Raw genomic sequence first — 117,670 nt, forward strand, 5'->3', positions numbered from 1 at the left:
TCACATGATTAGTAACTAGCGAAGTCGAGACTTAGACTAACAATCCAAGGATTCCAAAGACCCAACTCTTTTTTTTTTTTTTTAAGTTTACTTTTTACTTAGAGCGTGAGCAGAGGAGGGGTAGAGAGGGAGGGAGAGAGAGAATCCCTAGCAGGCTCCGTGCTGCCAATACAGAGCCCAACATGGGACTTGATCTCACAAACCATGAGATCATCACCTGAGCGGAAATCAAGGCTAACCAACTGACCCACTCGGGCACCCCCAAGACCCAACTCTTAACTTCTGTTTCATTCCTCTGAGCTGTCAGAATTAAAAACCGCCCTTAAACTTACCGTAACAGCAATGGATGAGGACAGATGGTAGGTACACTTGTAATGAACATAGCATTGTTCATTACAGTGGATCAATGGATAAACTTGTCCAATCACTGTGTTGTACACCTGAAACTAATGTTAACATTGTGTGTCAACTACACTCAAATAAAACAGAAAATAGTGGCATTTCCTCTGTGTAAATAGAAAGCAGAAAGGTTGGGATTCCTTTCTGCATATATTTGTGTGTGTGTGTGTGTGTGTGTATTTTTCACCAAATGCATATATTTTACAAAGAAAAAAAATCCTTAAACTTAAAGGAAGTGGAGTCCAGTCGAGCCTTTTCTTTCTCCCCACCCTTCCACTCTCCAGATTTAAAGCCGTATTTTCCCCCTCTTTGAAACATTAACTCATTCTCCCGCACACAGATAATTTGGCACCAAATGCTTCTTGCTATGTTTTGGATGTTTTGTTATGTTTTATTGATCAACCATTTCTATGTATTCTACAACATTTTCTATGTATGTGGAATTTGGGGGGCAGGGGTAGAAAGGTAGAAGTGCTAAAAAATGGGAAAGCCAGGGAAGGATTAGACTCTTTTCCTGGAAATTTAGAAAAAAGTTCAAGAAATTATGTGATATATACAAGATATTTGCTGCAGCATTATTTGCAATGGTAGAAAATGAGAAAATTTGCTTAAATAACCATAATAGGGTAACTGTTAAATAAATAATGGTGCATCTGTATAATAGAATACTATTTACCTTTTAAAAGAGTAATTGCGTTTAACTCTGGAAGGCAGGATTAGTGAGGAGTTGATTTTCTTTTTATATCTTCTTTACCATTTAGATATTTTGCAATAGTCATGTATTATTTTAAAGAACCAATTTTTTTTAACGTTTATTTATTTTTGGGACAGAGAGGGACAGAGCATGAACGGGGGAGGGGCAGAGAGAGAGGGAGCCACAGAATCGGAAGCAGGCTCCAGGCTCTGAGCCATCAACCCAGAGCCCGCCGCGGGGCTCGAACTCACGGACCGCGAGATCGTGACCTGAGCTGAAGTCGAACGCTTAACCGACTGAGCCACCCAGGCGCCCCTAAAGAACCAACTTTTTTCATAGATCTGAATATAATCCAGTGAGAAAATCATGTTTAGAAAGTTTGTATAATGCAGTTATATAATTGCTCTTTAAAATATATACTTATGTGTATGCGTATATTTGAGTATGCACACGCCCATGTGCACACTCAGGTGGATATACACCAAAGATGTGAGCTTGAAGATTATTTCGTTTACATCATTTTCTACTATATCTATAATTAGCGTTTGTATGGTTTTTGCTTATGTAATTTTTAAATTAAAAGAAAAAAAAAGCTGATAAATAACCTTGTGTTTGTTTTGGTTTTACCCTAAGACAGAGGAAGCACTTGCATTCATTCTTTGTATACTTTGCATTAAGGAGGGTGATATGGAGCAAATAAAAATATAGTCACCGAGGGGCACTTGGCCGGCTCAGGCAGTAGAGCATGTGACTCTTGATCTTGAGGTGGTGGGTTTGAGCCCCACATTGGGTATAGAGCTCACTAAAAAATAAAAATTCCATATATATATATATATATATATATATATAGCCACTAAAACATGCAAGAAACCAAAATATAAGGATCCACCCTTTTCTAAAATAGCACATACTACATAATGCATGAATGTTAGTCTACCTTGAGCAAAACAGTTCATCATATTGGTGACTAATATGTCACAATACTGTTTTGGAAGCATTTATTAAATATCTAGGTATTATATGAAACACAGTGGATAATAAGATTTGTGTATCCGAATCCCAGCTTTGGTGCTCAATAACTGTGAGAACTTAAATCACTTACCTGTTCGGTTTCCTCATCAGTAAAATGGGGATAATATTCATACCTATTTCACAGTATTGTGGAAAAACTATGACTCAGTTAAGTGCATGAGGGAAGAAGAACCTGAAGATTGAAAGAGACTTAAAAGTCATGACAACTAAATGCAATGTATACGGATAAAGAGACATATCCACCAAATACAATATATGGGCATTTGGGGGGATCTTGATTTGAACAAAGCAACTGGAAAAAATATTATGAAGTCACTGGTAAAATTTCAATCTTGACTCTGATGATATCAAAGAGTTATTGTTGTATTAGATGTGTTAATGATACTGTGTTTTTATTTAAGGATTTTTATCTTTTCAGGTTTTTTTTTAATGTTTTATTTATTTTTGAGACAGAGAGAGACGGAGCATGAATGGGGGAGGGTCAGAGAGAGAGGGAGACACAGAATATGAAGCAGGCTCCAGGCTCTGAGCTGTCAGCACAGAGCCCGATGCGGGGCTCGAACTCCTGGACCGTGAGATCATGACCTGAGCCAAAGTCGGAAGCTTAACCGACTGAGCCACCCAGGCGCCCCAAGGATTTTTATCTTTTAAAAATGCATACTGCAGTATTTAATCATGAGATGCCTGAAATTTCCTTCAAAATAATCAGGTGAGAGAGGTACAGATGATAAAAGATTGACCAAGCGTTGCTTATTACAACAGGTTTTTAAAATGATTTATTTTTTTTTAATTGTATTGTAAATAATTTCCACACCAAACATAGGGCTCAAGCCCACAACCCTAGATCAAGAGTCACATGCTCCACCAACTCAGCCAGCTAGACCACTCCAATATGGTTTAAAAAAAATAAAATACTATTCTCAAGGCACCTGGCTGGGGGAATCTTGAAATCAGAGTTGTGACTTCCAAATCCATGTTGGGTCTAGAGATACTTAAAAATAAAATCTTAAATAAATAATAAGCAAATAAATACTATCCTTTGTACATTTGTATGTGTTTGAAATTTTCCAAAAGATTAAGTTTATTTATTTTGAGAGAGACACAAACAGTGCCAGTGGGGGAGGGGCAGAGAAAGAGGGAGAGAGAGAATCCCAAGCAGTCTCCACCCTGTCAGAGCAGAGCTGGATGCAGGACTCCAACTCAAGAAACCAGGAGATCATGACCTGAGCAGAAAACAAGAGTCTGATGCTAAATGCTTAAGGGATTGAGCCACCCAAGTGCCACTTCCCAAAAAAATTTTTAAGAGGAGCCTGGCTGGCTCCTCTTGATCTTGGGGTACTGAGTTCCAGCCCCATATTGGGGGGAGAGTTTACTTAAAAAAATTTTTTTTTAAATACTGCTTAAAAAATGCAAGATAGCAAGGATTATGTAAATATGTCCTATAATTATATGCTTTGTATTTATAATACTGTATTATCTAATGTTTGCTTACACTTTTCAGATTACGACGTTTTCATTTACACTATGTCTTTTATTATTATCCCAATTTTACAACCGAGAAGAGTGAACCAGAGCCAGACTGCAAGGCTGTGTCATACACCGCCTACACTCTTCCAGTTTTCCAGGGGACCTGCTGGTAAAAGGTGTAGGAAGTAACCCACAAGCCACTAAGCACAGGATTCTTGCTTCCTTTCATGGCTGAAGTCAGATCTAGTGGGTAGGGAATACAGGAACATACAAACGATTAATTTAGAAATATTTACAGGCGAAATTTGCGCTCACGTTTGCACATCAGAAAAATTCTAGCTGCTACTTTAAAGGGTAATGTCGGGAGCACAGAATAGAACACAGCAGAGGGGATTAAATTCTCTCCATGTTAGGTTTCCTTCCCATACATAACTGTTTATTACCTTAAGTTTCCTATGCTAACTTTATGTCCTCTATTAACCTGTTTATTCTCCCTAAAACCAAGGGTAGAAACTACGGTTACGGGATGAAAAACTGTAGGAAGCGAGGTTGGAAGGCAGGAGGACGTCACATCCCAGTGGTGTTGAGGCCCAGCCTCCCAACAGCTCTGTTCCACCTTAAGAAGCTTTGGCCTCTCCCCCAGCCAAGCGGGCACTCGGCTCCTCCCACTCCCGTGTCAGCTCCGACCCGGGAACGTGGGGAAGGGAGGAAAGACGCACTGAATGGAAAGATTGGCGCCCGAGGCCGCAGGGTCTCTCCTTCCCCTACTCTAGGCGCACGGGAGGAACGTGTAAAGCACCGGCCATTGGGTTTGGTTCTTTTCCGGAGGCTTCAGGATGGGGGCGTGTCCGGCTGAAATTGTGGGGGGTGGGGGAGGAATATGTGAGGGGTGGGGCTCATCTTGGGGTGGGGTCGAAGACAACAGAACTGAGGCATGTGAGGTATACAGTATGCGGTGACTGTTAGTCGAAAATTGTAAATTCACGAAATCCGGACGCGCCCCTCCAAGCCGTTTCCAAAAGAGGGGGCAAGTTTTCCATTCTCCGCCCCAATTCCCCGTCTTCGTTTTAATTGATTGAGTTTAAGGTAGGCTGGGCCCAAGCTTGCTTGTTGATTGGCTACAGAAGTAATCCATCAGGATGACGCAAGCGAGGGGGTGGCTATTGGGGGAGGAAGTGAAGATTATTTTGGTACAGCCTACCGCAACTACTGATTGGTGGAGATTTGCAGTGAGGTAAAAACAAGGCATACAAATGTCCACTACAGTGCAGGGCTTATTGGCCATCCTCTCAGGGACGATGTCTGGGGTGGGACTGAGAAGAGCGAGCTGGACTCTGTTATGGTACTGAAGGACCAAATTGATTGAAACCCGGAAATGAGTTTAGAAGGGAACTGAAGGAAAGAGGGAAATCCGCGGCACCTTCGTTGCCCTCAAACAAGGTCATTTCCTGCATAGGATCGATAATTTCCTGTTTACTCGAAGAAGTCAGCGCGTACCCTGGCTTTCTGGAATACACATGATAATTACATTCTTAGGAGCCTTTGGTCCCAGGCTTCCCATTTACTTACATTACCTACAAGAATGAGTCAGAGGAAAGGAAAAGCATGGGGTTTAACCTTGCCTGAAGGGAAGGCTAGGGAAACTGAGGCTTTAATAGAGAAAGCTAAGGACGGACCCTGGACCACAGTATCCAAGCAGGCGGGTTCCTAAAGAAAGCATTCATAAAATAATTGAAGAGAGTGGGCGGAGGTGAAGAGAACGGAAACGATTTGTCTGAAGGAAAAGCATTAATCAAAAAAGAAAGCTTGGGTATTCATCATTCTGTCTCTGATGCCTAGTGGCGTCAGGTAGTGGCAGGTGATCTAAACCAAACAAGAATAAGACTTTTTAAAGTATTTATGTCAATTTTATGATCCTGAAGAAATGTTTCACACCTACCACCCTGGTTAATCCAGCCATAAAATGAAAGCTAGATCTGCTTCCTAGACCTACCTGGGATGCTACCTACCTGTGAAAACACTACCATTTTCTCCTTAATACCCTGAGGACTTTAAATTTTGCAAGCAGATTTCCCCTTAACCTGCATTTCTAGAAAAATTGAAAAGATAGATGGAATTAGTAAAAAGATGTCTTCTACATCCAATGAATGGAAAAATCTGAGATTCGAGGGTAGGAAGAACTTAACTCTGAGAGTGTTGACAGATAAACATCATACTAGAGATTATGGAATTGCTTGCTTTCCAGCAAGTTAATAGCAAGATTTCATCAATGCTTTAACATGATCTAAAAACTGTGCTCTGGGGCGCCTGGGTGGCTCAGTCGGTTGAGCATCCGACTTCCGCTCAGGTCATGATCTCTCAGTCTGTGAGTTCGGGCCCTGCGTGGGGCTCTGTGCTGACAGCTCAGAGCCTGGAGCCTGCTTCGGATTCTGTGTCTCCCTCTCTCTCTGCCCCTCCCCCGCTTATGCTCTGTCTCTCTCTGTCAAAATAAATAAACGTTAAAAAAAAATTTTTTAAGAATTATATTTATGAGATAAAAGTGCATTTTTTCCCTAGTAATGTTATATGAATTATGTGGAAACATACAAAATTACTTTGGGGTTAATAATTCATACAGTTAAGCACTGTCTGTCACTTTCCTTTTGATGATGTGCAATAAATCAAAGCAGAAATGGTCTCTGAGGGAAAATAGAGCCTAGCATCAAGTCTAAGGAAAGATTAAGAAAGAAAGAAAGAAAGAAAGAAAGAAAGAAAGAAACTTGCATTGTTCCTGATCAAAGATCCAAGCCCTCTAGCACGTAAAGATAAACCAGTGACATCTTGATTGGTGAGAATGTAAGACACTGAGTCAGAATCTTAGGCCCTAGGAAAATCTTTAACCTTCTGGAGCCTAACTGCACCCACCTCTCCAACCACCTGCCTTGAGAAACACAGTAATCTTGTTTCTTTCCATGGAGGTCCAAGGAATGGCTACAAAGCTCCAAAAGACCAAGAAAGCAAGCACCAGGTTATGCTGCACTTGGAATTTATGGAAAGAAGAGGAAAAGGGAAGGCAGAGGTGTAGGTGGGACAAAGTACTTACTATTGCTTAGATGTTCTGTCTGTCAGGGTTGGCTACAATAAACAAACCACTTTATTTTAGGCAGAAAAGGTCTTAATACAGGAACGTGGGTACTTACAAAATTGTTGGAAGGACCTAAAAGGAGCAGGGCCTCTGCCGCATCCCAGAAATGGCTTCAAAAACAAGACTACTGGGGCGCCTGGGTGGCTCAGTGGGTTAAGTGTCTGACTCTTGATTTCGCCTCAGGATGTGATCTCGCGGTTAGTGGGTTGGAGCCCCACACCAGGATTCTCTCTCTCTCTGCTCCTCCCACCCCCTCCCCTCAAAGTAAATAAACTTAAAAGCCAAAACAAAAACAAGACTACTAAATTCACTCAGCAGGGAACCTTCACAAAGGGGAGGAATCAAGACCATTGCTGAAACTATTGAGTTCAAGAACATAGTGCCTTGGTTATGACCCAGCAGTCAGGAAACTACTGTTGCTCACACTGCCTCAGCAGCCTTTAGGGACCATGAAGCTTGTAAGTGGATACTGGAACACTGCTGCAGAAAAACCCTACATCCCATGACCATGCTGGCCAGTAGCAACAACCAAAGCAGCCAGAAGATGGCCCCTGCCTCACTTCCACTTTTCAAATCTCTTGGATGTGCCAATTATTGATAGATCAAAACTTAACAACTAGAACCCTAGCTGCAAGGAAATCTAGGAAATTGAGTTTTTGGTTTTCCAGCCTCTGTAGGTACAGGGAAAGATATAAAGAGAGAGAATGGGTGTCAGCCATACCTATCACAAGTATATATGTACCTGCATTAAAAAAAATTTTTTTTTTTTAAATTTTAGAGCACAAGGGGCGCCTGGGTGGCTCAGTCAGCGGAGCGCCTGACTCCGGTTCAGGTCACGAACTCACAATTCCATGGGTTCGAGCCCCACATTGGGCTTGGGGAGCCTGCTTCAGACTCTCTGTCTCCCTCTTTCTCTGCCCCTCCCCCATTCTCTCCCTCTCTCTCTTTCTCAAGAATAAACTTAACAATAAAAAAAGAGAGAGAGCATGAGATAGGGAGGGGGCAGAGGGAGAAAGAGACTCTTAAGCAGGCTCCAGGAGGGGCTCCTCCCTGGTCGGGCTCCATGCAGGGCTCCACTCCGCTTCATCCTCGGACCCTGGGATCATTAGCCTGAGCCAATCTCAAGAGTCGGACACTCAAACAAATGAGCTACCCAGGCACCCCTTTACATTTTAAAAATGTTCTTGGTAATGAGCACCTAGATGGCTCAGTCAGGGGAGCATGCCATTCTTGGTCTCGGTGTCGTGAGTTTGAGCCTTACATTGGGTGTAGAGATTACTCAAATAAAAAACTCTGAAGGAAAAAAAAAAAAAAGAACATGCTTGGTAATAAGTGAGTAGAATGAAAGGACTCTGAGCCAGAACCAGCAAAAGAAGGAAGCAAAGTCTGTTTCACACTTTTTAATTTTATAAACCAATCGGGATATAATGGGGAACAGAGAACTTTTGATATAGTGACATAAAGACATTACCAGGGTGCCTGGGTGGCTCAGTCCGTTGAGCGTCCGACTTTGGCTCAGGTCATGATCTCACGGTTCGTGGGTTCGAGACCCACGTCGGGCTCTGTGCTGGCAGCTTAGAGCCTGGAGGCTGCTTTGGATTCTGTGTCTCCCTCTCTCTCTGCTCCTCCCTTGCTTTCTCTCTCTCTCTGTCTCTCTGTCTCTCCCAAAAATAATAAAAAAAAAAAAATTAAAAAAAACATTACCAACTATCTTCTACCATAACCACCATTTCACAAGAGAATTAACATCTTTAATTTTTTTTTCTTTTTTTTTTTATGAAATGAAAGAGAGACAGAGTGTGAGTGGGGGAGGGTCAGAAACAGAGGGAGACACAGAGTCCTAAGTAGGCTCCCGGCTCTGAGCTGTCAGCACAGAGCCTGATGCAGGGCTCGAACTCGTGAACCTCGAAGATCATGCCCTGAGCTGAAATCAGTCACCTAACCAACTGAGCCAGCCAGGCCCCTGAGAATTTACATTTTTAATACAAAAAAGACGGGAAGGCTATACTCTCAGAATTTAAGAACTGGATAAATTTCACTTCCCCCAAAAAAGAAATACTACCTCGTTCCTTCCTTTCCCAAGAAACATCTTGTTTCAGTGTGACAGAGCTGCGAAGCCACTGAAGTAGTATAAGGTCACTGCCAGTGCAGAGAAGAAACTTAGCTTCTCGTCCAGTCTGTTCAAGACTTACCGAACAACCTTAGGGCATCTGGGTGGCTCAGATAGTTAAGCCTCCAACTCTTGATTTTGGCTCAGGTCATGATCTCACATTTCATGAGGAGTCTGGAGCTGGGCTCTGTGCTGTCTGTACAGAGCCTGCTTGGGATTCTCTCTCTCTCCCTCGCTCTGCCCCTTCCCCCTCAAAATAAATAAACCTTTTTTTTTTTAAGTTAAAAAAAAGAAAGACTTAGAAAAGATGTGGAAGGAGCAGTTTCTAAAAGGAACATATTCTAGGAAAAAATTGTTAATTAAAAAATTAAAAAGGCATTAGGCTAATGGAACCCTTAGTTCCCTTAGAGTTCTAAAAGTCCATTATTCAACTTTTTTCTGGACTCCTAATTACCCTCTCCCTGGACTTCAGCTTGTAGACTCTACTAAGGCCAACTCATCCCCTTCAGTGACCTAGATTTAATAAAGAAAAGCACAGATTTTTTTTTTCCATGTCATTCTTTTTGTTCAAAAGCTACCAACTGTCAATAAAACATAATCCACACTATTCAGCTTGGCATTCAAGGCCTTCCTCAACCTGATCCTAATCCCTACCTGATCCATAATTCCCTAACCTTCAGAGAAGAGCTGGTATCGCCTGACTAGGTGCTTTTGCTACTATTTTCCCTCAGTTTATTTCAACTAATACTCACTGAGCTTACTGCGCATCTTCCATGCACCAGACTGTGTTAGAAGCTTCAAGTTTAACAATGAATCAGGCCTAGCCCCTGTTGGGGTGACCACCCATCCCAGGTTGCCCAGGACTATCCTGGGAAACCCCTTAGTCCTGGGATAACTGGGACAGTTGATCACCCTAGCCCCAGTCCACAAGAAATTATAAGGCTCTTAAGGCCCCTTCCAACTCAGACACTCTGCCTAGTTGCATATTCTTTCCCCCAACTTTCTTCCAGAGTAATTATTTGGGATTTCCTTAACAATTAGCATAGTATCAAAGACTATTCCTAAGCAATGACTTTTATGTCTGTAGCACCGATTATGAACTCCTGGAAGGCACAGACATCCTTCCCAGACTCCACAGTGCCTACTAGTGCCTTTAGATAGTGACAATAAAAGGGATGCATGTTGAATTGAACAGAGAAGTTGGACAAAGTAATTTGTCAGGCTTTTTTGTTCTTTGTGTTTTAGCAGCAGCCATTTTTTTAAATGTTTTATTTTTTTGGGGGGGGGGGAGTGTGCATGCAAACGGGGGAGGGGCAGAGAGAAGGGGACAGAGGATCCAAAGGGAGCTCTGTGCTGACAGCAGCAAGCGCGATGTGGGTCTCGAATTCAGGAACCAAGAGATCATGACCTGAGCTAGAAGTCAGGATGCTCAACCCACTGAGCCACCCAAGCGCCCCAGGCTTTTTTGTTGTTGTTCTCGATTGAAAACTTTTACAAGTGAAGCAGGTAAGGAAACATTTTTCATTGGATGGTTGTTTTTATAAAGTTAACAGCACTTAGACCAAGTGACAGAACATACTCCAAAAGCCCTCCCAGTCCAAATTCCCCAAAGGGTAACCACAATCTAGATTTATGACACCATAGTTTTGCTGTTTTTGACCTTTATATACACACAATCATTGACTACATTCTTTGCACCCCGATTTCTTTTACTTAACTTTGCGAGACTCATCCATATGGCTGTGTGCCACTGTAGGACATTTGTTCTCAGGGCTCTATTACACTCTCATTGAGTGACTATACCATGTACTTATCCATTCTTCTTTCAATGACATTTGGATTATTCCCAGTTTTGAAGCTATTAGGAACACTGCTGAGATGAACACTTTGGTACCTGGGTTTTTTTTTTGGTGAACATGTATATGCATTTATGTCGAAATACCTTGCAATGAAACTGTTGGGTCATAGGCTAGGCCTAGGTTCTGTTTTAATAAATACTGCTAAATAGTTTCCCCAAGTGATTGCACCCAATTTATCAATGTATACTCCCCTGGACAGTGTATGAGTTCCTGATTCCTCACCCTCCCTCCCACTACTGACATTCCCTCTTTGTTCTCTTTTCCTCCACCTTCATTTTAACCCTTCTGGTGGGTGTGCAGTGGTCTCTCAAGCAGTTTTAATCTGGGGTCCCCTGAGGAGCAACTCAGCTGCACACTTTTTCACGCGTTTATTGTGCATTAGGACGGTCTATTTTGAGAAGGGCAGTGTAGATCTGTAAAAAAAACCCAAAAGCCAAAAAAACCACCTTGTCACTGTTGCCTCGCCTCTTTACTAAAGGCCAAACCACCATGAGGAGGCTCCAAATAATTCCAGGTTAGGTTAGGGGAAGAATAATCTCTCTAAAACTTTTGTGTATCTGTCTCTTGGCCCCTCCCCTCCCCTGGGGAGCACCCACAAAAAGGCAGCAGGGGACGACCTTTATTTATTACTCCTAACCCCCAAACTCTGAAGAGTCCTTTCTGGGAGGCGGCAAGGTAGACAGTTGGACTTCCCATCAGAAGACAGCTAATGGGGCCAAAAGAACTACCAGGAATTGCCGCCCCCCCCCCCACCCCGCCTTCTCGGCAAGCACTCAGGCCCGCCCCGCAGGGATATCTGGGGGCATCATCTCCGGGGCGAGGGGGCGGTGAGGGGGAACCGGTATCTCTTAAAGCAGAAATGTTAACACCCTGTTAACGGCGACATTGAGGATGGCGGGGCCCAGCGCCGTTTCCCCGTAAAGGGTCGCCCCTGCTGCCTCCGTCCGAAGACGCGGGATGGGGCTTGCGGCGGAGGCCCGGGCTGGTCAGTTTGATGCGGAGGTGAGAAGCAGGGCTGAGGCCGGCCAGGCTGGGGCTCGGGAGCGGGGCCCCTGCGCCGCCCGCGGGGGGAAGCATGCGTCTTCCTTCCGGAGGGATCCGGATAAACGAGTCACGTTTTACTACCACATCAACGGATCCGTCCAAAAAGAATCCTTAGCATTTGGTAGCAGCGCGGGCGTCCTAACGGCCGCTCAGCGAGCGCGGCGGAAGCGCGGTGGCGCCGTCGCCGTCGCTGCCACTCCCGGGCGCGGCGGCCTGGGACCAGCGGGAAAGCGTGGCGGGCCCTGAAGACGGGCGGTTGAGCCGAGCCGCAGGGCCCAACTGCAGTTGCCGGGTCCGGGTGGTGGGCGCGCTGCGCTGTCCCAGTGGCCCTGCCCCCGTGACCGGCAGGTGGGAGGACCGGCCCGCGAGCTGGGACCAGGTGAAGGTGGGTGGTGACCCAGAGTTGGGGTGGGCTGAGGGAGAAGGGGTCCTGCGGCTCTGCAGAAACTGGCAAGTCGTCTCAGAGCATTGGAAAGAATACTGATTATTTCCTGAGCGCCTATTATGTCCCAGTCCCTGCTCTAAGTGCTAGGAAGCCTACCGGGAACCAGGTAGGAACAATGGCCCTGGCCTCCTGGAGCTTATATTCTAATGAAGGGACAGACACGAAAACACAGAGAGACGATGATAAATCTTATGAAGAAAATGCACAGTGAGGAATGGGGAGGGGACTGGTGTATTAACCTGGGCGAGGGAGAAGGGGTCGCATGTCAAGTCAGAGGATGGTGATGGGGTGGGTCTGGGAATTCTTTTCCAAGGAAGTGTCTTGACCAGAGACCAGAAAGAAGTGAGGAAGCCTCCAAGAATGATTCACGCTGAGGGGACTGTGTTGACCTTGAACGGTGTCTACCAGGAGTTTAATTGCTACGCAGATTAGCTTTGTAGGTGAAATCTGGAATTTTCTTAGAAAATTATGGGTCATCCATTCATTTAGTGCTTTATTCCTTAAGTGTGAGAGAAGGAGAGTAAGGCCTGGTACCCTTGGCAATACACTCTTAATAATTTTGTTCCAGTGGAATGCATAGACTAAATTTAGAACTTCCATTTGTTTTCCGGAAGAGATCACCTGAATGAATTTTGTTTGCGTTCCTCTGTTTTGGTTTTGTTCCCACTTCCTCCCCTGCGCCCCATTCCCCAAAAGAGATAAGTAGCAAAGGGAAAGGAGAGAGAAGAGGCTGGGGTAAGAAGTCTGAAGAGCAAAATGGAAAGGAGAAGTCACAAGAAGGCTGTGGGAGAGTCAAGGGAATGATCTGTCCTAATTCTCTGCCTCCTAAGCTCAGGAAATACTGGTGCTCCAACATCCCAGCCAATCCCCACAACTATACACAGGAGAGGAGGGAACAGACTCAGACATGAGTCAACCGCAGCTCACTAGAGCAGTTTAGGCCAAAGGTGGCTCATTTCAAATATTTTACATTAAATGGCAAAATAAGCCACGTTAAATCAAGGAATTTTGTAACAGCAAGATTACCTAACCCCCGCTTATTTTGCTGATGGAGAAACTGCTGGTTGGTGACAGAGCAATGACTCAAAATGTAGAGGTTCCATTTTTACCACATCCACCTCTGTCCCTTTTCTCTCCCCTGGAACCCTTAACTTGATAAAATTCTTCCCACTGGCTGCCGAACGAGTGGCAAGAGCTTTGTGTGAAGACCCCAGAGTGGAGTTCATCTAACACATCGTTAGAATCACATGAGGTTTCACTTTCTTCCACAAATATTTATTGGTATGCCCGATGGCCAGCGGGCTAAGTCATACTTTTAGCTCTCAAGGAGTTTTAAGTCGATAGAGCGAATGAATAACTAGCCAATTGCAATTTACAGGAAGCAGTACCTTGAAGAGGAAGTGGAGGGAGAGTCAATTCTTAGTGTAGCAGAGAGATGGAGAGCAGCAAACAGGATGTGAGTATTGAGAATGTATTTCAGATTGGTGTCCAACTGTTTTGTCGTGGTTATGTTAATACCGATCATCTCCCTAAACTTTTGTTGTCTTGATCATGTATGACATACCCGAGTGGTGGTGGGAGAGTCGATTGCAGCCCATAGACTTGGTCCGTTCCCACATCCTCTCTACTCACAATGAGCATTTGCCACTTGGGGTGTTTTGTGCTTTGATGTCACCGAGAACAATTAGAAGGACAAAATATCCGTTTCAGCATTGTAATGGCAAATAGGCCTTGGTAAAATTATACGCAAGCGGTCTTAGAGGAATGTCCTTGCAAAGAGCTGTGGCTGTGTAGATGTGAAGACTGATACGATATATGAACGTACAATAATAAGAACTCTTCTTATAGAGCAGGCTCTAGAGTGTAACTGAAGCCTGTCAGTTACAAAGCATCGCGGTAAAATTCCCCAAAAAGGTACTAAGTCACGTTTGACCTTTTGGAATGAGATGGGGGTAGGGTAGACATCATTTGGTGGCTAAAATTACATACTGCCTGAAGTGAGTGGTTTACCGCGTGTGATCACGTCTAGAAAGACTTTAAATAAGGTCGCTTCTGGGAATTCTTTGGTACCTTGCATGGCTGGCGTTTCAACCTGCCAGATTTTCTCCTGAACTTTTTAATAGTCTCGCTAAGGGAAGAAAACCTGGGGAAGCAATTGCTCTTCCTTAGCATACTTTCCAAAAGATGGACATTTTGGAAAATTTTTAAAGTCAACCCATTTTATTTTTTTTTATTTTTTATTTTTTAATGTTGATTTATTTTTGACAGAGAGAGAGACAGAGCATGAGCGGGGGAGGAGCAGAGAGAGAGGGAGACACAGAATCCAAAGCAGGCTCCAGGCTCTGAGCTGTCAGCACAGAGCCCGACATGGGGCTCGAACCCACAGACCGCGAGATCATGACCTGAGCTGAAGTCGGACGCTCAACCGACTAAGCCACCCAGGCACCCCAGTCAACCCATTTTAAAAGATTATGCATTTATATGACAATTATTAAGACTATCTTTTTAAGTTTATTTTTATTTATTTTGAGAGAGAGAGAGAGAGCGAGCAAGTGGGAGAGGGGCAGAGAGAGAGGGAGACAGAATCCCAAACAGGCTCTGTGCTACCAGCACAGAGCCCAGTGGGGGGCTTGAACCCACGAACTGAGAGATCATGACCTGAGCCGAAGTCGAGCTGGACCCTTAACCGACTGAGCCACCCAGAGGTCCCTGTTAGGACTATTTTAGAAAGACATTAGAGGAAGCTCTGTAAGAGCAAGATATGAAACACAGAAATTAGAGTGATTATTTTTTTTAATTATTTTTAAAAACCTCTATACCTATCAAGAGCAAAGCCAGTGTGCCCCTGCCATCCCAGACCCCTACCCAGCTCCCCCTGCCACGTATTTATTTAATTTAATAATTAGATTTGACTCCTTACTTTGTTTTCGATTTCAAAAATCACAGGACTGTCTACCTCTGTTAATTGTGGGCTTCTACTTATGCTGACCTTGTCATTATTAACATACCATATATCATGGGGACGCCTGGGTGGCTCAGTTGGTTAAGCGTCCGACTTCGGCTCAGGTCCTGATCTCACGGTTCATGGGCTCAAGCCCCGTGTCGGGCTCTGTGCTGACAGTTCAGAGCCTGGAGCCTGCTTCCGATTCTGTGTCTCCCCCTCTCACTGCCCCTCACCTGCTTGTGCTCCGTCTCTCAATAATAAATAAACGTTAAAAAAAAATTTAAAAAGATACCATATATCATGGTTGTTGTTTTAATTTAAAAGAAGTACATGCCCACAGAACCTTGCAACAATACAGAAATCAAAGGACAAAGTCTCTTAAATTTTGGTGGTAAATAAGGATAAGCAAAGGTTTAGATGGTTGTTTGTGTTGTTACTGGCATTAAAAACAGTGACTTTTCTTTTGACGTGGTCATTTTGACATAGCCAGATATAAATGGCTCTGAAAGTTTGTCCTATTTCATATCTATTAGCTACACTACAGTTAGCTCTTTGCATGACATCTGTCTTTGCCAATTATTGTGACAATTAAATTAGATCATATGTTCTAAGCTCTCGGCAAGGCATTGGGCTATGGAGGGAAACATCCAGTTCTTCCCTACTATGATTGTCTCCTGTGGGTCTCATTACTACTCACATAAAACACTTCAGTTCTGGTCACATGTGTAGAGGTTTTTCCTCACACCCAGCAATTTTCTGTGACACCACTTGGTTGTCCTACAGTTTAATTCAGTGCGGACACTATACCTGGAGATAGTGTCAGATTCTACAGGTTAGGGACTCAGTCCCATTAGACCTCCCCATCACACACCACACACACACACACACACACACACACACACACACACACACACACACTTCAGAAACCAGTTGCAAGCCCTGGTTATACCTGTACTTTTTTTTTTTTAATGTTTATTTATTTTTGAGAGAGAGAGAGAGAGAGACAAGAGTGCGAGCAGGGGAGGAGCAGAGAGAGAGGGAGACACAAAATCCAAAGCAGGCTCCAGGCTGTCAGCACAGAGCTCGACGCGGCACTCGAACTCACGAACCATGAGATCATGACCTGAGCTGAAGTCCGACTCAACCAGCTGAGCCACCCAGGCGCCCCTATACCTGTACTTCTGGCCAGTTGACTGTAGATCAGAATTCTAATGTGCCCCTCTTTGGGTTTGACTAATTTTCTGGAGCAGCTCACAGAAGTCAGGGAAACACTTGTGTTTACCAGTTTATTAAAGAATATGATAAAGGATACAGATGAACAGTCAGATGAAAAGATACATAGGGCAGGTCTGGGGAGTTCCTGAGCGTAGGAGTTTCTATCCCCCTGGAATTGGGGTGAGTCACCCTCCCAGTGGACATGTATTCACCAGCCCGAAAGCTCTCTGAACCCCCTACTATGGGGATTGTGTGGAGCTTCCTCACGTAGGTGTGATCAATTATTAACTCCATTTCTAGCCCCTCTCCCTGCTCTGGAGGGTGAGGGGGTAGGGCTGAAAATTCCAAGCTTTTAACCATGGCTTGGTCTTTCTGGTGACCAGCCCCCATCCGGAATCCACTCATTAACCTGAAGAGTCACCTCTTTAGAACAAAGGATGTTCCGAGTGCTCTCATCACTTAGGAATTTATAAGGGTTTTAAGATCTCCGTGTCAGGGACAGGGTCAAAGACAAATATTAGAACAATAGATGCTCGCAATGTTCTTATCACCTGGGAAATCACAAAGGTTTTAGGAACTCTGTGCCAGGAACTGGGCGTGTAGGAAATATTAAATAATTGGGAACTTGCCGTTATTTAAATACATTGATTTGTGGGGCAGATGTTATTATCTAGAGATAAGTTTTCTAGGTCACACAACTAGACAACTAGAGCATGCTACAGCTGGCCTATGATCGGTGTCTTTATACCATAACTCTCTTTCTTTCCTTTTGTTTTACATTGTTCTAGTAGACAGATCAAGAGGTTCAGAATTCAAAAGCAATTAGGAGAAACCAATCACAGTGTTAAAAAGATAACCTACATTATTATTCACCCACTGGGTTTTAGTTTAGGCTCAAGAGGAGATCGAGAAGGAATATGGAGTTAGAAAACTAAACCTAGGGGCTCCTGGGTGGCTCAGGCGGTTGAGTAACCGACTCCTGATTTCAGCTCAGGTCATGATCTCATGGGTTTGTGAGTTCGAGCCCCACGTTGGGCTCCGCGCTGACAGCGAGGAGCCTGCTTGGGATTCTCTCTGGGTCCCTTTCTCTCTGTTCCTCCCCCGCTTGTGCTCGCTCGCGCTCTCTCTCTCCAAAATAAATAAATAAACTTAAAAAACAAAACAAAACCTAAATCTAAAGACTGTCAAACATCCTTGCCCTCTAGCCCTATGTAACTCTTCAGCTTATTATGTTAGGAAATACCGTGGAGGTATGGAGGTACATAAACATCACTTATACAAACTATGATGGGAATCAGATATATAGTTCTTTTTTTTTTTTCATGTTTATTTGTTTATTTTACGAGAGAGAGAATGCAAGCAGGGGAGGGGCAGAGAGAGAGGGAGAGGGAGAATCTAAGGCAGGCTCCACACTGTCAGCACAGAACCCGATGCAGGCTCAGTCGTCAGACACTTAACCGACTGAGCCACCCAGGCACCCGGGAAGTGATACATTCTGTAAGGGAAAATGAGCAAGGGCACCTGGGTGGTTCAGTCGGTTACGTGTTGGACTTGAGCTCAGCGGTTCGTGAGTTCGAGCCCCAAGTGGGGCTCTGTGCTGACAACTCAGAGCCTGGAGCTTGCTTCTGATTCTGTGTCTCCCTCTCTCTCTGCCCCTCCCCTGCTCATGCTCTCTCTCTCTCTCTCTCTCTCTCTCTCTCTCTCTCTCTTTCTCAAAAATAAATACACATTCAGAATTTTAAAACAAATTAAAAGAAAGCAAGGTAAAGACATAGATGTTGGAATAGGAGGGTAGGGTTGCATATTCTAAATACTGTGGTCAGGGAAGGGCTGTCCAGCATGAATTCGAGCAGAAACCAGAAGGACAATAAGGAGCGAACCATGAGAAGATCTGAAGAAAGCGTTTCAGATAGAGGGAAGACTAGATGTAAAGGTCCTGGAGTAAAAAGGCTTAGCAGATTAGAGTGGGGGGGTCCATAAAGTTTTTGTAAAGAGCCAGATAGCAAATATTTTAGGCTTCGTAGGCCCTTTGTCTCTGTTACAACTATTCAACTCTGCTGTCATATGTTAAAGCAGCCAGAGACATTATATAAACAAACACTGCAAGGTTGTGTTATAATGAAACTTTGTCCTTATAAATCTTTTTTTTTAAATTTTTTTCATGTTTATATATTTTTGAGAGAGAGAGACTGAGCGTGAGTGGGGGAGGGGCGGGGGGGCGGGGAGGACGCAGAATCCGAAGCGGGCTCCAGGCTCTGAGCTGTCAGCACAGAGCCCGATGCGGGGCTCGAACTTACGAACTGTGAAATCATGACCTGAGCCAAAGTTGGACACTTAGCTAACTGAGCCACCCAGGTGCCCCAGCAAGAATTTTTTTTTCAATGTTTATTTATTTATTTGGAGAGAGACAGCACGAGCAGAGAAGGGGCAGAGAGAAAATCCCAAGCAGGCTCCGGGCTGAGCGTGGAGCCCAATGCAGGGGTCAGTCTCACAACCTTGAGATCATGACATGAGCTGAAATCAAGAGCTGGATGCTTAACTGACTGAGCCACCCAGGTGCCCCCAAAAGGCAAGAATTTTTTAAAATGAACATCTTGAGAACCATCTCCCTGCTTGCGAAATAGAATCTTACAGGTAATGTAAGAGTCTCCTCTGGCTTCTTACCATGCTAGACGTCTCCATGTTTCTGAATTTTTGTCTGTCTAAGTGAAAGTCTTATTAAGAGATATGATGGTATGGATATAGTAGAAAGGGAAAATTTGATGATATAAGGGAAATAACTTTCAGGTCAGAATTCTTGAGTAAGGTAAGAGGGAAAAGGATCGAGGTCTCTAGCTGAGAGGCCGGCCTCACCAGATGGGAGCAGGAGACACAAGCATTTCAACGGGGGGGGGGGGTGGGGGGTGGGGGGGTGGTGCTGAGTGTTTGGATTCAGACACGGTCAAGTTAGTAGACTTCGTAGTGAAGTAGAAAGATGAGGAATTTCTCGTCTCCGGTTTTCAGTGAAATTAGAAAGGAGATCATCATTTGAAGAGTGAGGAAAAGGTGTGAACTTGTTTTCTTACAGAGTAGGGAGTGAACTGATTTCAGACAAGAAGGCTTTGTGGGGCGCCTGGGTGGCTCAGTTGGTTAAGTGTCCGGACTGGATTTTGGCTCAGGTCATGATCTCATGGTCTGTGAGTTTCAGGCCGGAGTCTGGCTCTGCTCTGGCAGCACGGAGCCTGCTGGGGATTCTCTCTGTCTCTCTGCCCCTCCGCTGCTCGTGTTCTCTCTCTCTCTCTCTCTCAAAATAAATAAGCTTAAAAAAAGAAAGCTTTGCAGAGCAGTGCTGAGAGCCCACTTAAGATCATCACCTAATCTAAATTAATCCCCTAAGCAGGGTTGTGGATTTTCCCCCAGCCATTTGTTCAGTTAGTGAGTGCAAGCAAGCAGAGTAAGTAGAGTAAGGGCTGGGATCTTACCAAGGAATACAACGGGAGGGGAAGGAGTGCCAGAGTCGCAGGTGGTGCAAAGGAGCCTGTGGAGGGACGAATGAAACGATTCAAGCTGGGTGATGTCAGAAATAAAAACAGAAAAGTGCTCATCAGTGAAGAGTTGATGGAGTCGATGGCTTAGAGATCCTACTTGTATTACGAATTGTTAGGGGCGCCTGGGTGGCTCAGTCGGTTAAGCATCCAACTTCAGCTCAGGTCATGATCTCACACTCTGTGAGTTCGAGCCCCGTGTCAGGCTCTTTGCTGACAGCTCAGACCCTGGAACCATCTTCAGATTCTGTGTCTCCCTCTCTCTCTGCCCCTCCCCTGCTCATACTCTGTCTCTCTCTGTCTGAAAAATAAATTAAAAAAAAAAAAATTAAAAAATTTTGGGGGCGCCTGGATGGCTCAGTTGGTTGAGCATCCGACTTCAGCTCAGGTCATGATCTCACGGTTTGTGGGTTCGAGCCCTGCGTCGGGCTCTGTGCGGACAGCGTGGAGCCTGGAGCCTGTTTTGGATTCTGTGTCTCTCTCTCTCTCTGTTCCTCCCCTGCTCTCACTGTCTCTCTCTGTCTCAAAAATAAATAAAATTAAAAAAAAAAAAAAAGAATGCAGAGGAGGTGATGGACAGTGTGAGATGCAAGAAAGAGGTTTTGGAAGGAATACGTCTATCATTAATGGCCAGGCCTGGGGTGTCACCATGGGATTAAGTGACTGAGGTGGGTTGGAAAATAAAATGACTGGAAATGAGTAGACAAGGAACTGAGAGCCCAGCACATTGTTTCCAGGGATGACAGAGTGCCTAGGAATGATGATGGTAGGAGGGGTGTAACCAAGAGAGTGAATCAGGTTTTAAAATGTCCAGGGAATGAGGGGAAGTAAGCCAGGAGATCAGCAGATGATTACAGTATCCTGATGGCATGTACCTCAAAGGATCCGAGTCTTGAGAAACTAGATGATGAGAAGTAGTTTGGAAGCGACACTGTGGAGCTTCGTTAAGAATTACAAATGAAATGCTAACCCGGGCCGTAGTACTTTGACGGGAGTGAGAAACTCTGACTCGAGAGTTCAGAAAGGGGCTCATGGAAAAATGGCATTTACGGGGGACTTTGAAAGGTGAAATGAATTTTGAGAGAAATCGTTTTGGAAAGATATCGCCAGCCAGAGAAAATATTATTACGAAAGAAGAGGGAGTGAACACCGACTGTTCCGCCCACGACTGGTGTTTCTGCCTTCGGGCCTGTTGCCGTGTTGTTAACTGCGGTAGGGTGTCAATAGGCCACTAGGTGGCAGTGCATATCCTTGAGGATGTACAGTCCTCCTTGGGACTGTGGGTTTTTGTGAAGGCTGGAAATGAAAAGCTAGCCCCAGCACTGCCGAGGGGAGGCAAGTGATGTGTGGATTGGTGTATTTAGTAAGGCTTCAAAGTGTTGTCACGGTCTTAGCATTAAAGGGGCAAAGCCGTCAAGAGAATAAACTTGAGAACATTTAGGCAAAAGATCAGGAAGAAGATGAAAGGAAGCGGTCTCCAGACAAAGGTATGATGTGTCAGAAGTAAAGGCCGCACTTTCTTATACCATATACACAAAAATAAACTCAGTGAATGAAAGACCTGAATGTGGAAACTGAAGCCATAAAAACTTCTAGAGAAGAGCATAAGCAGTCATGTCTTTGACATCAGTCAGCCTTAGCAACATTTTCCTAGATCCGTCTCCTCCGGCAAGGGGAACCAAAGCAAAAATAAACTCTCGGGACTACACCAAAACAAAAAGATTTTCACAGAGAAGAAAATCACCAACAAAACGAGAAGGCAACCTACTGACTGGGAGAGGATGTTTGCAAATGGAGATGTGGTGTCTATATACAATGAAATAGTACTCTGCCGTAAGAAAGATCTTGCCATTTGCGAAAACACGGTTGGACCTAGTGGGTATTATGCTAAGTGAAATAAGTCAGACAGAGACAAACAAATACCAAATGATTTCACTTCTACGTGGAACCTAAAACACAAATGAACACACAAACAAAGCGAAAGTGGACACACAGCGACAGAGAACACACTTCCGGTTGCCAGAAGGGAGGAGAGCACGAGGATGGGCAAAACGGGTGAGGGAGAGTGGGAGGGACAGGCTTCCAGTGATGGAATGAATCCATCATGGGGATGAAAGGCACAGCTTGGGGAATAGAGTCAACGGTATGATAACAGTGTCATATGGTGACAGATGAACTTCACTTCCTATGGTGAGTGTAGCTTGTCATTCAGACTTGTGGAATCACTTTGTTGTATACCTGAAACTAATGTAACACTATGTGTCAACTCTACTTAAAAAAGAAAAAAAAAAGAAGTAAAGTCCCAAAGAAGGAAGCACAGAGAAGGGAAGAGACTTGCGGACCTGTGGTAACAGGGCGGGAAGTGGGTACCAGAGCAATACTGAAAGACAGAAACAGTGGTCTCCTCCTCCTCCTAATTTTTTTTTTTTTTTTACTACTTACAATTTGGAGCAGTTTTGAAAAACTACATACCCTTCTTACACATTTTTAAGTTAATAGCTAAGAAAAATTTTCTATGTTTAAATAGCTTCCGGGGATTAATTTTTCTGCTGTCTAGTATATGAAATACGTGCTTTCAGGGCCAATGCTGGACTTTCCAGTGCCTTTGTGCAAATTTGGAAATGAATTCCCTGGGGAAAAAAAAAGAATGGGCAGATTTTCTAGGGATGGGGCCCTGTGCAAAGAAAAAAGGCGCATCCCCTGTTGGCCAAGGAGCAGGGCCTGGCCAGCGGGATGCAGACTATATTTCAGCCTCTACTTACCCCAGGAAACTGCACAACTAGGTTTCACCCTCCACCTGCCGCTCAGCCACACAGCTATCCACACGGCCTTGTAGATTTTTTTGGCGTATAAAAACCTTTGCAGAAATACAGACTAAATGGAAAAGCCAGGAAGCCCATTCACACTTATGTTCTGTCAGAAAAAGTCTTAAGTTGTTTCATTTCAAATAAAAATGCTAATTTATATCCCTGTGTCAACCATCATACTTAGTTCTAAGACAGACAGATGCTGTGGAACTTTGCTTCGGGTTTCTTTGCCAGTTGCTGCTTCTAAAACGTTAGCACGCTTAAGACTCACTTGGAAGAGTCACTTGTTAATACAAATTTCGTGGTCCCACCCTACTGGCATTCTGAGACCCGGCAGGTCTAGGGAGGAGCTGGACATTTGCTTGTCTACCAAGCTCCCAGGAGATGCCCATGCGGTCCCTCCATGGATGATCACACTTTGAATAACACTGGATGAAATAAGGCATTGGCTGCTTTAATATTTCCCGTCAATGCCATAATGACTGTCAAAGTGCTGTCCCTGAGGAGCGATGTGCTCTCAGATTTTGCCTGTTGCACCACTGTAAAAATTTAAGATAGGTTAGAGATTAGCTTTTCTCTTGCCGAGTAGGTGAAAGTAGTGACAAGTGGGAAAGAAAAAAGAGCAAACCTTTTTTTTTTTAAGTTTATGTATTTATTTTGAGAGAGAGAGACAGAGAGAGCCTGTGTGTGAGCAGGGGAGGGGCATAAAGAGAGGGAGAGACAGAATACAAAGCAGGCTCCATGCTGTCAGCATAGAGCCCAACTCGAGGCTCAAACCCATGAACCATGAGCTCATGACCCGAGCCGAAGTCAGATGCTTAACAGGCTGAGCCACCCAGGTGCACCAAACTAGGCACACATTCTTAAGAAAAGCAGTCTTATGAAAGAAAACACATGAAAGTTGGAGATCAGGAAAATTATTTCATTAAAAATGGGTTGGAAGGGCTAAGTGAAATAAGCCATACAGAGAAAGACACATACCATATGTTTTCACTCTCATGTGGATCCTGAGAAACTTAACAGAAACCCATGGGGGAGGGGAAGGGGAAAAAAGAGGTTAGAGTGGGAGAGAGCCAAAGCATAAGAGACTCTTAAAAACTGAGAACAAACTGATGGTTGATGGGAGGTGGGAGGGAGGGGAGGGTGGGTGTTGGGTATTGAAGAGGGCATCTTTTGGGATGAGCACTGGGTGTTGTATGGAAACCAATTTGACAATAAATTTCATATATTGGAAAAAAAATGGGTTGGAAGGGAAGGAAGGGGTGAGTAGGTCCTGCGTAGGGGATTTTTGAGGCAGTGAAACCATGCTGTATGATACAAAGGGGAGATACAAGTCATTATACATTTGTCCAAACACCAAGAGTAAACCCTAATGTAAACTGTGGACGTTGACTGATAATGATGTGCCACAACTGTAACAAATGTGACATTCTGGGGAGGGATGTTGGTAATGGATCTTGAAACAAACAAACCAAAAAACAATAGGGGCGCCTGGGTGGCTCAGTCGGTTAAGCGTCGGACTTCGGCTCAGGTCACGATCTCATGGTTCTTGGATTCAGCCCCTCATCAGGCTCTGTGCTAACAACTGAAACCTGCTTCCTGAAACCGGTTTCGTATCCTGTGTCTCCTTCGCGCTCTGCCCCTCCCCCACTCGCGCTCTGCCTCTCTCTCTCTCAAAAATAAATAAACATTAAAAAAGAAAATTAAAAAAAACAAACCAAAAGCCCTGTCATCAGAAAATAAATAAGCACTGCAATTGACATAACTATCTTAAAAGGGTGTAACCCATGTTGGGTTGCCTAATGTCCAGAGTGGGAGTTAAGGGGTTACCCAAGGAAGTGATGAAGTCATTTTACTGAGCAAATGACACTCTTTGATTTCCAACGCTACAAACAAAGAGAAAGGCCCCTGAGGAAAGTCCACCTGTGGGATGAACTGTCTACTGACCTCTGGCAAGGAACCTTCACTTCCGGGGCTTTGTGGCCCTCGGCACCAACAGCTCAGAACTTTACGATTTCCAAAGCACTTTAATATAGGTTATTTAATCCTCTCAATAACTCAGTGCCTAGCTCTGATGCTACAGAACTAATCCATAAAGCCCAAGTCAGCCAAGGTATACAGGTTTGTAATAGGCCCTTTCACTTTATACAATAAATTCTTTCAAACATCTGAAGCTCAAAGTATAAAACGAATTCTTTGTCATAATGGAAGCTATTGTATGCTTAAAACATAATGATTTGTGACTTTTTCGATATCCACTAGCAGATTTTCTTTTATAATTATGTTTCATTCACTTCCAAGTATTTTTTCCTATTTTTCATTGCTGTAGCTGAGAGAGATGGATGGGGGCGGGGAATGACCCAGAAGTATGGTGGGTGACTGGGACAATGTACACGTGTAATCGACACAGATAATTGAAAATTAATAGCATCATATTCCTCAGCCTAAGGAGAAGGCATGGAGAGCTTTTATTTCCTGATAATTGCATTAGGTACTTTGCCACTTTTTCCGATTTACTCCTCTTGACAATGTATGAGATGGAACAGAACTTCAGCTCCCTGGTTAGGCTTAGGGTTAGGGTTGTTGCCAGAGAAAATAGTTTTTCGGTGTAGGTATGTCTCAAACATTGCATGGGCATGTGAACACTATAAAAAATATTCATTATTCATTTGAAATTCAGAGGTAACAGCATTCTGTTTGTTTGTTTTTTGCTAAATCTGGCAACTCTTCCCTGTTTCTGTTATCCCTCATGCTTAGAATGAATTACTTTTCTCCAAAAAACTCATTGCAAAAAAAAACAAACAAACAAAAAACCACACATTGCAACACATTACGCTCCTTCAACGAATTGCCTCGCTAATAAAGGCCTATCTCCGAGATACTGCAGGTACAGTTCCAGCCAGCACAGTAAAGCGTATACCACAGTCCGCGAAGTCAGATGAATTTTATGGTTTCCTGGTGCATATAAAAGTTATACGTACACAATACTATAGTCTATTAAGTGTGCGCCAGCTTCATGGCTGAAAAACACAATGTACATTCCTTAACTAAAAAAACACTTCAGAGGGCACCTGGGAGGCTCAGTTGGTTAAGTGTCCGAATTGTGATATTGGCTCAGGTCATGATCCCGGGGTCATGGGATCGAGCCCTGCATTGGGCTCTTCCCTGAGTGTGGAGCCCGCTTGAGATTCTCTCTCTTCCTTCTGCTCCTCTCCACCCCACTAAAATAAATTTTAAGAAAAAAAGTTCTTTAGGGGTGCCTGGGTGGCTCAGTCGGTTGGGTGTCCGACTTCGGTTCAGGTCATGATCTCACGGTTTGTGAGTTCAAGCCCCGCGTCGGGCTCTGTGCTGACAGCTCGGAGCCTGGAGCCTGCTTCGGATTCTGTGTCTCCCCCTCTCTCTGCCCCTCCCCTGCTCATGCTCTGTCTCTCTCTATCTCTCAATAATGAATAAATGTTTAAAAAAATTATTTAAAAAAAAGTACTTTATGGCTTAGAAATGCTAACCATCCTCTGAGCTTTTTCCTGGTGGAGGGTGTTGCCTTGATGTTGATGACTGATCAGGGTGGTGGTTGCTAAAGAATGGGGTGGTTATGACAGTTTCTTTCTTTCTTTCTTTCTTTCTTTCTTTCTTTCTTTCTTTCTTTCTTCTTTCTTCTTTCTTTCTTTCTCTCTCTCTCTCTCTCTTTCTTTCTTTCTTTCTTTCTTTCTTTCTTTCTTTCTAGTTGTAGGCCCAATGTGGGGCTTGAACTTAAGAATCCTAGATCAAGAGTTACATGCTCAGGGCACCTGGTGGCTCAGTTGGTTAAGCGTCTGACTCTTGACTTCAGCTTAGCTCATATCTCAGTGTGTGTGAGATCAAGCCCCACATCAAGCCCTGTGCTGACAGCATGGAGCCTGCTTGGGATTCTCGCCCTCTCCGACTCTCTCTGCCCCTGCCCTTCTAGATCTCTCTCTCTCTCTCTCTCTCTTTCTCTCTCTAAAAATAAATAAACTTGGGGGAAAAAAGAGTTGCATACTCTACCAACTGTGCCAGATGGGCACCCGTGGCATTTTCTTAAAATAAGAAAACAGTGAAGTTGGCCCCATTGATTGACTCCTTTCACAAATGATTGCTCTGTAGCATGCGATGCCCGTTTGATAACATTTCACCCACAGTACAACTTCTTTCAAAATCGGAAGCAGTCCTCTCACACCCTGCTGCTGCTCTATCAGCTAAGATATACGTAATGTTCGAAATCGGTTGTGGTCATTTCGACAGGCTTCACGGCGTCTTCAACAGGAGTAGATGCCATCTCGAGAAACCACTGTCTTTGCTCATCCGCGAGAGGCGATTCCTCATCTGTTCAAGGTTTATCTTGAGATTCCAGCAACTCGGTCGCAGCCTCAGGCTCCGCTTCCGATTGTAGTTCTCTTGCTGTTTCTACCGCATCTGCAGGTCCTTCTCCACCGAGGGCTTGAACTTCTCAAAGTCATAAAGAGATTTGGAATCACCATCTTCCAAACTCCTGTTCACGTTGATACTTCAACCCTTTCCCACGAATCACAGATGTTCTTAATGGCATCTAAAATGGCAAATCCCTTCCAGAAGGTTTTCAATTTCCTTTGCCAAGATCCATCAGAGGAATCACTGTCTCTGCTAGCTAAAGCCTCACGAAATGTATTTCTTTTTTCTTTTACTTTTTTTAATGTTTATTCATTTTTGAAAGACAGAGAGAGACAGAGCACAGGCAGGGGTGGGGCGGAGAGAGAGGGGGAGACACAGAATCTGAAGCAGGCTCCAGGCTCCGAGCTGCCAGCACAGAGCCTGACGCGGGGCACGAACCCAAAAACCATGAGATCATGACCTGAGCCGAAGTCGGACGCTGAACCGACTGAGCCACCCAGGTGCCCCACAAAATGTATTTCTTTTTTTTTTTTTTTTAATTTTTTTTTTTAACGTTTTTATTTATTTTTGAGACAGAGAGAGACAGAGCATGAACGGGGGAGGGACAGAGAGAGAGGGAGACACAGAATCAGAAGCAGGCTCCAGGCTCTGAGCCATCAGCCCAGAGCCCGAGGCAGGGCTCGAACTCATGGACCGTGAGATCGTGACCTGAGCTGAAGTCGGACGCTCAACCGACTGAGCCACCCAGGCGCCCCAAAATGTATTTCTTAAATAAGACTTGAAGTAGACTTATTCTTCGATCCGCACCCTGCAGAATGGCTGTTGTGCGTGAAAACAGCAGGAATCTCGTCCGTCATCTCCATCGGAGCTCCTGGGTGACCGGGTGCGTTGTCAATGAGCAGTCGTGTTTGGAAAGAAGACTTTTCTTCTGAGCAGTAGGTCTCAGCGGTGGGTAAAATATTCAGCAAACCATGTCGTAAACAGATGTGCTGTCGTCCAGGCTTTGCTCTTCCAGTTACAGAGCGCAGGCAGAGTCGAGTTAGCAGAATTCTTGAGGCCCTGGGACTTCCAGAACGTGCACGAGCACTGGCTTCAGCTTAGTCACCAGCCGCATTACCCCTTGCAAGAGAGTCAGCCTGTCCTCTGAAACTTCGAGGCCAGGCACCGACTTCTCCTCTGTAGCTATGAAAGTCCTAGGTGGCATCTTCTCTCCGTAGAAGGCCGTCTGTCTACACGGAAGATCGGTTGGCTGTTTAGCGTGGCCGCCTTCGTTAATTATCCGAGCTAGATCTTCTGGACAAGTTGCTGCAGCTTCTACGTTAGCACTTGCTGCCTCACCGTGCACTTTTATGTTATAGAGGTGACTTCTTCCCCTAAACCCCCTGAACCAACCTCTGCCGGCTTCACACTTTTCTTCTGCGGCTTCCTCGTTTCTCTCAGCCTTCATCGGATGGAAGAGATTTAGGGCCTTGCTCTGGATTAGGCTTTGGCTTAAGGAAATGTGATGGCTGGTTTGATCCTCTATCCAGACCACTAAAACTGTTTCCATTATCAGCAATAAGGCTGTTTCATTTCCTTATCATTTCTGTGTTCACTGGCGTAGCACTTTCCATTTCCTTTTCATTTCCGAGAATTTTTCCTCTCGGAGAATTTATAACCCTTTGATGTAAGAAGCCTGTCTGAACTTTGAACATGCCTTCCTCACTAAGCTTCGCCATTGCTAGCTTTTGATTTAAAGTGAGAGATGTGCAACTCTTCCTTTCACTTGAACAATTAGAGACTATTGTAGGGTTATTAAGTGGCCTAATTTCAATATTGTCGTGTCTTGGGGAATTTGTGCCTTGGGGAATAGGGAGGCCCAAGGAGAAGGAGAGAGTTGGGGGAATGGTCAGTCGGCGGAGCAAGTCAGGACGCACACATTTATCCATTAAGTTCACCATCTTATACGGCACGGTTTGGGGCACCCCAGAACAATAACAGTAGTGATATCAAAGATCACCGATCACAGATCACCAAAAGAAGTATGATAATAACGACAAATTTTGAAATATTGTGAGGATTACCAAATGTGACAGAGATATAAAGCTAGCAAATGCTGTTGGAAAAATGGTGCCAATAGACTTGTCCAACGCACTGTTGCCACAAACCGTCAGTTTATAAAAAACACAATATCGTCAAAGCACAATAAAGCAAAATGCAATTTAAAAAAAAAAAAAAAAGGTATGCCTGTAATTTTGTCCTACTGACGATTATATTGGCAGAGCAGCCAAAAGTTAGAGGCGGAGGGTTGTTAATGCTTTAGATAACTTTTACAGGACTCTACTGCGGGAACTGTAGGAAATCCCAGAAATTTACCTTCTACTATTCCAAGATTTTTCTGAGGCTCGAGTCCTCAGTCCTAACTTCAGTGGAGAATGATTTATTTCTCTTTACCGATCAACCTGACGAATAGACATGTTGGTGAAGTCTTACAATGAGAATTGTAAATTTTTTTAATTGGAAGAGACCTTACAGATGATGTAATTTTTACAGTTTCCAGAACCGGGCTCTGACTCTCTCTTTATTTATTTATTTATTTATTTATTTATTTATTTATTTATTTTTTGTTGTTGTTGTTGTTAAGTTTATTTATGTATTTTGAGAGAGAGTGAGAGCAAACACAAGTGGCAGAGGGGCAGAGAGAGAGGGAGAGGGAATCCCAAGCAGGCCCAGTGCTGTCAGTACGGAGCCTGACATGGGGTTCAAACTCAGGAACCATGAGATCATGGCCTGAGCCAAATCAAGCGTCAGACATTTAACCGGCTGAGCCACCCACGCGCCCCTGACTCTGATTCTTAAGCAAGAGCCATTGTCTCCAGGACTTTGCAGGTGGGGTTTCCCATGCCTACTGCCAGGGAGTGTCAGCACACCTTACCTTTCCCCTTTTCTTGCCTATGCTCCCTCCCAGACACCTCTCCCTGTCTGAGTACCAAACATTCCAAATGTTTTTTGTTCTTAGGTTGTAATATGTTATCTATGGCTCCAAAGTGGCAGTGATAAAGGAGAAGGAAAGTGATATGGAACAATTAGAGATGAAAATAAACATGCCCCAGACATGAGATAATCCCCTTGGTGAAACTGTGACAGGCCTGAAGAAGTATAGTTCTTCCCAGTGAGGGAGAGAGAGACAGGGAAAGGTCAGTCTGCACAGGCTCCTTGTAGTGGCTAAACGTGAGGTTATTCTTCCAAAACCAATAGGATTCAAGGCCGTGAATGCTAAAGGACAGTAAATGTCAAGTTAGTCAGCACCTGATCTCTAATGAATATGTAACCTTGCCTTTGTTGTGGAGAAACAAACTGAGAGTAGCTGAAATATTTTCTAAAAGACTTTCTTCTCCGAGGAGGGTCACCAGCTCTCAGAAAGGGTTTTCTCCATGATCAGATAGGACATGTCTAGAAGCTTATGGCTTTAATCCATAATACATCTCTATGGGTATACAGAGATTAGTGCCAAAGACTCAATACATAATAGTTGATCAGTAAATGTTTATTGAATAAACACCCCCAGGTCAGGTTCTGTATTATTTTTCCTGCTTTGTCACAACTATTTCTATGGATTATTTTTGTTGTCTGTAGTTTAGGAAAAACAAAATCAAACAAGTAATCATACCATCTGCCTCTCAGGGAAATTTACTTGAAAATAGAGGTTTACATCAGATGTACGTATTAAGTCCTTTCGTGCCTGATATTCTTTTCTTTTTAGATTTATTTAAAAACAAATTAAAAAAAATTTTTTTTAATGTTAATTTTTGAGACAGAGAGAGACACAGCATGAGCAGGGAAGGGGCAGAGAGAGAGGGAGACACAGAATGTGAAGCAGGCTCCAGGCTCTGAGCTGTCAGCACAGAGCCCGACGCGGGGCTCGAACTCACGAACTGTGAGATCATGACCTGAGCCGAAGTCGGATGCTTAACCGACTGAGCCACCCAGGCGCCCCTAAAAAAAAAATTTTTTTTTAATGTTTATTCATTTTTGAGAGACAGAGAGAGAGACAGAGCATGGGTCGGGGAGGAGCAGAGAGAGAGGGAGACACAGAATCTGAAGCAGGCTCCAGGCTCTGAGCTGTCAGCACAGAGCCCGACTCAGGGCTTGAATTCACTGACCTGATCATGACCTGAACTGAAGTCGGACGCTTGACTGACTGAGCCACCCAGGCGCCCATGTAAGATTTATTTAAGTAATCTCTACATCAGTGTGGGGCTTGAACCACAACCCCGAGATCAAGAGTCGCGTGCTCCTTTGACCAAGCCAGCCAGGCCCCCAATCTTTACCTGATATTCTGAGCCCACCTTCCAGTCATCACCCTCTGTTAGTATGAAAGCCCCTAACTAGTTTTAGTAATCTTAGTAATCTTTCTAAAATTTGTGCTCATGTTATTAGCGTGCTGAACCTGCTAGCTGTCTCTGTGGTACTCAGAATAAAGTCCAAACTCCTTCACCTAGCATATTAAGCCTTTTGTGATATGATCCCTACTTAACTTCCCGGCCTCTTCTCATCCCTTGGCCCTCTACACTTCAGCCGTGCAGACATTTTGGCAGGTTCACAAACATACCATACTCTATCCTTCGAGCTCTTTCTCACACAGTACCCTCAACCTAGAACACTGTTTTCTCCTATCTCTGTCCCTCCTAAATTGTCAGGCCTTCAGGTCTTTCTCAACTTATCTTCTCAAAGAGGAAACCTTCCTGGTCACTACCACACCCTTCCTTCTGCCTGAATTTTGTATCTCTTCCCCAAGTCCCCCATGCAAGACCGGAAGTCATGCACTGCTGAGGGTGTGGGGGGAGTTTATTCACATAACTCTGTTGTGCATGGTGACATGGAGTGTGCAGACACGTTCTGCACAGTCATGTGGTGTCATCATGGGAGTTGATGAGTCTTTTAAGTCTCCCGGGTTTCCATCTCTCATAAGTCTGATAATTCAGTAGTGACACGGCCTATTGCCATTCTGCCCCACACGAGGGCTCCTTTATAATTCTAGGCCCTGTACTGAGTGCTGGGAGAAAACGAAGGGAAACTAAAGAAATTAATGTGTATATTCAATTTTAAAACATAACAAGGTTGTGGATAGTCCCATAATGGAACTGTAACTGTCAAAAAAAAAAAAAAAAAGTTCTGTGTAAGTACTCCAGAGAGATTATTGTTTCTGGGCATTGGAAAGAGCACAAGTGGAGGGACATTTGAGCTGGGCCTTGAAGGGATGGCCACTGGCGGATACGGTAAATAACCATGTTCCAGACCGAGAAAATATAACACAAAGAGCATAAAGGTAGTCTGTGTGACCCGATTAGATAGGAGTGAATGAGGAGGCTGGAAATAAAGTCAATGGTGGAGGGTTTTGAGTGCTTCATTAATCAATATGAATTTTATATTGTAGGCAGCAGTCATTGAAGAGGTTTGAGTACAACCAGTGATACAATTAGTTCTGTTTAAAAATATTTTTCACTATTATTTTTTACTACCAAACAAAGCACACCTATTCTTTTTTTTCTCTGTTCATTTGTTCCACAAAAATATACATCAGATAAAGCAAATGGCCTCTATAATCCCACTCACTAGAGTTAACCATTTCGTATAATGCTCCATATTTTTCCTGTGCACATGTGCATGTGTTTATCTATCTCATTCATTCCTAAGAATGAGATCATTCCTGTCTTTTATGTTTGTTTGTTTGTTTGTTTGTTTATTTGTTTATTTATTTTTAATTTTTTTTAACGTTTATTTATTTTTGAGACAGAAAGAGACAGAGCATGAACGGGGGAGGGTCAGAGAGAGGGAGACACAGAATCGGAAGCAGGCTCCAGGCTCTGAGCTGTCAGCACGGAGCCCGACGCCGGGCTCGAACTCACGGACCTCGAGTTCGTGACCTGAGCCGAAGTCGGCCGCCTAACCGACTGAGCCACCCAGGGGCCCCTATGTTTATTTATTTTGAAAGAGAGAGAGCGCGTGCACGCGCGAGCAGGGTATGGGCAGAAGAGAGGGAGTGAGAGAATCCCAAGCAGGCTCTGTGCTGTCAACGCAGAGGTTGACGCAGGGCTCAGTCTCATAAACCTTGAGATCATAATCTGAGCTACGATCAAGAGTCCCGATGCTCCACTGACTGAGCCACCCAGGCACCCCAGAAAGGAGATCATTCTAACCAGTGGCTTTTGGCCACTGCCTTTTTGGAAGTAATAAGTATCTTCTATGAGGAGGCAGATCACACAAACATGATCAACTGCAACAAAAACGTGAGCATATGTAACTATATCCTACTTCACTAATAATATTCAACATAGAAATGATATCCTATTTTTACCTATGAGATGAGACAAATTTAAAAGAATGATCAATATTTAGTTTTGGCGGGGATATAACAAGACACTCTTTATGAATGTGGTGGGAATAAGAATCAGGACTTTAGGAAAGGGAAATCTAGCAATTCTATTCAGAATTTAAAGTATATCTACCTTTGAGGGACACCTGGGTGGCTCAGTCAGTTAAGCATCTGACTCTTGATTCCGGCTCAGGTCATGATCTGGCGGTTTGTGGGCTCAAGCCCTCCACCGGGCTCTGTGCTAACAGCACAGATCCCTGCTTGGCATCTTCTCTATCACCCTTTCTCTCTGCTCCTCTCCCACTCCCAAGCATATGTGCGTGCTCTACCTCTCTCTCAAAATAAATACGCTTCAAAACTTTTTAAAAAATCTGTATCTACCTTTGAGATAACAATGTCGTATCTATAAACTTTTCCTGTAAGATTCTCTGAGAGACGTTCATAGTATAAATGCACAAAGACGTTTATTGCAGACTTATTTGCGATAGAAGTGCATCCTAAAGGAACGATAAATTGTGGTGTCCCCTACCATATTATGGGCTACTGTGTAGCATATCGAAATGTACTGATACAAAAAGAATGTTTTTGGTATGTTGTTAAAAGAAAAAATACCCGAGTGGTAAGATGGTATGTGTATTTATAGAAACCGTTCTAAAAATCGTACATCTAGACAAGCAGAAAGCATGGGTATGCATTCGTCTATAACGTGTGTATGTATATGTGTGCTCATGTGTTGTATATTACACCCCCAAAGTTTAACCCTTGTTAATCTTGAAATTGAACAGGAATGCAGTGTCTTTCACTTTTTACTTTTCATATTTTTAAGTAAAAAAATACATTTACAAAAATGAACATACGTTATTTTAAAAATACACAGTGAAGAAGGGCATCTGGCTGGCTCAGTCAGTAGAGCATGTGATCTTGATCTCAGAGCTGTGAATTCGAGCCCTGTGTTGGGCATAGAGCTTACCTGGAAAAAAAAAGGAAAAAAGGTAAAATATACAGTAGAGAGAGGCGCCTGGGTGGCTTAGGTGGTTAAGCGTCCGACTCTTGATTTCGGCTTACGTGATGATCTCACGGTTTGCAGGTCGGAGTCCTGCAACGGGCTCTATGCTGACAGCATGGAACCTGCTTGGGATTCTGTCTCTCTGCCCCTCCCCCACTTGTGCTCCGGTGCACGAGTATGTGCATGCTCTCTCTCAAAATAAATAAATAAAGGGGCGCCTGGGTGGCTCAGTCGGTTAAGCGTCCGATTTCAACTCAGGTCACGATCTCGCGGTCTGTGGGTTGGAGCCCCGCGTCGGGCTCTGAACTGATGGCTCAGAGCCTGGAACCTGCTTTGGGTTCTGTGTCTCCCTCTCTCTCTGCCCCTCCCCTGTTCGTGCTCTGTCTCTCTCTGTCTCAAAAATAAATAAACGTTAAAAAAAATTTTTTTAAATAAATAAATAAATAAAACATTAAAATATATATATACAGGGAAGAAGCATATACCTAGACATGTTTCCTTTTTTCTTTTTTTAAAACCATTTTTTTTTTAATGTTTATTTTCAAGAGAGAGAGACAGACAGAGTGCAAGCAGGAGAGGGGCAGAGAGAGAGGGAGACACAGAATCCCAAGCAGGTTCCCAGCTCCAAGCTGTCAGCACAGAGCTGCACTCTGGGCTCAAACTCATGAACTGCTAGATCATGACCTGGGCTGCAGCTGGATGCTTAACCAACTGAGCCACCCAGGCGCCCCTACCTAGACAAGTTTTCAAGTCCATATATATATACTTATATTTTATTCTTTTTAATAAGGACATAGTATTTTATTGATACCTATACTATTTATTCCTTCTGCAGTTATTGAGAGCCTACTCTACGGCAGATACCAAGCCGGGCATTGAAGGAAACAACAAGCACTTAAAACAAATTAACAGAGAAGGGTCTTCTTTAGGAAGAGTGAGTAGGGAAGTCCTTTCTCAGTAGTGACATGGAAGCTGGGACCTAAAAAAATATGCTAGCCATGGAAGAAAAAAGCATTCTTGGCAGAGGGAACATATATAGACAGCCCTAAGGTGCAAGAGAGCTTGGTGTTTCCTGGGGAATTGAAAATAATATCGATGTAGTTGTGACTGGTATGTTAGGGAGAATATATAGTGCAAGGTGAGATTATAGGTAACATTTTTTTTTTTTTAAGGTGGCTCCACACCCAATGTAGGGCTTGAACTCAGGACCCTGAGATTAAGAGTTGTGTGCTCTACTGTGCTGACAGCTCAGAGCCTGGAGCCTGCTTCAGATTCTGTGTCTCCCTCTCTCCCTGCCTCTCCCCTACTCACATTCTGTCTCTCTCTCTCTCAAAAATAAATAACGTATACAGGGGCGCTTCGGTGGTTTAGTTGGTAAAGCGTCCGACTTTGGCTCAGGTCATGATCTTACAGTTCATGGGTTCAAGCCCCCCATCGGGATTTGCACTAACAGTGCAGAGGCCGCTTCAGATCTTCTGTCTCCCTCTCTCTCCTCCCCTCCCCGGCTCCCACGCACGTTCTCCTTCTCTTTCTCGAAATAATAAATAAACATTAAAAAAAAAATAAAATGAATGTTTACAAACTTTACATGTATTGCAAGTGTCTATTTTCTTTTTTTCTTTTAATTTTTTAAATGTGTATTGTTTTTTGAGAGAGAGAGAGAGAGCGAGCACGGGTAGGGGAGGGGCAGAGAGAGGGAGACAGAATCCCAAGCAGGCTTCATGCTGTCAGCACAGACAGGCACCCTGCAAGTGTCTATTCTCCAAAACCTTAGCCAGGCCGGGGGATTGTCAGTCATCATAGTTTTTAACAATCTCGGTAGGGAGAACAAAAGCAAAAACAAAACCCTTTTTCTTTTCATTTGTTTTGTTCCTAAGTTTGGATGTCTTTTTGTTTTGGCCATTACTGAATCTTCCTGTACACGTGCTTGTTCCTGTGCTTGGCCTGTTATTGTCATTCATTGTTCACTTTCTTTTATTGCTATGAAAGAGCTCTTTGTATATTATGAAAATTAAGCCTTTGTCATATGAGTTGCACACTTCCTTGCCAATTTTTTTAAATTTTATTTATTTAGTTAGTTTTAATTTTTTTATGTTTATTCATTTTTGAGAGAGAGAGATAGAGTGCGAGCAGGGGAGGGGCAGAGAGAGAGAGAAAGAGGGAGACACAGAATCAGAAGCAGGCTCCAGGCTCTGAGCTGTCAGCACAGAGCTCGATACGGGGGCTCGAACTCCTGAACGGTGAGATCATGACCTGAGCCGAAGTCGGACGCTTAACCAACTGAGCCATCCGGGGGCCCCTTAATTTAATTAATTAATTTATTTATTTTGAGAGAGAGAGAAAGTGCAAGTCAGGGAGGGGCAGAGAGAGGGGAGAGAGAATCCCAAGCAGGGTGTGCACTGACCCTATGCAGGCTGATGCAGGGCTCAAAGCCACCAGCCATGAGGTCATGATCTGAGACAAGTCGGATGCTTAACTAACTGAGCCACCCAGGTGCCCCAGTTTTTTTTTTTTTAATTTGATCATGTTTTATCACATAGAGAGTTTTAATTTTAGGGGCACCTGGGTGGCTCAGTTGGTTGAGCACCCAACTCTTGATTTTGGCTCAGGTTATGATCTCACGGTTCTTGGGTTCAGGCCCCACACCGGGCTACCTGCTGGCAGTGCGGAGCCCGCTTGGGATTGTCTCTCTTTCTCTCTCTCTGCTACTCTCCAGCTTTCACCCCCTCCCAAAATAAATCAATAAACTTTAAACAATGGAAAGTTTTAATTTTTTGTGGTCATGTTTATAAGGTTTACTCTTTATAACTTGCATGATACAGGTTTTGCTGAGAACAGATCTGTATTTTAAAAAGGCGATTATAGTGATAATGAAGTATATGATTATACCTGGGGAAATTGAAGAAAATGGGACCAGTTGGTATTCACTGCAGATTGAAGCAGTGACTGACTATGAGCGTGGGGAATAGAAGACAGATTTGAGGGATCTTTTTTTTTTTTTTAAATATAACAGCTTGATTGAGATACAGTTCATAGCATATAATTCACCTACTTAAAAAAAAGTGTTACAATTCAAGGGTTTTTAGTATGTTCCCAGAGATTCACAACCATTAATCAATCTGAGAACATTTCATCACCCCCAAAGGGGCCCCACAACCATTAGCAGTCTTTCTGCATTCCTCCTTAACCTCTCCCAGCCCTTGGCAACCACTAAGGTACTTTCTGTCTCTCTAGATTTGCCCATACTGGACATTTCATGAATGGAACCATAAAGTACAAGACCTTTTGGGACTGGCCTCTTTGACTTAGCATATTTCAAGGCTCATCCATATTGTAACATGTACTTCTTTCCTTTCTGTGGACAAATAATATTTAATTATACGATGATAATCTTGCATATGTTTATCCGTTGATCACTTAATGAACACTTGGGTTTTTTTTTTTTCCATTTTTGGCTCTTATGAATGATACTGTTATGAACATTATTATATATATATATATATATATATTTTTTTTTTTTTCAGAGAGAGAGAGAGAGTATATGGCAAGCAGGGAATGGGGCAGAGGGGGAGAGGGAGAATCCCAAGCAGGCTCTGGGCTGTCAGCACAGAGTCTGATGCGGGGCTCAATCTCACAAACCATGAGATCATGGCTGAGCTGAGATCCAGAGTCAGACACTTAACCAACTGAGCCATTCAGGCGCCCCTGTTATGAACATTCATGTGCAAGTTTTTCTGTGGACATAGGTTTTCAATTCCCTTGGGTATTTACATTGGAGTGAAATTGCTAGGTCATGCAGTAATTCTGCGTTTAATTATTTTCCAAAGCAGTGCACCATTTTACATATACAACAGCCATATGCGAGGATCCTCATTTCTCCATATCCTTGGAACAATTGTTATTTTGTCATTTTTATTATAGCTGTTCTAGTGCATATAAATTGGCATCTCAATATGAGTTTAATTTGCATTCCCTCAAAGACTAAAGATGTTTCTTGCTTATTGGCCATTGGTGCATCTTCTTTGAAGGCATGTCTGTTCAAGTCCTTTGCACATTTTTAATTGGATTATCTTTTGTTGAGTTGTAAATTCTTTTTTTTTCTTTTTCTTTTTTTTCTTTTTGGTGAGCTCTGTGCCCAATGTGGGACTTGAACTCACAACCCCAAGAGATCACAAGTCGCATGGTCTACTGACTGAGCCTGCCAGGTGCCCCGAGTTGTAATCTCTTGTATATTCCATTTATGTTCTTTATCAGATATATGAATTATATTTCCTCATTGTATAGGTTGTTCTTTCACTTTCTTGATGGTATTCTTTGGTGTTTTGTTTTTGATGGTATTCTTTGAAACACAAAAGTTTTATGTTGATGCAGTTCACGTTATCCAATTTTTCTTTCCTTACTTGTACTTCTGAAATTATAACACAAAAAGCTTTGTCTAACCCAAGTCAAAAGTGTTTATATTTAGATTTGTGAACCATTTTGAATTAACTTTTTTTTTTTTAATTTTTTTTCAACGTTTATTTATTTTTGGGACAGAGAGAGACAGAGCATGAACGGGGGAGGGGCAGAGAGAGAGGGAGACACAGAATCGGAAACAGGCTCCAGGCTCCATCAGCCCAGAGCCTGACGCGGGGCTCGAACTCCCGGACCGCGAGATCGTGACCTGGCTGAAGTCGGACGCTTAACCGACTGTGCCACCCAGGCGCCCCTGAATTAACTTTTAAGTGAGGAAGAGATTCAACTTCATTTTTATGTTCATGGATATCCAGTTGTAACGGCACCATTTTCAAAATAAACTTTGATCTTATCAATAACTAGGCCAGTATTGAGGGACATTTTTTAAAACTTTTTCTTTCTTTTTTTTTTTTAATATTGCCAAGAGAGAGAGAAACAGAACATGAGCAGGGGAAGGGTAGAGAGAGAGGGGGACAGTAGAGAGAGAGGGGGAGAGAGAGCTGTCAGCACAGAGCCTGACGTGGGGCTCGAACTCATGAACCGCAAGATCGTGACTTGAGTGGAAATTAGGTGTTTAACAAACTGAGCCACCCAGGCGCCCCTAGGGACATTTTTTTCAAGCAGACTTAAAAGTACCTGACAGTTGGAAAGTGAAGGAGACCGAAACATCAGAAATTTTAGTTTAAGAACTAACATTAACTTCATTAACCATTAATGGTAACTTCATTAATTAAAGTGGAGAAATCAATTGGGGGAGGAAAAGCAGAAGCAGATTTGGAAGATCTGTTTCGAGCATACTGAACTTGAGGTACTTATAGGGTATCCAGGTGGAGATTCACAGCAGGCAATTATAAATTTGCTACGGAAATCGAAAGAATGTTTGGAGTAAAAGCCAAATTTTGAAGTCCGTTCTGTGAGTGAGGTTGAGACCACTTGAGAATCGGTTCAAAGATGAACCTGATGTTTAAGAGTCATTGAAGAAGAGCCCAATGGAGAAAGAAAAAAAGTAGAAATTAGAAAAGTTGAAGACTACCTAGAAAATGGTGTGGGAGCTGAGAGAGATTGAGGTTGGGGGGGGGGGGCTCATTAACAGTTTAAATGATGAAAAGAAGGAGGCACCTGGGTGGCTCAGTCAGTGGAGCATCGGACTTTGGCTCAGGTCATGATCTCACGGTTTGTGAGTTTGAGCCCCGTGTTGGGCTCTGAACTGACAGGGTAGAGCCTGCTTCATATCCTCTGTCTCCCTCTCTCTCTGCCCCTCCCCAGCTTGTGCACTCTCTCTCTCTCAAAAATAAATAGACATTAGGGGCGCCTGGGTGGCTCAGTCAGTTAAACGTCTGACTCTTGGTTTCTGCTCTGGTCATGATCTCACGATTCGTGAGTTCAAGCCCCACATGAGGCTCTGTGCTGACAGTGTGGAGCCTGCTTGGGATTTCTTCTCTCTCTCTCTCTCTCTCTCTCTCTCTCTCTCTCTGCCCCTCCTGTCCTTTCTCTAAATAAATAAACCTAAAAATAAAATTAAATAAATAATCTTTTTTTTTTTAATGATGAAAAGAGTATGCATTGGACGATAGCTAAGAAGGTCACTGGTTTTACATTAGGTTGTTCATGTCTTTTGCACCTGAAGCTTCAACAGAGAGGTTGCAGTGGAATGTGGGGAAGAGTGCTTGAACCTTCAAGCAAAAAAACGTTTTTTCCTTTGGAAATTATTGCTAAAGACTGCACCTACCATCTTGGTAGCCTCAAGGAAGGAGCACAAGGAGGGCAGAGTGCTTTTCTTTTGCTCTAGTCCTGTCCCTATACTCCAAAACTTAAAACAGCTCAGATAAGCCTGGAATGTCATAGCAAGACTTTCCAAAGACTAGGAACGAAAAAAAGAAAAAAAGAAGATTGCAACTTACGATTAATAGAGATTTCTCTCGGGGCGCCTGGGTGGCTCAGTCAGTTAAGCGGCTGGCTTGGTTGGGCTCAGGTCATGTTCTCTTGACTAGTGGGTTCGAGCCCCGCATCGGGCTCTGTGCTGACAGTTCAGAGCCTGGAGACTGCTTCCGATTCTGTGCCTCCTTCTCTCTCTGCCCCTCCCCCACCCGGGCTCTGTCTCTCTCTCTCTCTCTCTCTCTCTCAAAAAATAAACCTTAAAAAATTTTTTTTAATACAAACTTCTCTTTCAGTGAAGTGGTTCACTGAAGACTTATCTTCCTGAGAAGCTCTTGGCCTCGTTCCATTTATCAGAGGCCAACTGTCCCTTGTACCTCTTGGGAGGGTCCTCAAACACATCAAACTCAAAGTCTCAGGGAACGAGGTCCAGTTTCCTCGTACATATGTGTAAGAGCTCTGGTTTCCTTTTTCTGGACTTAACGTCTTTTCTCCAGATAAAAGAACGTCTACTTCTTTGAAGGAAACCATACCTTCTCACAAGTATGTCGCCATAGGCACAGGCCGTAGCCTATTTCCATAAAATAAATAAAAGTTTCAGTCATACCAAAGATATCGCTAAGTAGCCGGTGTGTAATTTCATACAGAGGTCCGAACTTCTATGCAGACCACTAGCTATTCTGATATATGTTGATGCTGAATAGGAGAGAAAGAAATAGAAACAGGAAGTATAGAGTCCTCTTTGGAAGAATTTGACAATGGAGAGTACCTTGACAGAGTCCGCTAGAGAAGTTGAGGTATAGGAAGGATGAGACTATTTCAGGAGTGGGTACTTTAGAATTGCATTGGTAATGGGACGCCTGGGTGGCTCAGTCGGTTGGGCGTCCGACTACAGTTCAGGTCATGATCTCGCGGTTTGGGAGTTCGAGCCCCGTGTCGGGCTCTGTGCTGGCAGCTCGGAGCCTAGAGCCTGCTTCAAATTCTGCCTTTCCCTCTCTCTTTGCTCCTCCCATGCTCATGCTCTGTCTCTCTCTGTCTCTCAATAATAAATAAACGTTAAAATAAAAGAATTTTTAGACTTTCATTGGTAGTAGGAAAGGACATGCAGAAGGTGAGAAATTTAAGGCAGAAAGGGGAATAATGGATGGAACAGTGTCCTGGATCATGGACCATAAGTTTGAGCCCCACATTAGGTGTAGAGATTACTTTTAAAAAGTAAATAAAATCTTTAAAAAAGGAGAAGGACTTATTGCAATAGAGCAAGTGACAAATTATGATGGTTTTCACAAGGGTGGTGCAGTGGAGATGGGAGAGTAGAAGAAATCTGGGATATTTGGGAGGTAAAGCTGACAATACTTGCCATTGTATGAAATGTGGAAGGTGTGAGAAGGAGAGAAATCCTGAATAGCCCCTAGCAATTTGGCTTTTGCAATAGGGTGAATGGTGATCATGTTTACTAAGATGGAGAAGACTAAGGAAGGAAAACATTTGGAGATTTGGAAGAGGAATCAGTACTCCTATCTTGGCTACGCTTAGCTCAAGTTGCCTTTTAGCCACTCAGGTAGAGAGATGAGACAGGCAATGGATTCATGACTTTGGAAATCAAGAGGCAAGTCGGTAATGAGATACTTACTGCCTTACAGTTACAAAGCAGCTCATTATATTTTCAATATCTCTAATTACTAGAAAGTTCTTTCTATGATATTTGTAATATAAATGCGATGCCTACTTCTCTCGGGATACTGAAAAGTACATATTTGGGGAAGCACACCAAATATTTGGAGAAGACGTTCATGTTCTACCCATCGTCTTCGTCTCTAAGCTAAATAACCCTAGTTCCCTCAGCTTCTCTTCATTACCTTGTTTCCAAATACTTCATCATCCTGGTCACACCTTTTGTGAAGTAGGACGCCAAGGACTTAAAGTGACCTGGATAACATATCCCAAACATAGGACCAATAGCTTTCTGACTTGCTGTTCTTTCAAAACTACGTTTGGGGACCCTGGCTAGCTCAGTTGGAAGGGCCCACAATTCTTGATCGAGGGGTTGTGAATTCAAGCCCCATGTTGGGTAGAGAGATTACTTAAAAATAAAATCTTTTTTTTTTTAATTTTTAAAAAAATGTTTTTATTTATTTTTGAGACCGAGAGAGACAGAGCATGAGCAGGGGAGGGGCAGAGAGAGAGGGAGACACAGATTCCGAAGCAGGCTCCAGGCTCCGAGCTGCCAGCACAGAGCCCGACGGGAAGCTTGAACTCCCAAACTGCGAGATCATGACATGAGCGGAAGTCGGACGCCCAACCGACTGAGCCACCCAGGCGCCCCCCAGATAAAATCTTTTTAAAAAATATGTTTATGGGGCACCTGGGCGGCTCCATTGGTTGAGCATCCAACTTCGGCTCAGGTTGTGATCTCACGGTTCGTGAGTTTGAGCCCCACACTAGGCTCGCCGCTGTTAACACAGAACCCACTTGGGTTCCTCTGTCCACCTCTCTCTCTGCCCCTCCCCCACTTACACCCTCAAAAAATAAACATTAAAAAATTTTTTTAAATATGTTCACTTTTTATAATTTGTCTCTTTTCTTGCTGTCATTAGCGTGTTAGGGTCCCCTCCTGTGGCATAAGACATCTCTTCTAATTTTTCTTCTAATATGTTGCTGCTTTGGACACCAGGTAAAAAAACTTATGCTCTGTATCAGATATTAACATTTTGCGTTGTATGTTTGCAATGTTTTCTAGTGATCTAAAAAGAGAGAGGGGTGCCTGGGTGGCACAGGCTTAAGGTTAAGCATCCGACTTCAGCTTGGGTCATGATCTCATGGTTCGTGAGTCTGAGCCCTGCATTGGGCTCTGTGCTGACAGCTCAGAGCCTGGAGCCTGCTTCCGATTCTGTGCCTCCTTCTCTCTCTGCCCCAACCCTGCTTGTGCTCTCTCTCTCGCAAAAGAAACATTAAAAAGTAATAATAAAATAAAATAAGTTAGTATTCCAAATAATTGAGTTCCAGATAGGTGAGGTCTTTCACCCAAGGATCTCATTAGAGATTTTCCAAGGGAATGATGGTTCTCACTCATCAGCAACTTTGCTCCCCAGGGACATTGGGTATTTTCTGCAGACATATTTGGTTGCTGTTACTGCGGCAAAGAGAATGTTACCGGTATCTAGTGGTCAGAAACCAAGGATTCTAGTAAACATCATACAATGCACAGAACTGCCCCAAAGACAAAGCCCAGAATAGTACCTAGATTTAGAAACGCTGGTCTGTGGTATTTCTCTGATTTTTTTTAAATAACCTTATTGGAAAAAGGTTAGGAAAACCTTCGGTAAAAAAACTGACATGATGTACTTAAACTTAAATTAATTCTGCATCCAGTTAATTAGTACTCCTTCCTTTTGTTGCATGCCAACTATCTGTTAGTAATCTTTCTAGAATTGAAGGGGAAAATAATGAAGACCCACCCTTTTTCACTGAAAAAAAATTCATAACTCCAATTTCTTTTGTTTTTTAAGTTTACTTTTTAATTTTTTTTAGTAATCTCTACTCCCAACGTGGGGCTCGAACTCACGACCCCGAGATCAAGAGTCACATGCTCTTCCCACCGTGCCAGACAGGCGCCCCTCCAATTTTTTTTGGCACCTCTCTCAGTCTCTGCAATTGTTAGAATATTAACAGGTGATCAGTGATCAAATCTGGGCATTTCAATGTGCATTTATTTAAGGCAAAATTACACTCTCACTTTTCTCCTTGCCCTTTCTGGCCTTTACTTTCTCTTGTCCATACTTTGTTCATTTTTTCCAGGAGAAAGGTCGTGTTTCTTGAGAAGAGGAATCACCCTGCTTTTCTTCTGTCATCTCTTAATATTAGATAAATACAATACAACTTGGACTAGAGGCTTTGTTCTCCTTATCTTTCGGGTGCCCCAGTGAGGCATGCAGCTATTTTGGGATGTGGCTTTACTACTTTACTACTCACTAGTTTGTTACCAGTGAGTCAGACGGCGGCAGAAGTCAGTGTCCTGTCACTGGTTGTACTTAGAGGTAGAGGTGTGGGAGACAGAAGAATGCAGTTGGGTGCACGTCCTCCGCCGTGGGAACATGCCAGTGTTCCTGGGGCTGTTTTGTTTCTTGGTATTGACTGCAGGTGTCAAGATCAAAGGGGAAATAATGAGACAAGAGTAAATTCTTCATTCTCTGAGTACCTGAAAGGAGCAGGGCTGAATCGAGACTAAAAAGTCAAAGGGAAGGGATGCCTGGGTGGCTCAGTCGATTAAGCGTCCGACTTCAGCTCAAGTCGTGATCTCACGGTCTGTGAGTTCCAACTCTATGTCGGGCTCTGTGCTGACAGCTCGGAGGCTGGAGCCTGCCTCAGATTCTGTGTCTCTCTCTCTCTGCCCCTTCCCCGCTCACACTCTGTCTCTGTGTCTCTCTCTCTCTCTCAGAAATAAACATTAAAAAAAAATTTTTTTAAGTCAAAGGAAAGAAATAAATTCTTTCCTCAGCCATACCCTAAGACAACAGCCAGGTAGTTCTTTTTGGATGCTTCTAAATTTTCAAATTACAACTGTGTTACCACTCAGAATCTAGTGGCAAAAGTCATCCTTCCCCAGTAGCTTTGTGTTTAGAGCTGGAAGTTCATTCATTCATTCATTCATTCATTCAGATATTTATTGAATGTGCCTATATGTACCAGGTACCTAAATGAACCAAGGAAGCTTCTAAAAATATGGAAATTTCAAGTGTATATTTGAAAGAGGAATGATAAGTGAATACCCCATTAATAGTCAAAATAGTCCTATAACTTATCACCTTTCTTCCATGGTAATAAGCCACTAAATATTTGTATAGGCTGTCTATTTGTGGAACTCTTGAGATTGCAGAGAATAAAACAGCTTGGACCATCTTTTAGAATGAGAGGCCCAAGACACAGGTTGAATGACTTAATTAATTCCTAGATGGTGGGAGCACAGCAGGTCACTACCATAGACTGAACTACTACCTGGATTTTCTAATTTTCAACCTTGTCTTTGCTCTGAAAATAGCACTGAGAGAAGATTGTTTACAGAAAATGCAAAACCACCCCAGGTTGGTTTCTATCCAGAAAGCCTTCTGATTGCAACAATGGACAGGAAAGTGAAATGAAACAACGGAATTTGGAGTTCAGGGGTGGGGTTGAGAGAAGCAATGGAAAGAAGAGATTAGAAAAAGCAACAGAATGAGGAGACCATATTTTAGTTGGGACAAAGCATATAAGATAAAAGTGACAAGTGGGGCGCCTGGGTGGCTCAGTCGGTGAAGCGTCCGACTTCGGCTCAGGTCATGATCTCCCCGTCCGTCAGTTCATCCCGCTTCGGGCTTTGTGCTGACAGCTTGGACCCTGGAGCCTGCTTCGGATTCTGTGTCTCCCTTTCTCTAACCCTTCCCCGTTCATGCTCTGTCTCTCTCTGTCTCAAAAATAAACATTTAAAAAAAATTTTTTTTTAATAAATAAAAGAAAAAGTGATAAGTCTGGTATCTCCGGAGTAGAGGTAGTATTGTAAAAAAAAAAAAAAAAAAAAGGAAAAAATGCAATAAGATTTTCCTTCATTCCACACCCAAGGGCTTACAGTCAAAATAGCATGTCTGGTATTCAAAGACTCCAGCGGCGTAGCCTGAACTTGCTTTTCCAGCATTCTCTCTCACTAGACTCCTATAGGCATCCTGCTCTTCAGCTCAACTGGTCGAAGCACTATTACCCAACCTTCCACACCAGCTTCCTACCACCATACCTCTGCCAAGGCCGTTCCATTTTCCCAAAACGCCCTTCTCTCATGTCTACCTGTCTCTTACCTTACTCGTCTTTCAAGATCTACTCCAAATTCTGACTCCATGAAGACTTTCTCGATTCTTCCCGCACAAACAGAATCCTTTGGCTTCCTTCAGAATTTTTTTTATCTTGTCCCCTCCATGGCCAGATCGTAATCAACTTCTGGGGGGAGGGGGGGCACTTTGGGTCTTCTGCATTACTCAGCGGTGCATTTTGTAGGCTCTCTCAATGCATGTTTATGTGTATATCTTCACTTTTCTCAACATTGCATTTAAAAAAAAACTCATTAAAATTTTTCTGTATTTAGAAAACCATTGTTTCTTACTGTTTTTATTAGATGTTGTCTTATCCAAAGATGGAGAGGTCCAAGTAAGAATGCAGCTAATGAGCGAAAAAGAAGAGTGAAATTGGAAGAGGCCAAGTTTCTGGCTAGGGTGTGGGGACAAGTCTGACTTTAGGTGAAGGGAGATATTGGAAAAGAGGGTGGGCTAGACAAAAGGAGCATTAAGAAGATGGCTTATAACCTGGGATAAATGCAAAGAAAAGAAAAGAGAGCAAGAAAGAGAAGGATTGTAGAAAATTTGAGGTCCAAATATTTGAGATCCAAATATTGAAAAGATGGGAGGAGGAATAGTCAAGAGACTAAAAGGGTTATGTCTAAGAGAAAGAGCCCAGCCTTTGGTTGTCTTTGGGAGGTCCTTTCTGTGTGCAGGCAAGAAAAGGAAGTGAAAAACAACATAGAAGTAAGGGTGTCCTCTGTATAACCTCCCACTGGTCCCTTCCTTGGAAATAGGAATGACTCAAAGAGGTTTCATATAAGGATAAATAAACGTTTTCTTGGAATTGTTGCTATTCGAGGCAAAGTTCTGTGCGAAGCTGTTTTCACCAGAATCCTGTATGATCTGGTTCAACCCGACTGTGTGTCTCCTCCCCTCCTGTGTGTCTACGTATATTTCAGGTCCCTGGGTTTGCTTATGTCTGTTGCCTTAGAACCTCCACTGTGTGCCTCTTACTGGGCAGTATGTCTCCACCCATTTCCATAAGTAAGTTGTTTATGGCATCTTATCACCTGTGCAGTTCCTCCTTGGACGGTATCAGGTCTTATCTGTGTCTATGTCTTTTCCTTTTGCCTTAATCTTTTATTTTTCTCTATGCACTCTCTCCCATTCCGCTTCTGTCACTGCCTTTCTTACCAACTGGCTTACTATGATTTCATCTCCATGGCAACCCCTCCCTGGGGAAGAATGAGGGGAAAGGGAAGTAAGAGAGAGCCTAGAATAAATGGACAATGAGAATCCGGATTGGAGTTGAGGGCAACCTTCTGTCCTGGAACAGAATAGAAACAAACCATGTAGATGGATTGTGGCCAAGTCACACAAAACCTTAAGGGAACACAAATTGGTGGGCCTGACCCCAGCCCCTGTTAGCATACTCATTCAGCAAACTCCTCCTATTTATGCCAAGCTGTCATCTGTTTTTCCTTCTCCTGTGATCCAGATGAACTATTCTTTCTTTCTCTGTTTCTAGGCTTCATAATTCTTATACAGTTATAGTGTCTGATACGTTATAACTTGACAAGTGATTTTCTTAAAGATTCACGAGTATTCACGTTGGAACTGCAAGGTGGTTCTTTTGAGGTCCTACAGCTTTTGACAAGGATTCCTTCTGGACATTAAGTGATCGTTAAGTGATAATAAAGAACACTTGGAATGGCCTTAGAAAAGGACAGAAGAATATATTTAATGATACTGTGCACTCTCGTGTAGGACCAGAATGTTAGACAAGAGGTTTATTAAGTAAGAAAGAAGGTTTCACAAACCACGGGATTTGTTTTGCATAAGGAAAGTGAAGTAATGGAGTCCTTCTTTCCAGTGATCTTTAAAACCGAGTAGTTATCTGTATATCTGTAAAGGAAATTGGGTAGATCGGTGTATCTCAAACTTTAAGCTCCTTTTTCCCACTTGCTTCCCTTGACCTTAACCTGGAGAGCTTGTTAAAAGATAAAAGTGACATGTGTGGTGACAAATTTTTGAGCCCCACCCTTAGAGATTGGGATGGTGTTGTCCTGGGGCTGGAGGGAGGGATGGTGGAAGGGGTATGAAGTTGTATTTCTAACAGGCTCCCTGGAGACGATGTAGCCGATCCCTTGATCACCTGTGAGTAGCACTGGTGTAGATGGATTCGAAAGTCAAAGAATGCAGTTGACATACAGAGTACATAAACGTGTGGATATCGCCTTACTCTTGGATTAAAAGTATCTTTTTCTTGGGGAATGGAAAAGCACGGATGAGCTAACTCAGGTTTTGTTTTTTCCTGCCCATTTATTTGCAAGCTGTGATATCCATTTGACAGCTTTCTTTGCTCCGTAGAGTGACGGACAATCCCCGTTTGCTCACGGCCTTTCAGTGCCAAAACTGGGACAGTCCAGGGCAGAGTGGACATTGGGGTGATCTCTCTGTTTACACGAGGCTAGTGAAATAAGAGAAATATAAAAAGAAAAATGAATTTGACTAAGAAAATGTGGTTTCTAGTCCTAATTTACAATGTATTAATTTTATGACTTTAAATTGGATGTTTAAATTTTCCCTATTTCCGGGCGCCTGGGTGGCTCAGTTGGTTAAGTGTCTGACTTCAGCTCAGGTCATGATCTCACGGTTCGTGGGTTTGAGCCCTGTGTTGGGCTCAGTGCTGACAGCTCAGAGCCTGGAGCCTGCTTTGGATTCTGTGTCTCCCTCTCTCTCTGCCCCTCCTCCACTCTCTCTCTCTCTTTCTCTTTCAAAAATAAACATTAAAAATTTTTTTTTTAATAAATTAAAAAAAGAACAACAAAATGAATTGATGATGATAGAAGTAAGTAAAGTGGTTACCTCTGGAAAGGGAGGCTATAGACTGGAAGAGACGCAAGGAAACCTGGGGAGCTAGAAGTGGTCTAGAATCTAGATCTCGATCTGGACAGTGGTTATACAGGTGAATATGGACGTAAATATTCACCCAGCTGTACTGGGTGTAATGTACTTAACATTAATGCATTTTTACCTGCTTTATTATATGTAAAAAAGAAAAAAAGAAGGCATAAAGAAAGAACTCACCCTCAGTTCTGACCCCACTAGAAAACACATTCTTGTTCTTGAAATTTTTCTAACAGCCCCAACACTATCAGGTTTGGCTTTGTGACTTGAACACCTAATATGTGGATTTAGAGGTCATCTCCTTGTTCAGATATCTTGCTTTCTAGACTTGAGTAATATATGACAGTAAAGGGAAGTGGAAACCCTTTGTCACTTGGTCAGGAAGAGGGCCAGGTTTACATCAACATTGCAACAAATCTTTGTTTTTATTGTTCTTTTTCTTATTTTTCATCTTGGTGCCGGTAGGCCTACTTTTCTTAGATTGGCTTTTCACCCGCCCCCCGCCCCCAACACACCCCTCATGTGTGCTGCAGGGGGAGGGGAGGAGTGGTCTTCACTTTTTCTTTGTGTCTGTCCCATCAGTAGCCTACTTTGACATCTTTTCTCATGTGTCTCATTAAACTGAATGGTCCATGCTGACGTTTCCTTTTAAGAGTCTATTCCAGGGACTCACATCCGGTTCCCCTTGCCAAGGAGACTTCCAGTAGCTTTTACAGCTGTATTCCCAGACTTGACTTGTTTTTGAAATGTGCCTGTGGCATTCCCACTTCTGGGGAAATCTCCCTAGCATAGTCCTCTCCCGCCCTCCTTTCCTCAGCAACGATTCTGCTGTGTTTCATTCACCCTCAGCCTAGCTTAGGTAAAAAGAAAACTTTCAAAAAAAGAAATCATTTATTTCTCAGAGGATTAATCAGGTGACCAAGTTGTCTGCGGGTCTAAAAAGGAGAGATTATCAGAAATATATATGAGTGGAGAGATAACAGAAACCATGATTGTATGATATGTCCTTTCCCTTTTAAACTGTGTTGCTCTAGTTTCTTTCTTTTTTTTTCTGTAACATCAGTGTCTGTTTCATAGAAGGTCCTTAATAAACGTAATGCATGGGGAGAAGTATAAGGTGCGTCTGAAAAATGACACAGTAACCACACCCAGAATCAGGATGCTAAGGGAACTTTCTTGAGATACAAATCTGTGGATCAGTGTTTGCATGGGTGTGTATATCTGTCAGAAGTCATGATCTGTGCACCTAAAGTGTAAGAATTGTATATATTTTATACGTAAAACTGACTTTTAAACATAGAATCAAAATGCTGCAGGGGCATTAAGAAGAATCTGTAAAGATCCGAGATCAGGTGAAGTGTGAAATGTGGAACCTACACAGAGAAGAGGGGATCAGAGGTGAGAAAAGAGCAGAAAAAATGAAAAGACCAGACCAGACATGGGGCTAAACAGGCATGGTTGTCGGGGCAAAACGGAGGAATGGAGGCTTGCAGACTGACCCTGCTCAGTGATGCCAAAAGGGATGTTTGGGGATTAGTTGTGCAGACCAGAAACACCTGCCCTGGAGGCAGAACTCTTGTCTAACCTTTTGCATCTCTCTAGAGATGCCTCGAGTTCCTGGAAATTGCAACTTTGGCCAGTGGGGTGGGCAGGCCTGCGTGCCCCCTCGGGGCTTCGCGCAGCTGTGCGGCGGAGCGGAAGGGCGGGCGCGGCGGGTGGCGGGCTCGGAGCTCAGCGTCACCTTCTCGTCACTGCAGGGGACGTGCGGGGTGGCACGGCGCCCGCGGCGCGCTCTCGGCGCGCGCTCATCCTGTCCCCGCCCAAGACCTGGGAATCCCGGCGGAGGGGCCCGGCCCCAGAATCCCCCGTACACAGGGCTTTCCTCGGTGTCTGCTCTTGGGACAGTTTTGGTCAAGGAGGGAATGCAATGAAAAGAATGAAAGTGGAAAGGGGCAGGGAGAGTTCAGGAGAAAAAAGACTGAGCAGAGTGCAAGGCTGGGGCAAGAGGCGACCTGGAAACCGGGCAGCCCAATGTGTGTGAGAAAGAGGGAGAAAGAGCAGTTAGGGGAGGAGGGGGACTGAGCTGCCATGAGAAGAGTCCGAGGAGAGCAATGATTTTGAACTGATCAAGATGCTGAGTCGTGGGGTCGCCTGGGTGGCTCAGTCGGTTAAGCGTCTGACTGGATCTTAGCTCAGGTCATGATCTCAGGGTTTGTGAGTTCGAGGGGGCAGCCAGCATCTGGCTCAGGGCTGACAGTGCAGAGCCTGCTTGGGATTCTCTCTCTCTGCCTCTCCCCTGCTCATGCTCTCTCTCTCTCTCTTTGCAAATAAATAAACTTTAAAAAGGGCGCGGGGGGGGGGGGGAGATGCTGGGAAGGTGTGGCAAGATTGGGAGTGGAGAGCATCAAAGAAGAGAATAAACTTTTATAAGGAAATGGAGGAAACGCAAGTTGCAGGTATAAGGGCCAAGGGCAGGTTGCCCCCAAACGTGTCACTTCAACATATTATTTTAAATAAAAGTGACTTAAGGGAAAAAAAACAAAACCTTACTTAAGAAAGCCTATGCAAGAAGGACACTCAGACATTCCTCTGTCTCCCTGAAAGCAGAAAATAAATCTCCCATGTGAAAGGTAGCTTCCCTGTACCAGGAGGTAAGGAGACATCCTTATCGCCAGAGGTAGGAAATTTAGAGCCAGAAGACTGTATAAACAACCTTTGTTACTTTGTACTAATTTACTACCCCCCTCCCCCCCACCCCAATTCTGTTTAAAATTCCTTACTAATTGAAGCTCCCAGTTTGCCCTGTCAATTCCTCAGATTTTTTGTCTCTTTGTCTAAACAGTGTAAAAACTGCCTACCTTTGTTATTGCTTGAGGTCTCAATTTCATCATGGGGCCTCTGTGTGCACCTAAGAAAACTTTGGAGTTTTTTTCCCTCTGGTTAATCTGTCTCTTGTAAATTTAACTCTTAGTCCAGCTGGAAGACCTTGAAGGGTAAAGGAAGAATTTCCTTCCCTTCACAGGCAAATAGGAGTTGTTTTGCATGCTGCTTGCTCTGGACCTAGAAGTTGCCTGAGAGGAGAGCAAGTAGAAACCAGGAAAAGGAAAGAAATCGAAATCAAGGACTCCCCTTTTCCTGCCTCAGTTGCCTTACTCTTGAGGTGTAAGTTCCTCTGTTTGTGTTTATCTTTCTTTCCCTTCGTGTACTATGGAGAAAAACAAGCACCATGTTTTCAAGACGAGATGATTGGCTCAGCTGGTTTAAGTGTCAGACGCTTGATTTCGGGTCAGGTCATGATCTCATGGTCGTGGGACTGAGCCCCATGTTGGGCCCTGAAAAAAAACTAAAAATTAGAATAAATAAATAAAAATGAAGTGATTTATGTATCATGGCATTCTATTTGTGAACTATATTTTAGTTATGCACTTGGTAGTATCCTTTCATGCCACTTGATGTAAACGTTTTATGACTATGGGTAGACACGTACAGCCTCTATGTGTCTTCAAAACAGTATCTATCGGGGGCGCCTGGGTGGCTCAGTCAGCTGGGCGTCCGACTTTGGCTCAGGTCGTGATCTCGTGGTCCGCGAGTTCGAGCCCCGCGTCGGGCTCTGGGCTGACCGCTTAGAGCCTGGAGCCTGTTTCAGATTCTGTGTCTCCCTCTCTCTCTGCCCTTCCCCCACTCATGCTCTGTCTCTCTCTGTCTCAAAAATGAATAAACGTTAAAAAAAATTAAAAAACAAAAGAAAAAACAAAACAGTATCTATCGTATCGCAGAAATTCAGTCATTAGCAAATTCAGTTCTGGGGGTGCCCGGGTGCCTCAGTCGGTTAAACATCGGACTCTTGATCTTGGCTCAGGTCATGATCTTGGAGTATGTGAGTTCAAGCCCCACATCGGGCACAGATGGCCCTGATGGCACAGAGCCTGCTTGGCATTCTGTCTCCTCCTCTCCCCCCCTCACCTGCGTGTGTTCTTTCTGTCTCTCAAAATAAATAAACTTGAAAAGAAAAAAGAAAATCCAATTCCGTTCCACCTGAGACACATCGATTGTGCCACATTAAAATCTGAATTTGCAAAGAAATGAATTAGAATGTCATTTGTATTACAGAATTATGCAGGGCTTCAAAAAATTATTAGAGTTTTACTTTTTCTTTATAACAAGCTCCCATAGTATATTTAAAAATACGATTCAGGGGGCTCCTGGGCGGCTCAGTCGGTTGGGCGGCTGACTTCGGCTCAGGTCATGATCTCGCAGCCTTGAGTTCAAGCCCCGTGTCGGGCTCTGTTGTGACAGCTCGGAGCCTGGAGCCTGCTTCAGATTCTGTGTCTCCCTCTCTCTGCCCCTCCCCTGCTCGCGCTCGGTCTCTCTCTCAAAAATAAATAAACATTAAAAAAAATTTTTTTTAACTGCTTAAAAAAATATGACTCAGCATCTAGCAGTGACAGAAAACCAGTAAGTATAGGATCGACAGATTAATGATCTGTATTTAATAACGTGTTCTTTTTATAATGATTTACTCAGAGACCTAATTCCCCTAAGGTCCTTATTCCTCTGCTATTCACATCCCATTTCTCACCCGTCACTTCATTGAATAAACGGGCAACGGCGGTGGTAACATTTTGGCTCTGGTTTCCATCCCCAACTTTTGCAACTTGCACTTCACTGGAATAAGGAGTATTAGAAGCTGGGGAAACCTCTGGCAACAGTCTAGCGCTCAGTACATTACTGTACACTCCAGCCATCCTTCCGTCCTTCTCGCCTGCCCCATCTTCAGTGGTTGTATAACACTCAATGTGTCTGCTCCCCTTTTTGGGTCGTGTGAAGTGACCATGCAGCTAAGAAGGACAGGGAGACAAGACTTGAAGATTAGCCACCAACCCATCTTTCATTAGCTGCTTTCTCTAATCCAGATCTTAGTTTTCCTCTCCCTAATAATTTGGAGGTCGCTATGTTCAAAATGGCCACTAGGCTCTGGAAAACAGTGTGGAGGTTCCTCAAAAAATTAAAAATAGACCTACCCTATGACCCAGCAGTAGCACTGCTAGGAATTTACCCAAGGGATACAGGAGTGCTGATGCATAGGGGCACTTGTACCCCAGTGTTTATAGCAGCACTCTCAACAATAGCCAAATTATGGAAAGAGCCTAAATGTCCATCAACTGATGAATGGATAAATAAATTGTGGTTTATATACACAATGGAGTACTACGTGGCAACGGGAAAGAATGAAATATGGCCCTTTGTAGCAACGTGGATGGAACTGGAGAGTGTGATGCTAAGTGAAATAAGCCATACAGAGAAAGACAGATACCATATGTTTTCACTCTTAGGTGGATCCTGAGAAACTTAACAGAAACCCATGGGGGAGGGGAAGGAAAAAAAAAGAGGTTAGAGTGGGAGAGAGCCAAAGCATAAAAGACTCTTAAAAACTGAGAACAAACTGAGGGTTGATGGGGGTGGGAGGGAGGGGAGGGTGGGTGAGGGCACTGAAGATGGCATCTTTTGGGATGAGCACTGGGTGTTGTATGGAAACCAATTTGACAATAAATTTCATATATTAAAAAAAAGAAAGAAAAAAAGAAATATTAAATGTAAAAAAAAAAAAAAGCAAAAAACAAAATGGCCACTAGGGATTTAGGCATTATGGTATACACTGTGTTTCTAGATAAATAAAAAGAACCAGGTGAACCTATCAGCCCCCCCGTGAAGCAAGGGAACCAGTTTGAGAAGGCACTTTCAACACTGGTAATGTTCCTCCCATGCCCTGTTAGAAAGCATGAGAGAAAGGTGGAAAATGAATCCCTATTTCCTTTTGCATCTCCATCTTGGTAGGCCCACTTTGTTTGCATTCCCTAACAAGAAATCCCCAGGGGGTTTTTGCTACTCAAGCTGTCTGTATCCACCCCCCCCCCCCCCCCCCCCCCCCCCCCCGCTGTATTCTATTCTCCCCTTACTCTAATCCAGCTGTACTGCCCTTTGCACTCTTTCCCCTGACCTGGACCTATGTAACCCTGGATTCTCCCGATTTAGGAACTATTTCACTTGATTCCTCCATTGTCTAACTCAGGAGCTGGCAAGTTTGACCTAAAGGGTCAGATCCTAAATATTTTAGGCTTGCTGGGGCCCCGTGGTCCCTGTCATAACTATTCACCTCTGACACTGTAGTGCAAAAGCAGCCACTGACAATATGTAAATGAATGAGTGTGGCTGTGTACCTGCAAAACTTTACTTATGGATGCTGGAATTTGAATTTCATATAATTTTTTACAGTGATCTCTATGGCCAACATGGGGCTCGGACTCATGACACCGAGATCAAGAGTCACACGCTCCACCAACTGAGCCAGCCAAATGCCCCTGAATTTCATGTGATTTTTACAAGTCACAAAACATTATTCTTTTTAATTTTTTCCAACCATGGAAGAATGTCAAAAGTATTCTTGCTTTATAGGTGGTACAAGGACCGGCTCCCCAAATCCATTACTCCTGAAGGAGATGCTGCCTTTTTGCCCTTTGGTATTTTCTGTTGTCAGAGCCAACGCTGATGAGGAACAGAAGCTTTCTGTCCCTCACGTCGCCTCCTTTCCTGCTCTCCTCATCTCCCCTCCATCTATGAGGATCTTCTTGCGATAGCCTGAGAATAAAGACCCTTACTGCACAACTAAGGGGGGATGGCTCCCTTTTCCCACAACTCTTGAATAACCACATATCGTCAGCCTCCAGATTTATTGCACCCCAGCCATGCTTCCTGTTTATGACCAGCGGCTTAAGAAGGGATCAAGAACAAGCTCTATTTCTAGGAGGAAAGAGATGGGGGTGGGGATGGGGAAACACTGGCTATCCCAGATACTTTGCTGTAAACCTACATGGACTGTATCTTTCTTGTAATATACAGCAATATAGTGTAGAAGTACAGTCAGACAATTAGCTTTGCCCCGAACTGTGGTCCTTAAGCAAATTACTTCTAGATTTCTCACGGGAAATCAGGATGGTAATACTAAATTTAAACTATTGTGAATTGTAAACGAAGTAACATGGTAAGAACCTGGCACTCAATAAATACAGCTTCAATTACTGCAGAGAAGAAAATTTGTGAGCTTCCTCACATGTAATTAGAGAATCTTTGGAAAGTATTTAGGTTCTTTTTTTTTTTAATATGCATACCTGTATTTTTTTTTAATGTTTTTTTATCCTTGAGAGAGAGAGGGAGAGAGAGTGCGAGCAGGGGAGGGGGAGCAGGGGAGAGGGAGACCCAGAATCGGAAGCAGGCTCCAGGCTCTGAGCTGTCAGCACAGAGCCCGACGCGGGGCTCGAACTCATGAGCTGCGAGATCATGACCTGAGCCGAAGTTGGATGCTTAACTGACTGAGTCACCCAAGGCACCCTGGAACTGTATATGTTCTTAAAAGTAATGAAGATCTAGACTTTCGTTTGTGATTTGCAGTAATTTCTTTATCTCTGAGCATATATATGTTCGACTCTTAAGTAGATATGTCTGTTTCTTTTTTCTTTTCTTTGTGGATGCTTACATGACAGTATATACTGGGCACTGTTGTGTGTGACTGATTTAATCTAATCCTCATAACCAATCTTGAGAAGTAGACTATTATTGCCTTCATTTTACATATGAGGAAATAGAAGCACAGTGAAGCTAACTGACTTTCGCAAGATCACATCATGTAAGTAGCAGGGCTAGAGTTCAAACCCAAGATGTCTGGCCCCAGAATCCATGGTCTTAGCTTACTGTTGTTTTAAAATAATTTTTTAGGGGCATCTGGCTGGCTCAGTCGGTTGGGCGTCCGACTTCAGCTCAGGTTATGATCTCACAGTTCGTGGGTTCCAGCCCCACATAGGGCTCTGTGCTGACAGTGTGGAGCTTGCTTGGGGTTCTCTCTGGTTCTCTCTGGCCCTCTCTCTGGCCCTCCCCACTCACGCTCTCTCTGTCTCTCAAAAAATAAGCATTAAAAGCCTAAAGAAAGAAATTTTTAAAGCAGAAATAAAAAGTAAAAATGTACTAAATTATATTAAAGCTAATTTGTCAACCAAATAAAAAAAAAAAGTAAAAATGTGTGCATAACCCCAATACACATTTAAGCTCCATGCAAGCAGAGAATGGAGTTCTACCACCTTGACCACAATACCCTTAGTATCTAAAACTGGGCCTGGCAACCTACAGATCCGTATAAACGAATAGATGAATTAGCCCTGACCTATATCCCATCATGGATTTTCCAGGCCATTTGTCTTTCTTCCTTATTCTTAGTATAGTATTAATTAGTTAACTAATTGATACCTCTTCCCTCTAATAGTATTAAGAGGGATGGGGCGCCTGGGTGGCTCAGTCGGTTAAGCGTCCGACTTCAGCCAGGTCACGATCTCGCGGTCCGTGAGTTCGAGCCCCGCGTCGGGCTCTGTGCTGATTTCTTAGAGCCTGGAGCCTGCTTCGGATTCTGTGTCTCCCTCTCTCTCTGCCCCTCCCCCGTTCATGCTCTGTCTCTCTCTGTCTCAAAAATAAATAAACGTTAAAAAAAAAAAAAAGAGAGAGAGAGAAAGCCAAAGAATATCAATAAAAGGCCCCGAACCCTTAAAGGACCACTGAACAAGGGCATGAATTTAATGGACTACCTTTTTCCTTTAATTTCGCAAAAACGTGTGTAAACTTGTTTATTTCCAACTATCTGAAAATACCCATTTATATGTAACCGGAATTAAACTGGATTTAAAAAGCCCACCTGGAACCTAATATTTAAAGAATTGAGATTGTGATTTTAATCAGAGTAACTCTCCCACATTTGAACATTCATACGGTTACAGGATCGTAGGGACAGGCTATCAAAGTCACATTTTTTTTCCACACATTTTTAAAATAGGTACATAATCATGCAATAAGTTCACATCCAACCATTCAAGAAGAACTCGGGTTTTACACACCCAGGAGATTGTACAGATTCGTGTCAAATAGGGAAGAACCAGAAAGGATGAAAAACAGCCAAAAAAGGGAGATAAAGATATTGCCTGCATCCCTGGTAGCATCAGCACGAAAATACATTCCGTGGGAGGAGGGGAGAAGCAGAAGAGTAAAAAAAAAACGACAGGAACCTTTGGTCACCCTTGAGTGATGGAACTGGTCGCTTAGGAGATTTGGCAGACGGTCTACAAAGCACGTCTGCACCAGCTTACGTAGCCTCAAAACGCAAGCAGGCGGGGCTAACCTACGGGGTAGCGCCGCTGAGAAGAAATTCTTGGGTTTCTGGGCCCGCCTCATCCAAATATTCCAGTGACTTCTGCTTCAATTCGGGGCTGAAAACAAGAAGGCCGGTGGCCTCAGCTATTTGAAAAGAAGATGTGTAAATTAGGGAAGCTGATTTTTCACTGCCTAGAAAGATTGCATGGCACTTGTAAATGAAGCACGTATGGGAGACATAAAATTATTATAAGTACAATGGCTAGAACACTGCCTGGCACATCATAAACACTGGATGAAATTTGTTGAGTGCATGTAGTATGGACAGTTCTGATAAGGAGAATCCACGGTTCTCAGTTTAGCTCAAGCCCCCAGTGCCTCACACATCTCTTCCGTGATGAGTTGCTGAAGGCCAAAGCTAAAATACGTGGCTGTTTGGAGGAGTGAAGGTGGAGGTTTTTTAGTCTCTTCCCACTATGTCCTGTTAGGAGGGTTGGTCATACTTCTCGCTCAAGTACCCTAATAATAAATGGCGCTGTGACTGCTTTCTCTTAACCTCCCCCCTGCTAGGAGGGAATTAGAGCCTCTGGCTTGAAAAAGAGTTTGTTCTTTGTGATCCCACCTGGAGCTCAGACCATCTCGGAGTGGGAGGGGAACTAACTTGAAAGCAGACAATGCCTGCGGTTTCCACACTGCAATTCCACCAATGACCCAGAAACCCCCAGATGCCTCCCCTCCCCCTTCCTACCATAGCCAATGCTTGGCAGCTCCTTTGCCTGTTTTCTGGGTCGTACTCCCTTTTTGAGACTGTCATAAGAACTTATGGTCAGAAAAGTACACTGAAATGCAACTTTTGCATTGAGTTTCAGGGGGATTGTGTCCATCTCAGAACCCCATATTAATAAATGCCACCCCAGAGCTTCAAACAGCCTTTTTCCTCCTAGAGAACTTGATGGATTTTTTTTTTTTTTTCCTGAGGACCTGGCCTGTGCCGGGTAGGAGGGCCACCAAAGTTGGGGAAGTAAGTGTCCTGCTGAAAGAAGGCAGACCTTAATTATGAAACACTGCATCGAACTGTAGTGGCATTGCTCCTTACGCCATCCACAGATTGGCCCTTGGTTATGGTTTTTTCAAAGGGTGGATATGAGTCAGTGTGAACACTTCACTTATCAGTGTTTAGTAGCTGTCTTCCTGTAAATGAGCCAGGCAGGGGTATCCTGGTGATAGTGTCAGACTAATAGCCACAAAGAGAACAAAAGACACTTATGGTTTTAGAGCACTGCCAGAGTAAACTTAAGGAACTTAAACAAAGCTCTTTGCTTCTTGCAAGCAGAAGTCTATGTTTTCTATTAGCGATTGTACAGAAGTTGACATTTAAAACACTTGCTTATGATCCAGCAGTCACACTCCTTGGTATTTACCCAAATGAATTGAAAATCTACATCCACTTGATAGAGAACTGAGGGTTGTTGGAGGGGAGGTAGAGGGGGGATGGGCTAAGTAGGGATGGGCATGAAGGAGGGCACTTGTTGTCATGAGCCCTGGGTGTTGTATGTAAGTGATGAATCACTAAATTCTGCAACGGAAACCAGTATTATACTCTATGTTAACTAACTAGAATTTAAATTCAAATTTGGAAATAAAGTCTACATCCACACACAAACTTGTGCATGAATGTTTATTGCAGCTTTGTTTATAATTGCCAAAACTTGGAAGCAACCAAGATGCCCTTCAGTAGGTAAACAGATAACAAGCTGTGGTGCATCCAATGGAATATTATACAGGGCTAAAAAAAGATATGACCTATAGAAGAAGAGATAAAGAAATGAGCTATCATGGGGTGACTGGGTGGCTCAGTAGGTTAAGCATCTGACTTCGGCTCAGGTTGTGATCTCATGGTTCATGGGTTCAAGCCTTGCATCGGGCTCTGTGCTGACAGCTCAGAGCCTGGAGCCTGCTTCCGATTCTGTGTCTCCCTCTCTCTCTGCCCCTTCCTCACTCACACTCTGTTTCTCTCTGTCTCAAAAATAAATGTACATTAAAAAAATTTATGATCCCGGGGTCATGGGATCGAGCCCTGCATTGGGCTCTTCACTGAGTGTGGAGCCCACTTGAGATTCTCTCTCTTCCTTCTGCTCCTCTCCACCCCGCTAAAATAAATTTTAAGAAAAAAAGTTCTTTAGGGGTGCCTGGGTGGCTCAGTCGGTTGGGTGTCCGACTTCGGTTCAGGTCATGATCTCACGGTTTGTGAGTTCAAGCCCCGCGTGGGCTCTGTGCTGACAGCTTGGAGCCTGGAGCCTGCTTCCTATTCTGTGTCTCCCTCTCTCTCTGCCCCTTCCCCACTCACACTCTGTTTCTCTCTGTCTCAAAAATAAATGTACATTAAAAAAATTACGGAAAAAAAAGCTAGAAATGATTATGGTTAGTGAGGAAGGCATGTCAAAAACCAAGCGAGTGTGAAAGCCGGGTCTCTTGTACCCGTTAGTCAAGTTACGAGTGCAAAGGAAAACTTATGAAGGAAATGAAAGCACTATGCCAGTGAACACAGACATGATGAGAAAATGAAACAGCCTAATTACTTATATGGAAAACATTTCACTGGTCTGGATAGATGATCAAAGCAGCCACAACATTCCTTGAGCCAAAGTCTAACCCCGAGCAAGGCTCTAAGTCTTTTCAATTCTATGAAGCTGAGGGGCACCTGGGTGGCTCAGTTGGTTAAGCCTCCGACTCTTGGTTTTGCCTCAGGTCACGATCTCACAGTTTGTGGGTTTGAGTCCCGCGTCAGGCTGTGCCGGCCTGCTTGGGATTCTCCCTCTCTCCCTCTGTCTGCCCCTCTCCCACTCTCTCTTCCCCTTTCCCTCAAAATAAATAAATAAACTTTATTTTAAAAATAAAATAAAAATCCGATGAAGACAGAGAGAGGCAAGGAAGCTGCAGAAGAAAAGTCTGAAGCTAACAGAGGTTGGTTCAGGGGGTTTGAGGGAAGAAGTCATCTCTATAACATAAAAGTGCACGGTGAGGCAGCAAGTGCTAACGTAGAAGCTGCAGCAACTTGTCCAGAAGATCTAGCTCGGATAATTAACGAAGGCGGCCACGCTAAACAGCCAACCGATCTTCCGTGTAGACAGACGGCCTTCTACGGAGAGAAGATGCCACCTAGGACTTTCATAGCTACAGAGGAGAAGTCGGTGCCTGGCCTCGAAGTTTCAGAGGACAGGCTGACTCTCTTGCAAGGGGTAATGCGGCTGGTGACTAAGCTGAAGCCAGTGCTCGTGCACGTTCTGGAAGTCCCAGGGCCTCAAGAATTCTGCTAACTCGACTCTGCCTGCGCTCTGTAACTGGAAGAGCAAAGCCTGGACGACAGCACATCTGTTTACGACATGGTTTGCTGAATATTTTACCCACCGCTGAGACCTACTGCTCAGAAGAAAAGTCTTCTTTCCAAACACGACTGCTCATTGACAACGCACCCGGTCACCCAGGAGCTCCGATGGAGATGTCCGACGAGATTCCTGCTGTTTTCACGCACAACAGCCATTCTGCAGGGTGCGGATCGAAGAATAAGTCTACTTCAAGTCTTATTTAAGAAATACATTTTGGGGCGCCTGGGTGGCTCAGTCGGTTCAGCGTCCGACTTCGGCTCAGGTCATGATCTCATGGTTTTTGGGTTCGTGCCCCGCGTCAGGCTCTGTGCTGGCAGCTCGGAGCCTGGAGCCTGCTTCAGATTCTGTGTCTCCCCCTCTCTCTCCGCCCCACCCCTGCCTGTGCTCTGTCTCTCTCTGTCTTTCAAAAATGAATAAACATTAAAAAAAGTAAAAGAAAAAAGAAATACATTTCGTGAGGCTTTAGCTAGCAGAGACAGTGATTCCTCTGATGGATCTTGGCAAAGGAAATTGAAAACCTTCTGGAAGGGATTTGCCATTTTAGATGCCATTAAGAACATCTGTGATTCGTGGGAAAGGGTTGAAGTATCAACGTGAACAGGAGTTTGGAAGATGGTGATTCCAAATCTCTTTATGACTTTGAGAAGTTCAAGCCCTCGGTGGAGAAGGACCTGCAGATGCGGTAGAAACAGCAAGAGAACTACAATCGGAAGCGGAGCCTGAGGCTGCGACCGAGTTGCTGGAATCTCAAGATAAACCTTGAACAGATGAGGAATCGCCTCTCGCGGATGAGCAAAGACAGTGGTTTCTCGAGATGGCATCTACTCCTGTTGAAGACGCCGTGAAGCCTGTCGAAATGACCACAACCGATTTCGAACATTACGTATATCTTAGCTGATAGAGCAGCAGCAGGGTGTGAGAGGACTGCTTCCGATTTTGAAAGAAGTTGTACTGTGGGTGAAATGTTATCAAACGGGCATCGCATGCTACAGAGCAATCATTTGTGAAAGGAGTCAATCAATGGGGCCAACTTCACTGTTTTCTTATTTTAAGAAATTGCCATGGGGCATGGGGGGCACCTGGGTGGCTCAGTTGGTTAAGCAACCGAGTTCGGCTCAAGTGATGATCTCACAGTTTATGAGTTCAAGCCCTGCTTGGGGCTCTGTGCTGACAGCTCAGAGCCTGGAACCTGCTTCGGATTCTGTGTTTCCCCCTCTCTCTACCCCTCCCCTGCTCACTCTCTGTGTCTCTCTGTCTCTCAATAATAGACAAACATTAAAAAAAATTTTAAAGAAATTGCCACGGGTGCCCAGCTGATACAGTTACTAGAGCATGCAACTCTTGATCTGGGGTTTTTAAGCTCAAGGCCCACGTTGGGCCTACAACTTACTTAAGAGAAAAAGAAGAAGAAGAAGAAGAAGAAGAAGAAGAAGAAGAAGAAGAAGAAGAAGAAGAAGAAGAAGTTGTTGCCACTATCACTCCATTCCTTAGCAACCACCACCCTGATCAGTCATCAGTCATCAACATCAAGGCAACACTCTCCATCAACAAAAAGATTGCCACTTGCTGAAAGCTCACATAATGGTCAGCATTTTTAAGCAATAAGATAATTTTTTAATGCTTTTATTATGTGCTCTGTCAGCACAGAGCCCGACGCGGGGCCTGAACTCATGAACCGCAAGACCATGACATGAGCCAAAGTCGGTTGCTCAACTGACTGAGCCACCCAGGAGCCCAAGCAATAAAATACTTTAAATTAATATATGTACATTGTTGTTGTTTTTTTTTTTTTTATCAGACACAGTGTTATTGCACATTCGATAGACTGTAGTATAGTGTACATATAACTTTTTGTGCCCTGGGAAACCAAAAAAAAAAAAAAAAATCACTTGACTTGATTTATTATGATATCTGCTTTATTGCAGTGGTCTGGAACCGAACCTGCAACCTTACCGAGGAATACCTATGTATGACATTCTACAAAAGGCACTACTATGGAAGCGGTCAAAACCCTGGTTGCCAGGGGATGGGGTGTTGAGGGGAGGAGGGATGAATAGGCAGAACACAGGTGTTTTAGGGCAGCGAAACTATTCACTATGATACTGTAACGACGGATACATGTCATTCCATGTTTGTCCAAGCCCACAAAACGCACAAGACCCAGAGTGAACCCCTGTGTAAAGTGTGGACTTTGGGTGACTCTGATGTGTCAAGGTAGGTTCATCAGTTGTACAAATATACCCCACTAATGTAAGATGTTAATAATAGGAAAGTCGGGATGGTATATGGGAACCCTCTGTACCTTCTGCTCTGTTTATCTGCAAATTTAAATTTGCTCTCCCTAAAATAAAGTACTAATAATAAGAATAATAAAACCCCCGAGCACTGGTTTATATGTTTCTCTTCATCCCCTTCCATGAGAGCTTGAAGACAGAAACCAAATCCTTTGCATCTTTAGAATCACAGAATCTAAGGATGGAAGAGGAGGAGAGTGTCCTATTGTTAGCACAGATCCTAAAGTATTCACATGTCTAAAACAAAACTCTTGTTTTTTTTTTAATTTTGTAAGTTTATTTATTTGGAGAGAGACAGAGACAGCGTTGGTAGGGAGGGGCAGAGAGAGAGAATCCCAAGCAGGCTCTGCACTGTCAGCACAGTGCCCCACACGGGGCTCGAACTCACGAAACCGTAAGATCATGACCTGAGCCCAAACCGAGAGTCTGACACTTAACCGGCCGAGTCACCTGGGTGCCCCCACAACAAAATTCTTGATTTGACCCCTCAAACCTGCTCCTCTCTCTGCTTTCCTAATTGAAGTAAATAGCAACCCAAGGCCTGCAGCTGCTCAGACCAAAACCCTGAGGATCATTTTCTACTCCTTCTTTTCTTCGCTCGCACCCACCATCTAGACTCTCGGTTAACCTTATCGGTTCTATATTGAAAATATCTTTTTGAATCCAACCACTTACTGCTTCCACTACTACTACTCTCATTCAGGTCCTACCAAGTTCAAGTCGCCATCATTTCTTACCTGGACCGGCAGCTTCCTAATTGGTCTCTGTGTTTCCACACTTGCTCTCCTCCAGCATCTTCTCTATTGGACAGCAAAGACCTTTCGGAAAACATAAATCAACTAATGTCACTGGTTTGCCTTAAAACCTAAAATGGCCCGGTAGCTTCCTGGCTTTCTGTCACCTCTAAAATAGAATCCAGAATCCTTGCCATGGCTTGCAATGGCCTAGATGATCAGAATCCTGCTTAACCCTCCAACATCATTTCTCCTCCCTCCTTGCTCCTGGTTCACAACACTCCTGCAGAGCAGGCTTTTGGCCCCATGCCAAGCACACATCTTCCCCTCCTCTTGGCGTCTTTGTACTTCAATTGCCTTCTGTTTGAAATGCTGTTCTCGAAAGTGCTCCCTAGACTTGCTCCCTCCTGACACTCAGATTTCTGTTCAGATGCCATCTCTGCTAAGATCAATCCTAACTCCCCCATTGTATATACCCCCCCAATTCTTTATTATCTTACCTTGCTCCACTGTTCTTCAAAGTGCTCCCTTATCATTCCCTGACATTATATATTTACTTGTTTGCTTGTTATCTGCCGCATTAGCCTGCTGCTATAACAAAATACCACAGACTGGGTTGTATTAAATAACAGAAATTTGCTTTCTCACAGTTCTGGGGGCTGCAAGTCCAAGGGCAGGGTGCCGGCAAGTCCAAGGGCAGGTTTCTCATAAGACCTCTTTCCTTGCGGTAAACTGCCGTCTCATGGCGTTCTCACATAGCCTTTTCTCTGTGCGTACATCCCCAGCGTCTCTCACTTTCTACAAGGACACCAGTCATTTGGGATCAGGGCCCCATTCTTATGACCTCATTTAAACTTTATGACCTCGTTTAAACTTAATAACTTCTGGGGTGCTTGGGTGGCTCAGTCGGTTGGGAATCTGGCTTTGGCTCAGGTCATGATCTCGCAGTTTGTGAGTTCGAGCCCTACGTTGGGCTCTGTGTGGACAGCTCAGAGCTTGGAGCCTGCTTAGGATTCTGCACCTCCCTCTCTCTCTGCTCCTCCTCCTCTCTCTCTCTCTCTCTCCAAATTAAACATTAAAGAAAAATTTTTTTAACTTAATAACTTCAGGGCTTCTGCATGGCTCAGCCAGTTATGCGTCGACTCTTGATCTCCACTCAGGTCATGATCTCGTAGTTTGGGAGATCGAGCCCCGCATCAGGCTCTGCACTGACAGTGCTGAGCCTGCTTGGGATCCTCTCTCTCCCTTTCTGCCCCTCCCCCACTCTCTCTCTCTCTCTCCCTCTCTTTCTCAAAATAAATAAACATTAAAAATAATTAATAACCTCTTTAAAGGTCCTGTCTCCAGCTATACTTACACTCTAAGGTATTATAGGTTAGGGCTTCAACATACACATTTTAGGAAGGCACAGTTCAATCCATAACACCCACCCTCTGCCCCACCCCCAGATTTATGTCCTTCTCACATGCAAAATACATTCATTTCCATCCCAGGAGCCTCAAAAGTCTTTCTTATCCCATTCTAGCATCTGGTCTACATCCAGAGTGTCACCTGAGTATCATCTGGATCAGATATGGGTGAGACTGGAGGTATGATTCATCCTAAGGGAACATTTCTCTCCAGCTATGAACCTGTGAAAGCAAACAAGTTACGTGCCTCCAAAATACAGTAGTGGGACAGGCGTGAGACGGACACTCTGTTTCCAAAAGGGAGAAACTGGAAAGAAAAAAGGGCTGACGAGTTACCAAACAAATCTAAAATCTAGCAAGGTAAACTCCATTAGTTCTTTCTTTCCTTCCTTCCTTCCTTCCTTCCTTCCTTCCTTCCTTCCTTCCTTCCTTCTTCCTTCCTTCCTTCCTTCCTTCCTTCCTTCCTTCCTTCCTTCCTTCCTTCCTTCCTTCCTTATTGCAGTTAAAAGCACATAACATAAAATTTACCATCTTAGAGCACCTGGATGGCTCAGTTGGTTAAGCATCTGACTTTGGCTCAGGTCATGATCTCACAGTTCGTGAGTTCGAGGCCGCATCGGGCTCTCTGAAGCCTGCTTCAGATCCTCTTTTCCCCTCTTTTTGCCCCTCTCCTGCTCACGCTTGCACATGCACATGTGCTCTCTCTCTCAAAAATAAACATTAAAAAGGTTTTTTACCATCTTAACCATCCATAAGTGTACATCAGACGTGTTAAGTGTATTCACATTGTTACGAAACAGATATCCAGAACTTTTCATCTTGCAAACACTTTATACTCATTAAAGGACAACTCCCCTTTTCTCTTTCCCTCCAGCTGCAGGTAACCATTCTACTGTCTGTTTCCATGAGTGTGACTACTTTGTTTATTTATTTGTTTATTATTTTAGAGAGAGAGAGAGAGAGAGAGAGCGCGCGCGATTGGGGGAAAGGGGCAGAGACACAGAGTGAGAGAGAATCTCAGTTGGGCTCAATGCTCAGCCTCTAATACCTTAGAATGTAACTGTAGTTGGAGACAGGGCCTTTAAAGAGATTGTTAAGGTTTTTATTTTTTTTAATGTTTATTTATTTAGAGAGAGAGAGTCGGGGGAGGGGCAGAGAGAGAGGGAGAGAGAGAATCCCAAGCAAGCTCAGCACGGTCAGCGCAGAGCCCAACACGGGACCCAATCCCACAACCCTGGGATCATGACCTGAGCCGAAATCAAGAGTCAGATGGACACTCAACCAACTGAGGCACCCAGGCGCCCCTGACTGTGATTACTTTAGATACCTCCTGTAAGTAGAATCCTACAGTGTTTATCTTTTTATGACTGGTTTATTTCACTTAGCATTATGGCCTCAAGGTCAATTCATGTTGTAAGATGTGACAGGATTTCCTTCCTTTTTGAGGATGAATAATATTCCCTTGGATATATATATATTCCTTGGATATTTATCTGTTCATCTCTTGGTGGACACTTGGATTGCTTCCACCTTTGGCGATAGTGAATAGTCCTGGGTGTGCTACATGAATGTGCAGATATTTCTGTTTAAGACTTTGCTTTCCATTCTTTTGGACATATACCTAGAAGGGAGCTTGCTGGATCATAGGGTAGTTCTATTTTTAATTTTTTTGAGGAACCACTATGCTGTTCTCCATGACAATGGTACTACTCTACAATTCAACCAACAGTGCCCAAGAGTATCAGTTTCTTCATACCCTCACCAACACTTGTTATTTTCTGTCGTTGTTGTTTTTGATAATGGCCATTGTAATGGGCATGAAGAGATTTCTCATTGTTGTCTTGATTTGCATTTCTCTGATGATTATCGATGTTGAGCATCTTTTCACGTGCCTGTTGGTCACCGGTATATCATGTTTGGAAAAATGCCTGTTCAAATCCTTTGCCCATTTTTGATCAGGTTATTTGAATTATTTTGTTGTTAAGCTGTTCATGTATTCTGAATATTAACCCCTTATCTGATATATGATTTGCAAAATTTTCTTTGGTTCCATAGGTTGCCTTTTCACCTTGTTCATTGTATCCTTTGATGAACAAAGGTTTTTAAGGTTGATGGAGACACATTTGCCTTTTTTTTTTTTACTTTTGTTGCCTGTGCTTTTGGTGTCCTAGCCAAGAAATCTGTTTCATTGGATTTAAGTCTCAAGATAACCCTCCTTGGCTGAGTACTCTGCCCTCGGGGGCCCCCTGAGGTGACAGCCTTTCCTTGAGGGCCCTTGTGCTCTGGCCTGTGGTAGGAGAGGCAACCTGCTGATCTCTGAATCAACTTCAGTGTCATTCTTACCTCTTATTGAAAGACAGCACATGATGATAGTTCTGTTCCCGTCCTGTAGAATCGTAGCAGGCTTCACCTTCCTTCATTTTATCTTCTCTCTGTGCCCATAGTCCAAGCCGGCCGTGTGTCTACTGACATAACACCATTTCCATTCCTAGATTCTGCTAAGGTGGCAGATTAAAGCCATGCGTTGTGCTCATGATCTCTGTATCAAGTGAACTTTCAGCCATACCCTTGGTGTCCTCTCCAGAGCAAGCATTCTTGTTCTGTAATATGGATAAGCTAAGAATTTTCCAAATCTTCATCTTCTGGTTCCTTTTTGCTTGACGGTTCCTCTTTCAATGTATCTCTCTCTTCTCCTGTGTTACTATCGGCAGCAACGAGAAACCAAGTCATACTTTTTACACGGTACTTAGAAATCTCCTCAACTAGATATCCTATTTCATTACAAACAAGTTCTCCTTTCCACAAAACACTAGAACACAATTCCTCCAAGTTCTTTGCCACTTCACAACAAGGACCAACTTTCTTCCAGTTTCCGATAACATGTTCCTCATTTTCGTCTGAGACCTCACCAGAATCACCTTTCCCATTCATATTCCTAGCAATAATTTCTTCAAGACAATCTCGGCTTTTACTAGTATGTACCTCCAAATGCTTCCAGCCTCTACCCATTACTCAGCTCCAAAGCCACTTCTAGGTTTTTAGGTATCTGCTATAGCAGCATTCGATTTCTTGGTAACAAAATTTGTCAGTGCCCTGCAGAGAAACAGAACCAATAGGATGTGTATATATAGAAAAAGATTTTTGTGTTAAGGAATTTACTTATGGAGGCTGGCAAGTCCAAGCAGGGTGGGCTGGCAGGTTGGAGACTCTCTAAAGGCCATCGCCTGCAGAATTCATTCTTGCTTGGAGGCGGAGCAGGGGATATTAGTCTTTGTTCTCTTCAAGCCTTCAACTGATTGGATGAAGTCCACCAACATTATGGAGGGCAATCTGCTTCATTCAAAGTCCCCCAATTTAAATGTAAATCTCACTTGAAAACTCCCCCAGAGAAACATCTAGAATAATATTTGACCAAATTTCTAGGCACTGTGGCCCAGGCAAGTTGACATATAAAATTAACCATCACAGGGGTACCTGGGTGGTTCAGTCAGTAGAGCATGCGACTCTTTTTTTTTTTTTTTTTTTTTTGCAGAAGGGGCAGAGAGAGAGGGAAGAGAGGGAGAGAGAGATTCCCAAGCACTGACAGTGCAGAGTCCCACGTGGGGCTTGAACTCATGAACTGTGAGATCATGAACTAAGCCAAGATCAAGGGCTGGATGCTTAACCAACTGAGCCACCCAGGCGCCTCGAGCATGCAGCTCTTGATCTCAGGGTTGTAAGTTCGAGCCCCATGTTGGGTGTAGAGATTAGTTAAAAATAAAATCTTAAAGGGGCACACCATCAGTGTGGAGCCCGCTTGGGATTCTCTCTCTCTCCCTCTCTCTCTCTGCTTCTCCCCAACCCATGCGTGTACGTGTGCATGCTCTGTCTCAAAAATAAATACACTAAAATAAATATATAAATAAAATCGTTTTAAAAAATTAACCATCACATATGCCTTCCATATTGAAATTTAAGGTTAGGGTATGGACTTTGAGGGTGGGGACTTGTCTTAGTGACATTTGTATTACCTGCACCTAGAACTGTGCCTAGCGTGTAGTTGGCAAAGAACAGTTGAGGGAAACTGCATAAATGATTGACTGACTGAATGAATGAATGTATATATTTGCCAGAGCTTTAGAGTTTGAGGGTTTTTTTTATTTTCTTTTTTCTTTTCTTTTCTTTTCTCTTTCTTTCTTTCTTTCTCTCTCTCCCTCCCCCCTCCCACTCTTTCTTTCTTTCTTTCTTTCTTTCTTTCTTTCTTTCTTTCTTTCTTTCTTTCCTTTCACATTATCTCATTTCTCTCAATAATCCCATGAGCTGAGTATTATGGCCTTCAACTAAAATACTGAAGCGGAGACAGAGAAGTTATGTGACCTGTTCAAATGTCTAAACTCTAGTTCATGTTTCAGAGCTGGGACTCAGATTCTGCTCTTCTGACCCCCAATCCTCTGCTTGGTCAATTATAGTAAGCTGTGATTATTCTGTCTCTCCTACCTATTCTTCCTAGTGTTGATAATAAGGACAGTGGATAACATAATAATGCCAAGTCTCTGCTAGGTGTTAAAAGGGGTGTTTAAGGGGCACCTGGGTGGCTCAGTCGGTTGAGCGTCCGACTTCGGCTTAAGTCATGATCTCACAGCTCGTGAGTTCGAGCCCCGCGTCGGGCTCTGTGCTGACAGCCCAGAGCCTGGAGCCTGCTTCGGATTCTGTGTCTCCCTCTCTCTCTGCCCCTAACCCACTTGCATTCTCTCTCTGTCTCTCTCAAAAATAAACATTATTTTTTAAAATAATAAATAAATAAATAAAAAGGGTGTTTAATGAGTGAGGAGGATATTTATGCCCCACTCAAGGCAGCTGTAATCAGTGAAGGGAGGTGTCAGAGAAGGAACTTCTGCTTTAGTGGTAAGTGATCATTTCAGGGAAGCACTGAGATGCTCTGCAAGGAGAGAGTGTCACTTGCTCTCTAACCCCGAAAGACCAATTAAGAAAACACTAGAGAGGGTCTATAGATCTAAACCCCGATATTTTTTTTTTGCATGCTGCTTATCTTTCAGAATTAGGTTGGCATATGGGAGGGATTAGTATGGGGCTGCTTGTGGGCAGCTATTGTATAAGGCAGTGGTATGTTTTAGTTTGAATTGTGACATAGACACTCACTTCCTTTCCTTCCTGAACCAGTAACCTGGTTCTTCCTTTTTCTTCAGATCTTCCTTTGTCTACTATGATGACCTACTTATCTGTCTAGATATTGTGTCAAGAATATTCTGACAATATTATTTGTTATGTTTATTTCTTCATTTTGAGAGAGAGAGTGAGAATGTGTATGATCAGGGGACAGAGAGACAGAGACAGAGAATCCCAAGCAGGCTCCATCACTGTCAGTGCAGAGCCTGACACAGGGCTCGATCTCACAAACCGTGAGATCATGACCTGAGCTGAAATCAAGAGTTGGACACTTACCCGGCTGAGCCACCCAGGTGCCCCCTGACAATATTATTATTGATTATTAACAATAAGTATAATATACATGATGTTATGGCATGGTAAAATCACTTTAATCTCTGCTAAGTATTAAAAAAAATACTTGATCAAAAAAATAACTACTTGGTATTGACAAGGAGACTTAAAAGCATGAAATGAAGTTTTTAAGAACATGAGCACCAAAAAAGGGTATATATTCAAAGAAATTTAGGGGTATGGTGTTCACTGTTCTTTTCATGAGACATTCTTACCAAATGATTGTTCAATTGAAATTAATCATTTGATTTCATTAAAGAGGCGACAAGGAACAAGCCTAGTTGACTGATTAGGCAGGGCTTAAAGGGCAAGTTGTGCTAGTGAAATTGCAAAGAAACAGATTATAAAATTTTAAGTGGCATTCTGGTTTACCAGTGGAATGAAGAGTTCATGGCCAGTCAATACATTCACTCCCACAGAGCACAGTCTCCAAAACGAAACTATTTAATCCCCCCGAATACTTATCTAGTGTCTCCTCTAAATAATGTGTCGTACCAAGTGTGGAGAGGGTGATGGAAATGATGTTGGAGGAAGAGACACGGAAATGAAATGGGCACAGCCACTGTTTTTAAAATTGGAGTAGATTTCTTTCACTTAGTAATATGCATTTAAGAGACTTCCATGTCTTTCCATAGCTCAAGAGCTCATTTCTTTTTAGTACTGAATAATATTCCATTGTTTGCATGTACCACAGTTTGTTTATACATTCACCTATTCAAGGATATCTTGGTTACTTCCAAGTTTGGGCAATTATGAATAAACCTTCTGTAAACATGCATATGCATGTTTTTGTGTGGACATAAATTTTCAACTCCTCTGAGTAAATACCAAGGAGCAGGATCGCCGGATTGTATGGTAGATGTATGTTTAGTTTTGTAAGAAACCACCCGTCTTCCCAAGTGGCTGTACCATTTTGCAATCGCAGCAGCAATGTATGAGATTTCTGGTTGCACCACATTCTCGTCAGCATTTGGTATTGTCAGTGTTCCAGATTTTGGCCCTTCTAATAGGTGGTACTGGTATCTCGTTGTTTTATTTTGCATTTCTCTTATGACATATAATGTGCAGCATCTTTTCATATGCTTATTTGCCATCTGTATATCTTCTTTCTGCTGAGGTCTTTGGCCTATTTTTTAATCAGGTTTTTTTGTTGTTGTTGTCGAATTTTAACTGTTCTTTGCATATTTTGGATATTGGTCCTTTATCAGATGTGTCTTTTGCAAATATTTTCTTCCAGTGTGTGGTTTGTCTTCTTATTTTCTTGAAAGTGTCTGCGGCCCCTGGGTGACTCAGTCAGTTAAGCGTCCAGCTCTTGGTTTTGGCTCTGATCATGATCTCATGGTTGATTCATGAGTTTGAGCCCCATGTAAGGCTCTGCGCCTGACAGCATGGAGCCTGCTTGGGATTCTCTGTCTCCCTCTCTCTCTGCCCTTGGCCTACTCACACTCACTCTCTCAAAAATAAATAAATAACCATTTTGAAAAAGTGTCTTTTGCAGAGCAGAAGTTTCCATTTTAACACAGTCCAACTTACTAAATATTGTTTCCATGAATTGTGCCTTTGGTGTTGTGTCTAAAAAGTCATTGCCATAGCCAAGGTCATCTAGGTTTTTTTCCCCATGTTATCTTCTGGGAGTTTATTAACTTTGTGTTTTACATTTAGATTTGTGATCCATTTTGAGTTAATTTTGCGAAAAGTGTAAGATCTGTCTGTTACTAGATTGTTGTGGGTTTTTTTTTTTTTTGCCTGTCGATGTACCTTTGTTCTAGTACGATGTGTTGAGAAGGAGACTATCTCTGCTCCACTATGTTGCCTTTGTTTCTTTGTAAAAAATCAGTCAGCTGTATTCATGTGGGTCTTTCTGGGCTCCCTATTTTGTTCCATTGATCTGTTTGTCTACTGTTTTCACCAATACCACAATGTCTTGATTACTGTGGCTTTATAGTAAGTCTTGAAGTCAAGTAGGTAACATCGGTTACACAACTTTGTTCTCCTTCAATATCGTTTTGGCTATTCTGGGTCTTAGGCCGCATCATATAAAATTGAGAATCATGGGGTGTCTGGGTGGCTCAGCTGACTCAACATTTTCAAGATGTCAGGTCTTCTTCCTAACTTGAACTATGGATCCAGTGCAATCCCATTCAGCGTCCCGGTAAGTTATTTTATGGAAATCAAAAAACTGATTCTAAAGTTTTTGGTTTTGTTTCAAGTTTATTTATTTGTTCGTTTATCTATATCTATCTATCTATCTATCTATCTATTTACTTATTGAGAGAGTGAAAGAGAAAGAGTGGGAGAGGGGCAGAAAGAGAGGGAGAAAGAAAATCCCAAGCAGACTCCGAGCTGTCAGCTCAGAGCCCAGTGTGTGACTCCATCTCATGAACCTGTGAGATCATGACCTGAGCCAAAGTCAAGAGTCAAACGCTTAACCAACTGAGCTATCCAGGCATCTCAGGATTTCATTCTTTGTGTTTGTTTGTTTTATTAAGTTCTTTTTTTTTAATGTTTTTTCATTTTTTTTATTTTTTTATTTTTGAGAGAGAGACACAGAGTACAAGTAGGGGAAAGGCAGAGAGAGAGGGAGACACAGAATCTGAAGCAGGCTCCAGGCTCTGAGCTGTCAGCACAGAGCCCGACGCGGGGCTCAAACTAGTGAACCACGAGATCATGACTTGAGCCGAAGTCGAACACTTAACCAACTGAGCCACCCAGGCAGCCCAGTATTTTATTCTTTATAGACAGTCCTGTCATGTTCAAACAGAATTTTAGGTCTTTCCTTTCTTTTCTTGTCTTGTTATATTAGCTAGTATTTCTAGCTAATATTGCAAAGGAGTAGTGAGAGGGAACATTTCTACCTTGTTTCTGATCTTAGTGGGAAAGCTTTGGGTTTTTCGACATTTCAGTATGTTGTTAGTCGTGGGTTTTTTGGTAGACATTCTTTATCAAGTTAAAGAAGTTCTTCTGTATTCCTAGTTTACTGAAAGTTTTTAAATCATGAAAAACTGTTGGATTTAGTCAAATGATTTTTTTTGCATTTATTGACATGACCATGGGAGTTTTCATTTCTAACCTGTTGGTATGATGGATTAAATTAATTGATTTTCAACTAATTATTATTATTATAAAAATATAATTATTATTAACACTCCTTGCATATCTGTAATAAATCCTAATTGGTCATGATAGATAAAAATTCTTTTTATTAATGTTTGTATTAAATTTACTAATATATCCTTAAGCATTTTTGTATCTATATTTGTGAGAGATGTTGGTCTATAGTTGTCTTTTTTGTAATGTCTTTGTCTGGTTTTGGTATAAGGGTAATGCTGTACTTACAGAATGAGTTAAAAGGGAATTAGTCATCTTAATGGTAGATGATATGAAATTTTAACCATCAAATGAGTATTTTTGTTTTCGAAATACAGACCACTATTCTTTTGTTTGTTAACACATTCTTTTTAGAGACGGCCAAGATATAAATACAATTAAAACTATGTTCAGGGACACCTGGCTGGCTCTGTTGATGGAGCATATGACTCTTGATCTCAAGGTTGTGAATTCAAGCCCCACATTGGGTGTAAAGATTACTTTTTCTTTCTTTCTTTCTTTCTTTCTTTCTTTCTTTCTTTCTTTCTCTTTCTTTCTTTCTTTCTTTCTTTCTTTCTTTCTTTCTTTTTGTTTATCTGTTCATTTGAGAGAGAGAACACTCTCACACACTAGCGAGGAAGGGGCAGAGAGAGAGAGGGAGGGAGAGAGAATCCTAAACAGAGTGTAGAGCCTGATGCAGGGCTCACTTTCATGACTGTGAGATCACGACCTGAGGGGAAATCAAGAGCCCACTGCTTAACCAACTGAGCCACCCAGGTGCCCCCAAAATAAAATCTTAAAAACAAACAAACAAACAAAAAACAAAACCAAGAAACTGTTCGGTTCTATTTGAATCCTTAGCAATTACTGCCTGATCAGCACTCATTTATGCAGTTCTCTCAACAAACGTTTATTTATCATTTACAATGTATCAGATAATCAGAATATTGAGCCAAATAAGGTGTACCCACGGTTTTCAGGAAGCTCACAATGTATTTGGGGAGATAAATTTGTAAACCAATAATAGCAAAGCGTTTTTAAAGTAATATACACAATAATATGGGATGATAATAGATTTGTCTATGCTAAATACATTTAGAAAGTGTCCACTTTGAAACTGGCGACAGACTTAAACACAAAATTAGAAGTCCTAACAGATATTTACCAAAAACACACATTTCAAGACACTTACTTAGGAGTGTAGCCGATAGCATTAAAGAGTATGGATAACAAGTCCTCAAAAGTATGTGCTTACAAATTAAGTGGTAATAGCCTAGGCTATTACTACAGGTGTTTTTGTTTTATTTTGTTTTGTTTTAATGTCAGAGGGTTTGGTTGGCTGATTAGATGGAGCTTCAGAGATGGGTGGTGCCAGTGAAACAGACACAAGACTGATTGTACGTTTCTTTAATTGGCTTTATGCTTTACCAATAAAAAATAAAGCTTCAGGAATGCTAGCATACTTGTGAACTTTGAATACATTAAGGAATGATTCTTGGGAAATATTACCTTAATCAAGTTAATCAAGCCACATCCATGTATATCCCTAAAAGAAGTTTCTTTTCTAGGGATAGTTTTTTGAGACATCTATGAATCACTACCTTTATTAACAAAGCGCTTCTATAATCATGTTGTAGAATTTACTAATTAAGGCGGTACCTGCCTGGCTGCGTCCGGTGGAGCATACAACTATTGATCTCAGGGTTGTGAGTTTGAGCCCCACATTGAGCATAGAGATTACTTAGGAATAAATAAGGGCGCCTGAGTGGTTTTGTCCGCTAAGCATCTGACTTCAGCTCAGGTCATGATCTCACGGTTTGGGAGTTCAGGCCCCACATTGGACTCTGTGCTGACAGCTCAGAGCCTGGAGCCTGCTTCGGATTCTGTGTCTCCCTCTCTGTCTGCCCCTCCCCCACTTGTGTTCTGTCTCTCTCTCTCTCTCTCTCTCTCAAAACTAAAAACAAACAGAAAAAAATACTAAAAAAATAAAAAACATTTTTTGTTCACCTATTTGATAGGCATTGTGGACATAAAGGTAAATAAAATCTCTGCCCTCAGAGTGCTCACAAATTAGAAGGGTAAATGTAAACAACTAATTGCTATGGGATTTTAGTAAGTACTATAATATAGGTATGTTTGAGATAGATTGTGACCGAAGGAAACCTTATCTTCTTTGGTTTGTCTGTGAAGGTTTCACAAGGGGGAAGAGATACTGGTTATTGTATGCATGGCCACTAGTTAGCCAGTTGGGAAGGATATTCAAGATGAAAGAGTACAGAAGACTGAGTCTCCGATAACATAGTATTATGGGCCGAATTGTGTTCCCCCAAAATTCATACGGAAGTCCGAACCCCCAGTACCTCAGAGTGTGATCGTATTAGGAGACAGGGCCTTGAAAGAAGTGAGGAAGTTAAAATGAGGCCTTTAGGGTCAGGCCTAATCTAATCCTACTGATGTCCTTATAAGAACAGGAAATGTGGGCATTCAGGAGCCACCAGGAATGTATACACACAGAGAAAAGGGCCATCTACAAGTCGAGGAGAGAGTCCACAGGAGAAACGTCCCTTGACGTTGGACACCCAGCCTCCAGAAGTGTAAAAATAAATTTCTGTTGCTCAAGCCATCCAGTCTGTGGTGAATAGTTACGGCAGCCTTTGATGTGTGTATTTTCACACCACCAAGCAACTCCTCAATTCTCAGCTGAGGATAACAGAATGCCCTTCCCAATTCAACTTAGCTCTGATACAATCCAGCCGAGATAGCAGCAGATGTCACAGATTAAAGGCTCAGCCTCCCTCTCCCTCCGCTTCAGACACCAGTGGCAAACCCAGGTCGTCAACTGCCGTAGATTAGAGGTTCCAACAGCCCCCTCCTTGGATTTGATTAATTTGCTAGAGCAGCTCACAGACCTCAAAGAAACATTTAGTCACATTTATCAGTTTATTATAAAGGATATAATAAAGCATACCGATGAAAAGGTACACGGGGCCTGTTCAAACCCTGACAGTTGGTTCAGGTTGGCCTGGGCAAGGAGGTGATATACATACCGTGCGGCTAGTGTGACTGAGGAGTTTAATTATTAATTTCATCCCATTTTAATTCATTTAAGTTTGTATTTAAAATCTGAAGAAGTGTTGGGGCACCTGGCTGGCTCAGTCAGTAAAGCATGCAAATCGTGATCTTGGGGTGTTGATTTCAAGTCCGATGTTGGGCATAGAGATTACATTAAGAAAGGAAAGAAAGGAAGGAAGGAAGGAAGGGAGGCAGGAAGGAAGGGAGAGAAAGAAAAGAAAGAAAGAAAGAAAGAAAGAAAGAAAGAAAGAAGCAATTTTTAAAAAGCGAAGCAGTGTAAAAATATTAGAAGTACTACAAAATGTTTTTGTTAAATGCAACTTCATCATTTCGCCTCAGTCGTTGAAAATTTAGTGTCCCAATTAAGATATGCTGTAAATGCAAAATACAGATTGCATTTTAAAGATCTAGTACCAGGGGCGCCTGGGTGGCTCAGTCAGTTAGGCGGCCGACTTTGGCTCAGGTCATGATCTCACAGCTCGAAGGCTCGTGGGTTCAAGCCCCACGTCTGGCTCTGTGCTGACAGCTCAGGGCCTGGAACCTACTTCCGATTCTGTATCTCCCTCTGTCTCTGCCCTCCCCAGCTCACGCTCTGTCTCTCTCTCTCTCTCCCTCTCTCTCACAAAAATAAATAAATTAAAAGATAAAAAAATAAACAAAGATCTAGTACCAAAAAAAGAGAAAGTACCTCATTAATAACTTTTATATTAATTACAGGTTGCAATGGTAATATTTGGCATATGTATATATTAGGTTAAATAAAATATAGTATTGAAATTAACTCATTTCTTTTCACTTTTTTTAAACGTGACTACTGGAAATTTTTAAATTTCATATGTGGCTCACATGTTTCTCTTGGACAGCACTGATCTAGACTTTATTCAATAAGCATTGAAGATATTTGAGTAGGAGAATGATCCGATTAAGATTTCGATTTAGTGTAATTCATCTCAGCACTGGTGTGGGATGGAGTGATTTTTAAAGGAAATCTGAGGAGGGGAGAGTGGTAAGGGTCTGAGAGCTGGGATTAGGTGCTTCAGGATCAGCTAGAGTGATGAATGGTTGCAACCCAGTTTAGACAAGAAAATCAACATTTCTCAAATTGTTTCTTTCTTTACCCTGTGTTTTCTTTGGTGCTTTTGGATTCCAAATGAACTCTGACTGCACTTAACGTGGTAGAGGAAGATTAGAAAATAACATGCTGCAACAAAAGTTGTTCTTTATGAGGAAAATTACAAATACAAAGCAAAGAGTAGAATTAACTCTGGCCATCTTTAGCCTTTAGCTATTTGGTGAGCCTTGAAATGCCATTTACACTGGCCTGTGAAAGAAGCAGTTTTTTTCTCTGTCTGTAACTCTACGTGTTTCAAACCCGTATTTCTCGATTTCAGGATTTTTTGGTTTGTTTTCCCACTGAGTTATCGCAGTAGCAAACAGCCTCCCACAGACTAGCAAGAAGCTAGGATTGAGATTTGTGGTCTGCAGATAGCTGTATTTGGATTTAGGAGACTTCAGGCCATTATTTCGTTCATTACTTTCTTCTTAGCAGACCTACATTAAACTATGAGGTGGGAATTTAGTAACATTTCTCCCCAGTCTATTCCATTTTCACATGTATCCACCACATTTCCTCTTTTGTTTTCGGTAAAGGTGGAAGAACGTCCCACAGCAATCGAATGATACAAGATACATGTTTTATTTACCTTGGTGGCCTCCCCTAGCTTAATCACCAAATGAATCACCAGAGCTTGTAACTCCTAACTAGAGTTGGGGATCTAGTGGGACCTACTCTCAAAGTGCATCGAAGAGCCCAATCAACCAACCAATCTCCCCAAAACATACCAACGCAGAGATGTATTGAGCAACTGTTATCTATTGCCCAGGGTGCGGATTACCTAATGGATGTCTGTCACTCTGGGGGACAAGCCCAGCACTGACTGGTTTCGGGTCAGGAGTTTATTAGGTCCCTCGTCCCCAAGAAGCATGTGTCTCAATATGTCAGCACACTTTTACATTCTTGAGATTCAGTTGAATTCCAGTTGTAACCTGTTAAAAAAAAAAAAAGTACATATATTGCCACAAGTAGAATGCTCTCTGTTCCTGTGGCTTAACTTTTTTTAAGGTAATTTTCTCAGACTGAGTTAGCCAGACAAAATATGTTTCACATCTCTCTCCCTTTCGCCCTCCCTCCTTTTTCCCCAAGAAGGAAATATTCTACAAAATTATTTCCAAAACTTAACCTGCAGTCTTATCTTTCTCCATAGCTGTTTTACACACGTTTATTTGGGACACATAAATCCTGCGCCTTCACGATTACATTTGTTATTTCATTAACCATTAGGCAAATAATTACTGGGGCAAAAACTGTGTTCTGGAATTATGCCGGAGCCTGCTCTGAGTAAATGAAGGGGGTAATACAGACCTACTTTTTACTTTTATTTGTGCCATTTGCCCTTGCAAAACATTGAAGAATAATCCTGCTAAGCCTAAGGAGAAGGAGAAAGAAAGATAAAGTGATTTAGAGCCAAGAGTGACACTGTGAGACAAATAATAAATAAAAGCAAAGATAAGAAATAAGATAAATGGGAATGCAAACTGCTGCAGCCATTCTGAAGAACAGTATGGCGGTTCCTCAAAAAAGTAAAAATAGAAGTACCCTATGACCCCGCAATTACACTACTAGGTATTTATCTAAGGTGTGCTGTTTCGAAGGGGCACAGGCACCCCCGTGTTTATAGCAGCACTGTCAACAATAGCCAAAGTATGGAAAGAGCCCAAGTGTCCATCGATGGATGAATGGATAGATGTGGTATATATATACAATGGAGTATTACTCGGCAATCAAAAAGAATAAAATCTTGCCATTCGCAACTACATGGATAGAACTAGAGGGTATTAGGGGCGCCTGGGTGGCTCAGTCGGTTGAGCGTCTGACTTTGGCTCAGGTCATGATCTCACAGTCCGTTGAGTTCTAGCCCTGTGTCAGGCTCTGTGCTGACAGCTCAGAGCCTGGAGCCTGCTTCGGATTCTGTGTGTGTGTGTCTCTCTCTCTCTCTCTGCCCCTCCCCTGCTCATGCTCTGTCTCTCTCTGTCTCAAAAATAAATGAAAACATAAAAAAAAGAAGAAGATGTGGTATATATATACAATGGAGTTATTACTCAGCCATCAAAAAGAATGAAATCTTGCTGTTTGCAACTACGTGGATGGAACTAGAGGGTATTACGCTAAGCAAAATTAGTCAGAGAAAGACAAATATCATATGACTTCACTCATATGAGGACTTTAAGATGAACATAAGGGAAGGAAAGCAAAAATAATATAAAAACAAGGAGGGGGATAAAACATAAGAGAGTCTTAAATATGGAGAACAAACAGAGGGTTGCTGGAGGGGTTGTGGGAGGGGGGATGGGGTCAATGGGTAAGGGGCATTGAGGAATCTATCCTGAAATCATTGTTGCACTATGTACTAACTAACTTGGATGTAAATTTAAAAATAAATAAATTTAAAAAAAAGATGAAGCAGCAATGTAATTTTTCAAAACCAAAAAAAAAAAAAATAATAATAATAACATAAAAACGCAGAGGGAGGCAAAACCATAAGAGACTCTTAAATGCAGAGAACAAACTGAGGGCTGATGGGGGTGGGGGGTGGGGGGTAGGGAAAATGGGTGATGGACATTGAGGAGGGCACTTGTTTGGATGAGCACTGGGTGTTGTACGTAAGTGATGAATTACTGGGTTCTACTCCTGAAACCAATACTACACTGTATGTTAACTAACTTGAATTTAAATGAATAAATTTAAGAAAGAAAGAAAGAAAGAAAGCAGAAAAGACCAGAGGAAAACAGGGCGTCATGGTCCTCTTACTCTAAGTTGCAAGGTCCAGCCATCAGCCTCATGTAGCTGTTGAGTATTTACGTGTAGCTCATGCACCTGAAGAGCTGAATTGTTCATTTTTATTCATTTAAAATATTTTCCGATCAAACACAACTTTGTTGTTTTGATAGACACCATATTGCTTTAATTATAGAACATTTAGAGCCTAAAATGGAGATGTATGCTAAATGTGAAATATACACTGAATTTCAAAGACTTTTTAGGGGAAAAAAAAGTAAACTACCTTAGTAATAATTGTTAGATGGACGTCATACTGAAATGATATTATTTTGGCTATAGTGGGTCAAATAAAATAATTATTTTTAAATTAATCCCTCTCGTTTCTTTAAAAATTTTTAATGTGGCTACTGGCAAATTTTATATTACATAAGTGCTTGGACTCTATTTCCATTGGACCTCGCTGCCATACAGGATATTCTTTGTCCTTTGGCTGCTCAATTCAGTTGCTGTGGTAACTAAAGGGGCCTCTAGGCTCAGTGTTTCCTGGAAGGACCCAGAGTGAGTGGGGGGAAGGGAGGTATGACCTCAGGGAAGGTTTTCTTGGATGTCACGTTTCACTCATGCTCGGTTCTCTCAGGTAACAGTCGGATTTAGAAAATATCCTCACTGTAAAAAAGAGAGAGGCATCATAATCTGGTTTGTTTCAGGTCCAGTAGCATCAGTTTGAATTCTAGGCCCTCAACCAAAACCCCAAAGAGAGATGCACTTTCCCTGGTTTACCAACTAGAAACATTATGTCCATTTACTGCTCTATCACTGCTGGACCCTTTTCCCCCATAGTGAAGGGGTTGCTAGGCTACAAATTAATGGGCATTAGGAATTTGACCAGTGTTATCCACCCCCCAACACACACACCACCAGCAAAGCCTCGATACTATCTCTCCCCCAACTCTTTAATCAGAACTAAATTGTTTTCTTTGTTTACTCTCACCCTGGAGCCTCTTCTCTCTCTCTCCTCTTATTATCCTTCCATCTTCCTCTGTTCACATTTTTCTTATCTGTTTTTCCTACTCATCTTGGTCAATTGTCTCCTATGGCTTAGAAATCGGATACTTATCTCACTCTTTTCTTTCAAGAAATTCACAGTCCGTAATTAATAGGCTATTGATCATTCTCTCCAGTGTGTAAGAATCAATTGGGCTTGTCCCTTTTTAACAAACATGGTAAGTGGAAGAAGGGAAATGCTATGAATTCCTTAAAAGCCAGGCAGTTTTTTGCCCTACATACTGACGAGTCCCCAACTTCTTGGAGAGCATCTGACGTGTACTGCGTGTGCAGCAAATACGTGTTTAACTGAATTTGGTAATTGTTCCATCTGTAGACGCTATAAGCCTGAGAGTAGAGGCAAAACATTGTAGAATGGGTAGGATTCAGAATGGGTGGTATGGTGAATGCCGTATTAAGGAGTTTGGATCCTATCCCATAGGCAGTTGATTTTTTTCCTTCCTGCACCCCAGGGAAGTTGGTCTGGCTCCCAGATACTCAGGTTTTCTTCCTCCTGGGAGAGATTGTACTAATCCGAGGACAAGGAGAGCCAAAACCTGGTCCAATTCTTCCCTTGTTTGCGTTTCTTCTCTCAAACTGCCCTTCCTTCCCCTTCAAGATTGTAGACCTAGCCTGTAATCAAAAAGCAGCTGATAAATTCATAGCATTATGCATCTTTCTGCTTACACTCCTTCAAGCAACCTTAACTCTCAGATAGTAGCACCCAGTCAACTTTGCCTTATATAAATAGCATTTATTCTCTCTTTATAGATTAATTTAATTCCCAGCAGATGCGAGAGCAAAAATTAACGTGTATTTGCCCTCCCTCCAGCCTTTTCTGGTAGCATTTTGTCTGTGAAACTAAGAGGCTATATAGCGGCTATTAGAAGAGGGAAGGAGGACGAGCTTAAAAAACGGAGTGGGGAGGGTGAAGGATGTGGTTTTGAAACAAGGGGAGGGAGGGAGTTGTCGTCTAGGGTGGGGGTAGAATTTGAGGTCACAAAATTCCGAGAGGTCACGGGATCACTAGAGGCGGGTGTGGGGTGGGGCTGGGGGGGGCGGGGGGGGCTTGTCTCCCTTGCAGGCTCCACCCTTTGCAGAGATTATAAATAAGTAAGCCGGCGAGCTCTAACGGTGAAACTGAGGGGGACATGTGGAGCGGTCCTGGGGACCTGGAGAAAAACTTGCTGCCCAGAAAGACATTTTGGAGGTTTTGCTGACTGCAAGAGGTGGCTCTGGGATCCCACTCCTAGATCTTTATTGAAGACTGGAAAAGAATTAAATTAGGGCCATGGGGACACATAAGGTAAGAGATGATACGATTATCAATTATTTTTGCGCCTGCGGGGCACACTCAGAAAGGCCGAACTCAGTGGTGATGACTGTGCTGGGTTTTATTCTAAGTCATCTAGCCATCTTCAGGCCTTTTCGCTTCTCCAGCCTGCAGTGCCACAATTTGGCCACTACGCTGGATGTTAGAGCCTATCAAGGATTCATCCCCGTCCCGCTCACCTTTCCGTCGTAGGGAGAGACACCGGGAGAAGTTGTGCGTGTTTCTCAGGGGTTTTTTTGTGTGTGTTTTTGTTTGGTTACATAATCACATGCACTGAGGATGCGAGGATGAGATGGTTGAGTGTTAAGGCTGCCTGGCTGTGTTGATGACAAGCGTGGGTCTCTGAGCGAGCGCAAAGATTCCTCTGGAAGCATTAGACCTTGAAAAGACCTGGGATTGGTTTGGGGGCCTGGGTCAGTGTTCAGCCATCTGCTCTATAACCTATAGGAGTTCCTGGATACTAAGGAGATAGAATTCCCGGGGCCCTTATTGTGATTGCGATTGTGAGTGCACGATACATTAATAGGTCATCTTGTGTTGTGTATGCAATATTTGCAAGGAGAAAAAAGCATCATCACCAAGGTAAACTTATTTGAAAATAAATGAAAATAAGAGAAGGGATGAAGATGGGGGGGGGGGGGCGGGGAGGAAAAGGCCCTCAGGATAGTAAATGAAGAGGTGAGGCAGAAAAGAAGAGGTGCTTACTGATGGGAAAAGGATTAAGCAGAAAGAGCTGTGTACGGGGCGGGCGGGGGCACTCTGGTACTTAGGCCTAGTTGCCTAGGGTACAAGGTCAGCTTGGAGAACGGAAACGCCTAGCCAGCCACTCCGTCTAATCGGACAGAGAGGGGGTTCAAGGAAAGGAAGGACTGGGAGAGCGCTGCAGAAGATGTCTTCAGGCTTAACAATTAGGCTTCCCTCGAGCTGGAAATTTCAGATAACACTTGAATTACTCCAGCAAGGTGAAAGACGACTCCCTCCTCCCCACCTTGTCTCCCCAGTGTTGGGATGGAAGGGAGCTAGTGCACGCCCCCTGCTGGATGGGGGCAGCGGTACGTTATCAAGTAAACAGGGAGAATTTCAAATCGGACCTGGATACCTGTGGGTAGATGCTGTAGATTACATTATCTCGAGAGATAAGAACAGCCCAGTGATGAGGACACCACCACCACAACTCTGGGCTTCAGTGGGATCTGGGGTACAGGAGAGACACTGTTTCCAAAATAATCCACTTCCAGGAAGCCCCAGGTCTATGCTTGCTTTTATCTGAGGCAGTTTTTTTTTTTTTAATACTTTCAAACCAATTAAGCCAGGTCCCCTTAACTTTCTTCCCATAGTATCTTGCCACTTCTCCCAAGTTTACGTAATGGTCTGCACATCTCTGGATAAGTTCTTCAGTACAACCTGTTGTTTTGTGTTCCCCATTCATTACCTAAATTTCATTAAGTTTTTGTTCTTTGCATACTGCTCATAGTCAAGTGCTCCTAGTACTCAATCGAGAGTTTTAAGGACTGTTCTTTTTTCCCTTCTCTCCCTCCCCACCCCAGGTCACGGCGCCGCTGATCTTTGCCATCTCCATCGCTACGATAGGCTCTTTCCAGTTTGGCTACAACACGGGAGTCATCAATGCTCCCGAGATGGTGAGTGCCGGAAACTAGAGTTAAGGGTTAGAATTTGGAATAGGGAAATTATTCCTTGAAGTAGGGTTTCAAGAGTGAAGAATTTCAGTCAGACTTGGTGCCTAGCTCGGCTAAGGCTGAAGAGGCAGAATAACGGTGGGGAAGTCTATAGCTGAATCATTAAAGCAAAAAACTCAGTTGCTCCGTAAACCCGTGACTGGACCCGTTCTCCTCTCACCCTGTCGTGATGGTGGGAAAACGGGGAGGTGGGGGGTTCTTGGGAGGACTGGGGTAGTCACTGAATATCGGTGCTGCTACCTACTGGGATTTTCAGGACAAATCAAGCTTGTTCTTTTCGGAGCCGCCATTGACTCCAGTATGTTCTGGGTCTCTTCCAATCCCATCTGTTCACTCACTGGATTCTCTACCTGTAAAGTAATCGTAATGCTGTTTTCTTAGGGAGGAGAAGATCGCCCGTATTTGTCCCTTCTCTCATTCAAGCGTAACAGTCTTCCTGCCCACCCACCATTTTAATTTGCAGATCATAAAGGACTTTCTCAACAACACCTTGAATAACACACACAACAACCCTCGCGATGAGGTGTTACTCACTTCCCTCTGGTCTTTGGCTGTGGCCATCTTCTCCGTCGGTGGTATGATTGGCTCCTTCTCCGTTGGACTCTTTGTCAACCGCTTTGGCAGGTATTGACTAGAAACTGGGCAAAGAAGGAGGCTATGCTGGTTGCATTGAGAACAGGTATTGAGAATCAGGATGGAGAGGCTATGGGGCGCCTGGGTGGCCCGTTAAGCGTCCGTCTCAGGTTAAGATGTCATGGTTCCTGAGTTTGAGCCCCACGTCTGGGCTTCCTACTGCTGTCAGCACAGTGCCTGCTTTGGGAGGACCCTCTGTCCTTCTCTCTCTGCCCTTCCCCCGCTCGTTCTCTCTCCCTCTCTCTAAGTAAATAAAAACTTAAAAAAAAAAAAAAAAGGGAGGGGGAGGAGGTAAGGATGTATTTGAATGAGAGCATTCCCCAATCTGATCAAGGCAAGCTTAGTCCAACAGGCACTGAATAGGACTGCCCTTGCTTGAAGCCGTGTTGCCCGTCAAGAGATTAGCCTTTGGCAGTCCAGCATAAGCTAATTCAGGATTATTAATAAAGTGCACTGTGGAATTTCCCAGAAACCTGCTTATATTCACAAGGTCAGAAGTTGTTTGCTTTTCTTAAAAACTTTGCGGTCTCGTGCAGATGTTTGCATTATTTTACAAAGCCGGATCGGGAGGAAACGTTTTCTAACCCTTGGTCTGTGGCACGTGTGGACAATGGCCAAATAACTGAACTGACATTCCCCCCTCCCCCAAAAGAAAACCGAATCTCCTCATTCTGTGCTAACTTGATTAAAATGTCTTAGCAGAATACTTCCAGTATTCTGGTGAAGGAACCATTTCGTCTGCTAATGAGATGTCCTGGAAACACAAATGGAATTCAACTTTTTAAAAAATTAAAGCAACCGGTTTTATTTGATCATTGTTTGGCTTGCATTGTCGAGGGCACCTTGTGTCAACTAAAGTCACTGAAATTTTAGTGTGGACCTCCCAATTCACGTGACTTTCTTCCAATTGTTCTTTTCTTGAGAGAAAGAACCTCTCTCCTAGAGAGAGGTGGGGACCCAGGGAAAGGAATGCAAAGAAAGGCAAAAGAGAGAATGAGGGATGGTTTGGGATGTACCTTTAAGATCTCCCCAGGATTTCAAAGCTCCCCTGGGTAATTCCAGTGGGCCTCCCGAGGGGAGAATCTAGATTTGGTTCTTCCCAACATCTGCGGTAATTTTTCAGTATTAACCTCTTACCTTGTCATCCTTTAGCTGTTCCAGTGGCTTTGCCTCCCACATCTAACACACAAATGCGGCAATTTGTTATTTTATTCTGGCTCTCAATACTAATTGTCCACGGCCTCCCCACAGGGCTAGCCTTAGAGAAGGCGAGCTGCAAGGCGGTCTGCTTTTTACAAATAGAAAAACATGTGTCTGAACTCTATCTTTGTTACTTGTTGGTGACATCTAAGCAGTTACGTTATAACAAGACTCCGTAAGAAGCATACAGAGATCAGTACTGGTCCAAAAATTTCTCTAGAATGTGTTGGACCAGCTGTAGCAGAATTGCCCAGGGCGGTGGTTCTCAAACCTTCTCTTTGAATGAAATCACCTGGACTGCCTTGGGGATCAGATTGCTGGGCTCCACCCTAATGATGCAATAAATTGGGTGGATGGGACAATTTTAATTTGTTGCAGATCTCTAGCTGATGCTGTCAGTCTGTGGCCAACTTTGGGAACTACTGGCCTTTGTGGTTACTGCGATTCTGGCTACAGCTGGGGCTTAGGAGAATCTTAAACAAGTTCTCTAGGTGATTTTATGCACACAGAGGTGTAAGAACCGCCGATCCTGGTTATCCCAGCTAGAAATGTTCTGATAACAGAAAAAGGAAAAGTTAGACCAAAAAGAGAAGGTACATAAGGCTGGAGAAGGGTGAAAAGACAAGGAAAGAAGGAGAGAGACTGGGCCTATTTTGCTAATTTCTCTTGTGTTTTCATTTAACCTTTCAGGCGCAATTCGATGCTCATCGTCAACCTGTTGGCTGTCGCTGGTGGCTGCCTTATGGGGTTCTGCAAAATAGCCAAGTCGGTTGAAATGCTGATCCTGGGCCGATTGATTATCGGCCTCTTCTGCGGCCTCTGCACAGGTTTTGTGCCCATGTACATTGGCGAGATCTCGCCTACCGCCCTGCGGGGGGCCTTTGGCACTCTCAACCAGCTGGGCATCGTCGTCGGGATTCTCGTGGCTCAGGTACTTCCTGAATGTCAGTTTCATGGCTCCCTAAATGAGTTAACATAAAGTAGTCCTGAATCTCTGGCTCGCATTCAACTACGTAAGTTTCAGGTATCATTACTACAACTCACAGACAGCTTCAGAAGCAAGGGAGGGTAGAGAAAGGGGAAGAAACAGAGTTTTTCTTTTCCTGTGGTAAAAGCACGGAGGGTTTTCCGAATTTCGTTTTTAATCCACTGTGGCTCGGAAAGGAGGAGATTTATGGTAGCCTCTTTGCCTGGCTTCCAGATCTTTGGCCTGAAAGTTATCCTGGGGACAGAAGAGCTTTGGCCCCTGCTGTTGGGCTTCACCATCATTCCCGCGATCCTACAAAGCGCAGCCCTTCCCTTCTGCCCGGAGAGTCCTCGATTCTTGCTCATTAACAGAAAGGAAGAGGAGAACGCCAAGGACAGTGAGTATCCCTCACACCCTCACTGTAGGAATTTTAGGGCTGCGGTTTGTTTCAGGACGAGGGTGTTGGGTCTGTCCTCTCCTTTCCCTTGCCCCTCAGAACCCGAGTGAAGGGTTTCCTGATGGCTCTCATGTCAGAAACTTTCTTTCTTCTCTCTTTCTTTTTTTGTTTTTTAAATTCTTTTTAATGTTTACTTTTAAGAGAGAGCACACGCACAATCAGGGGAGGGGCAGAGGGAGAGGGAGACACAGAATCCGAAGCAGGCTGTCCGCACAGAACCCGACGCCAGGCTCAAACTCATGAGCTGTGAGTTCTTCTATGGCCTGAGCCTAAGTCGGACGCTCAGCTGGCTGAGCCACCCAGGCACCCCTCGATTCGACCCCTAAAGAATGACGTGAGAGTTAAAAAGGCGGGAGGGGCCGAGTGTCCGACTTCATGTCATGATCTCGTGGTCTGTGAGTTCAAGCCCCACATCGGCTCGCTGCTGTCAGCCTGTCGGTGCAGAGCCCCTGTCCCCCCTCTCTCTGTCCCACCCCCCCAAAAATACATAAACACTTAAAAAAAAAACTAAGAGAGAAGCCGATTGAGGCACAGATGCTAGCCAGGGCTCGTCTCGCGTGGCCTCTTCCCAGCTGTTACGGGGAAGATGACCTTGGGTCAGCACCTTAACCTTATCCTTGGTTTGCTTGTTTTACCAGTCCTCCAGCGATTGTGGGGCACCCCGGATGTGACTCAGGACATCCAGGAGATGAAAGATGAGAGTGCTAGGATGGCACAAGAAAAGCAACCCACGGTGCTGGAGCTCTTCAGATCGCCCAGCTACCAGCAGCCCATTGTCATTTCCATCATGCTCCAGCTCTCCCAGCAGCTCTCTGGAATCAACGCGGTGAGTATCTGCTCCACGTCTGAGGGGGCCCACGTTGCACTTAACTCCCCTGACCGCGGTGCCAGGTGCTGGCGTGGTCACCCCACGACGCTCGCCACATGGCGGCCACCCCAAAGTGTTGGTTATCCAGGCTCTGACTTAGTGTTGGTTTTTATTTCCTTATTACTAGCGTTCATTTATTTAAGTAATCTCTACACCCGACGTGGGGCTCGAACTCACAACTCTGAGATCAAGAGTCCAAACGCTCCCCTGACTGAGCCAGCCAGGCGCCCCTGTTTTATTGCTTTAAGATTCTGTCTGCAGCACATGTTTTCCATGTGGAAAGATAAGATACATTCAAACAAAAAATTCATCACCTTTAGTCTTGGAACTTGTGGTTCACATCTGTCCTCTTCCAAATTTTTTTCAGTATACAGGACATTACAAATTTATCTACTTTTCATTAATCCTCTTTCTGACCCACTCATTTTTTATTTCCGGTTGTCTTTAACTTTGGTCAATCTTTTTTTAAAGTTTTATTTATTTTGAGAGAGAGAGTGCATGAAGGGCAAAGAAGAAGGGGACAGAATCCCAAGCAGGTTCTGTGAGGTCAGTGCAGAGCCCGATGCAGGGCTCGAACCCACAAACCGTGAGATCATGGCCCAAGCTGAAATCAAGAGTCAGACACTTAACCAGCTGTGCCACCCAGGTGCCCCTAACTCTGCTCAGTCTTATCTCGTGTCATCAAAGATAATGTAAGCCATACAACTAAAGTAGATCCAAGAATTTACTGCTGTGGTTTTTTTTCCCAGGACTTCACAGTCTAGAAAGCATGGTAAAGCCCAGGGGAATAATGAGGCAATCCATTCAAGAGGTATACATGTACTATTCTATATGTATATTTACAACTAGAATAGTGACTCTGATTGTTTAAAGTGGGGAGCACAATGGAAGCTGACAGTTGGCAGGTAACTTATATTCTACGCATGTAATCACCTTTCAGCATTTGAGTCTTCGGTGTGGTAAGAGAGGGTATTTATTCCCCTACCTTCTATCCATTTCAAGATAAAATATTTGTAATTGAGACATACTGCTGTCCTGCCTCTTTAAATTTCAGATGAATGCCTTGAGAGCTTCTGACCAGTCTTTTCTTTCTTTTTTTTAATGTGTATTCATTTTTGAGAGAGAGAGCTAGGGAGGGGCGGTGGGGGTGGGGGGGTTACTTAGAGCTGAAGCAGGCTCCACGCTGACAGCAGAGGGCCCTGCGCTGGGCTCGAACTTACAAACTATGATCACGACCTGAGCCAAAGTCGGACGCTCAATCAGCTGAGCGCCCCCCCCCCCCGCCCCCGGATGCCCCTCTCATCACTCTCTGATCAATATGATTAGATCATTTTGTAGCAAGTTGGCCTTTGGCCTTTTCTCTGTAACACGCCAAGAAGGTTGCTTGTATCTGAAATAGCAGTGCTTCTCATGCAGGGTTGGAGGATGTAATATCAGAAATTGGGAGGAAAGATAGTTCAGTGAATCTGGTTCTCAAATTCTGTCGCTTTAAAAATCACTGCAGGGGCACCTGGCTGGCTCAGTTGTATAACATGCAACTCTTGATCTTGGGGTTGTAAGTTCAAGCCCCACGCTAGTTATAGAGGTTACTTAAAAAAAAAAAAAAAAAAAATATATATATATATATATATATATATATAAATGTATATGTATATGTATATTTGTGTATATATATATATGTATATTTGTGTATATATATGTATATTTGTATGTGTGTACGTATATATATATATATATATGTTTTTTTTTTTAATTAAAAAAAAAAAAATCACTGTAGTAAAATACACTCTGAAGACTTTCCAGAACAGCAGGGCTGGGACTACAGTGAGGCATCGAGGTGCAAGTCAGTGGTCCTAAGCATGAGCGCCTCCTTAAATTGTGCACCCTAGGTGCCTCACTCACACCCAGCATGCATAATTTAGGCTCCAATGCCGGCCCTGTGAAGCAGGATCAGAAAAAGCCCACTCTTGGAAAAATTACAAATGATAAATTAGCACTCTGGAGTACAGACTCCTCCCACTTCAGGAAATGATGTGTGAAAACACTTTTTCAACCTACATTTGAGTAAACGGTGTTTTCTAATTTCCTTAGAAAAGGCAGAGGGTCAGAGGTTGGGTAGTGTTTACCTAGCAGAGTAAAACTGCTTGAGGGTGAGATGATGTATGAGTTAGCTTGAATCCCGCTTGATAGCAGCAAATAGCAAGGTAATTTGACTGTAAGAACTTTCCTTGAGATGTGTACGTATGCATTAGGTTTTTGTTGTATAGGCTTTTAGATAAGAGAGAGTATTGCCATAACTATTCATTGCTAGGTTTAACTGTTCAAATGTCTTTTCTCACAAGCTTTATAATATTAAGTATTATTGGAATTTTTTTTAGCAGTCTTAGCTCCCCCTTCTCTTCTAGAGCAGCAATTTTTGATTGGGATGATACTACAAATCTTTTTTTCCTTCCTCCCTCCCTTCCTGCCTGCCTGCCTGCCTGCCTGCCTTTTTTGAAGATTTTATTTTTAACTAATCTCTACACCCAAAATGGGACTTGAACTCAGAACCCCGAGATCAAGATCTGCATTCTCTACTGACTGAGCCGGCTAGTCGCCCTAGTTTCTTTTTTTTTTTTTTTTAAAGTAAACTACCCCCAACGTGGGTCTTGAACTCTAAGCCTGAGATCAAGAGTCGCATGTTCTACCGACTAAGCCAAGAGCCCGCAGATCTGCTTCCAAAAGCACAGCCTTGTGGCACCTGTCTGGCTTAGTCGGTTGAACATCTTGCTCTTGATTTTAGCTCATGATCTCATGGTTTGTGGGATCGAGCCCCACACTGGTCTCCATGCTGACAGCACAGAGTCTGGTAGGGATTCTTTGTCCCTCCCTCTCTGCCCCTCCCCCACATGCACTCTCAAAATAAATAAACTTTAAGAAAAAAATTTATTAAGAGCACAGCCTTGGGGCGCCTGGGTGGCTCAGTCGGTTAAGCATCCGGCTTTAGCTCAGGTCATGATCTCCCAGTTCACGAGTTCGAGCCCCGCGTCAGGCTCTGTGCTGACAACTCAGAGCCTGGAGCCTGCTTCGGATTCTATGTCTCTTTCTCTCTCTCCCCCTCCCTTGCTTGCGCTCTATCTCTATCTCTCAAGAATAAATACACTTTAAAAAAATAAAAAATGTAAAAAGCACAGCCTTAGTCTTATTTTAGAAAATACAAATATACGTGGCTTCTATCTGAGGTGGTAAGAGTTGTTTCTTGAAAGGTAAATCCCAGTATAGATGCTTATATTCATGAAAAAGTCTGACGAATTTTGCTGTAGAGACACACACTCTGGATGAAATCATAAATTCTTGACTCAAACCTGAGGGACTGAGCCTAGATGATCTAGACACTGCCAGGCACTGTTCCCTTATTACCTTGAAGTCTGAGTCCAATATTTTGACATCTCTTTAACCATGGTAGTTGTAGCAGCCATACATAACCGTACACGTTAAATAGCAGCTTATTGAATAGTATAAAGTTAAAATGATAGGAGGTATTACTTCCTGAAACACTTGGGATGGACCCAGAGCTAGGAATTCTAGCCCGAGTTCTGCTTCTAATTACATGAGCAGGCTTGAGGTTACTCCTCAATTGCTTCACCATCAAATTAGAATATCAGTGTACCTATCACTGTTTTCAGGGCTAGGGTAGTTATCTATTGAAGAAGCTTACTTAAGGGGCTTGCTGCTGGTTGGCTCAGTTGGAAGGGCGTTTGACTCTTGATCTTGGGGTCACGAGTTCGAGGCCCACACTGGGTGTAGATCTTACCAAAAAAAAAAAACAAAAAAAAAAACTTTAAAACACACAAGGCTTAGTTGAAAAAATTAATAGGACTTAAACCTTTAGATCTAAGTTGGTAAAAAAGATGTTAAGGAAGAGACTTAAATGGAGCAGAAGGAGTAAGCGTACAAGAAAAAATGGAAACAAGCAGCTAGAATTGACAAGAACTAAGAAGAGAATAAGAGGTAAGATTCAGAAGATAATTCATTTGCAGAAAAGATACCGTGATTGAACAAGAAAACCCCAGAAAGGACCCCCCTTAACCTCCTGGGACGGTCGAGTTTATTTTTTGAGGGTTCTCTGTTTAACTGCGGTTTCAGAGCTGCATCTTTTGTTTCCCACTAGGTGTTCTATTACTCAACAGGCATCTTCAAAGATGCGGGCGTCGAGGAGCCAATCTACGCCACCATTGGTGCGGGTGTGGTTAATACCATCTTCACCGTCGTTTCTGTAAGTTGGGTGCTTTGGTAGTTTGCGGGGCCGGGCCGGTGGGGGGCAGTTCTTACTACACATGTTCAAAGATGGGTTTCACGGCCTTCCACCTCCCTACCATCACCTAAACCTTTTTGGCCTGTTCTTCGGGGAAAGAAAAGCTATGGAGTGATGGGTGTAAGTAGACTTCACTCCCTCCAAGCAAACAGGAAGTGCATGAGAAGGAGGGAGGTGTGCGGGGACTACAGAGGATGCTTTCAGCTTGGAACTAAAATGGGCAGGGTGACCATAACAAGTATCCTGCCATTGGGAAGGCAGATTCGGGTAACTCATGCAGCGTTTTCACGAAAGGGAAAGCAGAAATGTCATGTTCTGTTATTCTCCTTATAGCTGTTTCTGGTGGAAAGGGCAGGGAGGAGGACCCTGCATATGATTGGCCTTGGAGGGATGGCTTTTTGTTCCATCCTCATGACCATCTCCTTGTTACTAAAGGTGAGTGCTCTTGGAGGAAAAGAAGGGGGGTGGGGGGAGGCGGGTAGAAGAGGTTACAGGTGACCCTCCGTGACACAGGTGGGAAGATCCGTAAGGTCACATGCCCAGAGTTTTGAGAAAAGTGGATCATTAGAGATAGGTAGTTAAGCTGGTACAGTTCTTGTATCCGTATAACATGTGGCTTGTTAAATACCCTATGTAATCTAATTCTTAAAGTAATCTTGAAGTAATAATGACTCCCATTTTACGGACAGTGAAATGATCTCAACGTGAAAATGACCTATGTGTGAGGTGAGCACAAGGTTAGGATTCAAAAACCCAGGGCTTTGGGCTAGATAGTCCAGTAACCCCATTGGACCCCGGCACAGAGTGCTTTTCGTGCTCAGTAGGTCCTCATCTCTGGGAGGCTAGATCCTAGCCAGGTTGTGCTGTGTTTTAGTACTCACTTGCCTTTGTTCCTTTCTCATATAGGATAACTATAATTGGATGAGTTTTGTCTGTATTGCTGCTATCTTGGTCTTCGTGGCCTTCTTTGAAATTGGCCCAGGCCCCATTCCCTGGTTTATTGTGGCCGAACTCTTCAGCCAGGGACCCCGCCCAGCTGCCATGGCAGTGGCTGGTTGTTCGAACTGGACCTCCAACTTTCTGGTGGGGCTACTCTTCCCTTCAGCTGCAGTAAGTAAATTACAACGAATCTCCCCTAGGGGCGCCTGGGTGGCTCTGTTGTTAAGCATCGGGTCATGATCTCATGGTTCACGAGTTCATCAGGTGAGCTCGAGCCCCACTTTGGGTGAGCCCTGCTTCTCTCTCCCTCTTTCTCTGCCCCTTGTGGGGGTTCGCTGTCTGCCCCTCACTCACTTGTGCCCTCTCCCTCTCCCTCTCTCTCAAAAAAGAAAGAAAGAAAACGAAATTTACCTAGCCAGTCTCAAAACCAGCTCACCTAAGCCGACAGGTTTAAAATCTGTTTCCTGACACCACAGAGGGTTAGATATCAAGTGTTTTAAAACAGATTTTGTTTCTCATTTTCAATGGCATATAGAAAAAGAAAGAATGATGGCAAAAAAGGATTGAAGCAGGAGGGTAAGACTGGGAACCCACCCCTCCCCGCCCCCCAGAGAGAGAAAGAGAGAGAGAACACGTGCATGGGTGAGGCGGTGCTGAGAGAGAGAGAATCCCAAGCAGGCTTCGTTCTGTCAGCGCAGAGCCCGATGTGGGGCTCAAGTCCGCAAACGATGAGATCATGACCTGAGCTGAGATCAAGAATCAGACACTTAACCAACTGAGCCACCCAGGCACCCTAAAACTGGGAACTTTTATTAAAAGACCACTAGTCCGAGGTGATTACAGGCATAGTTCTGCCTAGAAACAATGATAGTTTTAAGCCTCCAGGGATTCCAAACCAACACTTAAATCCATACTTTGAATTTGCATTCATGACTCCGTGACCTTAAAGGCTCACTACACAAAGGGATGTCAATGAATGGATGAGACAGCTCCTATTCTAAAATAACCTGGAGTTGGTTCCTTAAATAAAGGAACTTGCAGTGGACTTCTGGAAAGCAGTTCCTATTTCTGTGAGTCTTTCAGAAACCCACATTTGATCTGATTTTGTTTTATTTAAATGGTACTTAACAGAGAGTGACAGAGAGAGAGCACACACAGGGGAGGGACAGAGGGAAAGAGCAAGAATCTTGAGCAGACTCTAGCCTAAGTACAGAGCCTGATGCGGGGCTCAGTCCCATGACTCTGGGACCAGGACCTGAACCAAAATCAAAAGTGGGACATTGAACCACCTGAGCCGTGCAGGCGCCCCAGAAACCCGGATTTTAAAAATCATCTTCAACAGTCCTAAACTACTCCGTAGGTATTTAGAAGCAGGGAACTTTAGTGAAGAGGAAAAAGAACGGCTCAAAATTGCAGAGAAATCTAGTAAGTTAGCAAGGGCATCGTAAATCTCTGAGGAAGCCTTGATGTTCTTGTTAAATGTGGAGAGGTTATGTCTTGGAGCCTACTAGAAATGGACGGCACGGAAACGAGTTTGGCCACGACCAGATTTGACCCTGATACTCCTTTTTTTTTTTTTTTTTTTTATCTTTTCACTAGTTCTATTTAGGAGCCTACGTTTTTATCATCTTTACCGGCTTCCTTGTTATCTTCCTGATCTTCACCTTCTTCAAAGTCCCTGAGACCCGTGGCAGGACTTTTGAGGAAATCACACGAGCCTTCGAAGGGCAGGCGAGGGAGGCTGTCAGAGGTGAGAAAGGCCCCATCGTGGAGATGAACAGCATCCAGCCCGTGAAGGAGACCGCCACCAGCGTCTAAGCCGTGCCTCCTCCCCGCCTCCCTCCCAACACGGAAAAGCAACCTCTCCCCAGAGGAGGGAGAGACCTCATCAGGTTGTAACCCAGGACTGTTTCCGAATGCTGCTACTTGATTCCTTTCTCTTCCCTCACACACCATGAGCACTCAGAGGAGCCCAATGCTGGACTTAGTTGTATCTTCAATGGCTTTCGAAACATTTCAGTTCTTGGACGTTTCTCTTCCGTGTAGAAGAGACCAAGTGAACCTAGCTTCATCTCCGGAGGGACTGGCCACTTGGCTTAGGACAACATTGCCAGCTCTTCCTCCCTTGGCTTCTACTATGGCCCCACAAGGGCCTACAGGGGAGTAAGAGTGAGGTACAGTTTCCCTGACCCCAGACTTACCAGGAAGCAGATCTACAGGAGTGTGGAGGGCAGAGAGGGATTAAATACGAGCACCTTCCTCGCTTCCATACAGCTCTCTGCAGAGCAGATTAACTTGAGTTTTATTTATTTTTACCTTCTGGTTTTATTGCATAAATATTTATTTTTTTAAGTGTGAAGTAATTTTACCAAATAATGGAAACGTAAGGAAATTGAGGTTAGAGGGAGGCGCTTAAAGAGAGGTTTATAGGGTAGAAGATTCGATACTGGCGAGGTCAAGGTGCAATAAGGGAAGATTTGCGGAGAAAAGTAATGTGTTATCGGAGGGGGTACGATGGGGTGCGTGAACGTTGCGCGTTGCCTCTCAGCGATTTCTGTCCTTCAGGTGGAAACTCTCAAGTTAAATTTCTCAGAGAAGTCATGTGCCTGTATTAAGAAGCTACTGGTTACCTTTGGAACTTTTTTCTTTGTTTTAAGATTTTATGTAGTGTTACTTGAAATCTCGGGTTATTATTGAGATGGGCATTGTAGTTAATGGTGGTTAACGGGTTCTAATTTTGGTTGGAGTCCGGAGAAGGGAAGGCTGTTTCTAGCAATCCTGTCTCCCCTCGCTGGACCAAACAACTCCTTCCCCTTGTAGTGGACTCACTTTTTTGTATTTTGTTTTTTTAATGAGCTCCTACCACCTGCCTGGTGGGAGAGCCTTCCCAATGAGCATCCCAAAAAATTGGTTCTTGGTAGAGGTTCAGTATTTCTAAATGTTATTCTTTAGGAGATTTTAGTTGTTGATTTTTGTTTTAAGCCATAGCTTTAAAAGAATTCAGAGGAGAATGTTGGTAACTACCTTGAATTTGTAACCTCAGCTCTGGGGGTGGGTCTTTTCCTGAACGATTATTATCCAGTTGAACTATATGTTGTCGCTTTAAGGTCGTTGCATGTGTGTTCATCTGTTGCCATATTTCCATAGTGTTACGTCAAGTGCCCTTCGGGGGCCGTACATTTGAGACAGTTATGAGTAAATGTGCAGTGTAACCCACACTTGAGAGAGTATGAATGTATGTGCACTGACACTTTGCTCTGGGTAAGGTAGTTTATTGGTAACTTGTTTCCTCGGTGTTCTACAGCCCCCCCCCCTTTCGAACAGAATGTGTTAAAACTCATCTCTCTATATACAGAGAACACTGCCTCTTCTGGGTGGAATTTGCATCTATGGTTTTCTTCCAGACTTTATACAGTTCAGTCTCATCTGGCTACCTTTCCCTGTTGGAGAGATGGGGGAGAATTCCTTAAGGAGACTACTGGTGGTAGATTCCATCTCACCCTAGACCCAGACAGTGGGAGTAGGAAAGAAGTGTGAGATCAGGACATGTGGCCTCTGGAGGTCGTTGGAGGGGAGTCATGGGGTAGTGGGAGGCCTTTCTTTTAAGAGGACAAAGAAACAAACTGAAGACTTCTAACTCTGGAGCATTTCGGAGAATTAGATGAGATGGAGGGGTTTCTGTTCGCCCCAGCTCACGGACACCTCCACAAATCCTCTAGTTTCCCAGTATTTGAATAAATGGAGATTGGACCCCATGACATTTACTCTGTCTTCCCTCTTTCATATGTTGCTTGATCACCCTCTCTCTCCTTGGTGCTTACACAGTTCAGGCCCTTTAGCCAAACCCTTGCCTATGACAGTATTTTACTTCCCAGTTCTCACTGTTCCCTCTGGTCGTTGAGCCGCTGGAAAAAAAAACAAAACAAAACTCACAGAGCTTTTGGAATGGGGCTTTGAACAGGTGACTTCCTCTAACCGCCCTTCTACTTCTGGCTCCTCAAAAACAGTGGGTTGGCAGTTAGCAGGTGGAAGTCTTCCCATTTCGCAGCGACCGGATTGTGAATATTTCCAAATGGATTTTCTATTATTAATGTTACTGTGGTTCTTTGTTTTGAAATAAAAATCCTGAATGTACATATGACATCACAGGCTTGTCTTTTTTCATTTGTGCTTTGTTGTGTTTTTGTCCTTCCTGGAACACAAAATCGGCTTTAAGTCCTGGTTTGGCCACACAGTGCCTGTCGCTGCCTTGAGTAAGTTTCTTTATGAGAGTCTGGTACACATAAAAACAGCGATACATGTTTATCACACAGATGAAATGAAAAGCCTTAGAGCGTTGCTTTGTACACTCCATAAATCACCGTTGCTTCCTTTCCTGAATGAGAATTCTGCTTTTCTCTCTTGTGCTTTCTTCCTTCCTTTCCCCTCTAGTCTTTGCTCTCTGAAATTCATCCTACACTGATTAAGACGTCCATACTGTATTTATATCGCCATCCTACTCAAAATCCTTCAGTAGCTTCCAGCCAACTACAGAAAAAAACAAAACAAAACTTAAGCCCCCTACGGGTCACTCCCCCACCCACCCAGGGCAAGGTCCCTGCTACCTTTTCAGTTTGATTTACCATATTGTAGCTCCTATTTATACAGGAAAACACCCACACCCACTTCATCACTCATTAACACTTTTTTTTTTTTTAATGTTTATTATTTTTGAGAGAGAAACACAGAATCTGAAGCAGGCTCCAGGCTCTGAGCTGTCAGCACAGAGCCCGACCTGGGGCTCACTCGCATGGACCTGGACCGCCAGATCATGACCTGAGCGGCCAGGCACCCCTCTCATTAACCCTTTCATGCCTTCATTTATTACTTTGACACTCCCCTACATTTCCAATCACTTCCTAAAGACACGTGAACGGCTACTTTTTATTTCTATCTAGTCCAGGCGTGAGCTCCATAAAGCCTTCCTTACTGGCAACATAATCCCTCCACTGGTACTCTGTGTGAGAGGTAATGAGGATGAAACCCTGACCTGAAAGAGCCCTGAGAGAGCACCATATTCTCCACGATTGTGGGGATCGCAGCTCCCTTTTTCTATTTTTGCTTCCTTGTAATTCATTCTCCGGCAACCAGACTGATCTTAAAGACTTCCAATTACATCTTGTCACAAACTAGCTTGCAGGCTCCTTTCCTGTGGCCTGTTAATTCAGGGACCACACATCCCAGTTTACTGCGATCGCCCTGGTGTAACTTCCAGTATACTGCTTTCATTCATTTTCAAAACTGCCCTGAAAATGTGTTCGGGGAAAAGGTCTGCTTCTTCAGCTTCATCTCTTGACACTCTGCTCACAGACTAGCCACACTGGGCCTTCTAGTTTTCAAAGACATCAAGTTCATTATCAGTAGGTTCTTTACACTTGGCCCCCTTAGAATATTTGACCTCGACATTTTTTTTTAATTTTTTTTTTTAACTTTTATTTATTTTTGAGACAGAGAGAGACAGAGCATGAACAGGGGAGGGGCAGAGCTAGAGGGAGACACAGAATCGGAAGCAGGCTCCAGGCTCTGAGCCATCAGCCCAGAGTCCGACGCGGGGCTCGAACTCACGGACCGCGAGATCGTGACCTGAGCTGAAGTCAGACGCTGAACCAACTGAGCCACCCAGGCGCCCCTCGGCCTCGACATTTTGTGAGGCTCAGTCTACCTTGTGAGTTAGGTCTTAGTAAACAACCTCTAGAATATAAGCCCCATAAAAGCAAGGACTTGGTCTCACTCATACGTCACACACTGTTGAACATCTAACATGTTTAAGTGTTATTAGTCTGGTTCCAATCAGAAAACAGAAACCACACAGTGACTGGTTGATTGATTGCTGGGGGGGAAGGGGGGAGGACAAATAATTTTTAATTTTTTTAAACAAATACACCGAAGAAACGCACAAGTATTTAAGCAGGGAAAATGTAATATAAAGAATATCAAGGGAGGCCTGGCTGTTTCAGTCAGTACAGCATGCGACTCTTGATCATGAGGCTGGGGGGAAAAAAAGATACCGAGGTATAATAAAAGTAAAAGATAATAGATAGGACAAGTCAATATGGTATCCTAGAGCTGAAGGAGAGTATCCAAAGAGAGACTTGGAAGAGAGGGCATCTCCCCAAAGCTGAGGTTCAGATCTTACTGGAAAAGGCACGGTTGCAGTCTACTGATGGCAGAGAAATGTGCTGGGTTGCGGGACAATCGAGGGTACCCAGGGAGTCGGGACATCAACATCGTTGGGGGGGGGGGGGGGCGGGCGGCGCTTTGGGCCTCGTGGAAAGTGATTGCCAGACAGAGGCGGAGGCGGTGAGGTGACTGCAGAAACTTGCATTCCGGGTGTGTGGCTGGGGCAGGGTGCCCCCAAATGTCCTGTCACCTGTGGTGCGGCCACGGGAATCCGCAGCACCATCTACTGAGAAAACTTCACTGCGCTTAACGCTCTCAAGAAGAAATGATTTCAAGGAATTCTATCCCTTACCAACAGGTACTGAAGGATGAATTTGGAGCTGTGAGGCAATAAATCGGTAAGCGGCACAGCTGTTAGATGGCTGGCCGGCCGAAGCGATCGTTGGCTGAATCTGCCATTTCCACACCTCCCAAAGCCTACCTGTGCTTCGATGAAATTCAAGTTGAATGAATGAATGAATGAATGAATGAATGAATGAATTTATGTATGTATGTATGTATGAATGTATGTATAATCGAAAGCGTTTGTTGCAGATATTTGGCTGAAGTTCCCCCTGTGCGGCTGCCGCTGAGGTTGGGCTGGCGGTCCCTGCCCAGGGTTTTGGCAAGTGAAAAAGAGGAAAGGTAGAAGGTGGCCCTTGAGCTTGGAGTGGGTGCTGCCGGATGAGGCGGGGGGGCCAGGCTGCTGGTGAGGCCCCAGCCCTCTAGCTCTGGCTCTGCGTTCCCGGTCTTCCCCACGCCGGCCCATCACCACAGAGAACCTCCCGGGTGTCGATTCCCAAAGAGTGACGCCAACGAATCACCCAGTGTTACATCTGTGTCCTTGATCCGGGCCCTGGTTGCCGGCGCGGCTGCAACCCGCCGTCCGCCAAGGCACCCAGCCACCTTCCTCCTTCCGGTCGCCGCCCTGCTCTCTCCGCGACCCCTGCTGCAGGGCGCACCGAGCGCGGGGGGTCCCAGGCCGCGGAGCCCCGCCAGCCCTGCGGCCTCGACAAGCCACTTCCTCCGCCCTCCGCGGCGTCGCTGGAAGCTGGTCTGGCGCCTGGGAAACCGCAGAGCCTGCGAGAGGCGGGGCTTCGGCCGCGCCCCCACTGCGCAGGCGTGGGCGGCCGCAAACCTGTCTTCCTGAGTCCGTTTTGTTCGAGAGCGTTAGAATGATTACTGACTGGCTCTGGTCCAGGTCATAACCCAGCAAACCTTGCAATGCAGGTGTTTCCCATCTGTCTCCTTATAAAGCGACTTTACCCTTCCTGGATTGCCCTAGGCTTAGTGACTTGATTGATGGGACTGAATCACGTGAGTTAGGATAGATTCCAGAAATTAATTCCAGGGGCACCAAGGTGGCTCAGTGGGTTGAGCTTCCGACTGGATTTGGGCATCAGGTCATAATCTCACAGTTCCGTGGGTTCAAGCCTCGCATCGGGCTCTGTGCTGGCAGCGTGGAGCCTTGTTTGGAATGCTCCATCCCTCTCTGTCCCTCCCCCTCGTGCGCTGTCTCTGCCTCTCTTATTTCTATTTTTTTAATATTGATTTATTTTTGAGAGAGAGAGAGAGACAGAGTGTGAGTGGGGGAGGGGAAGAGAGAGAGGGAGACACAGAATCTGAAGCAGGCTCCAGGCTCTGAGCTGTCAGCACAGAGCCCCACCTGGGGCTCGAACCCACGAACCATGCGTGATCTCATGACCTGAGATGAAGTTGGACGCTTAACCAACTGAGCCACCCAGGCGTCCCTGAAGCACAAAAGTTTTTAATTTTCTTGGTGGTTTTGTAAAATAGTATAACCATTATGGAAAATAGTATGGAGGTTCCTCAAAAAATTTTAAATAGAACACCATAAGGGGCGCCGGTGTGGCTCAGTCCCTTAAGGATCCGACTTCAGTTCAGTTCATGATCTCACAGTTCGTGAGTTCGAGCCCCACACTGCACTCTGTGCTAACAGCTCAGGGCCTGGAGTCTGCTTCAGACTCTGTGTCTCCCTCTCTCTCTCTCTCTGCCCCTTTCCCACTCATGCTGTCTCTTTCAAAAACGAATAAACGTTAAAAAAAAATTTTTTTTTAATAGAACACTATATGATCCAGCAATCCCAGTTATGGATATATATCCAAAAGAATTGAAAACAGGTTCTTGAAGAGATTTTTCATACCCAGGTTTATAGCAGCACTATTCACAACAGTCAATAAGTGAAAGTAACCCCAAAATCCATCAATGGATCAATAAACAGAATGCTGTATATTTATCTGAGGGAATATTATTTAACCCTAAAAAGGAAGGAAATCCTGTCATATCCTACAACATGGATGAACTGTGAGGACATTAGGCTAAGTGAAATAAGCCAGTCAAAAAAGACAAATACTGCGTGATCCTACTTGTATGAGGTATCTAAAGTAGTCCAAATAAATAAATAGATAAGTAAGTAAGTAAGTGAATAAATTCGTGTAGTTAAAGTCACAGGAACAGAAAGTAGAACACTGGTTGTCAGGGACCAGGGAAAGAGGAAAAGGGGAGCTTTTTGTTTAATGGGTACAGAGTTTCATATTTGCAAGATGAAAAGTTCTAGATCTCTGTTTCACGGGAGCATGACTATACTTAACACTACTTTATCTGTACATTTTTTTTTTTTAATATTTATTCATTTTGAGAGAGCGAGACAGAGGGAGAGAGAACTCTCATGAATGGGGGAAGGGCAGAGAGAAAGAATCCCAAGCAGCCTCCCCCTCTGTGCTGTCAGCACAGAGCCCTACTAGGGGTCCGTCTTAGGAGCTGTGAGATCATGACCTGAGTCAAATTGATGTATACATTTTTTTTAAATTTTAAATGTGTATTCATTTTTGAGAGAGAGACAGCGTGCAAGCAGGGGAGGGACAGAAAGAGGGAGACACAGAATCAGAAGCAGGCTCCAGGCTCCGAGCTATCAGCACAGAGCCCGATGCGGGATCTGAACTCACAGACCGCGAGATCATGACCTGAGCTGAAGTCGGACGCCCAACTGACTGAGCCACCCAGGCGCCCCAAATTGATCTATACATTTACAAATGCTTAATGTCTTAGTCTCTTCAGGCTGCTTTAACAAAATACCACAGACTAGGTAGCTCGTAAACAACAGAAATTTATTTCTCATAGTTCTGGTCTGGAGCCTGATGCCCAAGATCAGTGTGCCAGTTTGCTTTGGTGAGGGCCACCTTCTGGGTTGCACACTTCAGGTTGTATCCTTAGGTGGTGGAAGGGAAAGGGGGGCCCTCTTGGACCCCTTTTATAACAGCATTAATCTCATTCATGAGCGCTCTACCCTCAAGACCTTATCACCTCCCAAAGACCCCACCAACTAATACCATCACATTGAGTATTAGGACTTCAACAAATAAACTGGCGGTGGAAGGGACACGAACACTCACAGTATAGCAGTTAAGATGGTTTTAAAATTTTTCTAACTGGATCAACTTTAAGTCATTTGTTGTTATTGTTCGTGCCATGGCGAAACTTCATAACCGTAAACATCAGCTGTGCAAACATGGGGACTGTTTTTACTGCTAAGTAAGAGTGTAAAAGTGTAAAATCGTACCACCACTTGAGAAAGCGGTGGCTTTCTGGGAAAAATTGAAAATGCATCGCCCCAGTTCTTCACCCACCCCATCCCACCCCCAATTCCATGCTCTCTACTAAGTGGTTTTGTAGTTTTGTTATGGTCTGAATGTTTGGGTCCCCCGCCAACCCCAAATTCACATGGTGAACTCCTTCCTAACCCTCAAGGCGATGGTATTAGATGGTGTGGCCTTTGGGAAATGATTAGATCATAAGGGTGGGGCTCTCATAAATGGGATTAAAGCCCTTACAGAAGCTCTCCACCCACCCCCGAAGCTTCCTCTCTCTTTCCCTCATGTGAGATTACAGCAAAAAGATGGCAGTCAATGAACCAGGAAGCAGGCTCTTATCAGACACCGAACCTGCTGGTGGCTTGATCTTGGGCTTCTTAGCCTCCAGAACCATGAGAAATAAACTTTTGTTGTTTATAAGCCACCTAGTATGGTATTTTTGTTACAGCCACCCTAACAGACTAAGACAAGTTCCCTGTACTATGAGAGAGGAGTGTGCTTCCATTTGCCTTGTTTGTTTATTTATTTGTATTTTCGACACCCAACATGGGACTTGAACTCAGGACCTTGAGATCAAGAGTTGCATGCACCTCCAAATGAGCCAGTTAGGGGCCCCTTTTTTTTATTTTGTTCTGCTTTCCTTTAACTTTAGGCTCAGTCATATGACTTGATTTGACCAATAAAATAAGGCAGAAGAAATAGCTATGTCAGTTCTGCCTTAAGAGATCATGCCTTACTATCATTTGCCCTCTTTCATGTCTGCCATTGCCAAGGGCAGAGCTTCCCTGGGTAACTGCTGCAAACTTAGACTGGCCTCCAAAATAAGCAGGTAAAGATATCTTAGTCCAAGCTTCAGGGAGAAGCCTCACTCAACTCGATCTGTGGCTTGAAGTTTAGCCAAACCCAGCCTGGATCTGCTGACCACTCCTAGCCTATTTGCAGATTCATGAGGGATAAGAAAAATTTGTTATTTGAAGCTACTGTATTCGGGGGCTGTATGAGCAAAAGGTAACTGATAAAATACAACTACCTGATGCCCCAATAATTCCATCCTTAGTCATATACCTAAAAGAAATTTTGCACTATATTTAGGCAAGGATAGATGCAGAGGGACAGTTAGAAGCCACTGTAATTACCCTGGTAAGAGGTGACTATGGCTTGGGACCAGTGGAGCTGGAAGAATTGGCAAACAGGTAATGTGACTTTAATGAGAGCCTAGAAGTCTGGAAACCCAAAAGGAAAAGAATAAAAGAAGACATGTCCCGGGGCGCCTGGGTGGCTCCGTCGGTTAAGCGTCCGACTTCAGCTCAGGTCGCGATCTCGCCGTCCGTGAGTTCGAACCCCGCGTCGGGCTCTGGGCTGATGGCTCGGAGCCTGGAGCCTGCTTCCGATTCTGTGTCTCCCTCTCTCTCTGCCCCTCCCCCGTTCATGCTCTGTCTCTCTCTGTGTCAAAAATAAATAAACTTAAAACAAATTTAAAAAAAAAGAAGAAGAAGAAGAAGACATGCCAGGCAAACTTTAATTAAAAGAGTTAATTTAGGGCACCAGGGTGGCTCAGTCGGTTAAGCAGCTGACTTCAGCTCAGGTCATGATCTCAAAGTTCCTGAGTTCAAGCCCCGCATCAGGTGAGCTCAAGCCCTGCTTCTCTCTCTCTCTCTCTCTCTCTGTCTGCCCCATTGTGGGATTCTCTCTTTCTTTCCACACCCTCGCTCACTTGTGCCCTCTATCTCTCAATAAAAAAAAAGAAAAGAAAGAAAACAAAAACTGTCAACCCAGACATTAACAAAATAATAATAAGAGAGAGTTATTTAGGGGACCTTGCTGGTTCAGTCAGTAGAGCATGTGACTCTTGATCTAAGGGTTGTTAAGTTTGAGCTCCACATTGGGTGTAGTGATTACTTTAAAATAAAATGTTTAGGAGCGCCTGGCTTAACTGGCTCAGTCAGTTAAGTGTCCAACTTTAGCTCAGGTCATGATCTCACAGCTCAGGTTCATAGGTTTGAGCCCTGCATTGGGCTCTGTGCTGATGGCTCAGAGCCTGGAGCCTGTTTGAGAATCTGTGTCTCCCTCTCTCTCTGCGCCTCCCCTCACACTCTCTCAAAAATAGGTAAACATTTAAAAAAAAATTTTTTTTCCTCAACGTCTATTTATTTTTTTGGGGGGACAGAGAGAGACAGAGCATGAACGGGGGAGGGGCAGAGAGAGAGGGAGACACAGAATCGGAAACAGGCTCCAGACTCCGAGCCATCAGCCCAGAGCCCGACGCGGGGCTCGAACTCACGGACCGCGAGATCGTGACCTGGCTGAAGTCGGACGCTTAACCGACTGCGCCACCCAGGCGCCCCATCATTTTAAAAAATTAATTTTTTTGCATATGTACTTGGGGATATTTTGGATCATCTTTGTCCCATTGATCTATTTTTTTCTGCAGCACGAAATTGCTTACATATTTTAAGGGCTGCAGGGCTACTCCCTCCTCATTTTCCTTTGGAATTTTTCAGGATTAATTTTTTCAACTTCCAGTGAAAATCCTTCTGGTATTTTAACTGGGATAACATTGAATATGAATTCATTTGAGAAGCATTACCATCTTTACAATACTGGGGGCACCTGAGTGGGTGATTCAGTTGGTTAAACAACCAACTCTTGGTTTCAGCTAAGGTCATAGTCTCACAGTTCATGAGATCTAGTCCTGCTTCAGGGTCTGTGCTGACAGTGTGGAGCCCGCTTGGAATTCTCTTTCGTCTCTCTCTCTCTCTCTCTCTCTCTCTGCCCCTCCCCCACTTGCGCTCTGTCTGTCTGTCTCTCAAAAATAAATAAACATTAAAAATTTTTTTAAAAAATTACTTGAGGTGCTGAGGAGCATGCGACTCTGGATCTAAGGGTTATGAGTTCGAGCCCCATCTTGGGTATAGAGATTACTTAAAAATAAAATCTTAAAAAAATTATTTAAGAATACATGAAGTAGGGGCACCTGGGTGGCTCAGCTGGTTGGGAGTCTGCCTTTGGCTCAGGTCAAGATCTCATGTTTCTGTGAGTTCGAGCCCCACATCAGACTCTCTGCTGTTAGTGGGAGCCTGCTTCAGATCCTCTGGCCCCCTCTCTCTGCCCTTCCCCTACCCACGCACATGTGTGCTCTCTCTCTCTCTCTCAAAAATAAACATTAAATTAAAAAAAAAATACGTGAAGTAAAAACAGGCAGACTAAAGAGAGAAATAAACAAATAAAAAATATTGGAGTTTAATCACCACCTCTCACTAACGAGCAGGGTAGTCAAAAATCAGCATGTATATAGAAGATGTGAACATTACCAACCACTTTTATCTCAATTACATTTAAAGAATGTTACACCCACCCAGTGACTAAAAAATACACATTATTTTCAAATGCACACGGAATGTTGACCAAGGTAAACAACATGCTGGGCCATAAAATAAGTCTTAATAAAATTTAAAACACTGAGATTTACAGAGTATATTCTCTGTCCACAACAGAACTGAATTAGAAATCAGTAATAACATTACAACTAGAAAATCACAACGCTTGGGAATTAAAAACAAACTTTAGGGACCTCTGGTTGGTTCAGTCGGTGAAGCATGTGACTCTCAATCTTGGGGTTCTAAGTACAAGCCCCATGTTGGGGGTGGAGACTATTTAAAAGTAAAGACTTCGGGGGCACCTGGGTGGCTCAGTCGGTTAAGCATCTGACTGGCTCAGGTCATGATCTCACGGTCCGTGAGTTCGAGCCCCGCGTAGGGCTCTGTGCTGACAGCTTAGAGCCTGGAGCCCGTTTCAGATTCTGTGTCTCTCTCTCTCTCTGCCCCTCCCCTGCTCATGCTCTGTCTCTGTCTCAAAAATAAATAAACGTTAAAAAATATATAAATAAATAAATAAAAATAAATAAAAGTAAAGACTTGGAAAGAAAGAAAAAAGAAAGAAAGAAAGAAAGAAAGAACAAAAGAAAGAAAAATTGTAAGTAATCCATGGACCAAAAAATAAATCACAAGGAACACTGGAAAATATTCCTAAATAAATTATAAAATACAACTTATCAACATTTGTGGGCTGCAGCTGAATCAGAGCTTTGACAGAAATTTATAGCTGAAAGTGATTATATTGAAAAATATGTGGAGCGCCTGGGTGGCTGAGTCAGTTGCCCAGGCTGAGGTCATGATCTCACGGTTTGTGAGTCCTGAATAGGGCTCCCTGCTGTCTGTGGCAGAGCCTGCCTGGGATCTTCTGTCTCCCTCTCTCTGCTCCTCCCTGGCTGATGGGCGCACGCCCCCTCACCCCATGCTCACGTATTCTCTTTGTCTCTCAAATATAAACATTAAAATTATAAATAAATAAATAAAACCCAAATATCATTTTCTTCTTATGAAGCTAAAAAAGAGTTACAAGCAAATTAAACCCAAAGTTAGTAAAAGAAAGAAAATAATAATGCAAATAGTGGGGGGGGGGGGGCCTGAGTGGCTCAGTCGGTTGAGAATCTGACTTCAGCTCAGGTCAGGATCTCCCGGTTCGTGGGTTCGAGGCCTGCATCGGGTTCTGTGCTGACAGCCCAGAGCCTGGAGCCTGCTTCGGATTCTGTGTCTCCCTCTGTCTCTGCCCCTCCCCTGCTTGCGCTCTCTTTCTGCCTCTCAAAAAATAAAACGTTAAAAAAAATTCTTTAGGAAAAATAAACAGTGGAAATTAGTGAAATAGAAAGCAGACAGGCTAGAGAAAAACATTAACATTTAAAAATTAGTTCTTTGAAGATTAATGTAATTGATAAATCAGTAACAAAGGGAGACTAAGAAACAAAGGGAGAAAATACAATTTACCATCAGAAAATTTTTGTTCAATATTTATTTATTTATTTATTTATTTATTTAAGTAATCTCTACACCCAACATGTGCTCGAACTCACGACCTGGGTATCAAAAGTTGCATCTTTGGGGCTCCTGGGTGGCTCAGTCAGTTAAGCGTCCGACTTCAGCTCAGGTCATGATCTCACGGTCGGTGAGTTCGAGCCCCACGTCAGGCTGTGTGCGGACAGCTCAGAGCCTGGAACCTGCTTCGGATTCTGTGTCTCTCTCTCTCTCTCTCTCTCTGCCCCTCCTCTGCTCATGCTCTGTCTCTCTCCGTCTCAAAAATAAACATTAAAAAAAATTGTTTTTTTAAAGTTGCATCTTCTACTGACTGAGTCAGTCAGACACCCCTTATTTGCTTTTAATGGCTGTAAAAATACTCCAGTATACGGATTTATCAGGACATATTTAAGCGAAGTCCTATTGATGGACATTTAGACCTACTTTCTTTTTTTTTTTTTTTGGCTACTCCCAACACTGATGCAATGAGTTTCTTTATGTAGTTGGCTGAATAATGACTTAGCATACATTCGCAGGAGTGATAGAAGGCTATTCACATTTTGTATTTCTCTGCCCATAACTGACATTATTTATTGCCTATAGTCCAGGAGCTAAAAAAAAAAAAATCTTATTAGATGAATGTCTCATTCAATCTCCACAGGAACCTTTTGAAATAGCTTTAAGCATGACTTACAAGAAAACTGAAACACAAAAGATTGCAGAGTAACTTGCTCAAGGTCCCAAATGGTAGGGCCGGGATTTTAATTGGAGTGTAGTTTAATTGGAGAGAACCTGGTTTGGGTCTTTTTATCTGAGTGCATTTCAGAAGGGCCATACCAAATATCCAATCAGTCTCCCTTCAATCTGTAATTTTTTTTTAAACTTCTTAGTTTTTATATTAAGTAGTCTACAACCGACAGGGAGAGGGAGAGAGAGTATCCCAAGCAGGCTCTGCATTGTCAGCGCGGAGCCTGATTCAGGGCTCGAACTCACGAACCGTGAGATCATGACCTGAGCCGAAACCAAAAGTTGGACGCTTACTGACCGAACTGCCCAGGTGCACCACGATATCCTCTTTAAATGAATATTCAAGGGAGTATTAAAAAAACTCTTACACAGTTGGTGCTCAATATTAGTAGCTAATATGGAAACCTGTCAGGTGGTTTGGAATATAAAATAATAAGGTAGACTTGACTAGTAACTATTTGGATATGGTAGATGAAGGAAAGTAAACATCCTAGGATAATGCCAGGATCTGGCTATGATAATACAATGGATTATCTTGCCATGAACCTGCACAGAAAATCCTGAAAGAGGAGTGTGGGAAGAAGGTAATGGGTTTGATTTTGGACGTGCTAGATTTGCAATGCCAGTGAAATGTCCATAAGAAGTACGGTTACCATTCACTGAGTGCCTACCTGGGGGGTTTTGCCTATGTTAACGCCAATCCTCACCACAAAGTAAGAAAAGTATTACTCACGCTTATTCTTTTTTTCTTTTTCTTTTTTTTAATGTTTATTTATTTTTGAGACAGAGAGAGACAGAGCATGAGCAGGGGAGGGGCAGAGAGAGAGGGAGACACAGAATCCGAAGCAGGCTCCAGGCTCTGGGCTGTCAGCACAGAGCCCGACGCGGGGCTCGAACCCACGAACTGTGAGATCATGACCTGAGCCGAAGTCGGACGCTTCACCGACTGAGCCACCCAGGCGCCCCTTACTCACGCTTATTCTACAGATGAGGAAACTGAGTGGCAGAATCAGGTTAGTGTAAATGGAGATACCAAGTAGGCAGACATGTCTGAGATCTGGGTGCTGCAGACTCTTAAACTGAAGATCCAGACTTGAGAACAATTAGCCTAGCGGTGTAGGGGTGCCAGTGACAAAGAAGGGTAAAGCATGAAGACTGGTAATAGGACAGGTCTGAGGGCGGACTCCCGTGGAATACTTCCATTAGCAGAGGAGAAGCCCTACAAGGTCTACAAGGTACCGGTGGGAAAGGCATTTACGAGAATATGGGTTATTAGCAGAGATAAATTTTATTTTTATTGCCTTATCTGTATGGCAAGGCAAACATCTAATTAACAGACATCTGTTCTTACTGCCCTATGAGTTGCATTCCTTCCCTTCAAAGTCCCCTATCCCAGTCTCCTTAGCTCAGTTAGACATATATACCTCATTTTGCCTGACTGCCTTTGGAATTTCCATGCCTGTGTGGATTCCCCGTATGTATGCTATTAAATTTGGTTTTCTCTTGTTAATCTGTCTCATGTCAATTTGACTCTTATCAAAAGGACTCTGGAAGGGGACAGAATTCTTGCTCCCGGACACCAGCATGCTGAAATGGAAATAAATGTGTATAGGAGTATAGCTGAGGTTATGGGTTTTAGACTCAGCTCTACTTAGATGTGTCTCCATAGGGAAGTTATGATTCATGTTCCAACCCTCATCATCTGTAATGGGACAGTCATACCTCGTCTTCTTTTATGAAAATTAAATAAGAGATGCATTTAAAGTAGTTATCACAATACTGGGCACATAGTTGCTATAAATGTTAGAGTCAGGTAAGGTAATATCCAAGGTCAAAGCATTTAACCGTCTGTCTTATCTCCAAGAAGACAGGCATAACCTCCAACACCTAGCAAAATACCTGATACCTAGGAAGTATTAACCAATCTTCCTTGACTGAGCTAATGAAGGGTGAATTTTGTGATGTTTTTTACATTTTAGTTTGACTTATGACAATGGCTCATTGAGAACAGAAAATGAATTGCAGTGGATTGAAGAGGTATTGGGGGGGGGGCAGTTTCTCAGTGGAGACAGGGGTTGTAGTCAACTCAGACGGAAGAGAAGGCCCTACACCATTGGCTGGGGTCTGTAAATTTCCAGAACTTCTGTTTCTTTTACATATAAATGGTAGTTAAATTCAGAGTGTGGCTTACGGATCAGGTGAAATCAGATTTATAAATCTATTCCCATGTAAAAGAAATGCTGCCTACATGTACTCATACATAGTTATTTTCCTCCAAGTTGAAACTGGCTTTACTTTCCACTATTCTTTTGGAAAATGCAAGGGGCATGAGGAAAGACCAAGTAAAAAGCCGTTGGTGGAGTTAAGAATAATAATCATGTTTCTCTCATCCTGATGGGGATTGTAGTGCAGAGCCTCAACACATAAAAAGAACCCTTTTTTATATGAATAAGAATTGATCAGAGAACCAGTGGAAATTAACATAATTGTGCCGAATGGGTCAAAGGGCAGCACCAGAGGAACCTTTAAAGCCTACACAGTTTGGGGAATGTTAAGTATGATCCTAGGATTTAAGTGGCTGGGGAAGGATTTAGACATAAGAAATGAGTCCTGGGGGAAAAAAAAAAAAGAAATGAGATCTGGGATCGAGGGGAGGCTAAGAATCAGGAGCGATCTATGGTTGCAAAAACGACAGGAACTGCGTGGCTTATACAGTTTAATGTGCACTTACTATATTGTCTGAGAATGTTCACTTCCACCATGGAACACAACCGAAATTTTTGTAACACATACGGCACATTAATTACAGAGAAATTAGCAGCCAGTAGGACATAATAGATTTAGGTGGGCAGAGTATATGTGCACAGAGCCCCGAAAGGAATGGAAGGAGCCAGAGAAGCCTTATTATTTAGCACCTCTTATTTAGCAAGCGGGGCAGGAGCAGAGAGAGAGGGAGAATCTCAAGCAGGCTCTGCACTGTCAGCATAGAACCCCAAATGGGGCTCGAACTCCTGAAACCGAGATATCCTGACGCGAGTCAAAATAGAGTCAGACGCTCAACCAACTGAGCCACTCAGGCAGCCCGACAGCATCTGTTAAGTCTTCACTTAAATTGGCCATCCATCCTTGACCCCATTCCAGCCCCACATGTATAATGCTCAGGTAGTGAAAATAAATTCCACAGCGGTTCATCAAGCTAAGGAGAGCTGCTCTTGCGGCCAGGAATACTTGCCAGGGTGTCTGCAATAGAGCATGCCTGTGTGACTGTGTCCAGGGACATTCCTTCTGCAGGACCCCGGCCCTTCGATCTCAGGTTCTGCTCCTCAGTCTTTGCAGTCACATCAGGCACCAGAGACATATTTGAACATCGCTACCCTTTCTATCCTCCTTGCGCCCTGTCCCTACGTATGTGAGCGTGACCCATCTCATTCCCCATACTTTGTGGCGTGAGAGTGTGATTAGATTGATTTCATAGGATTCTAGCACCTTTATATCTTGAATATATATATATATATATTTAAATATATATGTATATTTAATGGATGTATTTAAATGTATATGTATATTTAATGTTCATTTATTTTGAGAGACAGGGAGAGCCGAAGTATGGGAGGGGCATAGAGAGAGAGAGAAAGACAATCCGCATCGTGAGCCCGCAGCCCCAGGCGGGGCTCGAACTCGCGAACCATGAGATCATGACCTGCGCTGAAATCAAGACTCCAATGTTCAGCCGACTGAGCCGCCCACGGGCCTCTGATTCTAGCGTCTTAACCTGATCTTTTCTGATAGCTTGCTTGGTAGTATACCTGGAGGTAATGCTACCATTGGCGAAGTAATTTCTTAGCTTAACCTTTTCAAGTTCTCAAGAAACGCTTTCTTCTAGGACCACGGTTTTACATCAACCACCCACAACCCGGGAATCCTTCAAGGAAAAACTAGCCAGCAGCTGCTGCTTCTTTTAAATCAGGTTTCGCTTCAACCTCACGCAGAGGAACCTATTCAAATGCCTACATTTCAGCATCCTCACTCGAACTAACTTCCTGTGCCAGAAGCTTTTGTCTGCCCCAATTGGCTTCTTTATTTAACAAATTCTCTTTATCTCCCGCTTGAGGCAAAGCTCACGCGGCCCCCAGGAGGCATGCAATATTTACTAAAGTTCCTCCCCCACTTGCCTGCCCCTGTCTGGCAGTTATCTGCTCTTTCCTTTAGGTTTGCAGTCCTGGCCTGTTTTTTTCCCTGTAGACACCCAGTTTTCTGAATAGTAGGATTATTCAGAACAGAATTAAACTTGTCCTTTACCCGGAGAACCGGGTGCTTGAAATTCAGTAAGCGAGGCTCCTAATCCTACCGCACTAAAAGCTTTGAATCTAGGCTGTGAAATTCAGACGACCCAGGCAAACCGACCCGGTGCGCTTCTTCCTTTCAGGTCCAAACCGAAAGGGAAATGGAAGCTGAAAACGAAGAAAAGGTGAATTTTAAAAACTGAAATATGAGAAAGTAACTTAAATATGACACCGGAGGTAACAACCACCTCCTCTCGGAGGATGGAGAGAGCAAGATTTTCACAAGAAAGGGATGTAAAAAGATGGAGGGGCTTGGCAGGTGCACTTACAATTAATTTCCTTTCTGCCTTATCTCTATCATACTAGTTTATATTCCTGGCGATTCTGTGACCAAAAGGGTAAGTGAAAGGTTTTAAAATTGAGTTTGCACCTCTCCTCATTCTTCTTGGCAACTTTGTCAAGCTTTTATATGGCTTACTTAAGAAGATAGTGAATTTTGCTTTTATTAACTTTATTCTCAAAGAGCAATCTTTTACCTTCTTAGGTATTTTGTGTGTATATATATATACATATATATGTATATATATGTTAATAACAACATAATATATATAATAACATAATATATATTATGTTATATATAATATATATAATATATAATAGCATATATATGTTAATAGCAACATAATTTATAGTGGTAAATCACCAAACAGAAGCAATTTTAAATAACTTACAGTGCATCTGTAATGTGTAATATAACAATTGAGTCAGTTCTAAATTTACTGGTATGAAGAAACAATAAATTTACTGGTGTGGAAAGATCTGTATGATATATTCTTTTTTTTTTTTTAACATTATTATTTTAGAAAGAGAGGGCAAGCAGGGGAGAGGGGCAGAGAGAGAGGGATAGAATCTCCTGGCTCAGCATGGAGCCCCAGTGCTGGATCCCAGACCCCGGGATCATGACCTGAGCCCCAATCAACAGTCAGACACTCAACAGCCTGAGCCACCCAGGTAGTCCTCTCTCTTTTTTTTTTTTTTTTAATTAAACCAAGCGTGGCTGGCTCAGTCAGAAGATCAGTCAGTCTTGATCTCTGGGTTGGTAGGTTCAAGCCCCACATTCAGTGTAGACATTACAAAAAAAAAAAAGGAGAAAGAGAGAGATAATAAATAAAAACATTCATTTTTCTATGTTCATGAGCTCAATCCTTTTTATTTAATTTTAATTTCATTTATTTTATTTTATTTTTAAAATTTTTTTAACGTTTATTTATTTTTGAGACAGAGAGAGACAGAGCATGAACGGGGGAGGGTCAGAGAGAGAGGGAGACACAGAATCTGAAGCAGGCTCCAGGCTCTAAGCTGTCAGCACAGAGCCCGACGCGGGGCTCGAACTCATGGACTGCGAAATCATGACCTGAGCCGAAGTCGGTCCCTTAACCGACTGAGCCACCCAGGCGCCCCAAATTTCATTTATTTTAAAATAAGCTCTATGCCCAACGTTGACTCGGACTCACAATCCTAGAAATCAAGTGTCATAGGCTCTCCTGACTGAACCAGCCAGCTGCTACCGCTCCCCTCCACCCCCGGCCACCCCAGGATATACTTTTAAGTAGAAAAAGCAAGTTGCAGAACAAAATGCTTGCTGGTGTTCCATATTAGGATAGGAAAAATAGGTTATAATTCTATTGTGTGTCACGTGTACACATGGAAATGTCTGGAAAGATAATATCAAAGTTAACAGTGATGTTGAAAGTTAACTTTATGTAATAATCTTCTCTTAATATTGTACAAATAGCTTTTGTTTTTTTAAGGGAATGACAAAGTCACACTGAGATGTAAGAACGAGCCCCCAAACTTAATATTTCCCTGTAGTTCAATGACCTGAACTTCACCCTGATGTTCTTCCCGTCAGAAATGTTGTTAAAGAGAATATTCAAGAAGGAGACCATCTCGACCTTGGCTGATACATTTCAGGAAAATAGGAAATCTTTTTTAAGAATGCAACTATCGGAGTGGTTGGCTGGCTCAGTTGGAAGAACATGCGACTGGATTTTGGGTCGTTGAGTTTGGAGCCCCACCTTGCGTGTAGAGATTACTTAAATAAATAAAATTTAAATAATGTAATTATCGATTTTTAGGATTCTTCCAAATAGATATATACCTCTAAATTCTGACATGCAAAGAGGTTGAAGATAGAATGCTAAGTGGAGCAAAAAACAAACAAAAGAAACTCTCGGAAGAGAATGTATGGTATGATCCTGTTACAATATATATAAAAATTCGCATAAAATCACCCAGGGGGTGCCTGGGTGGCTCAGTTGGCTAAGCATCTGACTTGGGCTCAGGTCCCGATCTCACAGATTGTGAGTTCTAGTCCTGCATCGGGCTCTCTGCTGTCCGTGCAGCGCTGGCTTTGGAGCCTCTCTCTGCCCCTCCCCCCTCTCGTGCGCGCATGTGCACACTCTCTCAAAAATGAAAACATTTATAAAAAAGACCATCCAGGGGCGCCTGGGTGGCTCAGTCGGTTAAGCGTCCGACTTCGGCTCAGGTCATGATCTCGCGGTCCGTGCGTCCGAGCCCCGCGTCGGGCTC

At 43.5% G+C, this 117,670-nt stretch overlaps 1 protein-coding gene and 1 long non-coding RNA gene across 8 annotated transcripts; one reads left to right on the forward strand and one right to left on the reverse strand.

Annotated features, from left to right (window-relative positions):
• The first annotated feature begins 11,522 nt into the window (after positions 1-11,522).
• On the forward strand, positions 11,523-99,318 carry SLC2A3 (solute carrier family 2 member 3). 6 transcript variants are annotated; one of them, XM_027074201.2, is made up of 11 exons: positions 11,551-11,687; positions 13,553-13,630; positions 85,882-85,974; positions 86,495-86,655; positions 88,555-88,795; positions 89,066-89,228; positions 89,927-90,114; positions 94,307-94,411; positions 94,784-94,885; positions 95,357-95,560; positions 96,989-99,318. In XM_027074201.2, exons 2-11 carry the CDS (start codon positions 13,610-13,612, stop codon positions 97,205-97,207), a joined length of 1,497 nt encoding a protein of 498 aa, XP_026930002.1. In that variant the 5' UTR covers positions 11,551-11,687; positions 13,553-13,609; the 3' UTR covers positions 97,208-99,318. The 6 variants fall into 6 exon arrangements, with proteins under 6 accessions (XP_026930001.1, XP_026930002.1, XP_026930003.1 ...); XM_027074202.2 differs by lacking the exon at positions 11,551-11,687 and adding an exon at positions 11,776-12,108; XM_027074203.2 differs by lacking the exon at positions 11,551-11,687 and adding an exon at positions 11,776-12,077.
• On the reverse strand, positions 53,030-66,089 carry LOC113603699 (uncharacterized). Of its 2 annotated transcripts, none has more exons than XR_008300092.1 (3): positions 65,553-66,089; positions 65,062-65,136; positions 53,030-53,819 (listed from the first exon to the last, which is right to left on the reverse strand). It is a non-coding gene; the product is annotated as an uncharacterized LOC113603699 (long non-coding RNA). The 2 variants fall into 2 exon arrangements; XR_003425395.2 differs by lacking the exon at positions 53,030-53,819 and adding an exon at positions 53,872-54,290 and having other exon boundaries at positions 65,056-65,136.
• Positions 99,319-117,670: the final 18,352 nt, after the last annotated feature.

The sequence above is a fragment of the Acinonyx jubatus genome, chromosome B4 (assembly GCF_027475565.1).
Source record: "Acinonyx jubatus isolate Ajub_Pintada_27869175 chromosome B4, VMU_Ajub_asm_v1.0, whole genome shotgun sequence".
In the NCBI taxonomy this organism is placed as follows: domain Eukaryota; kingdom Metazoa; phylum Chordata; class Mammalia; order Carnivora; family Felidae; genus Acinonyx; species Acinonyx jubatus.

What these genes read in the sequence shown, in the direction of transcription:
- SLC2A3 (XM_027074200.2), top strand. Translation starts at nt 11,643, where the DNA reads ATGGGGCTTGCGGCGGAGGCCCGGGCTGGTCAGTTTGATGCGGAG. An exon ending in TCGGGATTCTCGTGGCTCAG is followed by an intron (nt 88,796 to 89,065) that starts GTACTTCCTGAA and finishes CCTGGCTTCCAG; the next exon opens with ATCTTTGGCCTGAAAGTTAT. An exon ending in CCATCTCCTTGTTACTAAAG is followed by an intron (nt 94,886 to 95,356) that starts GTGAGTGCTCTT and finishes TTTCTCATATAG; the next exon opens with GATAACTATAATTGGATGAG.